This window comes from Botryllus schlosseri, chromosome 15 (assembly GCF_051294905.1).
Source record: "Botryllus schlosseri isolate E-star chromosome 15, Bs_hap1, whole genome shotgun sequence".
NCBI lineage: Eukaryota > Metazoa > Chordata > Ascidiacea > Stolidobranchia > Styelidae > Botryllus > Botryllus schlosseri.
This window is the reverse complement of record NC_137250.1, coordinates 7352284-7478087: the sequence shown is the minus strand read 5'-3', so window position 1 is coordinate 7478087 and position 125804 is coordinate 7352284. Positions and strand designations below refer to the sequence as shown.

Below are 125804 nucleotides of genomic sequence, written 5' to 3'. Positions count from 1 at the left end.
ACTCAAATGTTTCCATTAAATTACGTTTCGATATAGGCTCGAGCTTATAAATTTGAGGGTACATACGTATTGCCCACAAATCGACGTTGTGACTTCCAAATATCTCGTTATAGCGATAAAACATCGCAGGCAATTATTATATAAATAGTTTCTGTATGTAGGCATGTTTCAGTTGTTGCATAATTAGTTATTCCAACTATTTTGCTTGATTTGGCTATTGTATCATCGGTCCCCACCCAATGAATTTTATAAATGAATCGAAAAAACTTCCACTCAAGGAAGGTATTGAATAAAAGAATATGTGCCATTAAATCGGGGATCAGGGATATATCCCTACATTAAATAGTCTGATACAAGCCCTACACTTTACATTAAAAATGATTGCTGGTTTGTTCGTGTTGAAGGTTACGAAGAAAAATGTATGTGTCGATCTAAATATATTTTACACCCCCTAAAACAGAAAACATCTGTCAGAGACCCCATAACTCGCGCACGTCGAAGTGTTTTTGGGTGTGAGGAAAGATCCTGCCAGCATGCAATTGTAGACAAATTCACGGAGTGTAAATCATGGAATTATCATGGAGAATTTTGGAAATATTTTCGGTCCCAGTTATCCTTCGGTACCACATCTCCCCCTATGTATTGTAGAATTGCAACCACTTACATGTTACAGCGAAAACACTCCCGCCTACCCGCTTTCTCTTGCTTTTGTTATTCACATATTTGTGTAGGCCTATGTTTCTCAGATACTGATCGCGTGTGTGTGCGCGCGGGGGTGGTGGTGGTGGTGGTGGGGGATCAGTGTCTCACTAGCCATGAACCTCACTCCACGTCATTGGTAATGACAATTGCTGCCCTGCCAAAAAACTCGTAAAAAACTCGTAACTCATAGTGTGTCAGTTACACGCCATGAGAAGACCGGTGAGCTACCGGTCAACTCATCCTATACTTTTGTGTTTTAGATATTGCCAAGTAGAAAGCAAAATATTTGGAAAAATTCGCATAACAGATGGAATTGCCATTGAAATTTCGCGAAAATATTGCAGGTATTCTGTGTTAATCGCAAAAGAGCATCTGCTAACATCTGTCACTGCAGCGACTACGCTCACCCACCAACTCAGTGCGCGATCCCTTGGACAACTGTGCGTAACGACTAAAAAAAGTGGCAGCACTTCGGCTGTTTTTGCTCATCTTCGATTTTCTGTGCGCACACCTTGACAGCACAAGCACTGCGCAGATTAGAGAAAACATTGATTATGACCAATATCAATAAATAATCTGCATTCCATTTCCATTTATGATCAGTGATCACGGACGGAGCAAATGTATCCAATTTGAGGCCTCACGCAGGAGTCGGAAGAATGAGATACGTTGGTATCGGGACAGGGGATTCCCAGCGGTTTTCCGGGGAATCACCTCCGTCTTTATGATTTTTCGTTTAAGAAAGACCGCGTGTGGTCCATTATCCAGATATTCGTTCGTGTCGAAATGGGGGATTCCCAAATTTTAGCGGAGTTATCCCTCCGTTTTCAAACTTTAATGGTAAAAAAGGACCGTGTAGGATATATTGTCCATTTTTGAAGCGGTTCTCCTTTCGCCGAGAAATCCACAGGAACAGCCCGAAATACTTCCTACCGGGTGTTAAAGTTGACATTCCAAAAGTTAAATTAAAGCGAGGAGCAGCTTTAAACCTCGGCCACCTCGGCGGTAACATTTATACGTAGACTATAAATTACCAGGCCGACAAGTAGATCTCACATTCCTCGATATGATATTACAAAACGTATTCGCAATAGTTCCTACCTGACATTTTGCAGGAAGGAAAGGACGTAGTTTATTTTTATCCTTGATGTTTTTGCGGCATATACACCGACTCATGATACACATACACGCGATCTGCGCATATGCATGCCATGGGTGCATGATGTGCATATGCCGCTGGACAAGGAAGTGCAGAAATAGCCTTTACGGCTTTTTAAGTCAGGCGCAGGCGCATAGCCAGCCGAAAAATAAGGAGGGGATTTTGAAAAGGGTTTCGATTTTTTTTCGAATTCATTAATATAGCATTAGGGTTAAGTAGGCCTACATGCGTACTCGTGTTGACGATTATACGCGTATGATAAGCTTGTCGACGAGTCTGGAAGTGCTGTTAATTAGCGACTCCCTGATCTGTCGTGAACAATTAAATACGCTCGCTTATCAACGCGTCTTACGTAGCCTCGGCGACGATTTGCGCAAGTCAAAATGTCCGCGTTTTTATGGAATAGATATGTGCTGTAATGACGCCGATTTCAGGTGGTTCAAACCTTTGTTCTTTCCTAACTCAAGCCTGGACAGCACTGTTGGGATGACTCGAGTCACATTTTTCGTATGACTTGACCGGAGAGTCACTTTGCTAAAATGACTTGACTTGGCGTATCAGAAACGTGGATTGACTCGTGACTCGGAGAAAAATTCACGAGTCAAGCTCAAGTCATCGAGTAATCGGTGTCGATAAAAATCACTGTACCTTGCATATGTTCGGATTGTTCGCGAAACGCTGGGGTAACCCGTGAGAACGACCAATCATGCAATGACCATGCCTTTTACTGAGCCTTCATAGCTCTCTCACAAATAAATTGACCGCAAACGAGGTGTTCGAAGCTTACAGCATACGTTGTCGTAAACTAGTAGGCCTGTAGTAAAGTATTTAATAGCAAAATGTCTATTTCTGTTCTTACCTTGACCAAACCTGCTGTTTTATTGAAATCGAATATATACCGTAGTTTATATCAGAGGTCTCAAACACGCGGCCCGCGAGACCATTTTGTGCGGCCCGCGACGGTATTTTGGATTTCAAAGTATTCGACAATATTTAATGAAACGTCGTTTTGTTAATTTGAGAACTTGAAATTCGCTCTAAAACTACGCCAGAAGCCAGAAACTACTCGTCAAACGTCAGTATTACATCACTTTCTAAAGTTACATCGCAGTAGATTACCAATCACGTGACACTTCTTTATGATGGTTAAACATGACCCGTTGATGATACGTACTGAAAATTGTGATTTGTCCTTGGGCGTGACCTCCTGTAGAATTACTCGAACTCAGATTTAATGGGTGATAAAATAAAAATGACTCGAGTTGAGTCGCGTCAAACGATACAAGCTGAGGACTTCTGTGACACGGAACGCCAAAACTTGGTACAACCACGGACGCAACAAATTATCAAACTGGTATGGAAACTATAAACTGAGGCTATGCAATTTCTTAAGTAGTTTAGCAGTTCTACGTTTATGTGAGCGACACAGCGCCTTCTTGCGTGTATGTATATTTAACTCTATATTCTTTCATCGGTTCAAAATCAATGACCACTCAATCTGTATCTCAGAGAGCTAGCAAAATGCAATGACGTAATCATGCCTCATACCTCGGAAAGGCAATTTGACTTGAATTTTGACTCGAGTCACCTTCGAAAATCAATTGATTTGACTAGAGTCAAAATGTGAAATGACTCGTGACTTGATCCCAACACTGCTTGACACGCATGTTCTGATGTCACACGTGTTTGCGGACATTCGATGTCATTCAGTTTCGTGATGTCACTCGTTAATCACAATAACTAATTGGCATTGTTTCCAAGCCATCAGAAGAAGATATAGGAGCCAAAGCATGCTAGCGGTAGCTATGCCGGCGATGATATCTTTCGTACTAGGCCTATTGCAGATGGGATTGTGTAGGCCAGCGATAATATCGTGCGCACCAGACCAATGCAGATGCGATTGTGAACGTGAAGGCCATCGATCGTATGGTGCGCACCTGGGCTATTGCATATGCAGTTCTTCAAGCCAGCGGAACTAGGCTTGGAGACGCGATAAATCATGCCAGCAACGATTGCCAAGCGCGCGGCAATCAATGACCTAACTTCGCAACCATCTCGGCGGGAGATCGCTTCGCGCTAAACATTGGGCACTGAGGAATCTCGCTAACTGGCCGCGCGCAACACTGATGATACGACTCATTGAATTGCGACCGAATATTAGCGTCAGAATGGTCATTTCGAAAGGACGGGGTTTCGCGCTTCAAAAGGAAGGGGTTTCGACCCCCGAAAGCGCACCTGGCTACACGCCTGCATGACAATAATGATATTGATTCATCTGCGGCCTCTCTTCCTTACGAGCTACGAGGACAGACAGACGTCAGGCTAAAAACCCTATTCCAGCTGTAAATTCAACAAGTAGCATTCTCACAGAATGGACAATATTTATAAAACCAATGACAGTAGTGCATATATCTCCTTCACAAAAATGAAAAACGACGCAAAATTGGCGCATTCATGGCTTACGATGAAAAATCGTGACGCAATAGGCCTCAAAACTCAACAACATATTCAATTCATCATATATATATATCACAATACGAAGCTGAAGAAAACTTGCATTGAACGATGAGCGAGATCAAGAATTTCATATAAACATACCGGCTTTCGTGCAATTTTGGCTGGAATTGAAGTGCACTCCAAGCAAAATAAATATCTATCTGGTAACACCACATTATTTAAATGTACAGCATTATTATTGTTATGTAAATTTGAGAGAGTGTGACAGTATCTTCTTCTTATTATATTGGCTTTAATTTTATTTGGGGTCATACTAACATCAGTTTTAACATTGGTGCTTTCAAAACCTCAAATGGTCAATATCGATTTGGCATTGACCATACAAAGGCCGTAATCAATTCCGAATGGCTACTGCACAACTGCTGATTAGAGAAAGGTGAGAAAATTGCTCAGAAACAAACATTATCAAGTAAAATCAGAAAAATGACATATTAAAAAAATACTAAATCAGAAAACGCAATAACTGCATGTCCGGAACTTATTAATGTCGACAGAAAAAGACTGGTGGAAATAATTACTAACAAACATACCAAGTTGACAACAAACAGCAATGGACCGGCATTAAATAAAATCATGCAAATTGAAGTCACACAATGACAAGTTGAAGCATTGTAGTAACAATCGTGCTGTTATTTTTCATGTGGGTATGTCCCTGATAGCCCATGTTACATAGCTATTACCGGGCGCTATGCAATTAATATGACAACAATGTATTCGTAAGACAAATGGCTAAGCGTAGCCATTAGTCATATTCTGCCATGCGACCAGGAAGAATTTCAAACACAGAATCACTGACTCACAGTATTTCATACATTAAAAATATGACTACAGAGAAACGCGAGCAACCAGAACATCATTGGAAACCCCAATTCATAATGTATCGATTTCAAATCCTTCAATGTCGGAATCCATAGAAGTCAATAACACTCAGCAGGATGCATTTGGAACAGTAGACATACTTGGGAATGTTGGAAGATACACAAAACAACTTGGTGGTGAAAATTTGGTGTTGATATGGAGTTTCATACAAAAATATGAGTGACATACTGTTCAAACTGGTCGAAAATGATCACGCTTTTGCAATATTTCATGCTCCAGCACATAACTTACTATAAACCACTGCACATATATATACCGTAACAAAGCATGCGACTGGACTCATAAAGTAATTATTAAGGCTCTCCGCAAATTCGAGAATAGACACTTGATGGTAAAAAGGTCACAGACAAGTACCCGTTAATTCAGGATGTGCAGCGCGATATCGCTCGAATGCACAAAACAATGGTTATCAAAGACAATAGTCTTTACAGTGGACTATGGCCAGTGATAACTTTATATAGTTGAAAATGCACGTTTTGCAAAATATTAAAGCACACGCATAACGATGACAGTGTTTGTTGCGTTGAAGTTTTATAGCCAGTGAAAAAACCTGTGGCGGCTATTAGCCTACTAATTCAGACACAGATAAAATGCAAGAACCCCTACCATAGCCGTACCGATATCACAATGTAAACACATACCGTCAAAACCAATATTTCTAAATTTTGCTGTCTGCGTGTACATAAATGCTAGGGCATCTAGCCTTACAAGCCTGAGGAGGAAAAAGAATCAAATTCCTGGGAAATAATGAGACACAGTTATCAAGTAGCTTGGCTTTGGATTTGTCAGACCTAATGCAGCAATACAGCATGACAACTCAAAATTACTCTCCCATCATCTCCACGAACAGGCTATTAAATTATGTGTGGTTCCTTAAGTATTCTTATTCGAATATGCGCGCGTATATACAAGCTAAAACACCTAGCTACATTCAAAACAGGAAGCATTCCACGCAAATGAACGCCATCATCACATAATCAAACTCATTTTCCGTGGTAACATTACATAGCCTACATAACAGCAGTGCTTCTGTTTGTGGGTGGGATCGAAGGAATTGGATGTAGATGTAGACAAAATCAACTTCTAACATTTCTTGCACGAACGGGATAGTAACCGCTATGTTTATATAATGACTTTAATGAGTATATCATTAATCGATTTAGCAACGACTAGAGCTAGGCACAATGATTCCAGTACCGCTACTGCAATTATACACTTTTTTGCATTAAGAGTCAAATTAGCATGGATGTTTTCAATACTATTTCCCAGCTGAGACCTCGACTGGCCTTACCACAGCACACGAAACATACCGTACAAAGCTACACACATTAGTACAGTGGTTCTCAATCTAGGGGGCGTGAAAGCATCTGAGGGTAGGCGCGAAGACGCCTGAGAGAATTGACATTTCTTGGACTCGGAATGAGTTTAATTTGTGCTAAAACCTCAAGTTCCAACAACTGCAATTTTGATTTTAAATGTCATAATTGCTCCGTACCATCCACACACTGTTGCTAGATTTTTACTGATATCGAACCTTGAACTAATCAGACGACGTCCCTGAACAAAGTGTAACTGGTGATTGATTTTTGATTTAGCTTGTGGTCAGGTATGTTTGAGCTAAACTCAAGTGGGGTAATAGAAGGGATTTGGCAACATACCATGAATTAATACCGTTATCTTGTCATTAGGAGTAACACTTAAACACTCACGCATAATATCCAATTCGGATTTGAATCGCTCAGATAGGCCTACAAGGTTTTGCTTAGCCCTTGCTAGGACCGATACGGTTGCGGGCGAATTCATAATAAATTAGCAGTTTAGCAGGTCTCAATAGCCGTCATATTGATAACCTCCCATTTTATCGTTAAGGTTATAAAAAGTGTGCATCAATTCCGCAAAAGTAGGGCGAGCCTCCGGACTCATCTCCCACGTAGATCTCATGATGTTGTGCACGTCGTGAGGACATTGCCGCGGCCTGTCCAGTCTCTCCCCCTTTACCACGTTCTCAACCACCTCTACGTTACCCATGCCGGGGTACGGCGCTTTACCACCGCTGTAAACCTCCCACATTAAAATACCGAAAGACCACACGTCCGATTTCGAGCTGAATTTCGTGTAGTTCAGAACTTCCGGCGCCGCCCATTTGATCGGAAACTTACTGCCTTGAGAGCTGGTATATTCGTCATCGACCACAAAGCGCGCCAACCCAAAATCACAAACTTTAACGATCTGCTGCCTGCCCACGAGGCAGTTGCGTGCGGCCAAATCGCGATGTATAAAATTCTTCCCTTCCAAATAAGCCATCGCGTCGCAAACTTGATAACATATACTCACTAATTCCAAAGGATGGCCTTTTAACGATGGGAAATGTGTGCGTATATACTCCAAAAGACAGCCGTTCTCCATAAACTCGGTCACGATACAAATCGGCCTTTGCCGCGTCACCACACCATACAGTCTTATGAGATTATTATGGTTTAGTTCCGCCATTACTTTAGCTTCTTCCACAAAGCTGTCTTCCTCCATCATGCCGTCTCTCATCATTTTCACCGCGACGTATTGCTGGTTACGAAATAGCGCCAGCTGCACAACCCCAAACTGCCCCTTTCCCAGCTCTCTATCCATTTGCAACTCGGACAGATTGATCTCCCAGTCGGTGTTATGGAACATCGCGATAGCAGGCGGAGTAGTTCGAAATGCGGCGGGCGCTTCACGTAATCTCGTAACCAGGCCTCCGGCGTTGTGTTGATGATAATATATCAACTCGAGTATTGTGTTGTGCGGGTATTTCTCAGAAAAATAATACCGACCCTCGCTGTTTTGTTTCATATGATAGTGTTTCACCTTTGGTTCAGCATTCATCACTCCGCACCTTGAAGAAACCGATAAAGTGTACTTGACACCGGGCTGTGTGGAGTTACGTATAAGAAAAGCACCCTCGCTGCCGTCCAAACGTAAATAATCCTCGGCTTGGGGCCGAGATAAGTTCAACTGGAACCAGTCTTTAGATTCTAAGTCATCTTTCGCTGGCTCGGTAACGTAATTAGCCGGGACATACCCTTCTTGCTGATGCTGGTCCCTAGCCAACCACCAATGTTCGCGGCTCTTGTCCACTATCGTATAGTACTGTCCTTGGTACAGCGCCATATCGCCTGGCTCTTGAGGCGTGAAGTTATATAGTGCTACCACTTCGATTTCCGCGCATCTAGCGGTAGGGCGAGGTGGAGGCATAGGTGGAGGTACTGCTGCGGGTTCGTTTATTTTTAGCGCATGAAAAGGATAGGAATCGACACTTCTGCTGCCGTTAGAAGCATCGTTTCTCTCGATACTTTTGCAACCTTTGGCAGCTTTTTTTGTGTAACCACAGCATTGCCATTTGCCGCTTGAATATATTTTCGAATGATAAGCCGTCTCTAAACGTGTTCCGTTCTGTTGGCACGTATCCGATATCGCTTGAATCCAACTGTTACAGTCTTCCCTGCTCTTGGCACAACAGTACAAATGAATGCCTTTGTGAATAACTTGAAAAGCGCCAGTTCGTTTTAACGCGTCTTCTTCAATCGGCCCCACAAATGTGATATCGCTGACTAATATAGAACCCTTGACTTTGCCGCGGTTCTGTGTGGTGCCTTCGTAATATTGGAGCTTGGTGCCGGTGAGGACGAACACTCTCTCCTTGTAGTTGGTGGGACCGATGCTTTTTTTCAACTGCGCCCGCTTGGTTATCATACCTTCTTTGATAACATCTTCCGCCATCGATGATGGTTTGCTGGCACGCGCGAATCGGTAGAAGCTACTTCATTAGTTAATCTGAAAGGCATGGAAACATTGAAATTTTGATAAGGAAAAGGATAATGTGATACTGTACAATAGCAATTCAGTTCAATTAGAAAATGTAAGAATACTAACAGACCAAATGCTAGAGTGCCATAGAAATATGCTCGCATGAGTCTCTATCTACGTTAATATCATTTAAATCACTTGCAACAGATTTGTCGGCATATACGCAGTAGCAATATATGTGTTCGCACTGGATAGACTAAAAAGAGTACTGAAAAGAAGAACCGTAAACCGGGGTAACTTTGGACTTGAAGGTAACTTTGGACACTAAGCAGTAAAAGATTTAAATGGTTATAGGTGGAAAAGGGTTGCCGCTGGATGTCCAATTCTTTTTCATGAGGCAACAGTACCACAAGTAGTCCCAATAAAAGGTGGATTCATTTCACTACCAGATAAACTTGACCTAACATAGATAAATAAATGGCGGGGGTCAATTTCAACAAAATTGATGGCCATCAAACTTCTTACAACCAAACATAGATGGCATGTGATTCATAGATTCAAAACTTGGCAGCAGATACCTATAAGTAGTCTTAATCCATGGCAAAATCTCAGTAGGCTCACACTTGGATCAATACAAGAAAATGTGATGTCCAAAGTTACCCGTCAAATTTCATCAGAACGGGGTAACTTTGATTAAGAGTTAGCCAAAATATCAAAAAATGGGTAGGCCATGAGCTGAGAGATTGTAATCGGGTGTAAGCTACTTCAAAAACTTATCACATAATCCTAAAGATGCGCCTGATGAATATGGGATATCGTAAATTACGACAAATATATCCATCAGAGGACATAAGAAAGGAAAAGTGTATCTTTTAAAGAACAGTAATATATTTGAAATCGGCAATAAATCACGGTATCATGCTTAATGTTTGCTGTCAATTGCTGACACTGCCAGTGGGATACCCCTTATCACCATATGTTATTTATAAGTTTTAATCGGTGAAGGCATGAGGGAGAATTGAGATAAGGGATGAATAAGGGGGCATTAGCCTTCATAATCTAGCTAATTTTTTGGCGCTTCTTCGATATACGCCCCAGATCGAAACAGTGTTCCCCATGACACCAAGAAATGGTTCACATGAACACAATAAAATTTATAAACGTCAAAATATATTGTTTTTTGTCTTTGTTGTGGAAGGGGGATATTATGGTTGGAGGAGAGGGGGATATTAGGGCTGGGGAGGGAGGATTTTAGGATTGCAGGGGGATATTAGAGTTGGAGAGGGCGGATATTGGGGTTCGAGGAATGATGGATATTAGGGTTGGTAAAGGGCGATATTAGGATTGGAGGATAGCGGGATATTAGGGTTGGGGTAGGGGAGGTATTAGGGTTAGGGGAGGCGGTTAGAGCTGGGTTAGGGTTAGGAATAGGGTATTCCAAGATTAGGTTTGGGGTGAGGGACACGATATCCCACCCTAATATACCCCAACCCCAATATCCCACACTCTCCCGACCATAATAACCCCCAACCCTAATCTTGGGATACCCGAACCCCAACTTTGACCCTAACCCACCTCCAACCCTTATATCCCCCTTCCCCAGCTCTAATCTTGGAATGCCCTAACCCACATCAACCCTCCCCCAACCCTAATATCCCCCTACCCAACCCTAATATCATTTTCTCCTCCTACCTTAATACCCCCTCCCCCAAACCTAATCTTGGGATACCCTGACCCCAACTTTGACCCACATCCAACTCTAATATCCGTCTCTCCACAGGCAAAAAAACAATTTATTTTGACGTTTATAAAATTTGATCGTGTTCATGGGAAGCACTTGCTGGGTACATGTGAAACACTATTTCGATCTGGGGCGTATATCGAAGAAGCGCCAATTTTTTTGTTTCTTTTGTGGGGTGAAATAGGTAAAAATCATGCAATAGGCCAGACATATACTATTTTGTTTCAGTTTTAGCCACGGCTCTCATCAACTCTTACCAAATAAGCCTCATTTACGATGTTTCATAAACAATAGAGTGTAAAGGCATACAAAAAACTACATTGTCCAAAGTTACCCCACATGCAGGGGTAACTTTGGACACGGATAATTTACAAAAATAAGGTATTTATTTATGAACATTAAGATTTTTGATTAGGTAATTCTAATCTTTGCTCCATGACCCCTGAAAACACATAACTTGCCTCCCCTACACCCTATAGCATTTCCAAGATACAAAGCGGAATTGTTGAAAATCGTCCAAAGTTAACCTGGTTTACGGAACACTTTTATTTACTGCATTTCTGGTCCTGAATCTTATGCGTCTATTTGTGATGATATAATGAATTCTATCTCTCCGCTGCATATTCATGTTTGCAATTGATTCTACACAAGTCTTAAAGTGGTTAACCAACACCCACACTAGAAACCACCGTGATTCTATTAGAAAAGGTACGCCATATGTGAAACACTGATTATTACGATGGGAGCATTATATATTTCAGATTGGAAAATTTTCGAATATTATGAAAAGCGGTTGCCAGATAATTTTAACCTGCATTTATGTCGTGTTTAATACATTATAGCCAGATTTGAATGGCTTTGTATCCTTTGACGAATACTAGGTATCCTAAACAACATATTAAAATCCGTTTCAAACTTCGGAAGATGCTTGGAGCTGAGAACCATCGAAATATATCGCGGGGGACATAGCGTAGTGGTGACGATAAGCGCTTACCAATCTGGGGACCCGTTGGAGGTTTATCTGGGCCCCTCTTCCCCGCTGTCACCGTTATTACGGCGAAAAAAAGCCTCGACGAAAGAAGTCACTCACAAGGAATGCGCAAGAACTAGTAGAATGCGCCACGACTTCCAAAAAAAAAAGATCAACATCAAAGAGAACTGTGACATCGGGCACTCTAGGCCGAGGTGGACGTGAAATTAAAAGGATCACAACCGCGTGTCGTTCGACATCCTCCTATCTGTTCATTACATGGCATTGTGTCTTATCGCATTGTACATTGTGTGTGGTTGTTCAGTTGAAAAATATAAGTCAATGATTATATATACAGCCGCATATAACGTCGGAAATTCCATAATGCACGAATTCAGATATGTCGGACTTGATGTCGTTTTTAACATATCACAGTCAAAGAAAGAAGAACTTCTTACATTGCTATGAATAGAAATGTACTTAAATATCACTTACAAAGTCATATTAATCTTTGGAAACCTTTCCGTAGATGAGAAATCAAGATATATGTAGCTGCAAATTATATCTGAAATTGCTGAGTACCCGAATCCAGATGTGGTAGGGGGAACTTTTCACCCTTATATGAATAGAAGGGGTCCCGAAAAACATTTAAAAATCACTTTCAAACTTCGGAACCATCTTGGAGATCAGAACCATTGAAATATATCCAGGCGCAAGTTATGTCGGAAATTGCGCCTAATATACGCGAACTGACATGTGATGTCGTTTTTCACCTATAATAGCATTGGTAGGAAGAACTTTTCACCCATATATGAATAGAAGGGGTCCCATAGAACATTTAAAAAGCAGTTTCATGCTTCGGAACCTGCGTGGAGACGAGAACCATCGAAATATATCCAAGCTTAAATTATGTAGGTATAATTGCCTAATACGGGAATTCAGATGTGCCACACGCGATGGCGATGTTCACCTTTAATAGAACTGGAAGGAAGAACTTATCACCCTATTATGAATAGAACGGGTCCCAAAGAACATTTAAAAAGCAGTTTCATCCTTCGGAACCTGCGTGGAGACGAGAACCATCGAAATATATCCAAGCGTAAATTATGTAGGTAATTGCCTGATACGGGAATTCAGATTTGCCACACGCGATGGCGATTTTCACCTTTAATAGAACTGGAAGGAAGAACTTTTTCCCCATATATGAATAGAAGGGGTCCCGAAGAACATTTAAAAATCAGTTTCATCCTTCGGAACCTGCGTGGAGACGAGAACCATCGAAATATATCCAAGCTTAAATTATGTAGGTATAATTGCCTAATACGGGAATTCAGATGTGCCACACGCGATGGCGATTTTCACCTTTAATAGAACTGGAAGGAAGAACTTTTTCCCCATATATGAATAGAAGGGGTCCCGAAGAACATTTATAAATCAGTTTCATCCTTCGGAACCTGCGTGGAGACGAGAACCATCGAAATATATCCAAGCTTAAATTATGTAGGTATAATTGCCTAATACGGGAATTCAGATGTGCCACACGCGATGGCGATTTTCACCTTTAATAGAACTGGAAGGAAGAACTTTTTCCCCATATATGAATAGAAGGGGTCCCAAAGAACATTTATAAATCAGTTTCATCCTTCGGAACCTGCGTCGAGACGAGAACCATCGAAATATATCCAAGCGTAAATTATGTATGGGTAATTGCCTGATGCGGGAATTCAGATGTGCCACACGCGATGGCGATTTTCACCTTTAATAGAACTCGAAGGAAGAACTTTTTCCCCATATATGAATAGAAGGGGTCCCAAAGAACATTTATAAATCAGTTTCATCCTTCGTGTGGCACATCTGAATTCCCGTATTAGGCAATTACCTACATAATTTACGCTTGGATATATTTCGATGGTTCTCGTCTCCACGCAGGTTCCGAAGGATGAAACTGATTTATAAATGTTCTTCGGGACCCCTTCTATTCATATATGGGAAAAAAGTTCTTCCTTCCAGTTCTATTAAAGGTTAAAATCGCCATCGCGTGTGGCACATCTGAATTCCCGTATTAGGCAATTATACCTACATAATTTACGCTTGGATATATTTCGATGGTTCTCGTCTCCACGCAGGTTCCGAAGGATGAAACTGATTTCTAAATGTTCTTTGGGACCCCTTCTATTCATATATGGGGAAAAAGTTCTTCCTTCCAGTTCTATTAAAGGTGAAAATCGCCATCGCGTGTGGCACATCTGAATTCCCGTATTAGGCAATTATACCTACATAATTTACGCTTGGATATATTTCGATGGTTCTCGTCTCCACACAGGTTCCGAAGGATGAAACTGATTTATAAATGTTCTTTGGGACCCCTTCTATTCATATATGGGGAAAAAGTTCTTCCTTCCAGTTCTATTAAAGGTGAAAATCGCCATCGCGTGTGGCACATTTGAATTCCCGTATCAGGCAATTACCTATACATAATTTACGCTTGGATATATTTCGATGGTTCTCGTCTCGACGCAGGTTCCGAAGGATGAAACTGATTTATAAATGTTCTTTGGGACCCCTTCTATTCATATATGGGGAAAAAGTTCTTCCTTCCAGTTCTATTAAAGGTGAAAATCGCCATCGCGTGTGGCACATCTGAATTCCCCTATTAGGCAATTATACCTACATAATTTAAGCTTGGATATATTTCGATGGTTCTCGTCTCCACGCAGGTTCCGAAGGATGAAACTGATTTATAAATGTTCTTCGGGACCCCTTCTATTCATATATGGGGAAAAAGTTCTTCCTTCCAGTTCTATTAAAGGTGAAAATCGCCATCGCGTGTGGCACATCTGAATTCCCGTATTAGGCAATTATACCTACATAATTTAAGCTTGGATATATTTCGATGGTTCTCGTCTCCACGCAGGTTCCGAAGGATGAAACTGATTTTTAAATGTTCTTCGGGACCCCTTCTATTCATATATCGGGAAAAAGTTCTTCCTTCCAGTTCTATTAAAGGTGAAAATCGCCATCGCGTGTGGCACATCTGAATTCCCGTATCAGGCAATTACCTACATAATTTACGCTTGGATATATTTCGATGGTTCTCGTCTCCACGCAGGTTCCAAAGGATGAAACTGCTTTTTAAATGTTCTTTGGGACCCGTTCTATTCATAATAGGGTGATAAGTTCTTCCTTCCAGTTCTATTAAAGGTGAAAATCGCCATCGCGTGTGGCACATCTGAATTCCCGTATCAGGCAATTACCTACATAATTTACGCTTGGATATATTTCGATGGTTCTCGTCTCCACGCAGGTTCCGAAGGATGAAACTGCTTTTTAAATGTTCTTTGGGACCCGTTCTATTCATAATAGGGTGATAAGTTCTTCCTTCCAGTTCTATTAAAGGTGAACATCGCCATCGCGTGTGGCACATCTGAATTCCCGTATTAGGCAATTATACCTACATAATTTAAGCTTGGATATATTTCGATGGTTCTCGTCTCCACGCAGGTTCCGAAGCATAAAACTGCTTTTTAAATGTTCTATGGGACCCCTTCTATTCATATATGGGTGAAAAGTTCTTCCTACCAATGCTATTATAGGTGAAAAACGACATCACATGTCAGTTCGCGTATATTAGGCGCAATTTCCGACATAACTTGCGCCTGGATATATTTCAATGGTTCTGATCTCCAAGATGGTTCCGAAGTTTGAAAGTGATTTTTAAATTTTATTAGGGACCCCTTCTATTCATATAAGGGTGAAAAGTTCCCCCTACCACATCTGGATTCGGGTACTCAGCAATTTCAAATATAATTTGCAGCTACATATATCTTGATATTTCTCATCTACGGAAAGGTTTCCAAAGATTAATATGACTTTGTAAGTGATATTTAAGTACATTTCTATTCATAGCAAGGTAAGAAGTTCTTCTTTCTTTGACTGTGATATGTTAAAAACGACATCAAGTCCGACAAATCTGAATTCGTGCATTAGGGAATTTCCGACGTTATATGCGGCTGTATATATAATCATTGACTTATATTTTTCAACTGAACAACCACACACAATGTACAATGCGATAAGACACAATGCCATGTAATGAACAGATAGGAGGATGTCGAACGACACGCGGTTGTGATCCTTTTAATTTCACGTCCACCTCGGCCTAGAGTGCCCGATGTCACAGTTCTCTTTGATGTTGATCTTTTTTTTTTGGAAGTCGTGGCGCATTCTACTAGTTCTTGCGCATTCCTTGTGAGTGACTTCTTTCGTCGAGGCTTTTTTTCGCCGTAGTAACGGTGACAGCGGGGAAGAGGGGCCCAGATAAACCTCCAACGGGTCCCCAGATTGGTAAGCGCTTATCGTCACCACTACGCTATGTCCCCCGCGATATATTTCGATGGTTCTCAGCTCCAAGCATCTTCCGAAGTTTGAAACGGCTTTTAATATGTTGTTTAGGATACCTAGTATTCGTCAAAGGATACAAAGCCATTCAAATCTGGCTATAATGTATTAAACACGACATAAATGCAGGTTAAAATTATCTGGCAACCGCTTTTTATAATATTCGAAAATTTTCCAATCTGAAATATATAATGCTCCCATCGTAATAATCAGTGTTTCACATATGGCGTACTTTTTCTAATAGAATCACGGTGGTCACTAGAAACTTACATTCAATTATATCAGTAATCAGTTCATCTGTCATCTGTGGAATGAGCAACTATAGCCATAAAACCATCAATATGTGAGTATTATTCCTACATTGGTTCTATTCTCAACTGGTACGTAATGAAAATGATATGCTTATGAAACGTGAAAGTGAAACAAAACGAACCTTCTTTTAATTGTTAGTCAGACTCAGTTCATTGAAACTGTACTAATCATGACGTAGGACTTGATGAATAATAGTTTTCTTCGCGCAATTTGATATTTACAGACATTTTCAGTATTTATTGGCAATTTTGGGGACTAGAAATAGCCAACGGCTCTGCGTAAGTTACAGACCTTCATCATGATATTAGGCTACTATTGTTTACAGAGGTATGTACAATAGAAAATACTAGTTAGCGCAATATTCGTGAAAAACTGGCTTACCCGTGATAGAAGCGAAAACGCGGCAATATCTTAGAACCGAACCTTTTCATATGTCACATAGCCCATAATAAAAAACAGCAACGCAGCACGAAGTGCCGCCTCTCTGTTCGACGGGAAGTGCAGCGTACGGGTTAATATCCAATGCCAATATCAGTAGCAGTGGGGGCGCCGGCGAGTCCACTCAACTCAGGTTTACTGTTTTGTTCCAAGACTATTCGCGAAAAGCAATATGAGAAATTCGACGATTAAATGTATTGTATAGGGCCAGGCTGTAGTGAGATCGTAGTCATCTAGGTAATGAATATTTTTCCATTTTGAAACTATATTTTGTAGGCAAAGGTTTAATAGATTGCCTTCGGTTTGATTCCTGCCTTTGCATGCCTCTTGTTTTACATCGCCTAGGCCCGGGTGGGTGTCTGATTTCAAAGACTACTCCTCCGACACCTTTCCTATATTTTCGTTCTGTCGCAATTCGCCATCTAAACTCGAATAAACCTTTCTTGTCACTGAAGTTCCTTGAATCAAAAATATACTAAAAATGATGATCATGACGTTGATTCCAATTTTTTATAACTAGCCAACACTGCCAAGGGAACAGCATCTGACTTGGCGAATGGGTTCGAGATTATCTGGACAACAATAAACCAAAATTTAACCCTCTAACGGTCGAATCATAAGAAAGCTCCATCAACACAGAGTCAGTTATACTTGGTGGCGACAGGCGACAGGCGAGCGTAGGCATGCCGATACGTATACAGCGCTAATTTGGTTGCACAAACTTTCATTTCGTTTGTGTACAGCATTGTCAAATATTGCGTAAGTGACCGAATTCAGAAAAATGAAGGCCAATCACGTTATGGGCTAATTTTAGGCTTACCATACGTCCTCTTTTAAGAGGATTTGTCCTCTTTTTTGACTTTTTTGAAAGTGTCCTCGGAGGACGCCCTTTTGTCCTCTTTTTTGAGATTTTGTCCTCTTTTTTGAAAATTTAGGTCAGATTTAGAGGAAATTGCGAGTGATATGCCGCAAATTAGCGCAGAAGTGAAGCTCCGGCGGGTATTTCGGAGGGAAAAGTGGTGATTTCAGCTCTGAGCGAAAAGAAGACCTTTTTTTTTTTTTTTTTTTTTTTTTTTAGTCAACCGATCATGAAGCGGGTGAAATTTACCTGTTTTTGAGAATTCTTCTCCAGTTATGCTTGACTGAAAATTTCTGAAAAAGTGTCCTCTTTTTTCATTTCCGAAATATGGTAAGCCTAGCTAATTTGAGATGACAAAACCAGTGAGCGAAAATGAATCAAATGAGTTTTATAAAGGCTGTATCCTTCTGTTCAGTGCTCTATCCAACCTAAATCCATTCGAACATTACCTGCTTCATTAGCATCACAAAATATAGAATATAATGGAACTCGTATCAAGTTCTTGCCTGGAAGCGCTGCAGTTGAGCAACAAATATGATAAATTCAGCGATGAAATCTTCAAGAATACTCTAAGCAATCTGGTTAATTTCTTATCAAAGTCTGGCCGTGATACTGATGTACAAGGAATTTGTCCTGGAGACCTGGATCTCGCATTCAAAAAACAGACTGTCCCTGCCTTCATGACACTATTCATCGAAGCTGCCAAAACAGACGCGTCGCCCGAACAGCTTAGTATGATATTAGATGAGAGCGAATTTCCCAATCACCGAAAAAATATTCTCTTGGAATCTTACAAGATGAATAAGCAGCATATCAGAGCAAGACTAGCAAAGATCGGCACAACACCCCCTCATATAGTAGACGTGGATTGGAAATTGGACTACAATCTTCAGAACAACCAATCCAGCAAAGTGATGGAGCTCCAATACACTGTAGCGTTGAAAACAGATCAAAAAACTTCCGGAAATTCGAGCGACGTACAATTTTCCTGCTCGAGAGAGCAGCTTCAAGATTTCGTTGGGAAACTGAAGGAAGCTGTCAAAGCCGTTGAGAGAGCGAGTCAAAGTTAGACTCGAGTTTTAATCCGTTTTTTTTGATGTGCAATGTACCTTTCATGATGCTGGCTAGCAAAATTATTTTTTCACTGAATATATCGAATGAAATTCTACGTCTTGATCAATCTTGCAGCTAGAGTAGCCTACCGGTGAACTGACCACCGTCCACCAGTGTTGGGATGACGTTTTCTCATTAACATCGCTCACGTTGAATTCTGCCACCACATTACTCCCATGCTATTTTGATTGTGCAGCATTCTCGTGGATTTACATTATTAACTGCAGAAACTCATTTTGGTAGTTTAAATATTGTATGGCAACAATTTTGACTTGTTCGGCAACATTTAGCCTTTATACATCCATACATTAACTATAAACGGCTCAAGCATAACATATTTCATGGCTTGAAATCAGAAAATCTGAGATAAATCACTTGCAATGACTTAGGTAGTAACTAGATCCTAACATTCCTGTCTTCACTAGCAAATTTGAAGCAATATACAATGAATAGATCGTACTAATAATTGAATGTTGTTTATTCGCTAGCGCTTACACTTTTACGGCAGATATAAATTGAAAAGATTTTTGAAGGTACGGAACTTCAAAATACAATTTAATACTATATTCGTACTGAAATGAACCCAAATATTTCGGCTGACATTCTTCAGTGGTAATGGTCATGAAGTAGCAGAGAATTACAGAGAATAATGTTCTCTTTATTTCTCTAGTGTCGAGTGCCAACCAAAAACAGTAAGATATATTTCAATATGAATATATTATTGAATTATATGCATATATATATATAATTAAGCGTAAAAATACTAGAAATTACCGACATCACTCAGATAATTTGGCCAAGCCAACAGCAGGCATATTGGTCATAGGAGTGGTGGTCCAGCTACTAGGTCAGTTGGAACTAGTCGATTAGCATGCTGCTAATGTAAACTCGTACAATTGATATTTCAAACACAAAACTGCATTAAGTATGTTACTTCAGGTACAGTATTGGGTTATTACCTCCCTCATGAAAAAATATAATATATACGTACAGGCTTACATTATATAAGAAAAATTCACTGACAACACAGATAATTCGGGAGAAATTTCTTCCAAAATTCCAAGGCAAACAAGATTAATTAATACTGGCTTCATTCCCAATATGAGATTTTTTAGCTTCATCAATTACTTGGGCATCAATTACTTGCCAACTGCCAGCTTCATCAATTACTTGCCAACACTGTATGGCAGACCGATCATCGGTCTGACTGGGAATTAGATGTGAAAGTCAATAACTTATCAGGAGACGTTTAGCGCTAGCTATTAAACACTGGGGGTATTTAGTGAAGATCGATAGGTAGGTGCAGATATGTAGCCATTTACAGTCCATAGAATATTTATGTATCCAGGACCAAAACTACATGGCTGGACTGGGTAGTTGTGGGGTTTTTATGAGACTGCTCGCAATAATCTAATGATTAGAAATAGGAACTCTTTGGTGTGACGTAAATTGTCATGTTTGTTCATTCATTAATGAAAATGAGATGCACACTCAAAACTGTGACTTCCTTTACAAGTCTTGGAAATTTGTATCGAACGAGGTGGGAGAATTTTACTCAAACAACCAAGTTAATGCCTGATTCCCAATACAACGACTCCAAATTGACGTTGATGGGGCCGAAACTGTGCTTGCTCACAACTTTCTAGCCCTGTGTGCTGCACCCACAGTTGTCATAAACAATTTGCTAATTGTGGACCAATGCCGGATTGGATAGCGCCTCGTTCGCGATTGCGCGACACGATATCACACACAGTTCGCGTCACGTTGTTTCTGTAGCAGCAAATAGCAGGCTTCCAATGCTTCTGTGTTGACGTGTTTGGCTGTGAACTTTCTCTCGGCGTGTGAGAGCGACAGACCTTGGCTGACATACGAAGCCAGATCTTCAAAGGTTTGCTTTCCGAGCAGGTCTAAAACGCAGGAGTATTGCCAGGATATAGTAACAGTTCAGTAATAAAAACTTTTAACAGATCATATTCAGACCTTGTAAGAAATACTTAGTTGCTGACCACCTCTGGTCAAACTTACATTGGCAAAATAAGAATTTGTAGATTCTGAAAGGACTAATTGAGCTTGAGTCAAACTTCATGCTGCTACTTCCGCACGATGGCAGAAGCATCTGCAGGACCGGTAACTATTTGTGAAGAGCAAGTACGGAAATACACCCTACACATGCAATTCTAACAATACCATTTTGCAATCCTAGAGATAAGAAACTGAAACATATCCATACCAATGCAACCTTGCCGTACTGCATCCAACGTCGACTTGTTTTGTGTTGCTCTGTCATACACGGACCCTGTCTCGTCATCTGGTAAAATGACCAATAATGCCGTAAATTTCTATTCAAGTACAGGTAGAAGTACCAATTCCTAAGACATGGCAAACTACTTCAAGTGGAAGTAAAAATGAAGGTCTTCACTTTACCTACTTATATTGGTAGTTTCTTAAAATAGATTTGGTCGAGGGGTCACAAATTTTTAGCAGTTCGTTGGAGACGGCTGCTTTTGAAGTGACACGGTGTATCATCGTTACTAGCGCAAAAAGACTAATGACACTATAGTAGGGTTACCATATTATGAGATCTGAAAAATAGGACAGTCTTTGGAGGTTTATTTAGGCCCCTCCTCGCCATGTCATCCGCGTAAGCGGCGTCTAAAAAAATCCTGGAAGTGGGCCGTGCTACAGACCAGCATATACGGAATCAAAATGCAGAAAATCGGCCTGGTGTGGTGTAAATGACCATTGTAGTCGACAAACACCATAAATACCACAAACAAACAGAAGATACAATAGCATACGTTAATACGTGGAATTTGGTCATTTTTAATTTTTGACGGTTGCTGTTGATTGGTTGACTAAAAATATTGAAAAAGGTCATTTTTCCGACTTGACACCCAAAAGACCCATTTCCACATATATTTGGTTCGAGTTGGCCATTTTTCCTTTCAATTCAACTCACTAGCGATCGGAGTTTACTGTGTAAGCCTTCGGTTTTCACGTCTATCGGGTCATTGTCTATTGGTCTTTGTAAGGCAGGGGTTCCCAACCTTTTTTGATGTCGGAGCCGCATTTCCAAATTTCAGAGTACCTTCGGAGTCGCGCGAACACACTCATCCAGTATAACAAAAATTATAAAATCAAGAAGAACGGGACAAATGCTACTGAGTTTTGCCTTAACTATGGCTGCTGCCCGTGCAACTGGAAAGTCCGGGCACATTGCTTTGAAACAACAGTGACGTAACAATAGCAGTCCATTCACAATTTTCCTCCCAGATTCCAAGCCAAGCAAGGGTAATTTTTGAACATGAATTTGATTTGTTTGTTGTAACTAAAATTTCTAATATTTTGTGGGATTTCAACCGTCAATGAGAACCACAACAAGGCAAGCTGGGAGCCGCGGTTGGGAATCACTGCTCTAAGGTATAAAAAGAATGACATTTGAGGACATTTCCTCTTGAGAGAGGGTCGTATGGTATCCCTACTCTATGAAGAGGTGCAATATTCGAAAATATAATCAGTTATTGTGATACAGGGGCTATTTCGAGCTGTTGTGGTGACAGTTTCACTTATAAGACTGATGCAAGCATATCCCGAAACGTATACTTCTGAAAAATTAGAAGTTACCTCCTTACATACCTGACAATTCAAAGTCATCCTCGTAATCTTCGAAATCGTCGGGGTAGGACGCCTCACTGTCGTACTCCGCGTCTGTGTCCGACTCCTTAGAACTACTGATGAAACACGACAAAGTTGACGGCACAATTCGCTGTAGCAAGGAACAAAATTACCGTCTGTTCACACTGTGTTCGTTTGCACTTCCGCTGCTGTAACTTTCCAATACCATTGACGATTGATGTTTCGGAGCTGGCCTCGTATTCCCTGTCATTCGAAAGAGAGAAAAAGAATTATTACAGGAATGGAAGCATTTTTGTGTGCACAACTTAGGCAACTTATTCCCGATGTGGTCAGTAACAAAGTACTTTTACTCAGGGTTGTAATGACTCGAGTCATTTTTTCAAATGCGTAAAATGACTCGACCCGAGTCCATTTTTGTATTGACTTCAACCAAGTCATATGACAGTAGACAAGGATGGCCAAGACACACATTTCATTGTAACTTTGAAGAATAGTAAAGTTACCGCATTATTGGTGTTTCGTCTATCCTGATACTTGGAAAATAGGGTCAGAAACTGTTGGGACTGAGGAAAATTACGATATTATGAATGCGAGCCATTTTATATCACTCGAGCAGAGTTGAAAAGAGTGGGTTGAACCGGATTGAACTGAAATCTGAACATAATGACTTGGAATCGGACTCGAGTCAAAACACTATGACCCGGACACGACCATCTACTAGCTGACTTGGACTCGGTGGTGAATTAATAATGACTCGAGAGAAAACTAGAAAAGTAAGATTGACTTGTGACTTGGTTACAACCCTGATTTAGAATACCCGAGGTGGTCAAATTAGTCAGAGGTGCTACTCAAGTAGAAGTAGAGCTAACGCCGTGAATTTCTACTCAATTACTAGTAGAAATAGCAATTCTCAAGATGTCAAAATCTCAGTAGGTAGTTTCAAAAGGTTCTCTAACCTCTGGGTGAACTTTTCATATGGATTTCCATCGAGCTCCGTGAACTCTTCAACCAAGCGCTGCCCGGCAGATTTCTAATGTCCCCTTCGCCTTGGACGAAAATTGATATGAAAAGACTATACTTTCTAAAAGACGCTGCGTTCGTACCTCTGGGAGAATGATTCTGAAAATGATTGCTTTCGCCCAGAACTAAATCTCTGTCCCCACTGCGGTCGCGAGTAACTGGGTCTTGGGGCGACCTGCGATCTTTCAGTATCCACGACGTGCCTGGAAAAGGCGTCTTGCGCGTCGGGATGTTCTGACTATTGCTTGGGTTGCCTTTGCATGGAAAGATATCATAAGCAACTAGTTTGTTAATTTCATTACAGAATAAAAAGAAATACGGTTCAGTATATGGAGAGGGAAAATTCAAACTGGCATATTGTGTTATGACTAGGGCAAGTTTTTGTTGCAGTCATATCCGTGGAAAGTTGCATTTACTTTTTACAAAAGTTGCACTAAAAAGTTGCATTTATGGACAAGATCCTTGAAATTATTAGGGTATGAGATACTGGAATCGATCTGTATCCAAGGCACTGTAGCAAAACTGAATGTTGCCGACTTCAACAAAATCAATAGCCTGAAAAAATTGACCCTGTGAAAATATAATTTTCGGCGGTCCAGCCTGAATGTACGTCAAATCTGAAAGGTCCTCAAATTTAAACGACAGTGAAATCATCAAGCGATCTATATACATATAGTGCCAAATATTTCCAGTAAAAAAGCACGAACAATTGAAAAAAATTGCAAAAATTTGCATGAAAAATTGAAAAAACTTGCAAAAGTTGCATGAAAAAATGGAGAAAAGTTGCAAAAGCTTGCTCTAGTTATGACTATCAGCTCTAAGGGGATTAATTGGTACAGCAGCGGGCTGTGAAATGTGCAGTACAGAACAATCCTAGACCACTTTATGGATACAAATGTATTTAATTGAATCAATTAGAGATGTACGCTGTAGGCTGTATGCATAACAAACACACATGAATTTCTTCTCTATACATACCAAATCTTATTCTACCAGATTACATACATCATAGCCTATATTACCCATTGCTGGGATGACTCGAGTCATGACTTGACTCAAGTTACTGTTTTAAATGACTTCATTTGACATACGAGAAATTTGGAATGACTCGTGACTCAGAGACATAAATTCAAGTGAGATTTCAAGTCATCAAATATGCCACTTAAAAATCATAAAATTTTGAGACGGCTGGACCTGAGACACTTTGAAAACTTGACTAGATTCGAGTTAAAATTTGCGGGTGAAATGACTCGTGACTCAAAGATAGAGACTTCATCCCAACCCTGGTATTACCATAGAGTTCTATATTTTGTCTTAAATTAGTTTGTAGGCGATACTTTGTCCAGACGGGAGTAACCGAAGGACTATAATTTATCAGATTATCGATATCCCCACCTGTGTTTGGGTTGTTCTCTTTCTGCTTTAGATATTGCATTCGCTTCGCTTTGAGCCAGGCGCTGCCAGGTAATACGCGGCCGTTTTCAGCACCTTTATGCTCGTCCGTGTTGGTCGAGTCTCCACTGCAATCGTCACCCTGTGTTTCTATCACTTCGGGGATATCGTCTGAATGGCAATATTAGGATTAGGAAAGGGATTAAGGTGGTCGCTGCATTTTCCGTTCTAAAAGTATCTCAATCAATATATTATTACAATTTCACAGTTCAATACGCCACAAGAATGCGATACAATGAAAGATAGGAAGGTGTCGAAACACCTTCGAGTAGTCTTTGAAATCAGGCACCCACCTGGTTCAGGTGATGTAACAAGGAGGCATGCACACTGAATGAAGAGTAAAAGAAGATACCGTAACACATGAGGACAGGCGACAAAAAGAGGTGGCATCTCTCGGAAGGCGAGATTGATATGTCGGGTCCAGTAAACCTGAGGGCTGACCAGTATTCATTCAGTAGAAAGTGTTTGTATTTAGACTCGAATGTAGACAATAGCCGACAAGATACTTGTTTGAATTTGAATATTTTGATGAAATTTTTGGACTCATGATTTTCGTAAAGCCGAACTACAATTTGGACATGTAATTTCGGATTCAATCAGATCTCCACGAGAATTTAAGATAACATGTCGCCACTATATTACAGACTTATATATACAAAATGGATTAATATATTTGAATATAATATAATACCGTATGAATTTCTGATTTAATCCGAAAATATAACGTCACGTTATATCGTGCATATTGTGTCGGATTGAGAGCGCGAAAAAACACAGGCTTGTACGAAGCATCTAAAAAGAGTTTTTATTGTCTACCTTGCTCATCACGGGGGTCATTGTCACTTGAACTGTCCGACGAATATTCGCGGCTTTTGCCTCGTCCTCTCTTTTTCCGCCTACCAAATAGGATTTAATTATATATTTTCAACTTTCTTTCACGATACATGACAAATTCCCAAAAAACAGAGCCCAGCACTTGCGATGGTCGAAAGTTTGCGTTAGATTAATTTTCAAAAGAATCTGTATCAAAGGAGAGAGAATTTATTTGGTTCCATGAAAATGAAAAATACCTAGATACATGAATACGAAGCAAAGTATATATATTTCAATTCAGAACCAGGCTGTAGCAAAGGGATCGGGAGATCATCAAGTCAGCTACAGCCTGAAAGGAGGCAGTATCAAAACATATATTCGATGGCTGAAGCTACATAGTCCAGTAGTAGGCTATCAAATAGGATTAAGGTGCGTAATTTAAATTTTTTCAACTTTTGTAAGATTCAACACGATACTTGAGATTGTGGCTCCAAATCCCCAATATCCCACTTTGCAACAAATATCGGTATCAATTATTAGAGGGAATAAATATCGGCATAGTACTAGTACGCAGGGCATGGTATGGAATTGTAGTATGGTATGAAACATAATTTTGGTACAGTATGGAATATGGAAATGTACAAGTACAGTATGATATGGAAATCTCCAAGTATGGTATGAAAATTTTGTTGCGGCGTAAAATTGTATTCTAATAAGATACATTCTAATGGCAAAATGTCTCTGTTTTATATAATTTTGCAGATTATCTATCTGCTAGCAGTGCGTTACATCGCTAGTTTTACATGTTTATGCTTATGTTGCGATTCCAAAATAATCCCACGTATATTTCACGTTCCGTCTTCGATGATTAGGTAATCCACATCGCTGACATATGACACAAAGTAATTGTGGATGGAATTTAAGCATCAATGCTATTTAAACGGGCAATTCCATCAAAAAATAATAGCATATTGTCTTAGAAGTTGTGCAAATAAGAAGTTATGGAAAAAGTATCGGACATGGTATGGTGGAATGTTGCTATGGCATGGAAAATTGTAAGTAGGTAGGGAAGGATTGAGGCGGGTATGGAGTATGGAAATCTCCCATTCCATACCATGCCCTGCTAGCAAGGAGTCAGAGAACTATAATCTGTGACTACTACAGCCTACTGGGATTGTTGATAGATTTCATATAGCTTATAGATGTCCAGTTGCTGCTTTTCTAGGTTCTTGTCCAAGCATAGTTATGGCTGTGAGCTGTTATAATAAATGCTTTGAGATTTTGGAAATACGCCTTAAGTTAGATGCCATATCTTTTAAACATTGGCTGAATATATCGGAGTCATTGGTTTAATGGAATCTGCTCAAAAATACAATTCTAGTTACGATATATAGTGCTAAATACATACAGAGAATTTTTCTCGAAGAGGTGAAAATATATCTTGATAGAAGCACAGCTTAAGATACAATGTCGTTATGAAAAATTTGAATCAAAAAGTTCATGATAGCAGGTAAGCAGAGTGAATAACCTACATACAACTGTGTTAGTCAATCATTACATCATCTACCACTGAATCTAAAATATTCTCACCGAACTACTTTGCTATTTATTCGTTGCCTCGCCGAGTATTCATCAGAAGACGAATCCGAATCACTGGAGAAAGGGCTCAGACAGCGACCGCCACGTTTGTTACCACTGTCGTGCTCGCTATATCCCGACCAAGTCAACACTGTATCGGCGATGCCTTCATCTGTGATGTATTGTCGTGAAAACGATTTTTTTTGACATATCAAAAAAAGCCAAAATTTTGTCAAAATTGTAGCGTAAGGTCACAAAATTGTTTACAAATTCAAAATTTTTTGCAACTCGCATTTCGTTTGTATCAAAGATGTTTGGACGGTCGGCGAACTCATCATTTGACATTTTACAGCATGTAGCCTACTTTATAGGGCTACCGTTGAAGACGGCCCATTGTCTTCACATTCTGAATCATAAACAGTGAAATGAAACAAAAAGGTTGACATGGTGTTATGCTCAACGTACCGCAATATCCAACTGAAACAAGCGTGCGTGGCCATTGCATGGTTCTTATATCAAGAAAATTGTGATGTAGACAACATTACCAGAATGAAGGAACATGGTTTGTCACCAGCAGTGTACGCACAACTTCAGTGCTGCCAGTCAACAACTGCTGCTGTTGAACGTTCCTTCTCCATTCTTGCCAACTACTTGGTAAGGACAGACACTTTCTACCCGAGAATGGAGGAAAGTATCTTTTGTTGTACTACAACGAATTTTAAGTATTTCTACCATAATGCGTGATGCAACTACTGGAATTTATCATAGGTCCAGATTTCATTAAAATAAAGTTTTTTTCATGTCAAAATTTGTAAGTTTTCAAGTCAAAAAAGTGTTTTCAGGCCAAACTACTTCATAAGGACAGGCAGTCCCAACCAGAAATGAAGATAAGTAGTACAATTCCAAAATTATGTGCGAAAACACCTGATTTACATAAATGATGACAAAATTTTGTTAAAATTAAGTTTTTTCCTTTCTGGGTCAAAATTCTGAGTTTTTAGGTAAAAAAATAGTCCCAATTATCGTGCATACAATTGAATAGTATATTTATATTATGATGAAGCTGAATATTTTCAGGTGACAGTTGTCAGGGGTAATCGTCAGCAACTAGTAGAGAACATTGTATATCAAGAATCTTATCACCAAATATGACGTCACCCATATTTCGAATAATCGGGGCGGAGAAAGTACTTAAGAGCAATATACTACTTTTAGATGGTACACGAACTCCTTCTGTAGGCACTGACGCGGTAGGCGTATCGACCTTTTACACTCCGCGATACATGAAAACAGGAAGTTTTGGCCACCGTGCGACTGGGCTAAGTGTGGTGCGAAAAACATTGCTAATTGGCCCAGGGTTGTAATAACTCGAGTCATGACTCGACTTGAATCGAGTCATTTTCTCAAAATACGGAGCTAACTCGACTTGGACTCGAGTTATTGCGCATGACTCGAGAGTCAGACAGCCACGACCGACATTTCACTGTAATTTCGAAGAATATTACAGTAACCACACTATTGGGATTTTGTCTGTTGGTACTGGTACTTGAAAATGCGAGCAGAAACTGCTAAAATTGAGGCAAATTTGTATACCGTATTATAAATGCGAGCCATTTGATATCACCAGCGTAATAAAAAGTGGCTTTGACAAGGCTTTACCTGTAAATTGATCAATCAACACAATGAATTGGACTCGAGTCATACTACAATGACTCGGACTCAACCCTCTGCTCGCTGACATGGACTTGACTCGGTGGTGAATTGAAAATGACTCGACTCGACTCGAGTCAAAACTATAAAAGTGAGATTGACTTGTGACTTGGTTTGAGTCATGCACAAGTAGAGTCAATACATAAACTGATATGAGTCGAGTCATTATTTAAAACATTGTGACTTGAGTCATTACAACCGTGGGGCTCACCGTCTGCACAATTGGTCCTGTCTCGCGACGCAGAATGAGGACAGGTCTGCGGTCGAGCCGTCTCGACTTCTTGCGGCGGCGGGGAATCAACTGCAACGTACGGTTCCACTTGGTACGCGAATATCCTAGGCACCTGATTCCGACGATGGGCATCCGTAACAGCCAGCACCGACGCACACCTGTCAGATTTTGACAAATAGAAAATTTCAAGCTTTTTCAAATTAGATTAAAATTACACAGTTCATTCAAGTTGGATTATAATTATAATTACTGTAGAATGGTGTTTTAAGCTGTTTGGAGGAATCTTAAATTGCAACTTTTTGCAACTTCTCTCCATTTTTTCATGCAACTTTTTGCAAATTTTTCGATTTCTCATGAAACTTTTTGCGAGTTTTTTCAATTTTTCATGCGACCAGCTTTTTACTGGAAATATTAGGCACTATATGTAAATACGTCGCTTGATTATTTGACTGTCGTTTAAAGGGGCACTGCACTCTAAAAATGATGTGGTCTCAAATTGAAGGGAAAAACGAAATAAAAATTTTGGCCGCAGCCGTTTTCTTCAGAACGCCACCGTAAGGGAGCTGCAATTTATTGAAATTTCGATAGCAACTTCACGGCTCACGCTCCAGCAGTCACGCAGAGATCGAACTTTATATCGTTGTCACTTGTCAGCCGATGTTATGAAGGAAATATGTCGTACACGCCAAGGTGGTTTAGATACCGCGTTCAACGGAAGATGTTTAGTCAGGAGATTTATGTCAACATCGGACCTAGTGTACTCTATTTCTTTAGGACATAGGGCGTGTACGACATATTTCCTTCATAGCATCGGCTGACAACTATATAAAGTTCGATCTCTGCGTGACTGCTGGAGCGTGAAGTTGCGATCGAAATTTCAATAAATTGCAGCGCCATTACGGTGGCGTTCTGAAGAAAACAGCTGCGGCTAAATTTTTATTTTGTTTTGCCCTTCAATTGGAGACCACATCATTTTTAGAGTGCAGTGCCCTTTCAAGTTTGAGGTTCTTTTTGATTTGACGTGCATTCAGGCTGGACCACCGAATTATATTTTCAATGGATCAATTTTTTCAGGCAATTGATTTTGTTTAAGACGCCAACACTGAGTTTTGCTACAGTGCCTTGGTCACGGATCGATTCGAGTATCTCAAACCCTAATAATTTCGAGGAACTTGTCCATAAATCCAACTTTTCAGTGCAGCTTTTGTGAAAAATAAATGCAACTTTTTGCTGCAACTTTGGTGAAAAATATATGCAACTTTCCAGGGATTTGACTGCAACAAAAACTTGCCCTTCTAATCAGGCAACTAGATTAATCTAGTTGTAAAAGTCTGGCACCTGTTATTCCCTTCTGTATTGACTTCTCTCCCACTAACGTTACTGTGCCCGATCCCAGATATAAGCATGTTGCTCGCGTACTCCAACCCTGGGCTTAGAGTCCGTTGATTATCGCCGGTGATAGTGTCGCTGTTTTCAAAACTTGAAATCTCTTCCACGTTTCCGCTCTTATCTCGAAGTTCAGCCAGTTTCGGTGGACGTTTCTTTTCGGCAAAATGAATACGCGCCGATACTTTCCGAGGTAACGCTTCACCGTCAAGTTGCGTTACAAATTTTTTCAAAGAATGATGCTCTAAAAGTTTATGCGCCGTCGGCCTTTCACTTGGGTCTTTTCGTAATATACCCTCGATTAAATCCCGCATGTTGGTGGAACAGTGTTCGGGTAAAGCCGCGAAATCGCCTTTTACGATTTTGTAAAACAAGCTGACTAGATTCGCAGCGTCAAAGGCGGGTTTCAGAGCTGCCATTTCGAACAGGAGGCATCCCAAAGCCCATACGTCAGATTTCGAGCTGTACGGAATGTCCTGACACAGTTCAGGGCTGAGGTAGCACGGCGTGCCAACACACGTTTGGGCCATGTCCAGAGTGTGGTCTATTTCCTTGGATATTCCAAAATCACCAAGCTTAGCGGTCCCTGGCCTGTAACATAATTTTCAAAGATATTCTGAATACTCTGTTTGAATAATATCATATTGAAATACACCCACATATTTTCGGATGACACTCGACAGCGGTAATCGTGAACACCTAGTAGGGAATAGAAAAGAGCTTTGCATATCTTTAGTCTTATCACTAAATTGGCGAAAAAAGGCTTAGGCTCAATGCACTATTTTTAGAATATACACAAACTCTTTTTGTTGACACAAATTAAGTTGATTAAAGGGGCACTGCACTCTAAAAATGATGTCGTCTCAAATTGAAGGGCAAATCGAAATAAAAATTTTGGCCGAGCACTTTACTTCAGAACTCCACCGTGATAGAGCTGCAATATATTGAAATTTCCACAGCAACTTCACGCTCCAGCAGTCACGCAGAGATTCTATGAAGGAAATATGTCGTAAAGAAATAGAATACACTAGGCCCGATTTTGACATAAATCTCCTGACTGAACATCTTCCGTTGAACGCGGTATCTAAACCACCTTGGCGTGTACGACCTATTTCCTTCATAACATCGGCTGACAACGATATAAAGTTCGATCTCTGCGTGACTGCTGGAGCGTGAAATTGCTGTGGAAATTTCAATAAATTGCAGCTCTATTACGGTGGCGTTCTGAAGAAAACTGCTCGGCCAAAATTTTTATTTCGATTTGCCGTTCAATTTGAGACCACATCATTGTGCAGTGCAGTGCCCCTTCAAGGTGGAGGATTTTGCTGAAAGTCGAATCCAAGATAAATATTCCAAATATTGCTAAGCAATATAGTACCTGGGTGATTTGAATCCCACTTAAGTACTTGAGTATTGTGACAGAATCGCAATGACAGTAACATGTTGAAATATGCATCCATTTTACGACAAGGAAATCAACGCTAGTCACATATCATCCAAAATAATTTTGCATATCCTTATCCAGACCATGAATATTTTGTAGCGCCTTGTGACCATTGTGAGGGTCAATCACTACTTGAAGAAAATGTTCCATAAATATTCTCAGCCTTGTGCAACATGTTTTTCAAAGCTAAGACATGGCTGACCAAAATTCCAAGGCTCCAACAGTGGAAATGAAGTCCTTATAATTGATACTGGACTCGTATTAGAGTACCCAGCCCTAGTTCAAGTATTCCACCACCACCGCCACAAACTTACTTGACGATGAAGACGTTCTCCGTTTTTAAATCTCTGTGTAAAATCTTTTTGCTGTGCATGTACGCGACGGCAGATACGATCTCAGCCATCCATTTTAGCACCTTCAAAATGGATCTCGATAATGACATCATTCACAAAATCAATGCAATTATCTGGATATCTTTGCAGAGGATAAAAGCTCTACCATAAGAAGCAGCACTGTTTTCAATGGTTGATGATCTGTCTCGTAATTTAGCGCTCTTGGACTGAATTTTTTTATTACCAACCGTTATAAGACTTGGAATGAAAAATACACGCCGTAAAGAGTAATTGACTGTATTAACCCATCATAGAGTATTGGAACAATGAAGGTTCATGTCTTGCAGAAACGATAGATTCAAAGCAAGTCATGCTACAAGTCAAGAATACTAGGAATCACCAAAACAGACGGATGAGGTAGAGATGGGCTAGCTGTCAAAACCCTGTGAAGTGTGAAATACACACGCAACAACAACCCAACATATAAAAACTAGGACAGAGCCCAGTGCTGGGACTAGGAATTGAAATGAACAGTGACAAATTGTGGTAGCAGTCAAGTAGCAGAAATGTACTTCACCAGATTAAATTGATTTCCATTGCAGGAGAATTGCACGAAACAAAATTAAAATCTCACATAACCAAACCACGTCACCAGTAGACCGACTGATAATACACTTTTATCCCAACAATAGAGTTCAGGACGTTGGACCAAAGTTCTAAAGCCAACACTTTGATTTCAAGTGGCTTGTCTACAGTAAATAGTGGTCATTTTTGTATCCTTAACTGAGCACACAGACAATGTTATTTTATCATTATTCCAAACAACTTTCAGCTACGAATGAAATAGGTCTACGCGCAGCGGCCGCTCATGAAGACAAATGGAAAGTATTCACCTTTTGTTCGGGGAAAAAGGATTTCTTGAATCTTGCTTGGCGGACTAAATCCTGCATTGTGCCGCCGTCGCAATATTCCAGCACAATGTTAATCATTTCCTCCTAGGAAAAAATACCCATTAGTACAAAATTTGTGATGTCACAGTATAGATACCACGGGCAAAAGATGTAAAATTGGCCGTTTACTATTTCAATGCGGTTTGTTGTTGATAACGCTTTCAAGTACCTGTAGGTGCAAATGTTTCGACCTTTCCTGTTCATTTCAAAAGTGAAAAACTACATTTTAACATTTGTTTACCAAATTCAGAAAAGTAAGGAATCCAAAGATAGTGAATATAAGAAATATGTATATATTTAACAAAATTTTAAGCCGGCCTACTAGTTGCTAAAGATATCTATCTGTAGATATCAAACCGTTATAAAATTTGTAATCCCCTCTGGCCATTTGGACAACAGGTCAAAGATTATTAAACTAATAGTTTTTAGACACCTAGCATGGCTACTATATTATTAATGTCAATATCAACAATGCATTCAATTTTTCGTTGTATAGCCTAATCTTCAAAAGTGATCATCAGAGCAGAGTCAACCTTAATAAATAATTTTAATTACCATAAAAATGTTAGAATTGATATGATATGATATAGTTAAACTATCTTTTTTATGCCATAGGCCTAGTAAAATACTGGTCACTTACTTTACTATCAAGAAACCATTCTTCGCATTGGACAATGTACGGGTGAGAGAATCGGCGGAGAATGGACGCCTCGCGCACCACTGATTTCTTGCATCGTGATTTGCGATTTTCGTCAATCTCAATTCTCTTTATCGCCACGAGTTTCTGAAAATAGTGGCTCTTGAAACGTTGGCATTTAGCAAGGTAATAATAGAGTAGCCTACACTATTTTGCTATATATTCAAAAACTTGTAGACACAAAAGTTTGGAATAAGTATTGATTGGTGTGGATGTATTAGTACCAGAATCAGCATAGAAATGATTTTATTTTGTGCTTTTAGTTACAAGTATGTAATGGGATGACAGTGGTCAGTTGAATTCTTGATACACCCCTTCTTGACATCAATAAGGAGAAAACAGATGAATATTCATAATTGTCATTTGAGAGTACATATTACATTCTCTGACGATCTGATTTGTTAAGGAAAATGTCTAACGTAATAGTATCTTAGATAGCTTTTAATTTAATGCTAAACAATTCTGCAACACCTTTAAACAGTTATGAATTGTATTATATATAATCATAATGTACATAATACAATTACATACTAAAATTATGATGCGAAAATTCGGCTTGACCAGTAATATTCAAATGAGCCCGAACATGTTTAACATACGGTACCGTAAATATTTTGTAAAACATATATCAATGTGTATTGTGATCACTGATCATGATCATAAATATTATGTGGATATTATTTTGTAGATCCAAGTGATAAAGTAGATCGAATACGAAAATCATATGGCATACAGTATGGACTAAGGGCTATAATATCGAGGATACATTTCCCAAAAAACTATCAAATTTGGATAGCACCACACCATTTTCGATGTCACAGGTTTAAAACTGCAAGTGAACAGCTTGATAAAAATTCATAATGATGCTAAACTTTAAAGAGCTAGGCCTATGCGATTCTCGCGATGGCCAAACCTTGGTCTGCAATTTTTTTGCGAGAAAAACAGCTCCGCTTGATCCCTTTCCTATGCTGGTAACAATGTCATACTTTTCCATGGTCACGGATCTGATGTTCTCCTCACATCGTAAGTTGAACGAAAGGCGATAGATAAGCGTACGATTTTGAATTGAGCTTGGTAATGCTGGGATTATCCAAGTTTTTAACCAAATGAGTTGCAGCTGTTTGCAAGCAATCAGGATAATTGCGAATCCGATTACATAATCCTCTGTGTTAAAACAGAATTGATAAATTACAGTTTCATGAGAAAATCAACAGCTTTAATAAATTGCTAATGGGACACATTTGAAAATAACACAACCCTTCTAAAACCATATATCACCACCTCATACACCGGAATCAAATATTAGACACTGTTGCCAGCGACCCCACGCTCCTGTTATTTTGAAGGAAAGTTAACGATGACATGGTTCAGCAATCACTCGCGATACATTAAAGAAATCATGACTGTCACTCCTAGACACCAAAATATGATGAGAAAAATCAAGTAATGCTGCTACCTGTTACCGTTGCCAAACTCTGTTCGTAACTATCCAGCAGGGAACAAAAATAAATACAGTTACTCTGATAGTGGGCAAAGTAACGCAACAACAAGGCTACGATTGCTTTGTCTACGGCCCCCTCTCTGAAATTTGAAACCTGGATAACATCCTAGCGAATTCTACTCGCAACAACTAGGAAAGACTAGCATTCGTAACTCCAAATGATATCAGACTTGATTCATTCTCTTTGCTACCGGGGATTTCAACATTTCATTTTGCGAGAATTAGCTCACCAAATCGAATCCAGCCTGAATGTTTTTGTGTGCTTCTGTTGAAACATGGTCCGATTGGTCTGTACACCAAACAATAGAAACCGTATACATCAGATAATAACAATAGTTTTCTTTTTCCCACGTATATTGTAAGAACGTGACCCCGTGTTCGGATCACAATGACCAAGAGGTGGAGATATAATGCTGCCGTATTGAGGGATTTTCAACGTAGAAAGTATTGGTCGTCTTCGGGGTTATATGATTATACAACAATTCCTGAAGTTATTCCCTATGAATTTAAATAGAGGAACTACAAATATGTCAAAATGGGCTGAATATTACATCTACATCATCTTACCAAATTCTATTTGCAATAACGTTATTTTATTCATGTATAATTTCCATGATGTTGTCGTCTTTCTTCACTTTTTATGTAATTGCTAAGCGGAAGATTTTGGAGCAATGACTTCTGTGTGAGAGAGAGAATCTTTATTCGTATACATTACATATCAACATTACACTACAAAAATGTAACAGTGAAATGCGACATGTAAGGTAGACGGGAGGCTCGATATGACAAAGTCTTCAGAGCCGAGCCGCCCAGGACAGGAGCAATTTTCACAGTTGATAACTAATAAACAAAAACAACAACAAAATTAACTAACGAACGAAAAGAAAAATAAGACACATTATCATGGACCAATTCGAAATACAATTTAGCCGTAATTAGAGATAAGGGAATGAAAACATTGTTTTTAAATGCACAAGAGTCTAAATTGCGGAGATTAGGTGGCAGCTTGTTCCAAACATTGACACCAATAAAACTAATCGAATTTTGTACTAGACTGGTAGACTGGTAGAGTGGTGTTGCACAGACAGAGACAAGTTAGAAGAAAATCTGGTATGATGTTGGTGGGTATCTGAAGGTATCGTGAACAGATTATCAAAATATAGTGGCAGTTCACCCTGATGATAGGTGTGTAAAATGCTCCTGGCCTATTTTATTACAGTTATCATTATATCACATTTTACTCAACTACTTTTTGACCCGTATGTTATTGATTTGCACGGTTGATAATTAACACTCTCTTTCCCTAGAAGTGCATAATATCCAATATCCTAGATTTCTTTCATTATGCAATCGTTCTCGCCAGTCCGAAGGACGCACGCCAAAATCGGACTATAACGATTCATGATTGGTTGATATGAACGGTCTTCAATCTCAACTACCCTCGTAATGGACACGATTCAATTAAAAATCGCAAGTTAAACGAAATGTTTTATATTCAATAGAAAAGAACATGGAAACACAGTAACAAAAAGCAATGAATAAAGTTTCGTTTTTGCGTTTACGCCTAGTCAGCAGAATAGAACAGCAGTACATGTCCACATCAAAAAATATAATCTATATAATCGGATAAACTTAATGAGATCTGACACCGATAGGGTTCTTTCAGAGATATTCATGACACATCCTTTGCTGAGTATATACAACAAAGAAATCGAGCAATGACAGACAACTACATCCTGGTAGATATAAATGATATAAATTAGAAAAACATCACAAAGCTCAAGATTATAGACAAACAGACATGACGACCTCAACAGTTATTATGTCTTCAAATGCAAACCGGCTGTATATTCCTGTATACTACATAATACATTTAAAGCGAAACGGGTGCCCAGAAAAAATTTAACGTCGAATCATCGCAAATTACTGACCAAGACATAAATAAAAGTCATAAATATTGCACAGAAAAGCGACATGACACATCAGTGATTGCTGGTAAATCCACACACACAAAGTGATGAATATCAGAATGGGAGACGAAAGACGATAATCTGAGGTAAAGTTAGCTGGGTGCCTTGCAAATACACAATCGAAGAGTCTTTATTTGTTCACCATCAATTCTAAACTCTGATACATGCACATATACGAGTCACATAGCAATCTGCGTTTGAGTTCCGGCATCAACTTTTCGTCTTCTTCCAGTATCTCGCTTTCGTCGAGGTTCAGCCACTTTTCGACATCTGGACAGCGGGTAATCTGTGGAATGTTGTACCCGTTTTGTTCGCCCACGCGATCGGCCATGCTGTCAAAGAACACCCAGGACGCGTCTCTGCCGTAACCGCATCTGAAAAAATGAAATATTCTGAATCAACCTACATTAGAATTAGGAAGTATGATCGAAGGATATTGAAAAGTAGAATGTAGTTTCGGGATGTTGGCAGGCATTCGGGCAGTAATAGGGTTACCACACGTCCTCTATAGCTTTGACAGGCCGGCGATTGCACAGGCACAACTAAAACTCTCCATAAATGGGCCAAAAACCGGATTTTGACGACGGCGATGATGCTAGAGTGGGTAAATCGGGAGTAGAGTTAGAAAAATGACCTTCATTTTTAGTCAACACAGAAGAGTATCATGTTAGAGCGGATATTTCGGGAGTCGAGTTGAAAGAACTACCCTTTTTTAGTGAACGCAATGCTATTTCTAGTAAAAATTTTCACAAATTACCCGTCACCTCGTTAGATTTCAAAAGTTATATGATTTATAAATAGCAGGGCCGGCCAACCCGTGGCCCGCGAGAAGGTTTTGAGTGGCCCGCGAGGTAATTTCCAAAATTAGTAATATTATCAAAAATGGACTGCAGATTGTGCTGTGAGCTTGCAAGGCCAACCAAAAATCTGATTAGTCTGGCTGCAACACTTAAGTTGTGATAAAATATCAGATCCAACGCATTGGCAGATCCATGAGCCAGTCACATATTGGTACATCTTCGTACACTACAATAAAGCAGAATAATTTGCGATAGATTTATCAAAAGTAAAAATTTTCCACACGCTTCGCGCAACATGATGTCACTCGATTTCTTGCTTCTAATAATGTTACCCTTTGTGAAGATGAAAGAACGCCTAATATATCGGATTGAGTCCAACTATATTCGCGATTACGAGACAAAGTGTCGTTTAACATATGCGACCTGCGTTTGCGCTCGCAGAAAGACCGTCGACTATATGAAACCTAGGCACAAAATGATTGACGCATGTTGGTCGAAGCTTTCGATATAGATATGTCCAGACGCCGAATAGTCCTTCCCTTGCAAACTGAGCCTATTGATATACAGCAGACCCGCAATATATTCAAGTGACGATATTACTGACCTATGGACTTCGAAAAATTTTCGCGCTTCTTGTAGCCCGCGCAGTAATTTGTCATTCAAATGTGGCCCTTTGGCTGAAAAGGTTGGCCACCCCTGATAAAAAGTGTCCTCTTTTCCGGTTCTCAAAATATGGTAACGCTAGTACTTTTTCCAAACACACTAGATCAGGGGTCGGCAACCTTTTGCTAGTCGCGGGCCAAATTTCGGGTGTACAACCTTTTGGCGGGCCGGATTATTTCTTAGTACTATGTTTTACGCTCACTTCGGTACATTATCCTACATCGCTGCAATCTCAATTATACCAATCCGAAGACACATGTATTTACACTTCAACGACACAGAATAATTGTGACAATTGACGCAGCTTGCTTTGTGAAAGGTTTTCAACTTCTGTTAACAAGTCAGATGAAACAAGAATCAGACCCTATTCAAAATGGACGTCCGAAATACGTGATCTTAGCTTGCTCTTCGTGAATTTCATTGTTCAAAACTATTGTTCACATGCGTACGTGCTGCCAAAAATCGATGCAATTTCTTTTGTATTGCTGGTAAAGCTGGGATAAAGACCAATTTCAAGAACGTACTCGTTGTCAAAGTCATGCAGCGATATGCTCTTTGTATGAAATTTGTCATTCAATTCAACTGCATCGCATTTCAGAGAGGCCCATTTGAAATTTTCAGGCAATGGTATTGGCGTCCACATTAAACAGAGTACTGAATAGTCAGAATTCATTTTGTAGAGAAGGAATGTCGGAAAAGCGGGTGAATATTTAGTAGTTAAATTTCGTATCACAGTTACAAATGTAGTGTTGGTACTAGGTTCCCTTTCTCTCCTCCAGTATAGGAAAGTGAGCATAATTTTTTTTGTACTGTTGACATTTCCAGAGTCACAGATTTGTTTTGAATGCGCCTCAACATCTCATGTATATAGTTGTTTTCTCCCTGAAGTTGCAAGTTCAATTTGTTCAGATGTGACGTTAAATGTACCAGGAAAGCAAGATGAGATACCCATTTTCGATTACAAGATTATGAGTCGGCGATATTTGTATTTTCGAGGAAAGTTGCTATTTCATTTCTCAGCTCATACACTCGCGTAAGCATAGCTGCCCGACTCAATGAGCGAACATGACAGATATAGGCCTACATGCCATCGCCATATTGATTATCTGCTTCTAGTAATATCTGGCGTAACTGACTCAGTTGATGAGACAAAAATCATATTAACAGTTTTCACCATTGTGGCCAAAACACTATTCAGGTTTTTTGTCTTGGCACACAATGCCTTCTGGAAAATCAAACTATAGACAGGCTAACTAACATACGGAGGCTAGTTATCTATAATTGAATAGTTTGAGATTCCGTCATTGCGTCTGAGATGCTCCAAGCGTTTTTTGAAGCAAAGGAAGAACACCTTTATTGTCACACCCCGTTAGAGTGATTAACCCTTTAAAAAAGCATGGAACACCTTCGGTTGCGAGATACACGCGATTGATAAGCACTGATCCAGTCTAGTCTATCTCCATCTCCTACTTCAACCACCTTCGTTTTATGGCGTAACAATAGACTAATACGATGTAGGCTACTATTATATCGTAGCAATGCCGCATTTTTTTCATGCAGCTCATTATGAAGCGGCGGGCCGTATTCTTGTGATAACTAGGTATTATGTCGCGGGCCGGACGATTTCGCTTGGCGGGCCGGATCCGGCCCGCGGGCCGTAGGTTGCCGACCCTTGCACTAGATGTTTACAATATTTCCACTTCTACTTTTGACACATTGTATATTGAAAAGAGGAAGTATATTATGATAAGCTTGCCACAATTTTACGAGTAAAATAGTCGTAATGTAACTGCCTCTATATCAGAGTAACTGTACATATTTTAGTCGATTTGCATCAGTGCTCTCAAACTTTTTTGCCATGGTGCAGCCTTAAAAGTTTTAGCTCTAACTCATTCACCCCTGTCAAGTAAAGCTACATAAACGCCATGAATGACTAAAAATAAATCATCAGTTTTATCTGCCCGCGAACAAATTGTCACATATCGTTGTTCACGCTGCTTGATATATGTGTACAAACTGAAGGTCGCACGTACATATGGCGCAAAAATTTACCAATTACAGAGGCTGATTCCTACAAGCAAGTCAAAAGTCACGGATTTCACACTGAGTATATAATCTGCTGATTTTGGGTGTAAATGTTCTCATGCACCCCTGTGAACGCTTTTGTACTGGTGCACCCCATGCAGATTTTCATGTACCTTGCCATGTCTTGTAAACTGCTACTTCTACTCGAGTAGAAACAATAACTACTTCGACCATGTATGCTTATGATACTTCCACTTCAAATTCGCAATGATTAGGTAATAAGCTAGTAACATAGTAGCGATAAGATGGATTCAACCGTTAGTTCATATAGAGGCATCTTCCAGAAAGCACATACTTGGCGAATGAAACATAGTGACTGGTGGCGATGCACACGACGGCAAACAGCTCCATGGTGTGCGGCTGGATTGCTGGCTGGTCGCCTTGCGTTTCCTCTAGTCTCTGATACATCTCTCTGTTTGAAAGAGAAATTGTAGCGTTAAGCGATCTTACTCTAGTGTCCTAGTATCGCCGACAATCGAGCTGATCATTCATAACCCTCATCCGATTAGAGGGGTCATTCGAATTTCAAGGGCTACTTTCAGGCGGCATTTAGACGATTAGCGACATTTCAAGGACTATTAACCTATTTCTGCGAGTAACGATTGATCACAAGCACTATTTCAGTGGTTCTTCACCGGGGTTCACACTCACACAAACCCCAGGGACTCACTGAGCCAGTGTCAATAGGTCAGAGGTCAAGACATATACCTGACTCAATTTGCAGTTAGTAATGTATATTAGTATTCATTATAATATTTTGTGTGAAAATCATGGTGTTATACTGTTGCACATATTGTAATGATCCCGAATATTTCAAGCCGAGACTCGTCAGGGGTGATTGTCAGCAACTAGTCGAGAATTGGAAAGAACGTTATAGGCTATATCAACAATCGTTTCACAAAATATGGCGTCACTAGCATGAAATTTCAAATAATCGGGGCGAAGAGAGCTCAAAGCTTTTCATGCCGTTGGCGTCGTATTTTGTGATACGATTGTTGCTATACAATGTTCTTTCCAACTCTCTACTAAATAGGCTTTTGGAAGTACAGAACTTCGATATTGCAGCAAACAATACGTTCACGTTGCCAAATTTATTCCACTCGAAGCTTTTCGACTGGCTCTCATCAGGAGCGAACGCCAGTAAGCAAGGTTAACCAAGTTCGATATATAGAAATAATTTTGTCGTTGCTCTACTAGTTGCTGGCGATTACCCCTGACGAGTGACAGCCGAAAATATTCGGGTACTTTTCGATATGAATATACTATTCAATTGGGCAATGTATTAGAAATGTAATGCGGGAGATTTTTGTTTTCGTGCCTAGCCAAAAATGTGGGGTTCTCTGAAGGCGTAAGGGTTAGCTAGGTTGGTTGGGGTTAATAACCACGGCACTAATTAATCAATAGGTACTATGGCATAAAATTTTGATACAAGTGGATGATCCTTTCATAGACTACATGTAATAGCAATAAAAGCCACTTACTTATAACCTTCCGGGACTTTGATTGCTTTATATTTGTGATTCGCACGCTTCCTATGCTTGTGAATGCGTTTAGCACAGACCGCGCAAAAAGAGTACTTTGTCTCCTGTGAAATGTAAAGGTCGTTGTTACTATAACATTCCTCAATCTGGCAAAATTCGGTTGAGCAAGGAACACATTCTCATCCATCCCAATGCGGATAATAACAATCGCAAAACTGAACACAGCTAAAAGGTAATCAAAGTAGTGAGGTTAATTCAAAAATCATATTTGGTTTTACAGTTAACTGGGGGTGGCGAATTGCCACTTTAGACACTGCGGGGCGTGACTAATGTAAAATGTCCAATGACAACGGAAATAGGCACAGTTTTGAAAATATATACAGTACACCCAGTTGTCATGACTATTTCCCATGTAAAAGTGATGAAAAATACTTTTCACTTGACAAAATCTGAAGTGTAAAAAGTAAAAAGTAAAAATTTGAAGTAGTCTAGAAAACTAACCACAGGAGTAAGGGGTACGCAAATCTTACTCGAATACCCCAAAACAGGAGATTACTTTGTTTGACCGCCTCTGAATACAGAATACTACAAGTCGGCAAAAAACTCACATCCATATTGCTTTCGACGTAACAGTCGCGACATTCGTACTCCGCCAACGATTCGCAAACATCGCAAGCCCGCGGAATTTCTTCGACCAAATTGCTGATGTCCAATTGCAGGGTAGGCTTGAGCCGTTTGTACATTTTATATTCTTTACCGAACCTGCCAAGGAAAAGAAAATATTCGTACAATTAGAAGCAGCAGTATCTGCATTTCGCATATTCATGATACGTTATGATCGGGAAATTGCCCATCCCTTTGATAACGCAAATAAAACCAATAAATTACTTGAACGTAGGACATAGTTTCGCCATGTCACAAACTAACATTCCATTAGAAGGCATGTGATTCAAAATCGGTGGTGAATTTTCAATTTTTTCCACTCTGTTACCATGCTAGTTCACCACAAACATTACAAAAACACAAAATACAGTTTTTATTCACCGCAAACATTGGAAATTAGTGAAAAACGTACAAATCCATTTTTCCTGAAAACCAGTAGGCCTACCGCTCGCTTGTGTGACCACACAACTTCCAAGCAAAAAAGTGCAGCATCGTACAACGTGCGCGCCAGACTTACCTCGGCATTTGCAATATCAGACACACGGGCGCGTTACGAAACTTCAAATCGGCGCTTATCAAGGATTTTTCGAGCAATTGCTGCGTGCTGGGACACTTGAACTTTTCGTCTCTCTCCATGAAGATTTGATAAAAGAAGCCCTCGTGCGCCGAGTTGGAATCGCCTTGTCGCAATTCGTGCAATGGTTCGGCTTTAAAAACCTGTGAAACGAACACTATTCAGAACATCAAAAAAGTGGTGCTGGCATCGCAATTGCTGATGTGCCAAATGGGTAACGACCTAATAGATTAGGGTGCGGACGTAATAATAGAAAACTAGAGACTAGGCAGAATAACTCAGTCACAAAAATATTCCTGACAAACGGCGAATACACACCAATTCGTGTGATTGCCCAGAAAGTCCTTTTACACTATAATATTAAATTGGAATCGAGATATAACGAATCAAATATAAATTGACCCTTGTAGTCTTCTCAAACAGCAGTCAGCACGTAGAGTATTTTAGCGCACTGCGATTGCAATCGAAAAACAGGTAATTAAGCCAAACCTGGTGCAGGAGGGTGTTCAGAAACTCTTCCGGGTCTTTTTCCTCGTTCACCAGCCCCGAGGTGGACCCCAGCTTGTCGAGTAGTTTCCGTAACTGCATAATCTTGTCAGCCCGCACAAAATGGTGTTTTCGCAGTGGGTTTATTATAGACTCTCGCAACAACTTCATAAAACAAAGGATAACGATATTAATATAACTCGATGATTTGCGGAATAACAACAAATACCTGTTGCGCCTCGTCATATTCGGGCAAATCGCCGCGTTTGCGTGGACGAAATAAGACTGTGTCTAACACTTGTGAGTATGCAAATAAACTGCAAAAGAGATCACAGACACAGATTAGCGACACACTCGCAAATGGTACAGTATTTAGATCACATGAATCACTTGACTTGACACACTTTAAATATTTCGGTGACCTGATTGAAAAATTGAATGTGAAGACATTTACAAGGTTGCTTTTACTTCTACATAAGTACCAGCGATGAATACTTTGACCATCTCTGGAGATAATTGAGAGTAGCGTACATAATGAAAAGGCTTGCTTACTAACAGTTCAGTCATGTCACCTATTTAAATCTACGATATGCCCGCCACATGTAAATATCAGATTAACTAACCTGAATAACGTGCTGTCTAAATAGCACGAGTTGTGATGGCCCTGAATGCCACGCTTTAGACCGACCATATCGCTTGCAAGTCTCATGGGCGGGTGGACGTTTTCTTGAACTACGGGAGATTCCATGCTCCCGAAATCTGTCGGCAAAGGCGAGTGCGCGACGGAGAACGCAAAGTCTTCAGAAAAGACAAAATAACAATTTATTTCATAACACCTAAGCATCGTTTGTCATAATACAGTCTTGAATTGTTGCGTACAAGGTACAATAGACTACTTTAGTCGAGTTTTCGAGCGAAGTCAGGTCATAATTGATAAGTAGGGGTAGCAGCAGTATGGTCCGACCAAAATAACCTATACATCACATGAAAACTGCACAGCAGTAGTCAACAGTGTGGCTGGTAACTCTTGGCAATATAATCATATAAATTAAAAGCATCACTTAAAAATGGTAGTCTGGTGACCGAGTCTTTACAAAGGAATAGGAAAGACAATTATTACTACATTTCAAAGACGGTGTCAAGTGCATTTACAATAGATATCAACAAAGTGTGCCCGTTACAGAAACCATGGCCATCTTCCAAACATGATATTGGAAAATTCAAACTATTAGATATGCTAAGTCGATTTTGAAGGCGAGTTTAGGTACTAAACCAGCCAAAACAGACGGCTTTTCCGTAACTGTGATTGTGCGACTAATCAGTCACAATACGATTATTCAAATACGATGCAGTTACACAGTCACAAGTCTGATTATTACCTGGGTTTGAAAACCGCGGGTCCTTCCTGCAGAATTTTAAAAACACAAACTGCCCCTTGCCCGCCTCGCAAGAGAAGTATTGAACTCCGTCGTACCAGCCGTCATTCCCGTTCGGGATTGTGCTTTCAAGTTCTATGCCAGCAGCAGTTTCGCCTTCCTGTAACATACTTTTCATAGTAATATGGTTGGAGAGATTTAAACCATGGTTACAGATGAAACATAATGGATAGTATGTTGAGTGTAAGCCATTTATTTGCCTCTATTATTCGAACTTTCCTGCCGCTGAGCAGCGACGTCATAATTGATGCTATGATTCCTATCATAGTCGGTATACAATCTTCTTTTAAATTCTCTATGATTTGCTGACGAGTGTCAGCCGAAAATATTCGGGTACATTTCAATGACTATATTATTGAATTGGAAACGAAAGTTCTGCACCTATTCTTAAATTACATGCGGCTCGCGATTTCGGAAAGCTTGACACTCTCAACGCAATGAGAAACAGAATAGTATCAAGTGCAACAGTAATAGACAGAATGGAATCATTTAGCAATAAGGATAATCAAATGAAGTCTGTGACAAAACACTCTAATTCGGAAAAGAATTCACGAAGTAATTCATCACCACTTTTTCAAACTGACCAGCCCTAGAATCTTTTCTGTGGCAGAAACACACATGCACGACCGCAATATAACACCATGCCACAACCACGGAATAAACACGATAGAAACTCGGACAGACAACACAGGGTCATATCAGCTGTGTGCGTAACCGGTGATTTCCAGGATACAGTCATATTTAATTACACATTCTCAATGACAGGGTGCAGTTTATCACCATGAACTACAAAGCACATAGACACATTGAAACTATGACATGAATGACACTATAGATAGACATCAAAAATAAATTAACGGGATCACGGTTGATGTGAAATTAGCACGAACAGCTGACAATTTCAACTTTGAATCTGCAGTTATTGTGAGTAATTCTTGGTCGTTAATAGTAGGGGGAGATGTGGTACCGATGAGACACTGGGACCGAAAATACTGGAAAAATTCTCTATGATAATCCAATGATTACACTCCGTGAAATTGTTTACAATTGAATCTTGCCAAAATATTACCTCACATGCACATAATTTTGACCTGCGTGAGTTGTGAAGTCTGTGACAGATGTTTTCTGTTTGAGGTGATAAAATAAATGTCGATCGACGTACATTTTTTTTCTTTGTAACCTTCAACACGAACAAACCAGCAATCATTTTTAATATCAAGTGTAAGGGCTTGTATCACGATATGAAACGACAGATATTGTTCATTCAATACCATTATTGAGTGCACTTTTTTCAATTCAATTACAAAATTCATAGGGTGGGCGTCGATAATAACATATAGCCAAATTAAGCAACATAGTTGGAATAACTAATCACTCAATATCAGAAACACGCCTACATACCCGTGGTATTTTATCGCTATAACAAGCAATTTTGAAGTTAAAATGTCGATTTACGGGCAATATGTGTATGCCCTCAGGCCTCAGATGTATTAAGATGTGTTAGTTTGAGCCCAAATCGGAACATCATTTTATGCAAACATTTGAGGTGGTGACCAAAGATTCGTCTTTTGCTTGCTGTCGCTTAGAATATTATAATACACGGCAAGAAGAGTAGGAACATCCGACTTTTTGAGCGTATGTCTCAAAGGTCCCAAGGTCGTGCGCCTTTGGACCCACCCGGTGGGGACCGATGATACAATTGAGCAACAAATTTTGAACATTAAAAGTATTTTTTGAAAAGGCGGATATTCATGTATATATCTGGGGCAGGTGGAGCTTGGATCAAAGTGTTGAGCCGGCAAAAGATCTGCTGTTATCGGCTGAAAATTCGTGGGTCAGAGATCATTTTGCAATCGGTACCACATCTCCCCTACAAACAAATCACAATGACATGTCCGTTCGGTCGCGAGGGGTAAAAATATAGGCAGTTTTCATGACGTCACAGAAAGTTTGTTTCGATATATTTCATATTGTTAACATACGTTCTTACATGTAGCTGTGAAGCTGCTAATAAATGCTCTGTATTGGCTCAAAACTCCTATATCACTATGGCTCTAATCGTAAAAGGCTGTCTAATCCATGCATGTGCAGATATCCAGAAAGCACCACAACATTCGATTAAAGATGCTTATCTAAAGACACAAAAAATGCAAGATTTATGCTTTAACGCATCAGATACACATATCATGCACATGTAGCCGACGACAGGTTCACGTCAAAAGCAACTACATGTACCTGCGAATCTACAACAGGTAGACGGATCTGTACTGGGCTTTTACGCTAAGAATGCATCCAGCTGCCGTTAATTTTGACAAAGGATACATCACATATGATACTCTACCTCCTCAAGTTTGCCAATCCACTTAATGACACCGTACACTGGTCCAGTGTTATTCAACGATCCGACCGCTGTGCTTGGGACTTCGACCATGGTGCCAATCTCCATATCGTGTATTTCTTTGAGATCAACATCAGGAAACTCGACTGAAAATGCGACATCCATAACGAAAACACAACGGTATAATTTTGAAACAAATTACAACGTACGTTTTGTTATTGTCTCCATAGGGACAACTTGAGCCAGCTTCCCGCTGTAAGCACGGACATCTGGTATTGTGTGTACTTTTCGACGAGGGATTGAGACCATGGGACTGGCTCTTATATCTGAAAATGTTTGAGAATACGTCAGCCAGTTGGTTTAATCGAAGCTAGGCAATTGTCAATCGGACACAGTCTGCCTAAAATCAATTATCAATAGGCCTACAATCGATTTTTTGTGCTTGGAGAATAGTTAATACTTTTGTTGATTGTCACTCTGCGTGTACAGCTTTTCGGAACAAATTTGAATGCGTTAAAACGTGATCAGTATTTCAACAACTTATATTCTTCATACCGGTGTGAAATCTCACGATATTTGAGGGATGAATAATGAACAAATCGCCTACGATATGATTGTTGAATGTTGATAGACAGTGTTATTCTCAATTCTGCATAGTAACTGACGATTGCCCCTGGCGAGTCTCAGCCGAAAATACTTGGGTATATTTCAATATGAATATATATTGTTGAAACCACCTATAACCTGGGTCAATTCACAGGTGTCTGATAACGGCTGTGGTCACATGAAAGCGAATCGCTGTTGGAAGTATGATTCATAAAACAAAATCTGTGAATTTAAATAAAGGCAAGTAAAATCGTAAAACATAGTTGGCTATTGCATGTCACACACCATAGACTACCATACGGCGTACATATTGCAAAGTAACTTACCAGGAACAGTAACATTTTCCCTCGGACGCGTTGATTTTCCGGGCATCTGAAGCGGGATAACAGTGGTTTAAAAAGACCAATTACATCCACAGCAGCACACACACACATACACACAAAAGAACAGCTATCAAATTGAAATTTGTATTTTGATAACGTCATAGCACCAGAGGCGGTAAAAATAGTCACAGATGACACCCAAGTGAAAGTAGAAGAAGTGACTTAAAATTTTACTCAAGCAATAGTACAAGTATTGCAGGGCTGGTTTTGCCTAAAAGTAGAAGCAGAAGTAGCCTAAAACATTAACCACTCAAGTGAGTAAAGGAAGTAGGCAAAACCTTCTCGTGTAATAGGACGTAGGGCGTTGTATATTTTTGCTCTTGATGTTTTAGCAGTATATAGCCAACACCAGGGGTGGCCAACCTTTTCGGCCAAAGGGCCACCCAGATGCAATTGACGAACTGTTGCGCGGGCCACCAGCCGCACGAAGCGCAAAGATTTTTTCAAGTTCATAGGTCAATAATGTGTTGCTTGAGTATGTTGCGGGTCTGCTGTATATCGCTGGGCTCAGTTTGCAAGGAATGGACTATTCGGCGCCTGGGCATATCGATATCGAAAGCTTCGGCCAACATGCGTCAATTATTTTGTGCGTAGGTTTCATCGTCGACGGTCTTTCTGCGAGCGCAAACACACAGCCGCATGTTGGATGAAACTTTGTCTCGATCTGGTACAATAGGCGTTCTTTCATTTCAGAAAGGGTTAACAATATTAAAAGCAAGAAATCGAGTGACAGCATGTTGCGCAAAGCGTAAAGAAAATTTTCACATTGGACAAATCTATCGCAAATTATTCTGCTACGAAGATCTGCCAGAATGTGACTGGCTCATAGATATGCCTATGCGTCAGAACTGATATTTTAGTCATCGCATCTCAAGTATTGCGGACAGAGTATTCAAATTTTTGGTTGGCCTTCCAAGTGCACAATCTGTGCAATCCATTATTGATAATATTATCAATTTCGGAAATTACCTCGCGGGCCACTCAAAACCTTCTCGCGGGCCACAGGTTGGCCGGCCCTGGCCTACATTGTATCATGATACAGATACACACGATATGCTGCTGGACAAGGAAGGTGCATAAATAACCTTGTAAGACTTTATAAGTCTTGCACCACCCCTCAATAGGGTGGAGTGAAAAATGAAAATTTTTGAATTTCAAAAAAGGGTCTTGATATGTGGTGCCAAATAGTAAACAAATAAATTCAATCATAATTTTGGGTTCGCACACCCTCTAGTGGTCGTGCAATTTCACCGAACGAGCCAAAAACAGCTAATTTCGCCATATCTGGATCATCACTTACACTAGAAAGTCAGTTTTGGGCTTAAAAGATGCAGAAGCAACATGTTTCTATCTCACTTCCATAGAACTTACTCTTAAAAATGAACAGAAAAAAGGTTACAAGCAAATTTCTCATTTTATAGGTAAAATTAAGCACTGAAGCAGTGGGTAGGATGTCAAAAGCGTGTAGTGATTGATCTTATGACTGAGCATTGAGAAACATGCCCTATCAATTAGAACTACTTTTAAAAACTTGCTCAAACAAATGAAACCCCCTACAAGCATAAATAGGGCTCGGGCATCGAATAGAGACTGATAAAACTGTATTTAAAACAGCGTCCATTGGTAGTGCAGCGTCACGATATCGGTAAGTTTATAACAACGGCCCTCATGAGATTTCTTACCAAAATGCTGTGGTAGGGTTTGTATCATATTTGTCACAAAGTTCCTGAATGAAAGCACGAAAATTGAAAATACACATTCAAAACACAAACATCAATTTTATACTGGAAACAGGATTTTTTTTGTAGCAGTATCACATGAACATGAGTATCAGTGTGTACAAACAATAAAGTCATGTTTAGTATCGAAAGATTTCATCTGGTTTCAAGACTGCAGTTTTTGTCTGATGAGGCCATCTCTACGTTTAAATCCTGAAACATTGAGCAGATTCTTATGTCACCACTGTCACATGTCTATCCACTGCCTGGTTGTGGCAAGGATAACTGAGCCTTAATGGTGATGATCATAGGTTTGCCAGCTCGTGATCAGACAAGGTCTTGATTGCGATGCAGGCGGCTCTTCAATATTTTTGAGGTTTAAGTTGACAATTTGGTGGAAAGATTAAGCCTTGATGTTGATAACTGGAATTTGGAAGAATCTGATGCTGGTGAGAGAGAGAGAGAGAGAGTCTTTATTTTCATCGAACCAAAATGTCAATGTTTCTGCTTTAGGGTTTGGTTTCATTTATATATCCTCCTTCAAAGTCGTCAATTGGAACCAGATCTGCAATATTTAGAGGCTGGGCCCATCGTTCATTCAATATGGTTGACTCTCGCGTCTCAAATTTCAAAGTAGCCTACTATGTGGGACAGAGTCATCCATCGAGAAATCGGAACTGTCTTGCTCAATTCTGCATGGAGGTCCATTTTCCGTCATGGTTAGAAATAAAAATGCACAATTCCATTGTTGAACGTGCTAAAAATTTCCACAATATAGTTTCCCGTGTCACAAAGCTGACTGATACCTGAATTCACTATCTTGCACTATCTTTGCTACGAAGAAATGCTCATTTTGAACATCCAGAAAACGTTTTGCTGGGAATGCTTTGGTGACAAGGAGGGAAACGTCCGAAGATTTACAGTTAACAAGATTACAGCTATGCGCAGAACAACCACACCATAGCATATTCCAATTATGAATTTGAAGGAAGATATATAAATGACACCAAACCTAAAAACAGCGACATTGAGCATCAGTTTCTTCCAAATTCCAGTTATCAACATCAAGGCTTAATCTTTCCACCAAATTGTCAACTTAAACCACAAAGATATTGAACAGACGCATGCAATGAAGACCTTGGCAGATGTCGGGGTGGAAAACCTAAGATCATCACCATTAAGGCTCAGTCATCCTTGCCACAAACAGGCAGTGGAAAGACATTAAAACGTGGTTACTGAAGCATCCACACATGTTTCAGGATTTTAACGTAAAGATAGCTTCATCCGACAAAAACTGAAGTCTTGAAAGCAGATGAAATCTTTCAATACTAAACATGATTTTAATGTTCGTGCACAGTGATACTCATGTGATACTGCTACAAAAATTTTCCGTTTCCAGTATAGAATTGATGTTTGTGTTTTGAATGTGTATTTTCAATTTTTGTGCTTTCATTCAGGAGCTTTGTGACAAATATGATACAAACCCTACGACAGCATTTTGGTATGAAATCTCATGAGGGCCGTTGTTATAAACTTACCGATATCGTGACGCTGCACTACCAATGGACGCTGTTTTAAATACAGTTTTAGCAGTCTCTATTCGATGCCCGAGCCCTATTTATGCTTGTAGGGGGTTTCATTTGTTTGAGCAAGTTTTGAAAAGTAGTTCTAATTGATAGGGTATGTTTCTCAATGCTCAGTCATAAGATCAATCACTACACGCTTTTGACATCCTACCCCCTGCTTCAGTGCTTAATTTTACCTATAAAATGAGAAATTTGCTTGTAACTTTTTTTCTGTTCATTTTTAAGAGCAAGTTCTATGGAAGTGAGATAGAAACATGTTGCTTCTGCATCTTTTAAGCCCAAAACTGACTTTCTAGTGTAAGTGATGATCAAGATATGGCGAAATTAGCTGTTTTTGGCTCGTTCAGTGAAATTGCACGACCACTAGAGGGTGTACGGACCCAAAATTATGATAGAATTTATTTGTTTACAATTTGGCACCACATATCAAGACCCTTTTTTGAAATTCAAAAATTTTCATTTTTCACTCCACCCTACCCCTCAATGCTATCCCGGTAACGCTGAGCGCCAAGCGGGGAAGCTACAGATACCAGTGTTACTAATCAGGCCTTTGGTCTGACCTGGCCGGGGATTGAACCCACGATCTACCGATCAAAAAGCGGGACACTCCAGCGGGTGCACCATTACACCACCTTGTCGGTTTGCTACTTGTCAACTGCTTTGCAGGCATAAGGTGCAATTTTCTGGAGCCATGCTTCAAGACGCCTACCTTATCATGAGAAGTCCCGCTGCTGTATATATCCACGTCGTTATCCGAAAGATCAGAATTGTCTTGAGTAATCGACCTGTGTCTATCCGAGTCACGCACATAGCCATGTCCGTCTCTAGCCATTATGGTACCCGACGTAGCCCGATACAAATCGTTTGTCGACATTGGCATCACAGTTTTTTTCGAAGACCGATGCCAATCATCGGGCCCGGCGCCGATAACGCTCGGACTAGAATGGGAAGTTCTACGCTGGTCGAGTACCGGCCGACCGTTGCGATGGTACCGGTGCGAGGGGGAACTGTTCGGGTTCCTCCGATACTTTTTCGTGGACGTGCTGGGCTCGGCACCGAACCGGTCCTGCAAAATACACGGAATTTAGTCATACCACTCAAGTGACGATGCAGCCGTGTTGCGAGAGATGATTTTTCCCCTACTAAAATTATATGCCCGAGGTACAGAACATCAATATACAATTGAATATTAAATTCAGACTACAGCTTCTCGATCCAGCTAAAATCCCAGCGTTCAGTCTCAAGATCAAAATGCGCAGAAAAAATTACAACACCATGCACAAGTAGCCTACATTGACCGACGCGAATGGCTCGTGGGCAGTAAATTTGGCAATATAAAATTGGGACCCACGATTGCTCACCAAGTTACAGAGCGTTTGGTCTCGCACGCCAATTTTATACAATCAAGGCTTTGTTCTGACCCGGAATTGAACCCAAGACCTACCAGATATCCTGTCGACAGGGGTGACTGACAAATACTTTCTCGGGAACCAATACCGATTATATACTCAAAGTATTAGATTAATACTTTTCCCCATGCTCCAACGATACTAGCTCCAAATTTAAATGGCAATGTCATGTGCCAACGTGGAATAGGATTCTGCAAGACTGGCTAATATGAATCACGGCATTGGAAATGACGCATATAAAGTCACGGTGAGTTCACAATTTCAGAACCGGCCTATGCCGATAGCTAAGACTGTAAGAGCCACACATTCGTCTGAAGCACAAAAAGGATTGATTTTTCGAAATTACATGCCAGTGATGTCATATTTTGTGATACGATTGTTTCTACAATGTTTTTTCCCTAATTCCCTACCAGTTGCTGACGATTACCACTGGCGCGCGTCAGCAGAAAATATTCGGGTTCATTTCAAAATGAATATGCCATTCAATCGCATCATATCGAAGTTCTGCACCTCCAAGAAACTCCTCAAAAAAGATTGAGCAAAAATCGTGCCGCGTTACTGCAAACGGATAATCTACTTCAAATTTTACACGACAATCAATGCGCTCGGCAGTGAATTAAAGCGCGACACTAAAACAGTTGTTCCATCACTCTTAATCCACACACCACAAGGAGACGTAAATCATTCCAATCGACCACAAGCACTACTTGAACACGAATTAGCAACAGTTCCCAGAGGTAGAAATAACACAAAGTTGACATCGCCAAAAGACCAGGCGAACTCCACGAATACATCGCATAACTGAAATAGCACGCAGATTACCTCATAGCTATGATTGCTTTCGGGCGAAGTGTGCGTTTCGGCAAGGTTGGCGGGCAGCACCCCGCTCAACGGCACAAGGGCGGCGTGATTCTGCTTGGTGTGGAACAAGTGTTTTCCGCTGTACAGTCCGGTGCCGTTTCCGACCGCGCGGTCCAAATCGATCCCGACGTAGATCTCCCGATTGTGATTGCCGGGCAGGCGGCCTAGATAGCAATGCTTTAGCGACATTTCCTACTAATACAAATCTGCCAGAGTGCGGAACCTCATTATACATTTGAATAATATATTCATATCCACTACACGAGGCTTCACTCATCAGAGCATGCCGTCTAGCTTATACAACTACTTGTAAAGGAATGAGGTTAATATAATTCTGATCTAATTTGTGACATGTTTCTATTCTCTGATGGAATTGCGATGATTTGACAAGATACAGAACCAGAACCTTTCCTCACGATAATTCGTGACACATACAAGTTTATCCCACACGTGCTTACAGATGTAGGCCTGCTAGTAACACAGTACCGTACACTACTCCACACACCTATAAATACGACTTTGCCTTTTTCTTGACTCTCCTGGCCATCCACTTCGGTAAAAATGTACACTTCCGCGCCGTGCTTTATAGGAAGCTTACTCAATTCCTCCTTTGAGATATTGAGAGTGAAGGGGCAGGTTTCGGGGCTCTGCGACACTACAAAGAGATCAACAGAGTATCACATTGCGAGGTACCTGTTTCTGGATGACACACACGAACGAGTAATTTGCATATTGCTACAAAACCAAATCAGTTTGTTTTGCATTCATGTGGAACACCGTCACACATTCCCACCATGAATAGAGATTGTTTAGTATCCGACGAGGGTATTTCCAGGGCTACGCCAGTTGAATTGTTTGCAGAATAAAGGAGGTACCTGCTTGATGTCGACTGGCTTTGTTTCTTCTCGCACCTGAACGTGGTGACATAGTTCTGTGTGATGAGTTTCGGGCTATTGTGATTCGGTTCAGAGGCACGAAAACACCACAGTCAGTACCGCAATCGAAGTACCTGCGATCACACACAACAGTTACATCACTTACTCCAGAATCAGACTGAACAAATAGAAATATGTAATCAAATAAATAGATAGTTGCCGTTTGAAGTTCACCTAAATGCTCTCAAAGTATTTAATCGATACACATTTAATCGATAATTCAGCGGTTCTCAACGTTTTTGACCAGGCATACTGGTAAAACTAATGTTGCAGAACGATAAACCTTCAAAGTCCAAATTAATCCCAAATATATTTACAATATATATGCAATTCAATGTAGCATTAGATACTTCATTTAACGCTGCCGTTTTTATATCAAATATTTGGCACTTCTTCGATATAGCCTACCCCCGAGATCTAAATTTATAAACGGAAAAATAAGTTCTTTTTTCATGTTGGGTACGAAATATTAGGGTTGGAAGTGGGTTAGGGTTATGGTTGGGGTTAGGGTATACCAATATTAGGGTTGTGGGTGAAAGATATTAGGGTTAGTGGATGGCAGATATTAGGGTTGTTTGAAAGACGTATATCAGGGTTATATGTGATAAAATCCAATAACTAACATCCGAAACCCCCAACCCGAATATCTTTTATCCCAGAACCCTAACATCCGTCATCTTCCAACCCTATTATCTCCCTCTCACAACCCTAATATCCCGCACCCACAACCCTAATATCTCCCACCCACACCCCTAATATTGGGAAGCCCTAACCCACTTCCAACCCTAATATCCAGCACCCACAACTCAAATCTCATCTCAATCCCAAACACGAAAAAGAATTTATTTTTTCGTTAAGACCATTCAGACCATTAACTTGATTGTGACTGTTTGGTATCGTTTGAAAGAACTGCGACTTCGTTGTTTGCTATATAGCCACTATTATACCGTCATGCGTCGTGTAATTGGTAGGAAATACTAAATGTTCCGTACATAAAATTTGGCCACATACTGAAGATTATTGACACAACTGCGTTTTAGGTGGACTGAGATAGTGATATAATAAAGGAAACAGTAACACCAGGTTAGTGGTTTGAGTCAACATAAACTAGACAACAGTATTTCATCCCTATCAGCCTCTTGTGGGATCTATACGTTCAAGTACTTCAAAATCTACTTCTACTGCATAGAATTTGAAAAGTAGAATTACTTAAAGAGTTAACACCGGTACATTTCTTATCTCAAGGCCAAGCGAAGTGCTTTTGAAGTGAATTTTTCTGATAGATATACAATATTTCTGTACAGGTTATAGAGTACGAAAATATGGTGATATAGTATTCTCGGTTACGCTAGATTTCAAAGAAGCAAAATTAGGTTGAAACTGTTATACTATTTCACATGGCAATCAAGGACTCTCAACTCCTACGGAGGAATTCACTTAACGGAAATTTCCCATATGTTCCAAATTCCAATTAGCGATCACGATGGTTGAGAAGGACCATTAGCAACTACTTAATGGTGACCAACCTCGGATCCGTCTCGTAAACGTCATTAGCGTGATTACGGAATTTACAGAAAGCATATGTTCTCAACTTTAGCCAAGATAATGTTGACGCCACATTAATCCTGGATCAATAATTGCTACAAAATATGGACAGCGAACCATTAACAATGATTGTACTAGATTACATGGATTGCAAACCAGTAGCAAACGCATACTTGCAACTGATCATCATCATCATCATTGGTTTAATAGCAATTTTGATCAGTTCAATACACCACAAAAATGCGATACAATGAAAAGATAGAAGGTGTCGAAGCGGCTTAGAGTAGTCTATTGAATCAGACACCCACCTTGGCCTAGGCGATGTAAAGAGGAGGCATGCACACTGAATGAAAAGTAACTAGAAGATAGTATAGGAAAAAGCAAGCGACAAAATGGGGTGGCGTGTCATGGAGGCGGATTATTATAAAAAGTATGGACACGACTGACAAAATCCATCATCATTAAAATTGCAATACATCTCCCAGCCTGTCAACTATGGCAGATGCAGTATGTCAGTTGTTGGCTATTAAACTTATCATTTCATCCCCAGCCTTCATCAATTTCCAAATAATGAATCAAAAATCGTATATCATTTTAGATACTGTACCAAATTCAAAACCGTTTTTTGTTTTTTCGGATAAATAAAATTTCAGAAAAATTTGTCGGTTCCAGCACCCGATTCGTTGCTGCTAAATTTTGTACACATTGCGCATTGTCAGATTTATGATACTGTGATGTTATCAACATCAAGGTATTCAACAACTTAACACACTACGCCAAATGAAGCGAAGACTGATCAATACATAGGCCTACTGTGCTTCGATTCAGATAGTTGGGGTTGGTAATACTCAAAATTCGAAAAATTTCCATGGCTTCACGTACATTATTCATAGAAAGCATCATAGATCAGCTCACACCTACTTGAGAATGAAAAAATTATTCCAAAAACTTTGGCTTCAAAGGCTACCAATTGAAGCTCGCAAAAATTCTGCACAAGTGTAGGCTAGAGTAAAACAAACTCAACATTAGAATAAAATTATGAGAACCAATCACAATTAAAAGACACAACGATCTAATATGTACGGTGAATGGATTGGACAAATATCTATATCGGAATTGAAATCCAACATTCAACTTATACACAAGAAAGAAACATGTTAACATGAATGAAGCTTGTTTCTACAAGATAACAAACTTGGCCCATCGTCAAGCAAGGTCAACTTGCTACAATATAGCGCGCACGGCGTTAATAATGATCCATCAGTTATATTTGTAAGGTCATTTCCATTAAGTACTACAACTCTAACCTTGTTTTTCCAACCGTCCCGTTACTGTTCCCTATTCCATCTGCATTGAAAAGTTCCACCCCAAAGTGGGTGCCTTCCTTATCCCTCATCATTCCTTTATATCGGATGACTCCTTGAAAATTACAAGGTAGGCTATTAAAGATAAATCTTTAAGAATTATGCAACCCAGCCAGTCCATAATGCCTCGGTTATCAATATACATGAATGTAGGACATATATTCATATTGGAATAAACATCAAGTGGCAAGTGTCATCCGAAAATATTCGGGTTCATTTCAATATAAATAATTCATTCAATTGCATACTGAGCTTTTGTGCCTCAAAGTGTCACTTCAATCACTAAATACAAGAAAATATTGACACAACGGAATCGATGAGCCAGAAATGGATATCAGTGCCTACTACGTCTATAACAAAAGATGACGAGATAGCGTAATGGTTAAGCATCTGGCATCTTGATCGGTAGGTCGTGGGTTCGATTCCCGGCCGGGTCAGACCAAAGACCTGATTAGTAATACTGGTATCCATGGCTTCCCTGCTTGGCGGTCATGCGTTACTGGGATAGCATGGAGGGGTGGTGCATGACTTGGAGAGCCGTAGTAAAGGCTATATCTGCACTTCCTTGTCCAGCGGCATATGCACATCATGCACTCATGGTATGCATATGTGCAGATCGTGTGTATGTGTATCATGAGTCGGTGTATATGCCGCAAAAAACATCAAGGACAAAAATAAACTACGTCCTTTCCTTTCCTTGTTTGCTCCTTCAGATGAGGTGGATTGAAACACTGTGCCAGCTACAGCCAAGAAGGACTGATCGCTAAATCAAAATCTACATAAGGTAAATTCGCTGATTGTAATTTATTCTGATAAAAGAATGAGTATATGCAATTCTCATGCAGGACAAATATAATAGATCACATTGGTGATCTGCGGGAAATCGGGTTTATCTAATTGACGCCGAGGCAATTTTCACCAAAACATGCATCGATCGGAATTGGGCTACGTCAGCAGCCAGTAGAGTCAACGGTATATATCATTGAAAATTGGTCTTGCCCAGCCAATGCAGTCGAAAATGCTTGAGAAGTTACAAATCTGAGACCTAGCCCTAACTTCTACCACAAGCTCTGCATGAAAGATACACTAAGGTTTTCTGGGTGATTTGGTCGAATATGTGTCATGCATTGCAGCATTGGATAACATGACAGTAGCGTGATAGTTCTAGCTAAAATGTGGTATTTACCTAGAATCTCTCCAGATTGATTAGGTATTCGCACGAAAACTTCGTCTCCCACCACCATTTCCAAGCCATCGGCAAGTCGATCTTTCTCGCGATATACCTCGAACCTCGCCCGACAGCTGGACATAGCAACGAGGAGTTGGTACACCCCCTGGGAAATAGAACAGAAATTAGACTATCAATACTTGAAATTTGTTCCATCCGTCTTATTTCAATTTCAAGATATCTAATCTTAATTACGTCACTGAGTGCAGCCAAATCCTTCTCAGGACAGTTGAATATGTCATTAGTTTCAGAGTTCTTGCATAACACTCTGCCATCTCCAACGCTGCGGTCCGTTTTTACTTCCCTCAATAGAGTGCCTGCAAAAGGGATACATAAATGAATTTGAAGCTTACATATAGCCTACACATCTGGCTTGAAAGTAGCCAATAACTATTGGCCTACATTCAATTAATTTTGACTGGTACATTCAATATGATCCTGAGATCTTTACTATAGATAGATGGATTAATGAAAGGTTGATATGTCCTCCTCACCTTGAAAATATTGTTTCGTTTCTACTCTTTCTGATGGCTCTTTCCTTTTAGATCTTGTGTTATGATGATCCACATAAATATCATTCAACAATATATATCCTCCGCCTAGTTCTTCATCTGATGGTACTACATAATACCCCAACTCTGCCATAATCACTGTAAAAGATTTTAAATAAGTCTGACAGTTAAAATACAGCGTACCCACGCCAAGGGCAGATATATAGCCAATCAACCCAGTTCACACTGAAAAATGAATGGACACCACACATATTCCCTCTGGGGGAATTTTTTGCATGAGAGAGTAATGGGAAAAAGGCAATTTGAGATAACATATAGAAGAAAAACAAACCTCTCTCGTTTGTCCATTCATTCTTCTAATAGTAGCAGACATGACAGCACAGTGCACACTGGTAGTATTCTTATTGTGCTTACAGCAGTGTTATTTGGACACTGAAGTCGAGCTATCGCAACTGGGTATTTTTAATGGACAAGTTACTAAAGGGTATCTTCTCAAGACCTGCATATAATTCCAATTCAGGGAATATGTATTTCCAAATCATCACTCACAACTCAACATACCCAAGTGACAAATATAGCATGTATTTCATCATGAAAATATCACACAACATCAACTGCGGGAGAAAATTCTTCTCAAATGTACCACTAAACCGTTCATGGACTCTTTGTGGGTATGATTTTGAGTGCTGAAAGAGGCCAATATCTGACCTGCAAACCGTAAGCACAATTCGATATGAAACTCAAAAATAGGATTATTAGATTTGAGGGCACCGTCAACACTATTATCCTCCACAACAGTGGTATTTCCATTGTGTTTTCTCTTCCTAGCTCGTTGCCTGCCACCGACCCACGTCTCTTCGAATGCTGCTGCTCCAATGTGTGCACTCCTGTCACAACATCTGATAACTTTGGCTCTGATTGAAAGGTCCTTCAAAATATTCAACAACAAATCCTTGCCATCATCGAACGTTTGTGAAGGAATGTAGAAAGATATCGGTTTCGAGAGCTTCTTTGTCTTATTAAAACTCTGAAATGGCGATAATGGGATTTTCGACGTATCTATAGATTCAGGTGTATGACTCCACGCTAATCCCCAACGCATTGTACTGCCCTGGCAAAACTCGTAAGTCGTGCTCAGAACTGTCCTATTCCCGACAAACCGTTTCTTAAACGTGACAAAACTCGATTTCTTACCGAACATGATCGTATACCACACCAAGCTGTCTTTCAAAACCAAGCTTTCGTTATAGATTCTTTCGGCAAATTCTAAATCTCCGCCTGTTGTTATAGCTTCTACGTTAGAAGCACTACATGAAGAATTCATTTTACCATTAGCTTTACGGGTTTCTTTGTCTTCAAAAAACGGTGGGTTGCATATGCAGCATTTATATGCATCGGTATTATCTTCTACAAGGTGTCTTAACAGTGTCTTAATGGCACTGTCGACTTTCACCACCTTGATACAATTCGTGAGATTGTTCTGGTCCACATTTCTCTTCGCGTATTCAAAATTAATTTCATCGATTTCGGTGGCAGTAAAGTTCATATTTGGGTTGATAAAGACACCGAGTAATGGATATACACAAGAGCTACCAGTGCCTATATCGATGATTCGCATTTTTTCATCACTTTTTTCGGCAATGACAGCGTCTAACAGGTCCTGCACCCATAGCATGTAATTCAACCTACACGGAATAGTGGGTGATAATCGGTCATCGGGTAAGTCCACAGTGTATCCGAAATCTTTATGCAGAAGGCATTTAGCTAGTTCTCGAACAGCGGCAGGGTTCCTGAAATTAACGTGTCCTTTTCCCGCCTTGTTGACTTTCACGTACGGTTTAAAGCTTGGATATGTCTTTGAGAGTTGCACAAAATCTGGCGGGTTGTCTTTGTAAATATTACGAGAGTGCATGTGATGGTTTAAGCTCATAGTTATGCAATCTAAACAATAGCAGAACTAGTCGTATTAGTGACAATAGAGCCCGCATTCATTTTTCAATTTATTATGAAATTGAGCAAAGAAAAATAGAACTACCATGAAAAACCGACAAAGTTATCCAAAATGAGGGGCTTAAGGCAGTGGAAAGCATGGAACATCATCAGGTTAAAATGGTAATTTATACGAATCCAAAAGTCTTGTGATAATGGAAGTCATCAGAGCAACGAGGCAATTAAACACAACCCTAAACTGCATTGTCCAACTGCAATAACATTAATCCATACATGATAACAATGACATTTGTGACGTGGTGCAACAGATGTCCAATTGTACAACAATCCTCTCAACGAATAGTGCTAATAAAGAAACTAGTAAGCAGCTCAAATCACTCATCTTAAAGATTTCCTCGACGAAAACAATTTGGCACCATTACTGATCGAACTACGTGCAAATTTAGTCAAGAGCGCAGACACAGATTGACCTTCAAGACATAAATCCGATATGAAAGGTTCTATTTCCTCTCGCGTCCACTTTGCCCTCTTTTGAAACAAAGCATCGAATCGCTTGGATGGATCTTGCGGTAGCGAATCGACGGGGAAGCGTTCGATAGTTGCAGGTTTTGCATTTCTATCGATCAAAGCTAATCCAGACAAATATTTTTCGTCCGTTACAATCTTATCACTGGGTACAGTACTCTTCCAAACTTCCAAAAATTCTTGTAAATTATATTTGCCTGTGTCGCGCATCAACAGCTCGGCAAAATAACGACAAAATTTTTCTTCATCAATTTCGAATACGGAGACGCCGTCGGCATTTGATATTCTGTGTCCGTAGAACGATAATATGTGGTGAACGATAAAATCAGGCACTAATTCACCAGAATCGTTAATTTTCTCGCATAATTTTTCCAAAGGGATCTGGCTGAAATGCCAGGATTCACAATCGATCACTTCACAAATCCCAGAAAGACAGAATGTAAGATAATCAAAATCTAGTACTCTCCAATAACCATCGATGCAACAAGCTCCCAATTTATGCAAGGATTCTACTAATTCCCCTTCGCTGGCTTGAATTATATTCAGGAATTCGGACATTTTGTACTTATTCTTTTCAGCACATTCCTCCTCGGCCTCTGGTCCTTTGTATGGGTTTTCTTGTAGTAACATTTTCAATTTGTTTATTCGGGGATGAATTTGCTTTAATTCGAGGTAATCATGTGACCATCCTTCAATCTTTTGATGAATTAGCTTGAAGCTGTTGTTTGAGGTATTGATATTCTCCTTCTCATCTTCATCCGTAGGTTCTTTATTCCCTACTCTACATTCAGGTAAGAACAACAGTGTGTTTGATATCTTGGCCTTCTTAATATCGTAAGTTTTGTCACCCGTGCATAAAGTGGCGGAATCCTCGCTATTTCCCCTAATCACGATATCTTCGCCATCTTCGACGCTCTTTAAAACCTCTTTATTCAGCTGAATCAGGATATAGTTTTGATCAGAGGCGGATTCGGAAAAGTATAACGTTTGAGAAGGCATTGATAAATCGTCGGGATCAAGTTTACTGAGAGTCAAGGTAGCGAGAACGTCTTCGTCAGTGCGACAGCAAGTTTCCACTTCCATTTCTGACATCGCAATCTCCCGATACCTGATTGTTTTTTAAACTAATAGAAACACCCACCCGATCAAGCCGATCAACTATCAACAACACCGCGTTCTTACTCAATACAGCTGAGAGGAAGAGAGAGAGAGAGAGAGAGAGAGAGAGAGAGAGAGGGGGGGAGAGAGAACACGTATTTCGATAATGTGATAAATCATTGGATATTCCTCAGATAATAGCATATGGGAACATCAATTTCAATATCGTCCACTGCGAAATACCATTTCTGAAAATTGGTTACTACTGTTCTGTTACCCATGTGTTCAACGGAGACCACAACGCTATCTCATTGTATGTAATCGATTCGCTAGGTTGCACTCGGTGATTGCAGTCTGCATGTGTTTGCAGTTTGCAGTAAGCGGTAGTAGTGGCGGTACCGGTAGTAGTGGCAAGGATTCATCATACAAATGTTTATATGAATTATATAAAATGCTTTCATTGTCCGTTTCTGTAAACCATGCGATCTGCTATTTGGATGCAGATGTTAACGTGGCCATACTTCAAGTCGTTTCGGCACTCTCCTATCTTTCATTATATCGGAATCTTGTGGTGTATTGACTTGACTTGATAATAATTTTGACCAAATGATGATAATGATTTACCAAGCTGCTTGGTAGTCTTTTTCATTACTTCTTACTTGACTTGATAATAATTTTAACAAAATGATGATATGATTTACCAAGCTGCTTGGTAAGTATTTTTCATTACGGTACTCGAAAAATTAACTCTCACACTCATTTTCATCACTATACTCCTGTTAAACACCTCAGTTGCAGATTGATTGCCAGAAATCAATATTGGTTGATTGAATATATTGATTGATTGCTTTCTGACAATATTGATCTGATGAAATTAATAATGAACTGTTGCTGCACTGTTATAAATTGTCTCACCTGGAAAGAATGTTGTGAACCATCACCGCCCCCTGAAAATGCTGGCATCCTGTCAAATTGTCATGAGGTTTAATTGAATCTGTTATACCACAGCTTTAAAGAATGTATTAAAATGAGTACAGTGCGCAGTCCATACTTCAAGCGTTTGCGATCCAGTGCCCCGAAGAAATCAAAAAGCAATGCCCCACTTACTCCAGCCCTCGACTCAAAAAAGGCAAAAGTGACACGTACAAAAGTAAAGTTGGAACCTCAAGATTCATTTTCAGGAAAATTCACAGGTACAAAGTCAAATTCTCATGAAACAAAAGCGTACGTCAACAGGAAAGAAGTCAAGCAGGAGAATCCAAAATGGGAGCCGGTTCTATGGAAAAAACAATTGGCCAATATAAGAAAGATGAGGCAATCAAAGGATGCCCCGGTTGACACCATGGGATGTGAAAAATGTAAAGGGGAAAATTACTCAGAAAAGGTAATGCACAATTGTAATTTGAAATCCAAACCACTTGAGTAGGTATAGTGCAAGTAAGAAAAATCTACTAGTAAAAGTAGAAGTACTTTTTGACTCCCTCTGCTAAATGATTGGAATCGCTGACCTCTTTGCCTGATATATCAGGTGAGCAGCAATGATTTTCCAAGTTAAAGTAATTTAATAAAAAATAATTAAAAAATAAAACATAGTGTGAGCACAGGACACCGATTCCATACAGGAATTGACCACAGAGCATTAAGTACTAACCCCAAAATGACTTTCAGGCAAATAGGCTACATCCATTCAAATAAATTTGGCCACCAAATACCTGTATGAGTAACTAATACTTACAGGATAAAAGATTTCACACTTTGGTGTCGTTGATGTTGTCAAGTCAGACGAAGGACCAAGTCACCCATGCAGCTATGCTCAGATTGATAGAACATGGTTTAACAGCAGAAACCGTTTCGAGAATACCTGACGAACAGCTGGGGAAACTCATCTATCCAGTTGGGTTTTGGAAAGTGGGTTTTCGATTTGTTTTTTAATTACTATTGGTTTAAATCAGTCTTTTGTATTCAGAAAAAAGTAATCTACTTGAAAAAGACAGCACATATTTTGAAGGAGGAGTATGATGGAGACATACCTGATGATATTGATGGACTTGTAAAGTTACCAGGAGTTGGACCGAAAATGGCGTATTTAGCAATGACATGTGCTTGGAATAAGGTCGTCGGTATTGGTAGGTGAAGAAACGAATATATGCTCACAGCAAAAATGATTACATTTGTCGAATTGCATCAATACAGGGGTTGATGTGCATGTACACCGCATTGCAAACCGGTTGAAATGGGTCAAAAGTCGAACAAAATTGCCAGAAAGCACAAGAAAAGAATTAGAAGATTGGCTTCCACAGTAAGCGATTATTTTTGTGTAATGCTGTGACCATGCACTTTAATTTTATTTTGGCTCTACTTTTCAGATCTTACTGGCGCGAAGTCAATTGGCTTCTCGTTGGCTTTGGTCAACAAATATGCCTGCCAGTATCACCACGTTGCAGCGATTGTCTGAACAAAGATATATGCCCATCATCAACTGCCAAAACCAAGATGCATAAATGAACCTGCAATCCCGTTCAAAGCATACTTTCTGTTAGCAATCATTCCTATCTTGCATTTTCGTCTTGCCATTGGTCTTGCATTTGAAATAAACTGTTCGCTTTTGTTTTGTACTGGCTGAGCTGTCCCTTGAGTGATCGACTATGGTGCTAACAAAGTTGTGGTGATCATAACATTTGAGAATGCTGGTTCTGTAATTTCACGGGTAAGCAAATACCAGGTTGTTAACATGTCGTGGAAATGCGTGGATCTCGGTACGTGTTTATATATTGGCATTCGAAAATGCACCACAGCCTTTTACGAAGTTAGTATGCAATATCCAAATCCATGGTTACATGTTCCTTCATAATCTGCGGACGGTCGTTGAGAAATAATGAAAATAAAGTAGGGTGTCTAGCAGGCCAGGGTGTGTGTATAATTGGAGACTATTCCAAGTCGTTTCGACTCATTCCTATCTTTTTCACTGAACCGGATTCTCGTGATGTTTTGAACTGATGAAGATAAATTCCCCCATCCACCGCGTGGCTCAATTTTAGCGTTGTTTTGGCGGTTACGTTCCACTGCTTTTTACTATAGCAACGACATAGCGCGAACTGGCGCCACTAGTGAGCCAATATAGTGGTGTTGAAATTAAAACTGGTTACAGGCGTCCAAATGTCCTTGTGTTAGCTCTTCTAAAAGACTATTGATTTCTGCCAAAATGAGTCGTCTTTACGACACCGTAGAACCAGCGGTGATTGATGATGAAATGTTAAAGAAAGCAGTCGAGGAGCAAGGACCTAAAGAAGAAGCAGGTCGTATTGCAAAGCAAGAAGGCGTCGATTACAAGGACGTTCTAGCTCTAAGGCTTGACTTCAAAAGTAATTCGAACGTGCATTTGATTTAAAATATACCTTGTAAATAATCAACCTCATTGAAATAGATATTTTAAAAATTGACAACTTGTGGCAATTCAAGAAACTCACCAAGTTACAACTGGACGACAATATCATAGAAAAGATTGAAGGGCTTGACGCACTTGTTAACCTGGTATGGCTAGGTAAGATATGAGCGTAATTTATGGGTACAGTCATCAGAAATAATTCTTTTTCACCACCTTGTTCAGATCTATCATTCAATAATATAGAAGTCATTGAAGGTCTCGGGAAATTGACAAAATTGGAAGATCTTACTTTGTACAGCAACAGAATTAGTCGGTTGGAGAATATGGACAGCCTCACAAACCTGCACGTGCTGTCCATGGGAAACAATAAGCTTCATCAACTGGACAATGTAAGTACGCAATGAGATCTCAGTAAAATCCTCATTCATGTTTGAGGTTCTAAATTTTCATGTTCACACAATTGTGCACTAGCAGTTAATAACATTTCTGACTGATATGTTTTATTTTACAGCTCATATATTTGCGGAGATTCAAAAATCTACGAACCCTGAACTTGGCCGGGTGTCCAGTCTGCGAAGATCCAGGATATAAGCTTTTTACTGTAGCATATTTGTCCCATCTTGTGTATTTGGATTTCCGACTCATTGATGAAGATACGGTAAGAAAGATGTTCAGAATATCTTTCGACGTGGGGATAAGAATGTTGATAGTGGATTAAATTATTATTATTTGTGTTGTAATATCATTCGAAATTGTATAAAATATTTTAGCGGACTAAAGCAAACAATTTATATGAAAATAAATTGGGCGAACTCATGCACAATGAGAATCAGAAGGAAAGACTACTGCAAGAAGAAAAGGAGAGACAAAAAGAGTTGCAAAAGCAATCAGTAAGCAAGACTTTTAGATCTGATGGACGGTGAAGTACAATAGCAATATCAATACTTAAAATAATATGATTCCTTTCAATCTGAAAATTGCCTTCATTGGAGGTCAGCGGTAACATCAATGATGGATGCCATATTATTTATAGCGAGTTTCATATCGATGCTTCTAACCACATCTATATGAAATGACTAATTGGTCAAAATATGTAACTAGTCTTTCTTCTTTGATCATGCATCATGCTTGTTTCGCAAATCTCAAATAAGAATGTGACTGGGCATCGAATAAGGTGTATCATTCAATTACAACATGTATAGCGATGCACTCAGTTTGATGTATTGTAAAATTCAATATTACCAAATATTTCAGGACGCATACGTCGAAAACCTTGACGGTTCTCAATTATTTGACTCATTATACACGGAAGATCCCGAAGGCCAAAAGTTATCGATGCTACCTGGCCTGGAAGAAATGCTCCAAGTAAGATATATATTGACATATGGTATATTCTAATTTCTCATTAGTGCGTGTAATTGTTTATTTACAAATTGTGCTGCTACTATAGTACCGTATGTCCGTATACTTCATAGTTTGTTATTGTTGCCATTGGTACAATGCGAATTTCATGGTCTGTGATTTTGATTGTTGCGTCATACTTTGCCTTTTTGGTTTCGCTTTTAAATCTGTTTAAATCCCTTTAGTGTGCCGATAACTCTTGAAAAGAGGCACCCGAAAAGTCTTCGAGTTTAATAAATATACTGCTACAATGGATGTTGCATTAAAAGCTATATTCTAAATAAGATAACCTCATTGAGTCTCTGACCCCTTGGAGTCATATCAGGTGGCCCATCCCTAACCACTAAAAGGGAGCTTTGAAGCTATCTACTGGTTATTTCTTCTACAGATAAAGTGCTATTGTCGTTCTCCATAATTTTATAGGATTTTCAAGATAAGTTTGTGGCAATCTGCAAAAAGATATTCGAATATGGCATGAAAGAACATGAGCGACGCACGCACGAAGTCAACGAATTTCACCAATGTATTGAAGAGGCGAAAGTCGAAAACAAGAAATTCTCGACCAAAGAAATTGACGCTTTTGAGCAGTACAAGAGAAAGGTACCTATACTTTCAAGCTCGGGCATAGTCATCACTATTGGTATTATAGCAGAAGCATATTGGCTTCCACAACAAACCTGAACTACTTCAAGTGGCAATATAGGATGAATGATCTAAAAAGTATTCAAGGACATTTGAAATGTTCGCCACATACAGAGTGGTCAAAGTGGTCACCGTTTTTTACTACGTAGAAGTAACGTCAAAAATTTCAATTCTACCACAAGTAGAATTAATAATTTCCGAGACATGTCAAACTACTTCCAGTGAAAGTAGAAAATAAAGGTGTAAAAAACAGTCAAGTAGTTTCAAAATGTAGAATTTGAACAGCATCTTGAAGGTACAGAACTTCAATATACAACTGAATAGTATATTATTATTAGGGCGATTTTGTTTACCTAAAAAACGGAAGATTTTTACATTAAAAATAAAAATTTTGACAATTTTTACCTTGAAAAACTTTGACCAAATTTTTACCTACCGTATTCAAATTAGGTGTTTTTCCACAAAATGTTAGAATTGTACTACTTATCTTCATTTCTGGTTAGAACTGTCTTTCCTTACGAAGTAGTTTGCCCTGAAAAAAACTGACTCAAAAACTGACAAATTCTTACATGAAAAAACTTTATTTCAACGAAATCTGGCCCAGAACTCCAGTAGTTACATCACGTATCATGGTAAAAATAATTAATATTTGTTGTAGTATAACGAAAGATACTTTCCTACATTCTCGGGTAGAAAGTGTTCGTCCTTACCAAGTAGCTTGCCAAGAATGGAGAAAGAACGTGCAACAGCAGCAGTTGTCGGCTGACAACACTGAAGTTGTGCGTGCACTGCTGGTGACACACCGTGTTGCTTCATTCTGACAATGGTGTCTACATCACAATTTTTCATTATGAGCTTCTTGATATAAGAACCATGCAATGCCCACAAAGTCTTGCTTCAGTTAGGATATTGCGGTACGTTGAGCATAACACCATGTCAACCAATTTCTGGTATTTGAATGTTTATGATTCATAATAAGCAGACAATGGTCCGTCTACGACGGTAAGCCTATAAAGCAGTAGTCGGGAAGCTTTTTTTGTCCGGAGAGCCATATTGGCCTTTTTTTCATCCCAACTCCCAAAGAGCCATATTCACTATAAAAACTGGTATTTATTGTTCGAAAATAAAGCTCGAAATGAGAGGTAAGGCACAGATGGGCCAAGCATCGCCATTGATGACGCAATTGATCGTAAGTAGCTTAGAATTATTATAACTGATATTAATCGTATGTGACTGTCACACTGATCTAAATACTTATCGACTTCTCAATTGTCAAAAGTATTCGGCAGTAACATAATGCGCTACAGGCAACATTCATACATTTTATCACCGGTACTACACAGAGCTATACTTACCAATCAAGAACGTGGATATCTATGGCGTTGTTTGTAATTCGAGTGTGTAATTGTGAATGTCACATCCACAACAGTTCATTTCGCACGGTAGATCAGGAAGACAATGTGTATTTGAAAACTGTGTTTTGATATGGGCATCGCAATGTTTGCTGTGCTCTTTGATTAATCAACGTATCGCACAATTCAAGATTTCGAGTCGGGTACGTAGAATTCGCGAGTGATATTGGCAGCCGGTGTGACAGTAACTTAAATTTGATGATTTTGAAGAGGGGTCCGTGCCCCTAAACCTGAAGACAGCTTTGTCTTTACCTCTTGAAGATATGTTTCTATTGCCACGAGAACAATTATTTTGGCCGGTATGAAAATGTACCAACAAGTCACTGCAATATTGATCAATTCAGTAAAAAAATAAATATTTGGCAAAGAGCCATATCTTATACCCAAAAGAGCCATATATGGCTCGCGAGCCATAGGTTCCTGACCACTCCAATAAAGTATTGGCTACAAGCTGTAAAATGTCAAATGATAAGTTCACCGACAGTGCAAAATCTACGATACAAACGAAATGCGGGCTGCAACAAAATTTTAACTCTGTAAACAATTTTGACATTTTTTGACCTAATGGTACAATTTTGACATGTAAAAAAAATCGCCCTAATTATTAGCCTATATATTATTCAAATGTAGAATTGTTCGAAGGGCTGCATACTTTGAGCAGTTAATCGGAGGTGGCTACTTTTGACGCGTCGGGTTACATGTTCGCGACTAACGCAAAATGAATAATCACGCTACAAATAGGCAGTGTTGTAACCAAGTCACATGGTTCAGTGTCACAAGTCAATCTCACTTATATAGTTTTGACTTGAGTCAAGTCGAGTCATTTTCAATTCACACCGAGTCAAGTCCGAGTCCAAGTCATCATGTTCAGTTGTTCACTGTTCAGCTCTCACTTCAATCTGGTTCAACCCACTTTTTTCAACTCTGCTCGAGTGATATAGAATGGCTTGCATTCATAATATAGTGATTTTCCTCAGTCTTAACAGCTTCTTGCCTTATTTTCCATGTATCAGGGCTGATAAACAAAATACCAATAATGCGGTAAATTTACTATTCTTCGAAGTTACAATGGAATGTCTGTCTTGGCAGTCCTAGTCTCGAGTCATAATGACTTGGTTTGAGTCATGCACAATGACTCGAGTACAAGTTGAGTCAATACAAAAATTGACCCGAGTCCAGTCTAGTCACGAAAAAATCGTGACTCGAGTCGAGTCATAACTCGAGTCATTACAATCTTGCAAATAGGTGACATTTTTTTAAATTAATTGTTATGGTGTTACAGGGGCTATTTTGCCCAGTTGGCAGGGCCTAAAAACCTCATATGTAGAAGTGGGAAATGTCTAAAAACGTAATCACTCGAGTGAGAAGCACATGTGTGCAAAATCAACCTGAGTTACTGACCACATCTCAGTACATGTTATGGTAAATATGTTTTGTGGTGATAGACCGTAAAAAGTCATATTTGAAGTAAAGTTTGTGCATTCATTTTTCCAGTATCAACGGCTGCACATGTTTTTACAATGTGAATACACCTTTGGAATTGATTGCGGGCTTTTTAAAATGTTTAAATGTTCAGTATGTAGCTATTCTACGTATACATGAGTGATACAGCGCCTTTTTGCAGGTATCTGTATTTAAAACAGTTAGCAAAATACAATGACTTTTAACATATCTCGTACTTTGAAAATTCAACTAGACAAAGTGACTAGTAGTGACTTGACTCGAATCACCTTTGAAAATCGAGTGACTTGACTTGACTCAAGTTAAAATGTCAATGACTCGAGATGACTTGTGACTCAAAGGTAGTGACTTGATCCCAACCTGATGCGGTACAGTATAAAGACCAAATTGCTCCCAATCATTTTGAGGTTTTGTAAAGGGCTCTAACAATAAGCTTGAGAACCACATGGTCTTGAAGCAAGAACAATATAGTTTGCACTATCACAGATAACGATATGTGTTCATTCTCAGATATTTGCGGAAATAACCATAGCCACCGATGCCACTGTTCTCGAAGGAAAGATGTCAGAGTATCATTCAGAAGTTAATCGTGTTTGGGATTTGTTGATGGGTTTCGAAATGCAATTGGTCGACCAGTTGGAGGAGACAATCAAGGACTTCGAAAGAAACCTTGCGGATATGATGACATCATTTGTGGAATATGTCCAAGGACTGTATCCTTCACAAATAATTTAAAATTTTTGATTGTTTGATACATCCATTGAATTTGAATAATGATCCTTGACATTGAATTACACAAACTTTTAGCATCTCTCAAATTCGTGAACTTGAGAACACCCATAACGAGAAGCTTTTGGAAATGTCCATGGCGACATTGGAGAAGGCCGTGAAGAATGAACTGGATGATGACATGCCCGATGAAGTGCGCCAGGTATGTATGACATAGTCTTCATCAACGAATATTTGAGCCATACCTACTCTTATTTGATAGAACCAACCAATCATGCAATGCAGTTTTGTTTTAGATGTGGGACTTTCGTAGTATCCTGGTACAGTTTTCATCTGTTATTACTAAATCAAGTTTTGCCCAGTGGTTCCCAACCTTTTTACGGTCCTAATGCAATTAACGATTAGAAATTTGATAAGGTGAATCCTAATAAAGTTCAGCACCTTTTCCGAGATCTATTCATGGCCAATTTGGGAAACCCATTACTTTGAAAAAATATCCAACACCTTTACAACCCCCACGTTGAAAACCACTGCACAGCCAGTCTCAAGCACAAAGAGTATAGGGTAGAATTTAATCAATTGGGTACAAAAGCCAGTCCTGTCATGTCAGAGACATGTCAAATTCGCCAGGAAGATGGATGTTGTTCTGAATTGTACTGAACGATGTTAAATTAATACCAAAAAGTGCAAGAACATATATATCTGAGATGCTGAAGGAATCTTCAACAAAATTACTCACCGATTATTTAACTTTGCCAAAATATTTGATATAGTTGAACATTTACAACCTAGACCACACGTCAGTGGTGAAGGCTATGAACCTATTCCATATTATTATATTGTGCAGCTCTTTGTGGATAAAGAAACAATCGTGAATGCTATCGGCGCATCACACGATGTACATCTTCTCAAAATCGACAACAGAGAGGACGATATTGTAACGCGAAGCGGAGCATGGCTAACCGCCCTAATCGCAAAACTCCACGCGGAAGAGACGACACGAAATCGACAGAGGGTGGTGGAAATTTCAAACTATGTAGATCATTTGCGAGAAGAGGTTGACACCCTGGAAGTTAGCGATGCTCATGCGTGACACTTCTTACTTTATTTTGTTCTCTATAAAAAAAATATATATGCCTTGTATATGTAAAGATTGTTGTTGACTAACTGGGGTGGATGTCCTAAGAATCTAGATCAGAGATCCTCAAGCTTTTTTAAACACGGAATGTTTAGGGTACCGTAGTTGCCTGGATCCCTTGGACCAGTGGTTCTCAACCTTTTTGACTTTGCGGACCCCTTTTTGACTGTGACGGACCTCTGCGGACCCCCTCAAGTTTTAGTTCAAATTTGGATAGATGGAGGCTAATGTAATATTAATGCGTAACGCTTCCCACGATACTTTTGGCGTGTTCGCAACATTTATCGCACCCTAATGAAGAAACATGTTTTTAATGAACGTATCACGTCCACTCGTCCAGCCTAGTCACTTTATCTAGCATCTCATCTTGAAGTTATTCTGGAATAGTGGTTATGTATATCACAGAATAAAATGGATTTCGTGGCACAGTTTCAATCCCTTCATTGGGAAAAAGTAGGGAAATGCTTCAGGACTTTTTACTTTAAACAACTGTTCACTAATTTGATAACACTGACAAGTTTAAATCGAAAACATTTACGAAGTTAACTACCTCCATATCTTTATTTTTTCCACAAACCCCAACAAAACGTCTCTAAAGAGCAATATGTTTGTATCAGTAGGTTATTGGCAATTTGGCAATTTAATTGTCACAGTAGGATATTTCATGTCTGACGATTATTCTGATGTGAGTAATCAGGTTTTAGCAGTTGTGGAGAATGACTACTTTATGCTTTCACTAATTTAAAAATTGAATATAATTAGGTTATCAATCATTTTGAAAATTTAGAGGTCTCGCGGACCCCAGGTTGAGAACCACTGCCTTAGACCAGTAGCTATTAACCAGGGATGGTTTTGTAGTATATCAGTGCAGCATGCGGATGGATGAGCTAACAGACGACAGACCTAGTTTCAACACGATCCTTGACAAAAAGCAGTAACAATATAGCTATTAGTAAAATTGACAGCATGATTTTTAATGTGCTTTACATCTGGTTGAACTTCCATAATTTAATGCATGCGTTCAACATGTCAAAGTACTGAATACATTGAGTTTTTAATACCTATTAATACAATTTTTACTCCCGTCAGCCATCGTGTGAGGGAGTACGAGAAACACGGCCTAGACGAGAGATTTGGGAACTTATTTAGTGGTTTAAGACTATGTGGTGGCTAAAATGGACATATCTAATAAATAGGCTTAATGTAGTATTATAGTTGTAGTTTCAACATAGCCCTTCTACGGACCTTAGTTCACCAGATCTAGATAAATATCATTGACTCGTCGGCATTCAATAAGTCTACAATCCCGAGAGGCATTTTAAGCGACATGCTCGAGTGGGGATTACACTGCAGTGATGCAAGGTGGAATCATTCCTTTTGTAAACATTTACATCAGTGAGGCATGGGAAGGGGCGTCTCCGAGGGATTTGACCACAGCCTATTACGAAGGATTATAAAAAATTTCCCAGGTACGGTGTCAATACTGTGAATGACGGTAAAGTGTAAGAGAAAGCGCAACAAATGCTTTAAAACAGATAAGCGATTGATATGTAAAGGCGGGTAATGCCGTTGATAGAAACGCCCCCTGCAGCCATCTGCACGGAGATGCATTTTTTCCCAAAGTGACAAGACAAGCGCCTTCAACCGTGAGACAAAAAAGAGCGCTTTCGCTCGGTGACGTATGAATTGAATATTCGAAAATTCAAAACTACATCGCGCGCCTATTATGATTCACGGCCCAGCGAGAATAGAAGGAGAGGAAAGCGCTATTGCGAAAGCTCGGGCGAGTATCTATTGAAAACGGCTAACATATAACAGAGAGAGATTTCGACTTCGTGTTTAGTTTAGCTTAGACGGGCGCTACGCATGACGCGATGCGGATAGCGAGCGAGACAGCCTTTCTCGTTTCATAGCTATCTGTCTCGGTAGCAGGAACCAGAAAGAAATCGCGTTTCGTGTGCCTGCTGTTCCACAGCTTTCTGTTCGTAGATATCGCGTTCTCAGTCATGACGAAGGGGAGTTCCGACGAAATTTAGTATTAAATACACTGACAAGATATATTTGTAATGTTTCGCAACGATGAAACTATGTTTATCGCGGATATTTCATCGATATTCCTTTGTTGGAGAAGCGCAGCGCGTGTTGCGAGTTGGCTTCCTGATCGCGAATTGAAATTCAAAATGGCGTCCTCGTGACTACGTCACTTGATGTTGAGAGAAAAGCAAAAACTACGGTTCTACGGAGTGGCGTAATCAGGGCTTGTGGTTGTTTTAGATATAGATTGCTGACGTCGAAAGCTGAATATTGTCGAAAGGTTTGGGGTATCCTATATCGAAAAGGTTGATAAGTACATAGCCGGGATTTTATGGTTTTCTTTCTAGTTATATTATCGGTAAAGTAGCTTTGTTCGGTCATCGTGAATGACAGCTGAACCCCATACAGGTTATTTCCACACGTAACAAACATCAAATATGTGGTCGATGTATCTAGATGAAACTATACTCACCTATAATGTCTGTACTGTCACTGTATTCCTGCCAAAAATATGATCATCATAACACAGTGTGTCCAGTCAAATGATTGTGATCACATATATAAATAGTATCTGGAATAATCATATGATGTACTGAGACAAAGACAACGGCTTGATTGTAGTCGCTGACTATAAGTTCTATCGCTTTAGTGTAATTTCTTATGATACAAATTTACTCGAAGAATATTATATTTCAAATGCGAGAATGATTCTCGGGTATAGAACTAGGTGGATTTTTCTTCGACTATCAGCTCCCGTTAAGGTGTGTGGCACCTTTCTTGGCTACTCGGCTGGTAATAATTGGTGTGCTCGTGTAGTGTAGTCTAAGCAATTTAATGCTTTATACTGCATACTTATGTGGTGCACTGGTTGTAATGCATATTTCTCAGCTATTGCCACCAATATACTACAGTACAATCACTGTAATGTCATTTGCACGACCTAAACACTCATCTATTTCATTTCATCAGATCCGTTTCTACTAGCTTGATCTGAATTGATTGAAAGCAATGGCTAGAACCAAGCAAACCGCACGAAAATCCACTGGTGGCAAAGCGCCAAGAAAGCAGCTCGCAACAAAAGCAGCTAGAAAGAGTGCCCCATCCACCGGTGGAGTAAAAAAACCTCACCGTTACCGACCGGGTACAGTCGCCCTCCGAGAGATCAGAAGATACCAAAAATCTACGGAGTTGCTCATCAGGAAACTGCCATTCCAGAGGTTGGTGCGTGAAATCGCTCAAGATTTCAAAACGGACCTTCGCTTCCAAAGTGCGGCTATCGGCGCTCTGCAAGAAGCCAGCGAGGCATACCTGGTCGGTCTGTTTGAGGACACAAATCTCTGCGCCATCCACGCTAAGAGAGTGACCATTATGCCAAAAGACATCCAGTTGGCTCGCAGGATTCGTGGAGAACGAGCCTAAGATTCGGGAGTGCAGATTACTTATTGGAGACTTGGCTTTCTTGCTATATTTTCCAGACATTTGAAGGTCATCTTCGACCATCTTCCGTTGTATATAATTTCAGTGTACGTTCTGTCTCCTTCTGCTTTCACCGTTAAACGAGATTTTGGTATTTCGATTTTTGGCACACCGATTGAGGACTCCCTAATGACCAAGTTTACTTTTACACACAGCGAGTGTCGTTGGTAGGATGAATGTGATTTACGCATGAACTGAAACAGTTCGGGAGATGGTGAGTTCTAGTCTGTTGCGATGCTCGCTGTTTGGGGTGTCCTTGTGAAGCACTGAATGTAGATTTTGTGTTTCTTTTATCTATTTTCCGTTTTGAGTTAATAAAAGTAAGACCACAGTGGTGTTCGAGTTACTCTGGGATTCGTTGTAGTGGATGTGGGAAGGTTATCCATTAAATCGTTTGTAATGACCTAGAGCAGTGTTCCCTATGCATTGCTTGCGGCCCAAACCTGGGTCACTTGTATCAAAATGAGCGTGACAGTTTAATCAGTAAAAATATTATGACTATTTATTTTGGTTGCAAGACCTCACACGTCTAAATTATGGGTCGCGTTGAAAACGCTTTCGGACCTACTAAATCATATAGAAGACCAGTTCGCACCTAGGGAAGTGATCTTTGAATAATTTTGGGGGGCATTTTGATTTTGTGGTATGGTACATAACTTAAATGCAAGTGACATATAGATTCATATCGAAATATACCATTATTTTCGGCTGACTAGTTTGGTAGCCTATGTGCGAGCGAAGCAAGTCCATTTTGGGTCATGCCAATGCGTGCCAGTGTCTAATTTTCTATACCTGTCACAGGATTTGACTCGAGTCATTTTCAATTCACCACCAAGTCGAGGAGTAACGTGTTCGAGTCTTGAGTCATAGTGTTTACTGTAGGTTAACCATATGTCCTCTTTCAAGAAATCGAAAATGTCCTCCATAGCTTTTACAGTTAGGCGATTGTACACTTTGTACTTTACAGGCATAAATGACACGAACAGACTATTTCGACAGCAGCGACGGTAAGGAACGCAAAATCTGATGTTGGAGCGGGTGACATCGAACCGAAGGCCTCGGATTCAAAACATCCGAGATCCAAGTTTCTGCGACTAGAAAGCATATATGTATAATTTTGTGTGGGCCTGGGTTTCACGCCCTCTTGGATATGGATACCCTTGACAGGAAGCTGTGAGGACGGAAATCCTACAGCCGCGTCGCGGATTTGTCAGAAATGGCCAGCGAATCTTTGGTCGATGGACAGAAACGCGTAATTTACGCTGGTTTAAAGTCTCGCGATTGTATTTTACGTTACGTTGGAAACCGAAACTATCGCGACTTAATCTCCAAAACAAAGAATGTTCAATAAGAATACCCAATTATATTACCAGATGAAAAAAAAACAGGATTCGTGAACGAAACGCGGCAGTCCTCTGTCGACTGTCGTAACTCTCGAACACTTACCCCAGATTCCCAGCCCCGATCACGAGACATCTTCAACTATAAGTGCTCAATCGCAACAGTAACACTGTTTATAATATATTTCTCCAATATACATGTTTTATTCGTGCATGCATTAAATTCGCAACAGCGTCATGTAGCCTACGTGTGCTATTTCCGAACATATTTTTATATATACACGCAATTTCGACACGCACATTGCCAAATGCTCGATAGTATGTTTATTGTTTATGCTTACACAAGAATGCACATCAGCAGAGTTATGCGAGAAAAAGTGGTGCTACAATATAGCTTTCGTATGCGACAAGGTTTCATCCTTCTATAAAACTAAAACAAGCTAACTGAAAATCGTGGATAAGCGCTTTAGAAGGTAACCACTAACCAGCATGAAGGAGTAGCTAAAATCACGGCTAGACCTTGCTCATCTGCAAAACCCGGCGCGCGGGACAAGGAAAGATGAATCAGTGCATGGAATTCCTTTCATTGAATCAGTTGGGAAGGGGAATAGAAGCCTTTCTCTAACGTGCTACGGATCCAATCCTGTCCACCTGACACGCGGGTGAAGACCCAAAAGACGCCGTCTCGGACATCTCTCAGAGCGTAGCCCGCCAAGCCCACCGCGTACCAATTTCCGTTCCACACACACTGCAACACAGCCCCTCCGTCATTTTCCTCGCCGTCGTTGGCAACAAGATCATCGCGATCTATTTCAGCGCAAAGAGACGTTTCGCGCTCGTACGGCAACCCCCGCTCGTAGCGTAACATAATTTCGCACCGCCTTTCAGACAGCAACACCGCAGATGCACTGGTCGCGTAACCCACAGACTGCGACACGTCGCTAATTAGATTTCTCTGAAAGCTAGCCACCACGCACGCATCGCCGGCATGATCTATCTTCCCAACCGTGGAGTCAGGCAAGCAGACTGGCAGCGAGTGATCGTTGGACGGATGTGTCCCGCGCAATAGTCTCAAAATTGCAATGTTATTATGCAAAGTGTCCTCGTCGAATTTGTCGTAAACCCAAATACGATCTGCCTTATCCAACAAACCTTGCTTCATTTTCTCTACAAAGTCATTTCTACTGGTAAACCCGTAGGCTGTTATTATTTCATCAACCGCATTACCGATTTCTACATGAGCAACGCAATGAGCGGTGGTGATGACAAACCTCGGACTAATGAGGGCCGCGTCGCACACAAGTTTCCACGTTACGACCAGCACTTGCCACGGATACCCGGCTGTACTTGGAGTCTGTTCACGCACGCCGCAAGATTGAACACTGTCGGGAAGATCTTGGGAAAACCAACGTACAGCGAAACCTTGTTGGTTATCCGAATACGTGTGATCAGAATGCATTTCAATATGGAAAATCCCGCGATACGATTGTAGACGGCTATAATTCCGTGAAGAATATATGGTTTTCATTTTGTTTGTGGTCATTTCGTCACCACTCCTCCCAAGGAATATGACAAGCTTGTCCTTAGCGAATCGCGATTCTTCCCCCTCGTACCGATTCGACAGTCTCACCGGAGTTATGTCTACGGTTACGGTCTTTTGCGGCAAATCAATCGTCCATTCGCACAATACATCAGGTGGATACGCGTTTGGGAAATTCGGCGTCGAAAAATCGCCGTTCTCAAATGTTAGCAGTCCGCCACACATGAAATTGCATACAGTCGAACCGTACCGACTAATTGATACCAACGGGTTACTAACACCACCGATCATATCTCCTACCTCAACCGCGGCCCACATACGATCCTCCGAGGACACATTATTACCCGAAACAAGGCTATGCGATAATAATTCCCCTCCTAGCTTCAAATCAAAATAGGAATATTCGGAAGCAGTACTGCCGCACCCGACCTCTTGCGTTTTAGCTTCCAGATCACATTGTTTCATGATCAACGTTCGACTCTCGTCAAGATCCCAGCACAGTTCGGTCGACAGGCTCTGAATCCGAGAGCTACCGTACCAACGCCACATTCTCCACACTGATATCGGCGAACAATCGTGTATGATCGGCGACCGTAGTTCAGCGTTAGGGGCTACGAGACATCGTTGATTATCGCCTTCGAGAATTCTCCCAAGTTTATAGGCAATATCAGGCTGTTCATCTGGTTTTATAGCAAAAATGAGAACTAATCTTTCGCTGGGAGAAACTTCTACATTGTAACAGAAAGGCCGACCGTCTTTAGACCATTGTCCGCTTTCAAGGCACTCAACCAGCGACGGTCCGTCCAGCGCGTATCCGTCGACGCATGAAAACGTACATGAAGTGCCAGGAAACAATCTTTCCCCGGTTTGGCACTTACTCGGCGATACACGTCCTTTGTAAAGACCGGGTAAAGGTTCACATGCCACTGGCGCGCACAGCTGAGCTCCGCCGATCCACATCCCGTCAGAACCGCAAATTCTGGTGGCTTCGCCAATCCGCACATGACCCTCTTGGCAATCGAAACGAAGTGTACTGCCTGTCGTAATGGCACTATTTGATAAACCACTGTAGGACACCGTTTCAACCCCATCCACGCCTGACTCTATCCTAGGACAAAGCCCACTTGAGCAAACTCCGATCTCATTCGACCACTCGCCTGCCAAACAAGACGCAGTCGCGTTTCCTATGACCGTGTATCCAACGCTGCAGGTCATCGTGCATAAAGCACCAGCTGAGCTCTTACCACTAATGCATGAATCGGGTTTGACAGTTGAATTCCCCGGTACCTGCAATGCCGGGCATAACCTGCGACATGTAGGCTTGGATCCGGACCAACCTTTCGTATCGCAAGAAACCGCGTCGGGGCCTACAATGTCGTATCCATCAGAGCAGTTGAAGTGACATACTTTTCCGACGTCGTTCTCTGTATTTTGACAAGATTCCGGCCAAAGTGTTCCGCCTTTTGGTGGCGATAGGCTCGGACAATATGGTTTACACAACGGAACGTCACCCGACCATTTCCGGGAACTACCACAATACATCGTGTCGTTTCCGACAAGCACATGCGTCCCGGGACACTTGAATCGACATGTACGACCCACGCGCACTTTTCTGTCGTTGCAGACAGACGGATGTACCACGATCGGGCGTTTAACATGTAAAGCCGCGCACATATTGATTCCTAAACAAGACGGGGGCGAGTTGGTCCAAAACCCATCACTTTTACAGACCGCTGAAGCCAAACCTTCGATAACATACTGTCCATCGCATTGAAAGTAACAGGTCATCCCAGCAGTGATGAAATCTGAGTAGCATGATTGAGGCTGTACTGCGATTCCAGGCAAAGGTTTAATTGGTGAGCAAATTCCACCAGTGCGCCGAGAGCAGATTGTTGTGATGCCTTCGTAGTCAGCAACTGCCCACTGAGATCCATAAGTCGGGCTTTCAAAGAGTAAAACCCTTCCCGTAAATTGCGGGCCTGAATCCAAGTACAGACCTTTATCTGATAACATGAATCGGAACGGCTGGTTCGGATTACGTGTGTCACAGCCCCATCGCTGTCCTGTGTCTGTTACATCACAAGTAGTAACGTGGACATCACTCTCCATTTTTGAATCTATTAGGTCTGAAAATGTATATCCGACTCCTGCTTCCGACCTTCCACCTTCTGTGACTCGCGCATTTTGAGATGCTCTCATGGCCAAGCATCTCTCACTCGCCACGTTTTCAAGGGCAAAATGCGACTTCCACTTCCACAGTTGCGATTTGGAACCGGTTTCACAGCGCGCTTTAACGACGTGCCTACCGTCGTTTACAGTCAGACACATTCGTACTTTCAACAAATTAATTTTGGTTGAAATCGGAAACTGAGAGTCGGGGACGCACAAAAAATCGTGGTCTGTCCACTGTCCCGTGTCTGTGCAAGTCCTCACTTTGGGACCCTCTACGCGAAAATTGACATCACACTCTATGCTACATGTCCCGCTGATACAAGGCTGTGGCATTATTACGCCATTTATTGGACTTTTCAATTCAGGGCATAACCTCTCACATACAACATTGCCTATTTCGCTCCAAACGCCATTACTCAAGCATGTACGTCCATTATAGTCGGAAATCAGTATATAATCATCAGGACAGATGTAATCACAAGTGTCGCCGTATCGGGCATTGTTTTCCATGCAAGATCTGTCGAACGTAGCATTTCCAGGAGGCGGGAGTAACGGAGGACACGGAAATTTACAAAGCGACACTCCTCCCGGGTGCCATAAACCGGAGTCCTGGCATTCAAGGATATCGGGACCAACCACAATTTTTTCATTATCGAAGCATGAAAGCTGACACACAGTGCCAGGCCGTACGGTCGAATTGGTACATTCAGTAGACGAAAGTTGTACTCCGCTAGATAAAGTGAGTCCTTGACACCCACCTAGTAGCCTCAATGAGCATACAGTCCCTAATCCGCTCTCACTAGTGGGATTGAACGAATAAAAATACGATTCCGTGCCAATAGCTTTCTGCAAAGTCAGCGCAGTACTATCCCGATATCGCAGACTTGGTCCTAGGTTTGAACCTCTGAGATGCAGATGGTAAGGTTCCTTCGCACCACAATCCCACTCTTGTAATGTATCCTGATCATCACACTGTGACACGATGACAGGTGAATCGATTTCCGCTGCGGTAACACTCAAACACAACCCAGACACTGAATTTATTATTCTGGATTGACCACGCCATGCCCACCTTGTACCTGCGTCGTCTTTACTACAACTGCTCCAGCCTTGCATTATAACTGAATTGCCGTTCAGTCCGAGACATTTTGCGATCAAATCGACTCTGTGGACAATAATCAATGGATAAGGATCATACTCACAAGCTGAAACGGGAGGCGACCACCTGCCATCTGTGCAGGTTATCACGGGATCGGAGGTGTGAATATGATACTTATCACATTTTATATAACATTTTTCAAACTCTAAAACTGCGCCATCACGTACATCTCCTTCACATAAAACAAGTCCATTCTCCAATACAGGGATAGTGCATGTTCTTAGACACTTGGTAGGGACCGGTTGGTCCCAAAATCCACTGGACATGCAGCTGAACTGTGTGATTCTCGACCATGATGATGTAACAGTCCCTTGGTTGCAGTGTATCTCACAAAAGCTACGAAGCGCTTGTACAGAATATCTGCATGATTTGGGTTCGACAGTACCTAACTTGACCTCTCCAATTGGAGGACACCCGGGACTGCATTTGAGATCCAACGCATCCCAGTTACCGTCTTCTTTGCAAGTCGTGAGTGTGGGTCCGGTCGGAACAAAATTGTTTTGACACGACAAAGTGCAAACTATACCAGCAAAATTATCTTGTCCGAAACAGGACATTGGATGTATCATCCCATGAAGAGGTTTCTCAAGGACCGGACACTTCTTTTTGCATCTGCCTAAATACCCGTTCCAACTGCCCGTTGAAGAACACTGTATCGATACTTCACCCATTACATTATAGTCATTGTTGCATTTTACCCCACATATAAAGCCAGGTGACACCGGATCACGAACGCAAGATAATGGGAATATTATATCGTTGTTCGTATAGTTTGTGAGAGGTGGGCAATATTTTTGGCAGTCAGGAGACGAACCTATCCAAATGCCACTCTGAAGGCAAGTCTTTGTGTGTGGTTCTGTTGGAAGGTAGCCTGCCTTGCATAGTATTTGGCAGACAGAGCCGGGAAGAGAATTTTCACTCAAACAGCTTGCCGGGCTAACAATAGTGTTTGGTGGAACGTACAACTTGTGACATGGTTTCGCACAAATAGTTTTCTCGCCAGTCCAACTCCCGTTATCCGCACACGTTCTGTTCTCAGATCCTATGAGTACATTATCATCCCTGTTGCATCTTATGCGACAAACCGTCCCTTCCAAAATGGCCGCCTTTGTATCTGTACATACAACTGGATCGACTTCCACATACAAAGGTGTTTGCAGAGGGATGCAGTTTTTCCGACAAGTTGGTGTATCAGAACTCCAATTTCCGTTTTTTAAACATATCACTGATGGATTTCCATGCACAGAGTACCCAGATGGACAGTAGAATCGACAAATTACACCTTCGTCAAACATGGTGGCCGTGCGACATTGACCTGGCGTGGCGATTACAATGTCACCTATAGATAGGGCATGGCATGAAGCGACACAATCTGGAGCTTCCTTAGTCCAGTAGCCCGACTCATCACAAACTGCCGGAGCAGCATCCCCCTTGGTGATATATCCACTTGGACATTGAAACATGCATGTGGTGTTCACTGGTACACCATCTGACTCACAAAGATCAGGTGTAATCATCAATGTGTTGTCGTATCTGATTTTATTGCATAAAATCGGTTCATCATCAGAACAGATAACAGATTGGGTCCCATCAGCCGATACTTTGTACCATTGCAAATTAGCAAAGGGTGAAAATATGTCATTGATCGAAAATTCCATAACACTACTGCGATATAAATTCACAATATCTGAGGAATTCGATGCGTTGTAGACCGGTATGAAAGTATCATTTGATAGACTCAAAATAAATCTGTTGAGAAAGGGTGAGCACTTCCAATTTTGATCATTATCACGACTGTCACAGCTTTCCAAGGCTAAAAAAGTTTCTGTTTCATTATACTTTGCTTTTAGACACTTGCCAGTTGCAATGTTGCGTAAATTGACGCCTTCCGCCCATTCCCAGAGATATGAAGTTGCGTTTTCGCACTCAAGGAAAGGTCTTGCTTTGACCTCTTTATCAACATCCACATAAACACAAATACTTGATAAAGGAGGCGACTGCTGTACGAGCATAATCTGTTTCATCATAATGCAATCAATGGGAATGGAACGGCTCCAAAATCCATTTTGACACTGAATCTCCGAGATACTTCCAGCAAAGGAAAATCCATTTTCACAAATATAAGTGCAGTACGAACCGCTTTTAGTTCCTACTGTTGAGCATGTCGATGGCGACCATCTGCCATTGGGAGATGCAAATAAAGGCGGACACTGTCCACCACGTGTGACTCCATACAGAGATGTTACAGTATGACGAGTCACATCATACAGCTTCCAAGTTGTTTGAATAGCACCATCGTTACTGTTAAGAAGTATCCTTGGATAAGACACATATCCTTCCCATAAATAGAGATTATGATCTTTCAATTTGAAGATATGGTTTTTATGTGGATGACCCTCCCATAGCTGGAGAGGATCAAGTAAATCACATCGTTTTACTCTCACCAGTGACATTGTTTGGGCAGACTCAGCTGCAAGGCATGATACTCCGTCAGTGCTTCTTATTACATTGGACGATGAAAAGGTCCATTTAGAATATTTTTCAGGGTCACATTCATTCCAACTTTCTTTATAGACGGATGAAGTGACGTCATTCATCTTGAGATACATTTTCCCAGAAAAAGATGTTATTTCTATCAGATATTGATCTTGTTCAATACATACAGTACCATTATTGATCCAGTCACCGTAATCATTACACTTTACCTCGGACGGGCCTGTAAGGGAATAGCCGTCTTCACATTCAATCTGGCAGACTTGTCCAGACGTACTTGATTCAAGGTCACATTTAACTGGTAGAATCTTCGCATTCTTCGGTGTTTGGTACTTTCTACATGTGTTCACGCAATACCCAACCATATCACTCCACAGTCCGATTTCATTGCAGGTAACCGTTCTGCTTCCAATGACTTCATGCTTATCTGGACAATACAACGTACAGTCAGAGCCTAGAGAAGTCCCAGAACATTCCAAGTCTCCAACAGTTGGTTCGGGGATTTTTGCACAGTCTGGAATGCATGACGGAATAGAATTATCCCAAACCCCATCCCGTAGGCAGAGAACTTCGCTTGACCCACTTATCTTGTATCCATCTTCGCAAGAAAATGTACACTTTGATCCAGGGATGGACTCGTACTCGGCACATTCACGACTGGTGATCAACTTAGTTTGTCGGCGAATCTTAGGACATTTGCGTACGCAAACCTGTTCTGTACCAGCCCATTGGCCATTAGATTTACATGCTCTTTGATAACTACCCAGAAGCTGGTACCCGTCTTCACATTCGACAGAGCAGCTTGTACCAGCTTCTATGCTTTGTTTCCAGCACACAGAGGGGTGAGCTCGGCCATGAAATGTCTCAGCTAGTTTCGGACATGATTTAGAACAGTACGGCGCCGAATCAGTCCACTTTCCATTGCCCAGACAAGATATCGTAACTTCGCCGTGTATTGTGTATCCCTCATTACAGTAAAAAGTGCAAAATGATTCTTCCAACACCCAGGGATTGTAACAAAGATTAGGAACAACATGGCCATTTTCCGGAGGTGATAACCCAGAGCAAGTCTTTTTACATATCGGCATTGTTGAAGACCATTGTCCGTCTGATTTACAGACCACACGCAAACTACCAAAAAGTTGGTAGCCAGGTTCACAGTAGAAATTACAAGCTTGACCACCAATCAAAACGCCTTTTGCAGCTGAATTTCGACAGACAGAAGGCGATACAATACCGTGGGTGGGTGCTTTCAAGGGAGAACACGGAATGTCACAAAAAGCCGGCCAACCACTCCACACTCCGGAGGATAGACAGACTCTCGTTTCAGAGCCAGACAATATTGCACCCTCGACACATTCTGTGACACATACCAGACCCGTTTGAATTGCTCTATGACTATGGCAATCATCAGGAGTAATCACGCCCCGAGTTATTTTCGGAAGAGCTTTACAAGAAGAAGAATAACCTGGCGAGCCGATCCTCGCTGAGAATAAAGATAGGTCCAAGGACGGAAAGTCATTGTTTAGGAAAGAATCAATAGAATTGGCCCAAACAACTGTTGAACCTCGTTTGATCATTAGTAAGTTCGGGTCAAATATGATAGTTCCATTTTCCAGCATGGCTTTCCGCAAAAAATGAATTATCCGCCTCATTTCAGACTCGGTAACACCAGCAGCAAAGTTGGAGGGCAAGTGTGCAACATGGTTTAACATTACTGTTTCCTTGTTTGTGGGTGTGATAATTTCATTCTTGCTGTCTAGCGGAAAGGTACTGTTAAATCCTAACAATTCTACAGTTTCTGCAGTTATACCCGCTTGACTATAAGTGGATAAAATAATATTTTCGATATTGGTTGCCATATCTGTGTTGTTCATTTCAATCTGATTAATGACATCAAAGATCATTACACCGTTGATGCTAACGATTCCCCAGCTACCGTGTATGGGGAGGATGATTGGTGGGGTAGACACAAATTGCTGACTCTGGGGTAACGCGAATAAAGAAATTGTGACAGATATTCCTATGATAGCAACAACAAAGCTAACAATCCAGTACCAATTACTACGTAGCTGCTCAAGAAATATTCTTCTTCGATAGAGAGGTGTGAGTTTTTTCAGAGTTTCCTTAGCCTCTTCATCATGAATAAATATGGCCTTGCGCTTTCTCAGCATATTTTCCAGTTTTGCAACCTTTTCATCTGTTTGCTCGGAATTGAAAGTGTTCTCAAGGCTGCTACTTCCATTATAAGGAAAAATCTTACTGCCATCATCTCCTGACTGACCGATCGAACTGGCTCTTGTGTGAACTGATGAAGTATTTGATACTCGAGCTTGAGAATGTGATGAATTACTCCTTTCAATAGACTCTCTGAATTGAGAAAATCTCCCGTTCATGATATATATATGAATCATATTCAAGTTGCAAAGCATTGAGTTATTCTCTACATTAGATGATAACCATGAGTCAGTAAACTGCTAGTACCGTAACAACATGTGATATCAGACAAAAAAAGCATTGATCAATTCAAGTGAGAATGGAATTGGCTGAATATCGCAAAACAACAATCAGAGGATTTTAAATCATTCATACCAATGAAAAAGGCAAGTGGCATAATATTGGAGAATACAAATGAATAATGTGTGATAAACTGCATGGCAAGGCTTGATGACTTCATTATTTTAGGACTATTTTATGTGTCTTGCACTGCCATGCTGCTCTAACTTTCTTGGCATTCCGTTCAGGTCAATCTTTACACAGAATAATGCTTACTCTAGCCTACGGTAATACTTTTAATAGCAGGAAAGATGGCACAAATAACCCTCAAATTGTCCAATTTGAAATATTTTGAAATAGGCATTGAGAACAAGAGAAGCTAGCATAGCCTACCTGTCGTCCGTTTCATGCACGGTCTCCATATTAATATTCAGTTACTTGAATGATGGTTCTTGTTCATCACATATGACTTCTTGATAGTTCTTTGGAAAGAATATATTATCATGTCTCAAATTTTTTTGGTCCTGAAAACAGAAAACAAACCCAATTGATTTTTAAGATTGTATCATTCATTTCATTGAAAGTACTTCAACACCAGTCAAAATTAAGTACCGTCAGCATGAAGATTACAGAAACCAGCAAATATTCACATATATTTCAGTATTTTGGCTTCACAATTATCAAGATAAAGTACCGTCAGCGAATGAAGTTCAAAATTTTAAAACAGGTGTGATGAAATTATGACAGGTGTAGGCCCTACTTGTAGCAAGCAGTATGCTTAAATGCGCAACGAATGATGACAAGGATAAATTCCATACACTGTAGTTCACCGGTCCAAAGTCATTCCAACCAGAAGAACACAGCGATCTTGCTTACCTAGTATCTTGTAGCAAATAAAATCTCAAAATGGACGTATCTCCAATATTCCACATTGTAATCTACATCAAAAATCCAATGCAATAACATTTGACTAATTCAATATTTGATTACTTAGGAATTTGTGTTTTGGAAAAACGACTTTAAATTATGGTGTATAAACAATTAAACATTGTGTCACCAATCGTCTGCAATTGGATCGACAAAGTACGCCGATAGTGTTTATTTAGCCTATAGGCATGCAGTGTAAGATTTACTGTACCGGTATTTTGTATACCGTTGCATAAAACATACATCCTACGTAAGTAATTTTTCAAGTTTAAATACCCGAAATTACGAAGAGTACAATGGAGATGGTCCGTTGCAGTATTTCATACCAATATGTATTACTTACCGGCACGTATTATATAATAATCCTAAGCAATAGTATTCGACGTGATGGACAACTGACTTGAGTGACTATGATATAAAAATCTATACAAAATACGCGTACAGGATATAAGTCAACAAATCTGCTGCCAAAATAACCTTGCCGATTGCTAATGCCTTTCGAAATTGATATAGTACCGTATCGTAAACAAGTTAGGCCTACTTGAGCAAGATGAATGCAAAATCTGTACCACTGCGATTCTGGCAGAAAAGTCACAACATGATTTGGTGAAAATTACTAACCGCCGATAAGCAACAACAACAGTTACTGTGATGTCATAAGAATATCAACATATTGCATCTTCGATCGGAGACAGAAATGATTTTCATTCAGATCGAAGATATTTTTTTGGGATGCAGAACGTACTTTAGATCGCCATACACTTTGCTGCTGGAACTCGACTTGACGTTTAAAGGGAATTTTAAGGAATTAGACCGGATACCGAATATTCAATCATGGATAGGAACAAACGGCCACGCCTGAATCAGATATATGGACCTCATCCAAATTATTATTATTTGCACTTCAACTTTTAATTCCAAAACTCAATTCTCCTGGATTGATGAGGCCATAGCCTTTATAAGGCAAGCCATCAGAGCCTATATAAAAAGCCAATAATACCGTATTCTCAAAAAAGATGTGTATGAGATAACCAGTTTTCTATTGACCAACATCGACATAGCCTTTACTAGGATTTACTAGGCCATGGTTGCGTGCGAATAGAGCATTCATTACCAGTGCAATGTCGCATCTATTATCGCAATAATGGTTATGTAAAATATTTCACCTATAAATTTATCTTCTCACATGGAAACTCCACGATAAAATTACTCAGCACCTCTCAAAAGAAACCGAGTAGAATAGCCATTGAGAGGAGGGCTGGTGCTCTACTTTGCAATGGCCAAGAAACCTTGTAAATGTCCAAGGATTTATTTCACCATGCAAATGACCAAGAACGGTCAAAAATCACGGCAGGATGGGGGTCATCCGCCTGGCGCCTACCAGTTGGGCAGGGTTGTAATGACTCGAGTCATGACTCGACTCGAGTCAGACTCGAGTCACGATTTTTTTATGACTCGACTTGACTCGAGTCATTTTCGTGAAATGGGAAAATGACTCGACTCGACTCGAGTCAATATTTGGATTGACTCGACTTGTACTCGAGTCATTACGCATGACTCGACCCAAGTCATTGACTCGGCTTATTTTATATGACTTGAAGATGAAGAAATTTGCGAATCATAATGGCTAGATCAACGCATCCGACGAATTCTGCCGACATCGCTATTTGTCACCACTGCTTTCGTTGCACTTGTCTGATATCAGATATGCCGCCGTAAAACAACAGAAAATGATACATAGTAGCAATGCATTGTACAAAATCGTCCAGTGATGAAGAGGTAATAGATCCTCCGCAATTAAAGTACTCAAGACTTTTCAATTATGCAAGCAAACAATTGAATCAAAGTTCAATTAGAGCCAATGAAATGACTCAGATGGTGAAGAGACTGATAAGCTCACGTGTAGATTTGAAGGCGATGATTATTTGCATTTTAGGCGACTAGAAAGAATGAGTATTCAATGCTCTTCAGTGTGGTTCCAAAATGCTTGTCAATTCCTGCATCTAGTGCACTATAGTGGAACGTGTATTCAGTAGATGTGGATTCATTCTACGGCCATGCCGCTTTAACATATTTGAGGATCTCCTTTCCACATTAGTATTTTTGAGGTGAGGTTTTTGATTTGATCTGCTGTCTGTGAAAACACACAATGCCCCTCGTCCATTTGACGTTTTGTTAGATATGTGCATTGTGCACGTGAGTAATAATGAATGGCTAATGTTGTGTGATGTTTGTACAATATGCCTGTTCTAAAATAACTTATTTTTTATTTTATTGGGTGGTTACATGATAAAATTGTTATGTTGCATAAAAGGAACACTGAATCTGGCTTAATTTGAAAAAGTGGAATCAATGATGTGAGAGGAGAATATTTTGGATTTGAAAATAGATGGAGTATTTTAGTGAGAAATTCTTTCACATAATATAATTACATAGTAGTAAGCCGACTATTTTTTCATATCCAAAACATTCTACTCTTATAACTTCACTTTTTCTAGTTGGAATTGAGTCAAATTTGCTATGAATCATATTTTTACACAATGTAACAATATCATGAGATAGCCGGTAAAATTCGAAAATCTCTATTTGTAATTAGTCTAAAATTTCCTTTCATAGCATTGCTTTCTACTGGTTGGAATTGAGCCAAATTTGATTTTTTAGGCAATCTAGCAATTTTAAGAAGTAGCCGGAAAATTTAAAAAAATGTTTTTGAACAGCCCCATTGTACAATTATTTCTCCAATGCTGTAACTGCGATATAGTCTGTAATGCAATTGGGAAAACCTTTAGTATAATCAAAAGGTATCTGTTCTGTTGTCACTGCACAATGCACATAGTTGCATGTACGCTTTTACAGCATGCTGGCCTGTTGTAAATACCTCTACATAAACATGCATCTATTGATTCTCTATCAACTAGTATCTTGACGTGAATTTGTTGGTTCTCTATCAGATCGTATGTAGACGTGAATTCGTTGGTTCTCTATCAGCTATTCGTGAGCTATCGTCGATGTGTTCATAATAAAAACTGAATGCTTGTATTGGTGATGTATCAGACTGACAAGAGAGATATTTGATTTTAAGTTCTAAGATTAGTAAAGTTATCTTTAGCATCGGTAAATGAGGCCAGGACCTGTCCGTTATCTGCCTAAATAAACACGTGCCAAGACTCTGATAGGGACAAAATGAGCATGTTTCGCAAACAGGGAATTCGATATCACCCAGGCAGGATTGAAAACATGAGTTGAACATGACTTCAATACTGTGACTTGGACTCGACTCGAGTCATAACACCATGACTCGGACTTGACCCTTTAAAGTTTAAACGGTGACTTGGACTTGGACTCGAGTCTAAGATGAATTGAAAATGACTCGACTCGAGTCAAAACCACAAAAGTATGAATGACTCGTGACTCGGAACCATGTGACTTGGTTACAACCCTGCAGTTGGGCAAGACCACTGAGCTATATTAACAAGACCTTGACCATTGATAGCTCTAATCAGAGTCATCAGCAAATAGCGACATCGCGTGAGTACGGCATATCTCTTCGAAACTATGGAAACGGTAACAGCTGAGCATGAGTTACGATGGATGCAAAGGGGCGAGAACTTATTGATGCTTCGTTCATGGGTGCTGGCTAGGGCTGGGCACAATGATTCGAGTACTCGAATCTGAATCGAGTATTAATTTTAATGATTCGAGTCGAGTAGTAAAAGACGATTTTTTCGAGTACTGAAATTATCCGCTTCTCGCCACTGAAAGTTAAAGTACCAACGAGAATTGTAGTTTTTATACTAGTTTCCACTGAGAAAGCCTTGAAACCTTGATTGGCCGTGTCGCCGCATACGAGACATAGTACACAGCTGTGAACATTACTGGAACAGCATATTTTCGAAGTCGTGATCATTCCACAACATTGTGCAATGAAATTGGCATGGTCGAAAAAATATCAAAGTATCTTTAATGTGACAGATAACAGGCATTTTATCCTTTGTGGTGGCATAAAAGGTACATATCTTAACTTTGACATATCACATTCTGCTGTGACGTCATAATGAGTGATACTCGAATACTCGACTCGACTCGAAGCGTAATACGTGATTCAGAATCGAATCACTCAGGTACTCGATTTTGCCCAGCCCTAGTGCTGGCACGACGGGGCGAATCGTCATTTTGTAAAGAATTTCTTCATCAGAAATAATATCAATAGGTGGCTTTTTAGAATCCTAGTTTCGCGTCTTTCGCAGTGGTACCCTGAGTAGAAGTCAGAAACGCTTCCAGTTCCAAGGAATTACCGTAGATAAATGGCAGAAAAAAAGTTGAGCGCAGTATATTGTTTTTTTTTAATCCTTACAAAACACCACAAGATTGCGGTACAATCAAAAACTGCTTGTATTTTCACTTGAGTGTAGTGTAAGCATGCTCGATGTCTGTTGGATTGATTTCGATATTGTAGCTTCCTCTTATCTTTTGTTTGGGACACAAAATCTGCTGTGTAGAGACAATTGTAGATTCCGATAATCAAAATATTTATCTGTTCTAATTATTCAGTGAATTGCTTAGGAATTTGATACAGCACTTCTGTTATATACACCGAGTCAAGATGCTGCAAGGAGACGAAGATGAAGAAGAAACCGGACCTTCCGTCGATTCCACCAACCCGGAGGAGCGTATTTTGGCGCGACGCTTGCGGATACAGCAGCGTATAGAGCAAATGAAACGTGAAGCCATGGGTGACGACGCTCTCGGCAAGAAAGAAGTCCAAGAGGAGCTCGGAAAAGGCATGTCCCAAATTGAAGAGAGCAGAAAAAGGCTGAAAAAACTCATCAGTGAAGGGAATGATCTTGTAACCAATGTTCAAGTGGGAGGGGATGCAAGAGAATCAGAAAGAAGAATCGGGGAAGAAGAAGCAAAGAGATCAAGGATAGAAAAGTTGCAAGCAGAAGCCAAGACATCTGCAGAAAAGTTTGATGACATCAGCAAGCGTTGGTCTGCCGCTAGAATGAAAGAAATACCCCACGATCTCCACGACATGCTGAAAGAACAGACTACTTCCTGTGACGCCGTCATCGAAGAGAAAAATAAATTAATCAGCATACTACAACAGGAAGTAAAGCAGAAAGATGATGAGTATGTAAAAGACTTGAAAAAGCAAGCCCTCGATATTGACTTACTGATAGAACGTATGGAGGAACAAGTTAAAAACTTAACAAAATCTTACCTAGAAGAACTACGGTTAATCGAAGAGGCTTACACAACCGGACGTAAAGATACCAACCAAGCCAACTACACGAAATGGAAGACTATGATGCAGCAAAGAAGAGATAAAGAAGGGGATCATATGAAAATGAGAGAACAGCGTGTCGAAGAGCATGAGAGACAACTCGACCAGCTACGTACGCAAGATGCCGAAGAATATAACATGGTCAAAATCAAGCTAGAGACTGACGTGCAGATACTGGAGCAGCAGCTGCAGCAGATGAAAGCGACATATCAATTGAACCAGGAGAAGCTTGAATACAATTTCCAGGTAGCTTAATTTAATAATAAGCATATAATTCAATAATAATTCAATTCACTAATAAGTAATGATCGTGAGATTATATTTTCATCTAATCAAGACACACACCATGTACAATGCGATGCAATGAACAGATAGGAGAATACCGAAAGACCAGTTGCGGTCTCCTAATCTGTCATCCACCTCGGCCTAGTGCCCAGTGTCACAGTTATTTCGATGTTAATCTCTCTTCCGTGGCGCTTCCTTGCTCCTTCTATTCCCTGGAGTGCGTTCTTTCATCGGGATTTTTTTCTGGGCTTTCTTGGGCTACGAATGGGAAGAAAGAGCCCAGAGGAACCTCCTATGCGGAATCGAACCTGGGCCCGGGTAGCAGGCGCTTATCGTCACCACTACGCTAACTCCCCCGCTTTTTCACATGTAAAAGTGATGCAAGCCTATCCAAAAGTACTTTCTACTTTACAAAATCAAAAAGGGCACAAAATAAAGTAGTTTTGCTTGAAAAAAACACTATGTAGAGTAGAATTGGAAGTAGTCTAAAAGCATATCTACATAAGTAGAGTAAGGAAAACCTTGCTTGATTAGTCGATAAAAGTAGACGTTTATTTATGTGCTGCGAGTCTACTTGATCAAAGTTTGCCAACCTAGTTCGGGCCAACAAAAGAAGTTTGTGTATAATCTAAAAATAGAACATTGAGATTAAGGCACCCCTCGATTAGTTGAATTTTCATGCCTGTGACACGACTGTTGATATAAAAATTTCTTTCAATTCTTTACTGGTTGCTGACGATTAGTCCTGACGAGTGTCAGCCGAAAACATTTGAGTTTATTTCAGTACAAATATATTATTCAATTTCCAGGTGTTGAAAAAGCGCGACGAGGAAAACACAATCACCAAATCGCAACAGAAGCGTAAAATCACGCGTCTGCAGGATATCCTCAACAACCTCCGAATCAAGTTGACAAAGCAGGAGAAAGCGTACAGGGACGAGAACCAGAGTCTCGTCGACGATTACAAAAGAATCGCCGACCAATACAAAGAGCTGCACAAGAAAATGAAACACTTTTCGGCGACGGACAGCAAAAAATTTCACGACATCTGGATCATGAACGAAGAGGAGGTGAAAGGTTTGGTCAAAAAAGTTTTGAACGCGGACAAGATTATTCACGAGCAGCAGCTCGGATTGCCATGGTCTACCCCCGAAACTGGTTTCATGAACACACACGGGCCGCTAGTAGGTGTGGGCGAGAACAAGGAAAAATCAGCGATAACGGTAGCCAGGGAGATTCTCACAGGCTTGGCTAAGTCAAAACAAGAAGAGGAAGCTAGAAAGATGTCAACGCGCGACGAAGACAAAACACAGCAACAAGGACTTACAATCGGTACCATCAAAGGCGTGTTGGAATTACTGTGCGACGAGGCTGGATTTTTAGTAGAAGAAAAGTTGAATAAGCTGCTACGACCTTTGGAAGACGAGGAACGGTCGCTGATCAAGCTTGACTCCATATTTAAAGCGCTCAGTATCGAGTCGGAAGAAGATATCAACAAATTAGCCGCCTATTTCACACAGTACAAAGATAGAGGCACCGGAATAGGCAGTAACGATCACGAAAACACGTCACACTCGGATAGCGGAGACGAAATCCACCCTAATGAAGTTCTAAAAATACTGAAATCTTTTGTGCACGACAATATCAAGCCAGCCGTCGATAGCGCGAGAGCTAAAGGCTCGATGAAAATCACAAGCATCGCCGAGAGGGACGCGTCTAAAGACGAAGATTACTGGTTTTCCATGGCCGATATCATACCAGTTCAGAAGCTCAAAATGTGGGACGCTCTCACGCACGCTCTTGAGAAATACCACAAAGTGCTTTCCGAGAGGGCGGTTCGCATTAAGGACACGGACAGTTTGAAACAGCAAAATTCCGAGCTGAGAATGCTTTTGCATCAGTACATCACGTCGGACGTGAATCGAGAATTGGAAATCCCGCCGACCAGAGTGCTACAGCTCGAGTACAGTTGAAAACTTTGCTCTGGTCTTTTTCATATTTCTCCAAATTTATGTACAATATCTGCATCGAATATATATGTATGTTCCGAGCGTCTTGTTTTAGATTGTCTTGTGTTTTGCTGTCCCGGAATCGTGACTGGAGGTAAACATCGAATGCGGTGATGGGAATTCATTGATTTGGAATATCTCAATCACATTTTCTTAGTGCAAGAGGCAATGAAAAGCACACGAACCAATTACGATAGCGGTCATGTCCAAGTTGAACTGGATAAGCCATCAATTTGTTATTGGGTCAGGGAGCGTTATTTCAGGGATACCATACATCCTCTAGGATTTGTCATGACGTTGAATATGTCCTCCTTGACAGCTTTTACAGCTAGGCTAATGAACAGGGTCAACTGAAAATGGGCACGAATGACGGAAAATAAGTAATGCGGACAGTTCGAGCGGGTCGCTTGGGAGTCAAATCATAGCGCGTATTCGGGAGCAGAGTCAAAATGACGACCTTTTTTAGTCAACAAGATTTCCAGTAGATATTTCAAAATCAGCGTTTTTCAATTTCCGGATACTAACTTGTAAGATTTTTTAAAGGTGTCCTCCTTTCGGGATTCCAAAATATGTTAACCCTACGTTATTTAGACCTACAGCAATAGCTATGTACAAGTTCGAAGTTCTCCCAGATACTACAGCAACTGTTGACAGTGGTCAGTGTCGACACAATAATATGACCAGTTAGCAAGGTTATAATTAACTCGTAGTCAGCTCTGAAGCCATCAAAATGACACAATATCATCAGAAGTATTAGTGATCATAAGATGACAGGAATCTCTGAACACAGTCATGCTCCTTAATGGGAGAATGATCTTGAAGAACCTGTCTGCTCAGTACTCACGTATGACAGCTGCTTTCCGACACTGAACTAAACTGTTGGTAGGTAACGAATAGCTTCGAAAGTAATAGGTGAGTAGAATTGAGCATAATTTGCACGCCCCCTAAAGCTTACATAAGAACTTAGTCACGTTCAGCGAACACATGGTCAAGCTCCCATTTCCAAGCGAATGGCTAGAGTAAGTCTTCAAGGAAATGACCCGTGTCACGAAAACATTGTGCCGCAAATATGACTCGAGTCAATACAACCTTGTCGTAAAAACAATCCACTAGCAGTGTTACACCAGATGTATTTATTCATAGTGTGGTAGAATTACATCATCATATCAAGGATCTTATTATAACAAGCACTGAAAAGCTATATGCACATACACTACAGGTAGGCTATACCACTGCACCTGGGCGTCGATATAAGAAACAGATCGTTATTTTTTACTGCCCCAAGCTACACAAACCCCCATCGCCCACTTAAAAATTGCGGGATTCACAATATACCAGCAAATCATCAAACTTTCATGAAATTAAGAATACACCACAGCACAATGATAATATGCATATAATGGAAGATGCTCAATTTTCGAGTGATGGTAGGCAGCACGCTGTTTGGCCCGCAGACCTTCAACAAGAGGCATAGCACGTTCAACCTTGTACTTCGGCGAATCAAGTCTGTAACTAGTACATCGATATTACCAACCCTCAAAGGTGGTGTGGCATCGTAAGAGCTTCGATAGTGAAGAGGATATCAGAATTTCAATAAATATCAATAAGCAGCGTAACTAATCGATATGTGTGTGAGAACATAATAAATTCGTATGATATTTACTCAGCGTTCTACCGCGTTGAATCAAAATTACAGCGCGCCGTTTCGGATAATTTATCGTCAAGACGCAGTGATTTGTTTAGTAACGGCCCGTCAATTTCAGGAATTACCGTCAATTATCGGGTGATATGAAGATCGAGAAAGTCTTCACCAAAAGTAAAGCATAATAACACACACGTCCATATATAACATAAGGGTATTGTATAATTCGCTAACACGACTTATCATTATAAAATTTGCGAGAAAAGATGTGTTGATTCGATATTGCCGCAGAGCTTCAGCACCGCTTCTCAAAGATTTTTTTCAAGCAGAAATATTCCTTTAGACACGAGAGACCGGGGGTCAGCCCGCCTACAAGGCCTTGCAACACGTCTGCTGTTTGGACGGTGGGGCCGTGGTAGAGGGGATGACGATGTCGTCACCGTCTTTTGGCGAGTCGCCGCTCTGGGTGTCGTGAATCTGTTTTTGCGATACGATCCGGTAGATTTCTGAGTAAGTCGACGGACGTGCGCGGGTGCAATAGAAAAGAAAAGGAGAGAACGTGGGTTAGCAAGCCACATGCAGCACCGTACGTAGATGGGGCATGCCGCCATCTGGCGAAATCTTCAGACGGGTTGTTTTTGACAATATGAAAAGGGAGGTGTCGTAATTGACAATAACCACTAACGCAATTAAAGCAAAACGCCAGTAATTTAACAATTTAATTCTATTTCAACTTGTGAAATGTTTTTATGAAGCTAATGAATTTCTGGTTTTCCTAAACTGCTACAGGAGAACTTCATAGTGCAAAACAAGCCGAGCTTGGTGTACAGACGTTTGTCGTTGACATGCCTATGAGAATGAACTCTGGACTTGAGTTTGGCTCTATTTCTCTCTAGTTCAAAATTCAATGGGGTGCGTGAAATACCATTTATGAAACTACAAACCCATATAAAAAAATGTTTTTAAAAATACATCAATTGTCCTTATTTATAAAATCCGTCCTTATTTTCGACTTAATATTTGCACTCCAACTGTTAACAAGGTCGTGAAAGGGACTGTGCGATAATGATGAACTTTTTTTAGCGATCAGCTTCCCAAATTACGCGGTTAGGCGAAATTAAAGACTACAAATTTTGTCAAGGTAAAAGAATTTTTCTTGGATTAGGTCACAGTGGGGGTTCAAGCAACCGCGACTGATCTGCATTATCCGGCAACGGTAATGAATATGTATACAGCATATATACCATTACCGTACCATGTTACCATTGAGAGCGGAGTTTAAAAACGAGGTTGTTCTACGACAATGCCCGAAATAGTAAATTCCAGGATTTCCATCCAATCTACATCTGAACTTTGAATCTACAATTGAACTTTGAATGTGCTCAAAATCAACAACCGTCTGAAAATTTCGCTTATGTAAAATACGGACAGAAAAAAATTCATGACTTTTGAATCTTCCCAGATACAACAACATTTTGCAGAAATCAGACGACATTTTAATGCCACGTCTTGACACCTATCATATTCCGATAGTCAAATCCATGAAACAACAGAACTGCCTGCATATCGCATCAAATAGTTGCTTACTTCGGAAATGGTAGACTGATAGGAGATGTTACATGAACAGATAAGAAATGATTAGTATTCAGTCCCAAGAATTTTAGGCTCGTTAATACCCAGGAAGACTCAAAAGTTACGACCTTACATCATTAGCACCCATGCAATCCCATTCTTATTCTACTACATAACCAATCACAAACAAACATCAAGCAGCCATCACCATTAACCAACCACACGAACAAGGCAAGGCAGTCTTCGCTATATACGAGTCACGAGATGTTATTGGTTTGGTACCATAGTCAATAGCATCTGCTAAAACTATCAACATGACAAAATAAAACCTAATCACCATGTAGATCGCTAGTGTTACAGATCACAAAGCCTATGAGAAACTAAGACTCCAGAATAAGTAACAAAAATAAGCAATTTTTCCTGAAATTCCACTTCACCTGTTAAGATTTTATGTGTAACAAGAGAAATTAGCAGCATAGAGTATATTTTACAAGAATCTACTAGCGTGAATCAACATAGTGTCCGAAAAAAGGTATGAAAACCAATATTTTTCTGAATGAAAATTACGGTTGATATAATTGTGGAGATGCTCCAGCGATATCCTACACAGATCTAAACGCCTAATACTTAATTTCGAGACACCAATGACTCAACAACCATGATCGCCATGTAAACCAGCATGCAAATGATTTCACAGGTAGCAAGGTAGGTGGAAAGGATCGCAGTCACGAGATGACATGCAATAAAACAGGATATCATACTCGAGTCCTACTAATTACCCATCCGGTACCTAGTTTTTCTTTACAAAATACAGTTTCCATCGCGAATTCAATTTATTGCAATGAAATCAAGATAAGTCCATTAACGTAGCATAACTATTCATAATTCACCATAGAAGATATAAATGAGAACAGGGTAAAGCGGTTAAAACAATACCGTTTGATTTTGCGTGTGTTATGACATCTCCGATCTAATCAACATTTAGACGAGTCGTGGATACATTGTTCCAGTATGTCTACAAACAATTCCTATGCACCCTCATCATCTCTACTCTTTAAATTTCCAGTCAAACCACCACGTCAAAAAACCGGGGAAGGTGCTGCATAATGAGAGATTATTCTAATGTGTGGCAGCGCATTGCTGTACAGACTACGAAACAATAACATAGCAATAGAGATATGCACTACAAAACTCATCAAGCGATTACTTCCTGATTATGATACCTGTTATGTTGGTATTGAGGGTATAAAGAGCAACAGATACAGTTACTGTACAAGTGTGTACACTGAGGTACCAAGTGTTGTTCGAATGGGAAAATAGAGTAGGCTATAGCATGCCATTTCCCCGAGCCCCACGATTTAATTTAATGTATCGGATGGCTTCAACTATCTACATCGGAAAAAAGGTCGTACGAGACGACCATGCATGCCTCTTTTCAGCATATTAATCACCAAAAAAGGCCGATTGACACGAAACCGGATGATTCAGCAAAGATAACACGAACTTTGGCCCGTGACTACAGCCATTTCCCCGTTTAACAACTGCACAATGTCATATTCATAGTCAAAAATAGGCAGCGACTACAACATAAATAGATAATATTGTGAAACACATTTTACCAAACAGAATTAGGAGCACCAAGTCTCTCCCAACAAAAAACGCAGCCAAAACAACGTCAAAAAATCGAAGTTAGATGTAGAAAAAAAATTTGAATTTTTTTTCTCGGATATAACATATTGGTAATTGTGTAAAATTTGGGCTCGCGTCTGTAGTGTTCACCGAGAGTGCCGGTCAAACGTTCTAGTTGTTACAACAAGACTTTCTCTCTTTGCTGCCGCTGTCGGTGTTAGTGGGGGGTATAATGTCGACGACATCGTTGGTGGGGGTTTCGTCGGTTCCGTTCTGCGAGTCCCGGATTTGTTTCTGCGACACTATGCGATAAATCTCTGCGACAAGATTGCACGGCAAACCAATTAATAACTACGAGTAACAAATCGATCGGCATGCACTCTGATTAGATCAATCGCCGCGGGACGGCTAATCGGATATAATTAGCAGAAAACTGAACCAAGAACAGGCGAAACTGTGTTGTCCTATCATGCAAGACGCACGCTAGTGACACAACTATGGAAGGATGAAAACAGATCTATTCTATCTAAAATATGGGGGGATGTCGATATCTGGGCAGTTACCATTGAATTCAGCACTTCGAAACCCCGAATCCTAACCCACCCTGCCCTAACCCATAACACCATCCTAACCGCTAACGTGAACCCATAATCCAACTACATTAATACATATATAACAAGTGCCAAATTGACCACGCCACATTTATCACGCGACGTATATCACAATTCACACTTGTATCAAGTGAAACATTCACTATCGAACTCATTAATACCATATTGATGTATTGCTTTCATAATAATAGCAGATACTGCCAAATTCATTGAAACCAGCCCCCTTCGGTCAATACCCGTGATCCCAAACAAAGGCAAACTAAAAATCGCGGCACCCTTATCCTGCCAGAAAAGTTTTATGGGATTGCTTTGTACGGGAAATTGCATTTTCTCAATACAATTAGATCAGGGGAAATGCGCATATCTAGACATGAACAAATCTCTAACACAAGAGACTATTACCGGTACCAGAAGCAACCTCAAATTATGCGTCACAACATTGACAGGACAGGTTACAAGCTATACGGGTAGCATTGTAGTTCGAATTCAAGTCTTATTGAGGTCTGACAAAACCAATTACTGTGAAAATTTGGATACCTCATCGAAAAGAAATGACTCACAAGAATGAATATGAAAAAAGTAACCCTATTTGTACCCCAAAGATTTTCCGCAGTATTCTGTGCGCCATGAAGCTGGCAGAACATCGTTCACCGCAGGAGATTTACAGGTACCGCTATCTTTTGTTCATTTTGAAAATATTGATTGCGACTGCTAGCCATCAAATTAAGTTACCCATTTAGTGACGACTGATGAGTCACGAGTGTAACAAATGTACAAATTTCCCATCATATTTGTAATGATCATTTAAATTACCGGGAAAGTTACTTGCGCCAATAAGACTTGAGCAATACAGGACGTAGAAAATAATGAGATAGCGAGGTTGAGAAAATTTACAATACAATACTAGAAAAACAAATTGAATTAAACCACAAATCAACCAGGCGTGTATACATTCAAATTAAGCATCTTATAATTATTACTCTCTTAGCGGCAACACTGATTCAGTCACAATAATATGCCTAGATACATGCGAAAAGAATGGACCGGAAAAAATCTGGTCTCATCTCAAGCAGGAAATGGACGGTGATTGAGCTGTGTAGGCCTACTGCAAAGTTATCAAATGAATGGCATATATCAAGATGCAGTCAGCAATAAGTTCCGCAGAATTACTGGAAGCATAGTCACAGCTTTCACAATCGTTTGTAACGGGGCACGGTCTGATTTACCAACATAAGAGTTCCTATAAAATACACCCAAATTATGTATTACATCCAGCAATGTATATCTCGACAGTACAAACAAAAGATAGATTACATCATTACTTGAAAAAGACCAAGACAATCACAGGCTGCGTTACGTAAACATCTCTGAGCACACCTACAGAAAGCTTAAAAGCGTCATCCCTAAATATAAGTTTCGTGGAGCTAATAGCCACATGTGCTATTGTCTAATGTAACACATTTAAAACAGATAAAATTCACAATTCCAAAGACACAGTATGATAGAGCGACTGTGTTTCCAATCATCCACAAAACAAACAATTACTCAGAAGCCCGTACTCAGTCAAAAGTGTAACAGACATCTCGCCAACACGCAGACTCATCACACAGCCATAAGGCACCAGTCGCAAAACATGTTTTCAATCAATATTCGTGGAGACTCACCTGTTAGAATATTATGGAACGCGGTTTCGACATTAGTGGAATCTAACGCTGAGGTCTCGATGAATGAAAGCCCATGAGTTTCTGAAATAAGTTTGGCGTGTCATCCGGGAGAAAGGACGGAAAATTAATATCTCTGATTAGGTGTGGCCAGCGTAGTAACGCTTCACTTATAGACACACATGCACCGTGATAAAACAAGGAAAAGAGATCGACTGGAGATTTGAACTTACCGGAAAACGCTTTCGCCTCATCGGAAGGTACTGCACGAAGGTGACGAAGATCGCTTTTGTTACCAACCAGCATAATTACAATGTTGTTATCCGCGTGGTCTCGCAATTCTTTTAACCAACGGTCGACATTTTCGTATGTTAGATGCTTCGCAATATCATACACTAACAAAGCACCCACAGCGCCCCTATAGTACCTGGAAAAAAAGTAACTCGTGTCGTCACATCATCCCACTAATATCACAACGTCACTAGTTCCTGCTACCACTTCCATTCCATTAATCAACTTCCACAACATAGATTAGTAGAGTTCCAGGCCAAGGAATAAAGCAGAGCACATACAAAACCATAGCAGCTAAGCACCGTTCCACACGAACACCCACCCTCCCATGAATTCAAGAAAATACTATATTTCAAGCCTGCTAGTGAGCATCATCATGATCATGAACTTATGAGAACTCCCAGCGAGACAGCTTGAACAACAGGCGCCACAGCAATCTGGGAATAACTCCGGGTTCAAACAGCTCCTAATTCAAAATCTGACATGCAAACTGCAAAGCTCAGGACTTGCAGTTCAAAGTTGTTCTCTTTCACTACTTCATTTCACATGTCGAAACACACTATTTGTACCAGATCTGGTTTAAATTAGGCACGGATCACGCATCCTGACGCTTTCAATGAGTTTCATGACAAATGCAAAATATTGCCCGGAAACTTTTGAAAACAAAGTCTTGAGCAATCTCAAGCAATTTTGAGTAAGAAATTTGGTAATTTTGCAGGTTGCTGATTCACGGAACTTCGCAGGTGAAAAAAATAACGCATTCGATAGCAGTGCAAGGTAGCAAAGACTTAGTTAAACTTAGTTAAAAACCAGTATGGTTGTGAGCTTACGCTGACGTGATAGCCCTATATCTTTCCTGTCCCGCAGTATCCCAAATTTGTGCCTTGATCGTTTTTCCGTCGACTTGGATGCTCCTTGTAGCGAATTCGACGCCGATTGTACTTTTACTTTCAAGGTTAAACTCGTTCCTTGTGAACCTCGATAACAGGTTACTTTTCCCGACACCAGAATCGCCAATCAGAACAACTAGAGATGCAAAAAGGTCATCATTATCCCCAGAGACATTTTATTCCGCAGTATTCAAGGATAAGACATAATACTCGAAAATAACTTTGATTGCGATACTACATTTGACCAAAAAGGGTGGCTTAGCATAATACAGTTGTAGTAAATGATTAGGATGCAAACACATGACATAATGCGAGTTAGTATTACCATCTCAATACAATTTTGTTTTCTTTGATATTATAAGCTGTCAATAATATGTAAGTAAGATTTCTAGAATTGAGAATTATCAATTGAAAATGCTCAATTCAAAATTTTCAAAAAAAAATCATGCCGTGTCATCATAATTTAGGAAACCATCGACTTCAGAAACTACAATTCTACGGGAAATTTGAAATTTATGGACAAGCCTCAGTAGTTGGTACATCACTTTGCCAAATGTGGCACTAAATTTCTTCTATCAGGCAAACTGCCTCACCGGAAAATTACTCTTTCATAAGTGCATAGCAGAAAAGCATAACAAATGCCTTTGTTTGATATAGAGAGCCACAAACAACACTGGGCTAAACTCAACTACATAGCTCACTAGCTCAGCATCATGCGTTGAGAGCAAAAGTTTTAGAATCCTTCAAATGGTTTGTGGGTAGGTCATTGTTAATTCAAGTACTGTAAATTTTACAGGCATTGCAGATTGTCGGGCGCTATGTCGTCAAAATTGGAAAGTCTCGTGATAAATGCTTACGCATATCCACGATTCGGCAAGCAGGAATGCAATCATCAGTCTTACAAAAGAATTTTGGTATTTAAATCCTTGAGATTAAAACTACCAAATTCAAACAATACCGAAGGGAAAGGGATACATTGAAAGTGGCAGGGTCAACGGTGTGCCAGTAAAAAGGTCAAGTCGTATCGAACACAAATTCTAATGACAAAAAACTGTATTAAAAGTTTACGAAGCCTTGCAAAATAATCAAAACAGGGATATAATACATGAATTTCTCACAATCAAGATGGCTAGCGGATAGGCCAACATATGAAGAGAATCAAAATTCCAGTAATGATTAACTGATGTGGCTGGCTAGCACCAAGCACAAGCGATGAAAAACACACACCGACCGATGCTGTTGCTTTTGCGCCTTACACACAAAAAACGGCCGGCAACATTACCTTTAAACAAATAATCGTATTCGTCATCCTTAGTTCCCATATCTGACGTGTGATTTGAACCCTAGAAAATACACAGGCAGAAGTAAATACAACATAAGAACAGATATTTTGTGACATAAAATAAAGCTTACAATGCAATTGACAGTTATTAACAGCTCAAACACACACAAAGGACAATGCGACCAAGCTACCTTAATGAGAAAACAGTACATATAAGGCTATTACAGGCTGTGTCTATTAAATCCTACTTTCTAGTTTAAAATGAGTTACTCCCAGTTTTAGATGCTAATCTATTCTATATGGCTGAGACAGTTAATTTGACTTAACAAATAACATGACCGCAAAGCCAAGCTTCCAATGTGTCAATAACTATATTAGCTGTAGTTGAGCTACCAATAAAATATCAAGTCTTGCCAAAGCGTAGAATGCTGGAAGTCATAAATAGTATCGCTATCTGCGATGGAGGCTAAAATTTGACATGTACTTCAAGAGAAATGATCATTCATGAGAATCACGCCTCAATCAAGTCCAACAAAGACACTGACGCGTTACTTTCGCTACAATACAAGGAGGATGGGTAATTCCCAAGCAGCTATATCATGATATTTGCGAAAAACCACAAAGCTTGGCTTGAGGCAGTGTTTGTGTGTCGCCTCGCCGACGTAACATTACGCAACAGAATATTAGACCTAGTGACGCTGTTGGAAATAGGGCTTGCGATTCTAACAGTTATAAGCAATTGTAATTCCACGGAGAATTCTCAAAAAAAAAAGTTCATGACAGTGCATCAACATTCTACATATTGATATTCATATTGACGCTAAATACAAACAGATCACACAAGTATATTTCTTACCATTTTCACCACCAAAGTGAGAAATCTATCTATAGCTCACAACATTAAAAACACCGATTGCCATGATACATTTGTATCCTGACATATGGTCCTACTATAGGCAACTAGACACCCATTTAAATGCGAATCAGGAATCACACAACGTCTAAATTTTACTAAACGTGGTGATTATGTTGACTATTGCAACAGAATCACAAGACTCACCTTCTTATCAATTTCGTCTCAGAGCTCAGAGATGACGATCAGCAGATTGAAATATTAAAAATTACCGTTACTAAATACTGAAACACAGATAATTTATGCAACATTTGCCTGATAACGAAAGATTAGACCTACCTACTGCTGAACTAGCATTTCATTTAGGGATGTATATAGGTGGTCATTTTGCGCGACTTCTAGTTAATAAATCTCTTCACAATGTTCACAGTAAATATTCGTTAGGGAAGAGAGGTCAAGGAATTTCACATAAACAGAACAAAAAACAGGATAGGTTATTCGATTATTTCTTATAAATTATTTATAGTCAATCAATTCATTAAAGACAACACAGAATTATTTTCGAATACAGTTTCCTCTATTAATTATCTCTGTTGCATTAAGATTTTTGATAGAATATAGAAGCCAAGTAGACCTACATTTGGTTTGATTCCAAATGCAATGGTACGTTTTGCCTATTATAACAGGTGAGCAGCGATGATTCTCCAAGTAAAATAATTACATAAAAATAAAATCAAAATAAAGAATTGGGTGAGCACAGGACACCGTTTCTTACAGGCATTTGAGGAAATCAATAGAAAAAATATACTTTACAACCAGTCTTAACCATTGGTCTACCAAAAGGTTATGTTTTTGGTGAGTTTTCATGAATATTTCCCGGTGTTTTTATAGGAGTACTATGCCTTACTAAAATAATCTGAAAATCGAGTTGCTGTTTGTGCAAAGAGAAGCCATTTCAATCACGGAAATGATTACCACAGTTTTGAAACAATATAGTCCGCAATAGAGTTGGTCACAACACATGCCTTGGTTAAATTTACTAGAGAAAGAGAATTTTTTCCATCTCTCGATAAATTCAAAATATCGGGTGTCGAAGAAATTTGAAGTGACTAGAGTTAGGAACAATACATGAATCTTTGAGCTGAAGTTATTGTTTCGAAGCCAGAGTGGAATTGGTGGCAAATGTCATGTGCAACTTTCCATTCAATTCCTCAATTATTCTATGGAAGGAACCCTTCCGTCACGCGCGAATTATTGCCGGAAGTCAACTAGTGATTCCAGTCTGGTTTTGAAGGTGATACTCATATTGCAGACAGTGTATTTGTATTACAATTATACATACACACCCTTTGATAAAATACAGAAATATGCATTGAAGACTAACTCAAATTAAGGAGCTTCAGAAGAAAACATGTTCAATTCGCGAAGATCTATAGAAATTACAATTATGATGTAGAATTGAGCATTGACAAAATAGTCGAATAAATTTTCACAATCCATTAAGAGGAAATAATTTGTCTGACTTGGCAATTCTGCGGTTCCTTCTCATAAAGTCATATCCATTTCAAGTTCAAGCACATATATATAGGCCTAGTAGCCAAAGGATGAAAATAAACTAATTTACTGTTCAATGGCAATCGAATTACTATATTTTAGTCTTTTCAAATCTCCCATTCAGTACTCAATGACTGGCTACACCATACTGACGATATGAACAGGTACGAAATCAGTCAAAAACTCCGCGAAAAGATCCGCTTCATGAATAAATCAGAATTCAATCGGTGCGACTGCAAGGTTGCAGTTCGTCACCATAGTTATAGGTGAGGTCCAACAGCATAGCGATATGAATATAACTGAGGGAAAGCTGTCGTCGCCTCCTCCTCCTCCTACAGCTGCTACCACCTGAACAAGCATACTGCGAGCCCAACGGACTATTTCGCCATACGACGCCCAACCATTGAGCGGACTTCATCGAAACGGTGGATCCACAAATAGCATGACGTCAGAGATACTCGGTAAAAAATCCGGACAGCCATCAACGCCTCTTCTCACGTGACAGGTGGATTGAACGGAAGGATGAATACGTAGCGGTCAAACCCCACTGCTTTCCGCAATAACTAAATACGATACTTTTCTACGCGTCTTTCGTACAGTACTGTTCCTCTTTAGCTTAAATTATGAATATAGGAATTTATTTCCTCAAAGGGAGCTATTTCTGGATAACATTTTTGTGATAATCATCATCATCATTGGTTTATTAGCAATTTTATCAGTTCAATACACCACAAAAATGCGATACAATGAAAGAAAGGAAGATGTCGAAGCGACTAGGTTGTCTATGGAATCTGACACCCACCTTGGCCTAGGCGATGTAAAGAGGAGGCATGCACACTGAATGAAGGTAAAGAAGATAGTATGGAAAAAGAATGCGACAAGAAATAGGGCGGCATGTCATGGGAAGCGAGATCGATAGGTCAGTCGTGGTCCGGTAATCTTGAGGATGGACTGTATTTATTTAGTAGTAATTGCTTGTATTTCGACTTGAATGTGGACATGCTCGTCGACTGTCGGATGGCCGGCGGGATACTGTTCCATACATCAGGTCCGGCATATTTGATGGAGCGATGATCTTTTCGGTCGATCATATGATATTTGGACGACGTGGACGCGCGTGTGTTGTACTTGTGCGCTTTTGATTCAGAGGTAAAGAAGTCATTGAAATATTCGGGGCAACGACCGCAGTGAAACTGATACATGAACATGGCGATTTCTAGTTTCCGCATATCTTCTATGTTTAGGACGCCGAATCTCTTCAGCAGCGACTTATTGGATGGGCAGCCAGGTCCCTTTGGGGCCCTAGCTATGATTCGGAGTACTTTGTGCTGTAGTTTCTGCAGTGGCTTGAGTGCAGTTTTACTGGCAGCCCCCCAACAGAGGATGCCATAATGTAACTTCGATTGGATTAAGGATTTGAAGAGTATCAGAAGAACCCATGCTGGCATGAAGCGCTTAAGGCTGTAGAACAGGCCGCACTTCGGTGATAATTTAGTTTCTAGGGACTGAATATGACTCTTCCAGGACATGTTCGAGTCCAGTAAAACTCCGAGATATTTGGCATTATCTGTGTTGGAAACGGGCTGACCAGCGATATTAACGGTTAGGTTATTTTTTGAATTTACTGTCAGCAATTGCGATTTCGAGGCGTTTATGCAAAGGTTGTTCTGGGCCGTCCACTCATGGACTTTGGGCATTTGGTCACCAGTCAGGGCATCCAGCTCTGCCGTCGAAGATGCGGAAGAGAGGAGGTGAGTATCATCAGCGAACAGTGTGGTGTTCAATGAGGAGGTTTCAAAAATGTCTTGACATATAAGGTGAAAAGGACCGGTCCAAGTACTGAGCCCTGGGGCACACCACAGGTCACCGGGTGAGGAGAAGACAAGGTGTCTGAGATCGCAACCATTTGTTGGCGTCCAGTGAGGTAACTTTTCATGAGCTCAAGTTGTGGGCCCCGAAGTCCGTAACGCGCCAATTTCGAGATGAGAATTTTATGATCTACGCAGTCAAACGCTTTTTTTAGGTCGAGAAAAATGCTACATCCCACATTTCGCTTCTCTGAGATATCATAGTACTGTTCGGCCACTGTTAGGAGGGCATGAGCGGTTTGGTGTTTGTTTCGGAAGCCAAATTGTTGAGGGGAAATGACAGACATTTTGGCGAGGAATGAGGACAGGCGGGAGAGGAGCAACTTTTCGAATACAATCCCGATGCATGGGAGAACGGATATCGGACGGTAGTTGGTGACATTAGTTCTATCCCCAGCTTTGTGTACAGGGACTACTCTGGCTTTTTTTAGATAGCTTGGGTAGACTCCATTTTCTATCATGAAGTTGAAAAAATGGGCCATATATTGACCGATATGCAGGCTTATCATTTTTAAAAACCATGATGGGATTTGGTCATCGCCGTCGGCCTTGTGCGATTTCAGTTTGTGGATGGCTACTTCTACTTCGTATTTGGTCGTAGGTTCAAGCACAATTGACTGGGATATCGATCTCACCTCTGACCTGGCCGACACAGGTTTTGTAATAGAAGAAGCAATATTTGGGCCTACGTTACAAAAATACTCATTGAAGTGATTCGCGATCGCCGCCGGGTCTGAAAGTTTCCCAGCAAACACCCGATATCCCGTGGAGTTACTGGTATGTCCACAATTGTTCCCACTCGTCCCACCTCCCACCCTCAGTTGCGGAGGACTTGCTCAGTATGCCCAACATTGGACGTCAATTTATGTAACTCCAGGTGACTACCAGAGGAAGTGAATTTTAGAATGCTCCTGTGCCAGTCACCATTGACCATTCCAGTGGATGTCATAATGGTGTGATGCCTGGATGCCACCTACACAGGAGTTCGTCAGGATGTCCCTACTTTCTATGAATTCAAGTGTGCATTGTGCAATCAATGCAAAATAGTTTTCTGAATACACTCATGAATGTCATGATACATTTCACCATTTGTAATCTATTGGAGTGAATACGAGAATGTTGATTGATGATATGGCGATGATTTTCTATCGCGCGGAACTTCAGAAGCCCGGCTATCGATGATCGCGGTTGCACATTGTTATAGATATAATGTACGATATTGAGACATACAGCTATTTTATTGTGACATTACTGGATCGAAATGTCCACATCAAGGCAAAATATATGTTATTTCAAATATACCGTATACCCAATGCATGTGAAATCTTCCGAAATGAAAACTTGACATCCGTTATAATGGTATGGTGATGACTATTCCAATCACGGAACTACTCAGTCTGCCCGGCTATTATCGATAATTGAGGCCGTACTGCGCAAGAGGCCAGCGATAATGCATATAGCTCAGTGATATGAGGCATTCCGATACCTGTCGAGTCTCGAGTGTCGAGCCGAGCACGCCTGTTGCTTGAAATTCATTCAACCATAAAACCAATAAAGACTGCGTTCTTCTGTCTGGCGAGCATGCGCGCGCGTGATTCAGTTTGAATTTGAAAGAACAGGTTTTGTAGTAATGGCGGAGTGAAGGGTTTATCACAGGGATGGTTTAGTTTAGAATAGGATACTTAACGGCGTGGATGGATTGTGCGTGCTATTGATTATTATTGATATTGTCGCTGTCATAAGTACTAGAAAGGCAGAGAGCGGGGAAGCTTGGTATTTGAGTGCTATATTTATTGAACAGCAACAGCCTCGGTCATCATTAACTGCGATAACCGTCATGAATTTCACTATGATTCTAGTGGCACGTCTGCGCCGCGGTTTATCATGTACGAACGAAACTAATCGACTCGCCGCTAATCGTAAACATATGCAGTACTTGAAATACTATATATAGCGATGAGCATGATCATGATAATATTTAATTATGTGCAATCATTGAAGTTCGATTTGCAGCACAGTGGGTTTCATGTTGTTGTAATATCCAACTTCTGTTTGATGTGTACGGTATATACTATGAAAAGTTTGAAAAGAATTTCCAAAGACTGCAAGATCCATGCAGCAAACCAGATGCAGCATCGAGGAATGTATTATAGCCTTGGTTTATATAGCTACATAATTTGAAAGTGTATTATAGGATGTTCCTTTACGGAATGTGAGATTGCTGAATTTGTGGCTGAAAACTATTGTTGCACCTATGGTAATGAATATTTGCATCCTATTGACTGGCATATTTATTATCGTATTCGTTGTAATTTTGTGTTGTGTCCACAACAACATTATAACCATTGAAACTAGTCGAGGTTTTCGGTGAACATGTCAAAATGTATGGCTTTATTATTAGTTTAATGTTAGGGTATTCTAGGAACAATCATTATAGTTAACCCAACTTTAACCTCAGCCTAATTTAATGATACCCCAATGCTAAACCAATTATATACTACATGGATTTTAACATGTTCATGGGGCAGACGGGTTGTCGCAATGTCGGCAATGTCGCCGTGCAACATACTTAAAATGCTTACTTATAACTTGCAATATAACGATAACTTATAATTTACATATAGCTTATCTATACGATATCTTGAAATCCCTGGTAAGAAATAGTAGTCGTAAAAATTATAGTCGCATTTATAGCTCATTGGATATCTTGCGCGTTCCTTGTCATGTATTATGAAAGTTTAAAATTGGTGAAAGTAGATAATTATTCCATTTGAATTTTCACTTCTTCTCGGACCTTGAGTTGACATTTATCTTGATATTTCGCCCATTACCTTCCAATAAGTATATTGCACGGAGACATTATGCCGACATTCACAAAATATATTGCACGGCAATAACATTGCCTACATTACAGCGACATTCACAAAGTAGATGGGCCCTAGGGAAGACTGATTGCTGATGGTCATGTTGTCATGAATAAGAAAGCACACTATTGACCCTTATTATCAATGGACTCTTAATGCGGATGAGGCAGGGGCATATATGGGTCTGCGTATACAACATCGCTTCATTTTTAGCAGGAGTCTAAATATGGAACAGGCAATGTTATATAGTACTTTACAACTTCGGAGCAACGCATCCCAGTCGTGCATTGTCCATGGATTAAGAAGATGAATCATGTAAGTTGGAGTGATGATTTATGATTGTTCATGTTCATTAATCAGCGATTTATTAGCCTGAAAAAAGTGTCATAAATGATGCGCAAATAGACTCTGTGAGACTGTGACGGTGGTTCCCGTTCAGGATTTCGCCAGTGGTGCTCAAAATTGCTGCATGATATTTTGATATTGTAACTCTACGACCTGATGTTTCGTTGAATCCAAGTGTGCCATAATTCACAGTAACGCTAATCTGGTATACATGATTTCCATAGATATCTCAGGTTGGCTGCATCACTTCTGTTCTGATTAGTAGGGCTTGGCAAAATCGAGCACCTGAGTGAAGAGTGATTGATTCTGAATCTGGTGTTAAGTGTCAAGTATTCGATAATCACTCATTATGATGTTATACTCATAACAGTATTATGGAAAGTTGAAAACGTATCTTTTATGTTTCTACTAAGAACATACAATGATGCAATGCTAGTTTTACATCACACTAAATTACAGATAATTTGGTATATTTTCGACCGATACCTATTTCATTGCACTTTGTGACTATGCTGTGGGTTAATCATGACTTCACAGATATGTCATTTCCACTAAAGTGAATAGCTTTGTACTACGTATTTTGTATGCTACTTCCACATTGGAAAATGGTATCAAAGATATAATTTTATTGATAACTGTACTCTTGGTGGCAAAGAGCGTATAATTTCAGAAGGCCTACTTGAAAAAGTCATCTAGTTGGCTCGAATCAATAGAATTAATGGTGACCAGTGAACTCGGCCCATGACGAATTCGGCCTATTGAACTCGGCCTTCGGTGAACTGGGCAGATGGTGACTTTGTCAATACAAATTATTATAAATGTCGTGAATCGTATTATTAATTGAAGGCAATGGCGAATTGGTGGTGGCGGATATGTCGCATGAATGTTATTCCCACTGGGGGCGGTATCGTATGTCGGATGTATAAAATGTTATATTGAACGTACGGAGCTGTATAATGTTGACGAAGAGTGCAGAACGTCAAGGATCAGATCGCACATCGTGAATTAGGTGCATCCCAAGATTAGGGTTGGAGAGGCTTAGGTTTAGGCCGAGTTCACATCTGAAGGCCGAGTTTACCGTAGGCTGGGTTCAATGGGCTGAGTTTACTGGTAATCGAATTAATACTCGATTTAGATTCGAGTACTCATGTGCCAAGTTTGTACTTGTACACCATTGTTTTTGTTTTTTCAACAGGATGTTATGGATACCTGGCTTCAGTTCTTGACAAATGCCTTCACTAAACCTATTCTAATCATTTAAATTTTCTAGATCGACAATGTCTTCAATTGATGGCAACAACGTCAAGCAGGCTGTACGAAGAATGCCTTCTAGACTGGGGCCGAGATCGTTTGGAAAAACTACTGTGACCTAGAACAAGCGTTGCTTTTACTCTACAAAATCGGTGCTGCGCCATGCTCGGGAAAAACTCAGAAAGCAATCGAAGGTAAAAAACATTGAACAGACTATATAGAAACCAGAGGTGGTCAAAGTAATCATCTTTTGTACTGAAGTTGAAGTAATGTCATGAATTTATACACACGTAGATGTAACAAGCTACAAGGTGTGTCAAATCTATTTGAAATGGAAGTCGAAAATGAAGTTCTGAAATATTAATTACTTTTAAAAAGTAGATTTGGTCGATGTGTTGCATACGATTGCCCGACATATGAGCATGCGACACAATGGAAAACGACAGTTGAGCATGAGCATGGAACAGTTTAGCATGCGTCACTTCAGTATGTGACTTCATAACCCCAAAACTAACCCTAACCCGAAACATAACACTGAAATTAACCGCTATATATCTCGACCCCAAGCCCTACCCTAACCCAAGCTTAAATTCAACCCTAACCCGTAATTTAACTCGCATGCTCATGTGTCGCATGCCCGTATGTCCACAGACCGTTGCATACTCAATAGTTGGTGGGGTGATCAAAGTAATCATTGTTTGCACTTGAGTAGAAGTAGTAGCAACGCTGTTAACATCTACTCCAGTATAATTAGTGGTTCACAAGGCGACAGTGGAGCTTACGCGTAGTTCGTCAAAGCGAGAAGACATGCATTATCGGCACTTACGATGTACACAATCCTAATGTCATTTGTGGTAATCACGGTTTTTGTCGACTACAATGGTCATTTACACCACGCCGATATTTCTTATTTTTGATTCCGTAACCGTCGACTTATAGCACGGCACACTCCTGGCCTTTTGTAAGACACCGCTTATGCCAGGGGTCGCCAACTCAAAACGGGTCGCGCGCCACTTTCAAATTCCGAGGCCGCTGGCCGCATGAATTCAATATCGAGATAAAATAGGCCACACAGTTGAACAACCACGCTATCTTGTCACCTATACTAACCCCTAATGCAGTGGTTCTCAACCTTTTTGGCTTCGCGGACCCCTTTTGACCGTCACGGGCGCTCGCGGACCCCCTCAAGTTTTAGTTCAATTTTAGATCTATCATGGTGCAACCTTCATCCATCTTGTGCAAATATGAACTGTAGGCTTATGATAAACAGCGAAATAATGATTTTTATTGAAAATAACATCATACTATTTATGTGGAAGTTGGTAGATTTTTATTATTCCAAAGCTAATTTTGCTGCTGTATTTCTTGAAGTACGTGGCCCGGTGGCCGTGTCTTGTAAATCCGCGTCTTCGTTATGACATAAACGAGGAGTGCCGAAAATCATTTCCACAAAGATAGATGGAGGCTAATGGAATATTAACGCACAACGCTTCTGACGATACTTATGGTGTGATCGCAACATTTATGACACCAAAATGAAGAAACATATATTTAATGAATATATCACGTCCAGCATTTAGCGCAGGGACGGGCAACATACGGCCCGCAGAGAGTTTCTACCGCCAAAGTGAAATCCTAATCTAAACGTATAGACAAATGTTGTGCGCCAAACAATGGATCCAAGTTTTCCAACCTGAGAAATAACTTGTTCTGTTCGTTTTACATGTATATTTACGATCAAACATTTTCGACCATGAACAATTGAACATTAACAAGACAAGGCTGCATACCAATAAAACTGGTGATATGAATTTCAGGATTGGAGCGTAATGCTTTGATAGCAACGAAACACTCCTTGTTCATCAAAAAACCAGCCTTGTCAATAGGGCATCCGCAGTAAGAATGCACCGAATCTGATAGCCGAACTTTAAGAGCAGGTATATCATTGTCCGATTTATCACGAGTGTCAGCCAAAAATATTCGGGTTCATTTCAATATGAATATACTATGCAATTGTATATTAAAGTAATGTACCTCCAAGAAGCTGTTCAAATAGTGGTTATGTATATCACAGGATACAATGGATTTCGTGGCGAGGTTTCAATCCCTGCATTGGGACAAATTTTTAAAAAAATCGAAAATATTTATTTTAAACGACTGTTCACTAATTTGATGAGACTGACAACTTCAAATTCAGAAGGTTTCGCAGAAATTACGAAGTCACCCTGATTCACGTAAATATCTCCATATTTTTATTTTTCCCACAAACCCAAACTGAACGTCTCTAAACAGCAATATGTTTGTATCAGCAGGTTATTGGAAAATTGGCAAGGAAAATGAGTTTCCACACTACGATAGTTCATGTCAGACGATTATTATGATGATATGATTCATGAGGTTTTAGCAGTTGTGGTGAGAAACTGCCTCATTCTTTTCTCAAATTAAAAAATAAAATAAGAATTAGTATATCAACCATTTTGACATTTAGAGGTCTCGCGGACCCCCGGTTGAGAACCGCTGCCCTAATGAATTGATCTCTTGGTAAATTTGGGGTACCGGGCTTATCGAACACCTTGAAATCTTCATTAATATAAGGATTGCACAGTGTGTGATATATAGAATCGAAATTCGAATTCTCGGTAAAGTATTATATAGTTTCGAATACTGAAAATATATAATACTTTACTGAGAATTAGAATTTCGATTCTATATTCGTACACGAAATTTACTTTCACTTACTCGACTCGAATCATTGGAATTAATACTCAATTCAGATTCAAGTACTAGAATCATTGTGGCCACTGGCCAGCCCTAGTTATTCTAGGTGGTCGCTTCCAAACAAAGATGGTCGGAGACTCGGAGTAGTCGTAGTTAGTACTTCAGTATCAATAGCGATTTACAAGACATCAAACTACCTTTCAAGTATAAGTAGAAAGTGAAGTTCGAAAAAGTAGGCTACTGGGGTGAGTAGTTTCAAAAAATGGACACAGTCGAAATGTCGAGGCTTATTGTATGTAGTCGTAGCAGGGTTGTAATGAATCGAGTCATGACTCGACTCGTGACCCGATTTTCTTATGACTTGACTTGACTCGAGTCATTTTCGCAAAATTAGGAAATGATTTGACTCTACTCGAGTCAATCTGTATATTGACTCGACTCGGACTCGAGTCATTGCGCATGACTCGAACCAAGTCATATGACTCGAGACCAACATTTCATTGCAATTTCGAAGTATAGTAAAGTGACCACACTATTGGGAATTCATCTATTGGTACTTGTATTCGAAAATGCGACCAGAAACTGCTAAAAGTGAGGAAAATTAGTAGGCTATATTTTGAATGAGAATTGAGAACCATTCGATATCACCAAACACAGTTATAACAAGTGGGTTAACAAGGCTTTAACTGGAAACTTGAGCGTCAACACAATGACTTGGACTCGGACTTGACTCGGTGGTGAATTGAAAATGACTCAAATTGACTCGAGTCAAAACTATAAAATTGAGATTGACTTGTGACTTGGTTACAACCCTGAGTCGTAGGTGCATGCTTCTGAACAGAGATGGTCAAAAACGTAGTTGTTTTCAGCACTCAAGTAGAAGTATTTGTTGTGTCATCAATGGAGTAGAAGTAGTAGTAACGCCATGTATTTCCACTCTGGTACAAGCAGTGATTTACAAGTCTTGTCCAAACTAATTGATGTGAAAGTATAATTTCTGAAAAGTACTCAAGTATGTACTTTAGATGTTTCCAGGGTTGTAGCCAAGTCACAAGTCAATCTCACTTATATAGTTTTGACTCGAGTCAAGTCGAGTCATTTCCAATTACCCACCGAGTCAAGTCCAAGTTGGCGAGTATAGGGTCGAGTCCGAGTCATCGTGTTATGACTAAGTTCAACCACTGCGTTGACTGCTCAGTTTCCAGCTAAATTCTTGTTTAATCCAGTTTTTATAACTCTGTTCGGTGATATCAACGGTTCACATTTATAATATAGGCTACTGATTTTTCTCACCTTTAACAGTTTCTGGTCGCATTTTCAAGTACTGCTACCATTAGACGAAATACCAATAGTGTGGTTACACTAGTGTGTTATCGGTCTTAGCCGTCCGAGTCTCGATTCATATGACTTGTCCGAGTCATTACATAGATTGACTCGAGTCGAGTCATTTCCAAATTTTGAGAAAAAGACTTGAGTCACCAGAAATCGCAACTCGACTCATTGCAATTACAGCCCTGGGTGTTTCCACAAGTTGATTTGATTGGCTGACGCATACTCTGTATCGCTAGTTCAGAAGCTCTCCACACTCAAATAGACGCAGTAGTCATAGTATCGTCATAAATTTTCACTCAAGTACAAATAGAAGTAGCGATTTACAAGACATATTACAATTAATGCAAGTGGAAATATATAGTGAAGTTCTGATACATATTTCATGTGCTATGAAGAGTGTATCTACATACAATTTGCTGACATTGTTTTTATGTGCTTCAGGCAAAACAAGGACTGAGAAGAAACCTGTTGTTGCAACCAAAGTTTATTGCCAAAGACAAATACGCGCTCTTAACATGATGCGGTACAGCCGATGCATCGTTTTACGTCTTGCAATGGTAGTTCCTACTTATGATTGCTTATGTCTGTTTTTAATTGTCTTAGCGGTTGTCCTTTGTCAAATTCCTTTGACACGTTTCTTTCAAATTTCTCGTATGCACCTCAATTGGAATGTTTGTCATGTTAGTTAGTTAAAACTAGCGACACATTTATTTCATATTTTTATAATTTTGTGATCGAATTTTCACTTAATCCTTAACTTTGTTAAATTAAATAATAAGAGTTCTTTAATTAATGTTTTACTTGAAATTTGCAATTGTCGTTTTCCAGTAACCCAATATAAACAGTTTGTGAGCTTATATGATGTTGGATTCCATGTAGTTGGGATTCCATGTAGTGGGAGCAGAGCAGGTATCGAAGTGGAGGAGGTAATCATAGAGATCATTAAGTATTCCACAGGGAGTCCTGAGGACTTGAACAGGGGCGAATAACACGTCCGCAGTACGTGGACTGGCGTCCATAGGGAGTGGCGTCAAGTCACAGTACGTCAGGCGCGTCCATAGGGAGTGGCATGACGTCCACAGTACGTCAGCCACGTCCATAGGGAACCACGTGACGTCCAGGATAGGTCAGCCGCGTCCATGAGGAGTCGCTTCATGTCCACAACACGTCATTGCGGACGTACTCAGAGAGCAGACAGGACGTCCCTAGTTGTCGACAAACTCACTCCAGGGAGGTGACGGCCGTAAGTTACCGGACGTCCTGCCGGCAATTCCACCGGAAGTCAGCTGGACATCGAGTGTTTGCTGGGTTGTTTCCGGTATCCGAATTCACAATTTCCGAAACAGACTTATGGCCTTTTTTTCGATGTAGGAGAGAGTTAAGTCCTGACCATGTTTTTCGAGTGTCCTTTATGTGTCTGTTGAAAAATCTTTCATTGTATTTTGCTTTTGCCTTGGAAATAAGATGCACGGTGCGATTCCTGAAACGTCGAAATCTTTCTCGTTCATGTTCTGGGCAGTTCTTGGTGTCTATTCGGTTATGCCACCGGTTTCGTTTACGGATAAGTTGAATCAGCTTTGTGGTCATCCTGGTCCTGGTCCAAATTGATTACTATTCTTAGTTTTCCTGCGAATCCAAATTGATATCGTATCAGAGGAAGGAGTGCGGCAACAACTTTTCAGTCGTGACAGCATCGTGTTCATTTGAACAGAAAATCATGCATATGTTGCGTTGTTTTCATAAATGGTTATAGTACTGATATTCACTTTGCAAGCCACAATCAAGTCAACGCGGAATTAGGACGATCATCTAACAACACGGTGTCTTCTCGAACTTGGAATGAGTTGTACCGAAACTTCAGCGTATAATGACCCACTGATTTCAGTGTTGCCGGACGCTAATACTGGTGTTGAAAATGGTATCCGGCCAATACCGAGAAAACCCTTAGGCCTACCGAAAATATCATTACCAAGAACGGACACCACCGAGAATGGACACTATGGACAGTAGGGTTGTCCATAATTTGGAAAATCTCAAAATTTATGCGTATCCATGTCTCATTATATAGATTATAGATAAAAAACGTCAATGAACCTGCAATAAGCTCACAGGAAAGTCGTCAACATTTGTCTAAATGCATTTGAAAGTAGCTGCCGTAGAGTGGGCGTATCAGCGATCATAGAACGGCAAGCAGACTTGTAATCACGAAATCACTGCGCTTGATTGGCTAATCTGCTATGCTTCAATGATCACGACGGTGGCGGCTTGCTGATCAGCTGACCAAGGAGTCGGCTAACGGCGGTAATCCTGTAAGCGCATTGTAGGTTGGTCCGCAGATAATGATTTAAGATTAATTCAGAACATGTTGAGTGACGAAATACATGATGAACAAAGAACAGCTGCTTCACAAAAACCTTAAATACATGACTTATGGCTTATTGTGAAGGCAACCGTTGTAGCCTGTATGCCTTGTTTTTATCGAGGGAAAGCACAAAAACACGAGAAGAAATATTGCAAAGGCGCTTATGCAAGTGACGAACGAACTTCTAGTTTCAGAGGGGATGTTCCATGATTGAATACAAATATAAAACTTGACATTGACACTACTGTGTCTGATCTTATCTTGTCGCGGTAGCCTATATAACTGAAGTCTTAAAAGCTGTACGGGCTGGATGAATCAGCCATTTATGATTGGCACTTGTCACATTCTTGCAGCATAATGAATCATACCCGCGAGTGCTGTCTAAGTCCTCAATGATGCCCCGGAAAAAGGTCTAAAGGCAAGCATAGACTATGCTGGTATGACCAGCAAAAAGACTGTTCGCTTGCATTGTTTAGCATGTCCATGATGAATCTTAGATCATTACCGGCTGCATCACGACTAATGCTTGAATCAAACCAGACATGGACATAAAAAAAGAATGTATTGAAGCGGTGCGGTAGTTACATTTCTTTAGAGCCCCAATTTAAGCTACCTGGTCGGCCCACATATCTTCTGAGCATACAGGATTGTGTCCAGAATCCATCTCACATGGTGTGCTGCACCAGTTTGGCGATAACTAATATACTTTACCTGCACTGCACCCAGAAAAGCAGGACCACTTGGCGTAATCTCAATCATATCAGATAGGTATTTCTGGGACCTATAAGTTCACAAGCATTCGCTGTTTCACCTCTGTCATGCCTGCAAGAGGGTATCGTTGCTCTGAACCTATCGTTATCTAGTTTCAACACTTATAATTCAATGACCAAGTGTCTCATTTTATTAATTAATCACCAACGTACAATGCGCTTACAGAATCATCATTGCCGTTAGCGTACTTCTTGAACTAGTAGAAGCACATAATCAGCAAGCCGCCGTGGTCGTGATCATAGAAGCATAGCTGATTAACCAATCAAGAGACGTGATTTCGTGATTACTAGTCTTCTCGCCGTTCTGTGGTCGCTAACACGCCCACTCTATGGCAGCTACTTTCAAACGCATTTAGACAAATGTTAACGACTTTCCTGTAAGCTTATTGCAGGTTCATTGACGTTTTTTATCAATAATCTACAGAATGAGACATGGATACGCATCTTTTTTGAGATTTTCCAAATTTTGGACAACCCTAATGGACAGTGCCGATCGAGAATGGACGCCACAGAAAATGGGCATTACCGAGAATAAACACCACCGAAAATGTACATTACTGGGAATGCAAAGCATATGTTATGCATATGAACAGTGTGTATGCGCAATTGTGAATCACGGCGTTGTCACATTCGGTGTCGATTCTCAGGTATAAATTCTCGACAACGCCCGTGTCCCAGTAAGTTAGATTCCTGGCATTGGCCATTCTCAGTAATGTCCATTCTCGGTGGTGTTCATTCTCGGTAATGACTATTCTCGGTAAAAATGTCTAATCTCGGTAATGCACATTCTCGGTAATGGCATTCTCGGTAATGTCCATTCTCGGTAATGGTTTTCTCGGTATTGGTATAGAACCGTTGAAAATCGTTATATGTCGCTAGATCTTGAAACAAATCGCTGAAATAGTCGCTAAATCTGCAAATCCTTAAGTTGTTAAATTGGACCAGAGTATCTATACAGTCTTGTCAAATGTCTGTGTCAAATGACACCATTTCTAGTTCGTAATACGCAATAGTCAATGTCAGTAATCTCAAAACACGGCCAAATGTGCGGTGCATTTCAACAATGATCGCTCCGCGCAATGATCGCCCTGCGTGACCACAGGTTTGCAGTCATGACCACTCACTATATAGGCGTGACACGAAATGCCGCTGAAAGGGAATTCGAGGTGGAAACCATCCAATGTAATCAAGTGGCTTACTCGATGCGTCCGTAAATATGTGATGCGATTATGACGATAATTGCGGTAAGGATCTTGCCTTCCCTTAACTTGTGGGAATGCCTGAACACGACATGACTCGCACCGCGTTTGCCGGTCGATCGCTATATGAAGCTATACGCATTACGCATACTCTAAAAGATAAAGAAGGGGCGACCCGCTGAGTACATACCACAACCTACAGCGGCTGACCATCCAATTATATTTCTATTTACCTATCCATCCATCTGATCAAAAAATTTCAATTATTATGTATGGCATGTGTCCGCGACTCCGCGTATAAGTAGGATATTAAATCTCAATGAAGCTTGGTCCTAATAAAGTTTTTGTAAAAAGTCTCATCGGGAATGTTTTTTTGTGATCCGGCAGCACGCATAGAAACTTTTCATTTCTGAATTTTTGTTGTGTGGATGGGTATTTAAACTCCAGTTACAGTGTTGTTACTAGGGATGCATTCAAAACAATTGGTTGTTTAAACATTGGCTTCTAAAAAAATTTTTTTTTTTTTTCAAGTTGTAAAATCATGTCATAATTGTGTGACTTTCCCAAAAACATGTTGTATGAGCCTGCGGACCACTACCACCCGATATAGCCGATGTATAGCCTATACTATACGAGATGGTGGGAACCCTAATAGCCGGTTCAACAGCCATTACATTTTTGTTCTAAATGCAACTCTATAGTTGTTGCATCTTGTGAGCGTCAAAAGTCTGCGACGTAATCGTATATTTTTGTTTCATTTATCTTACGCGAATCCTATAGCAGACTCGGCATTCGAGTAATGTTGGGGAAGAGCGATTTGAACCGCGTTCCCCCATTGGATCTCGATAGAATTTGGATAATGGCGTTATAGTAGCCTCTACTACCAATGCTACGGCTCGTTTAGGTGTGAAAAGTACGATGCAATATAATTACTTTTCGCTATTTTCAGCTTGTCAAGTAGAAGTAGTATAATCCTCCAATCAGGAAGATAGTCTGAGGAATTTCGGATTGTTTTCACGGAGTATCAAGATTTAAATTCATAAAAGGTGAGTAAAGCCCAGAATTTTCGTCGCGCTTAGCGCACAGGGAATATGGATCGACTGACCAATATGGTTTCACGAAAGTATCGGTGAATATAATTTATGTAGCGAGTTACGTGGTTCCGTTCACACCGCATTGTCACCCATATGAAATGTTTCATCACAGTTTATATGGCCCATCATAACGTTTGAAACTGATGTTTCGCAATCTAGCATTCACTTATCATATCGTAATCTAGCAGTCCATGACGTGTCCTAATCTGGAAAAGGGGACCGCGCAATGGTTCGTAAATCTCATGTGGCCCTTTGGCCGAAAAGGTTGGCCACCCTGCCGTATCCGATACAGCTTCTCCGTATTGCTCTTCGACTAAACTAATTTAATATGGGGAGGGGGGTGCCATATCATGATATTTTCTATAACGGGCTGTTCGAGTAAACAGAGGATGATAAAGCGCATTTCCATATCAATACCATCATTCTCATACCACCTGGATACCTCCTGGTATGCATCAATATGAATCGAGTTCTGCACCTTTCGCACAGCTCAATTTGCAGCTTTTGACAATCCATGCGAATTACGATCGTTTCAACAACTACTTATACTTACTTGAGTAGATTTAAAGTCAGTCAATTCTACTTCTACTTCATGTAGTTTTTGGTTGCTTAGGGAAGAAGTACTTCTACTCCTACTTGAGTAGATTTTTTTCGTCGCTACTTCTACTTCTACTTGAGTAGCTTTCTTGACTATTTTGACCACCTCTGATACGTGCATGATGTTTGCTGTTCAAAATTGATTGATATCATATATTTTCGAAAAAAGTCGTTAGATTGATCGCTAGTCGCTGAATC

General features: G+C 40.2%; 12 protein-coding genes and 2 long non-coding RNA genes across 19 annotated transcripts; 7 read left to right on the top strand and 7 right to left on the bottom strand.

Annotated features, from left to right (window-relative positions):
• Window positions 1-4222: 4222 nt before the first annotated feature.
• On the bottom strand, window positions 4223-17595 carry LOC145458066 (tyrosine-protein kinase TXK-like). Its single transcript, XM_080336373.1, has 2 exons — window positions 16843-17595; window positions 4223-9067 (listed from the first exon to the last, which is right to left on the bottom strand). Exon 2 carries the CDS (start codon window positions 9011-9013, stop codon window positions 7085-7087), a length of 1929 nt encoding a protein of 642 aa, XP_080192499.1. The 5' UTR covers window positions 9014-9067; window positions 16843-17595; the 3' UTR covers window positions 4223-7084.
• A 494-nt stretch (window positions 17596-18089) lies between these two features.
• On the top strand, window positions 18090-18926 carry LOC145458067 (COMM domain-containing protein 3-like). The gene has a single exon (XM_080336374.1). It carries the CDS (start codon window positions 18241-18243, stop codon window positions 18826-18828), a length of 588 nt encoding a protein of 195 aa, XP_080192500.1. The 5' UTR covers window positions 18090-18240; the 3' UTR covers window positions 18829-18926.
• Window positions 18927-19331: 405 nt separating this feature from the next.
• LOC145458063 (uncharacterized) lies at window positions 19332-35283 on the bottom strand. Of its 2 annotated transcripts, none has more exons than XM_080336371.1 (15): window positions 35035-35283; window positions 34065-34208; window positions 33368-33469; window positions 32457-32557; window positions 30651-31289; window positions 29292-29470; window positions 27383-27542; window positions 25796-25875; window positions 24923-25090; window positions 23611-23781; window positions 23464-23553; window positions 22660-22750; window positions 22508-22602; window positions 21102-21179; window positions 19332-20778 (listed from the first exon to the last, which is right to left on the bottom strand). In XM_080336371.1, the coding sequence occupies exons 1-15, from the start codon at window positions 35113-35115 to the stop codon at window positions 20615-20617; spliced, it is 2343 nt and encodes a 780-aa protein (XP_080192497.1). In that variant the 5' UTR covers window positions 35116-35283; the 3' UTR covers window positions 19332-20614. The 2 variants fall into 2 exon arrangements, with proteins under 2 accessions (XP_080192497.1, XP_080192498.1); XM_080336372.1 differs by having other exon boundaries at window positions 22508-22599.
• A 1814-nt stretch (window positions 35284-37097) lies between these two features.
• Window positions 37098-60414, bottom strand: LOC145458009 (ubiquitin carboxyl-terminal hydrolase CYLD-like). Of its 2 annotated transcripts, XM_080336302.1 has the most exons (21): window positions 60248-60414; window positions 59949-60070; window positions 59712-59859; window positions 58469-58580; window positions 55557-55690; window positions 55187-55336; window positions 54643-54845; window positions 53121-53477; window positions 49051-49096; window positions 48328-48444; window positions 48122-48264; window positions 48016-48060; window positions 45724-45880; window positions 44968-45142; window positions 44574-44661; window positions 44348-44509; window positions 43802-44001; window positions 43230-43383; window positions 42622-42725; window positions 41436-41552; window positions 37098-37966 (listed from the first exon to the last, which is right to left on the bottom strand). In XM_080336302.1, the coding sequence occupies exons 1-21, from the start codon at window positions 60396-60398 to the stop codon at window positions 37723-37725; spliced, it is 3129 nt and encodes a 1042-aa protein (XP_080192428.1). In that variant the 5' UTR covers window positions 60399-60414; the 3' UTR covers window positions 37098-37722. The 2 variants fall into 2 exon arrangements, with proteins under 2 accessions (XP_080192428.1, XP_080192429.1); XM_080336303.1 differs by lacking the exon at window positions 48016-48060 and having other exon boundaries at window positions 60248-60413.
• A 409-nt stretch (window positions 60415-60823) lies between these two features.
• On the bottom strand, window positions 60824-62195 carry LOC145458020 (RNA N(6)-adenosine-methyltransferase METTL16-like). Its single transcript, XM_080336323.1, has one exon. It carries the CDS (start codon window positions 62193-62195, stop codon window positions 60876-60878), a length of 1320 nt encoding a protein of 439 aa, XP_080192449.1. The 3' UTR covers window positions 60824-60875.
• Window positions 62196-62205: 10 nt separating this feature from the next.
• On the bottom strand, window positions 62206-64217 carry LOC145458021 (sister chromatid cohesion protein DCC1-like). Its single transcript, XM_080336324.1, has one exon. It carries the CDS (start codon window positions 63830-63832, stop codon window positions 62594-62596), a length of 1239 nt encoding a protein of 412 aa, XP_080192450.1. The 5' UTR covers window positions 63833-64217; the 3' UTR covers window positions 62206-62593.
• Window positions 64218-64580: 363 nt separating this feature from the next.
• Window positions 64581-66453, top strand: LOC145458025 (endonuclease III-like protein 1). The gene is made up of 5 exons (XM_080336328.1): window positions 64581-65222; window positions 65576-65746; window positions 65805-65964; window positions 66032-66137; window positions 66205-66453. The coding sequence occupies exons 1-5, from the start codon at window positions 64866-64868 to the stop codon at window positions 66341-66343; spliced, it is 933 nt and encodes a 310-aa protein (XP_080192454.1). The 5' UTR covers window positions 64581-64865; the 3' UTR covers window positions 66344-66453.
• A 496-nt stretch (window positions 66454-66949) lies between these two features.
• Window positions 66950-74019, top strand: LOC145458019 (dynein regulatory complex subunit 3-like). The gene is made up of 10 exons (XM_080336322.1): window positions 66950-67200; window positions 67263-67379; window positions 67446-67612; window positions 67735-67881; window positions 67994-68113; window positions 68478-68588; window positions 69048-69224; window positions 72650-72852; window positions 72947-73070; window positions 73716-74019. The coding sequence occupies exons 1-10, from the start codon at window positions 67041-67043 to the stop codon at window positions 73959-73961; spliced, it is 1572 nt and encodes a 523-aa protein (XP_080192448.1). The 5' UTR covers window positions 66950-67040; the 3' UTR covers window positions 73962-74019.
• Window positions 74020-77004: 2985 nt separating this feature from the next.
• Window positions 77005-89395, bottom strand: LOC145458034 (sushi, von Willebrand factor type A, EGF and pentraxin domain-containing protein 1-like). Its single transcript, XM_080336341.1, has 2 exons — window positions 89110-89395; window positions 77005-88590 (listed from the first exon to the last, which is right to left on the bottom strand). The coding sequence occupies exons 1-2, from the start codon at window positions 89136-89138 to the stop codon at window positions 79440-79442; spliced, it is 9180 nt and encodes a 3059-aa protein (XP_080192467.1). The 5' UTR covers window positions 89139-89395; the 3' UTR covers window positions 77005-79439.
• LOC145458032 (histone H3.3A) lies at window positions 77049-77850 on the top strand. The gene has a single exon (XM_080336340.1). The coding sequence runs from the start codon at window positions 77049-77051 to the stop codon at window positions 77457-77459; it is 411 nt and encodes a 136-aa protein (XP_080192466.1). The 3' UTR covers window positions 77460-77850.
• Window positions 89396-94156: 4761 nt separating the features above from the next.
• On the top strand, window positions 94157-97263 carry LOC145458016 (dynein regulatory complex protein 1-like). The gene is made up of 2 exons (XM_080336315.1): window positions 94157-95173; window positions 96022-97263. The coding sequence occupies exons 1-2, from the start codon at window positions 94247-94249 to the stop codon at window positions 97183-97185; spliced, it is 2091 nt and encodes a 696-aa protein (XP_080192441.1). The 5' UTR covers window positions 94157-94246; the 3' UTR covers window positions 97186-97263.
• Window positions 97264-98334: 1071 nt separating this feature from the next.
• On the bottom strand, window positions 98335-107942 carry LOC145458029 (ras-related protein Rab-11B-like). Of its 2 annotated transcripts, none has more exons than XM_080336335.1 (6): window positions 107860-107942; window positions 106800-106860; window positions 105458-105653; window positions 104570-104763; window positions 104340-104420; window positions 98335-99369 (listed from the first exon to the last, which is right to left on the bottom strand). In XM_080336335.1, exons 2-6 carry the CDS (start codon window positions 106837-106839, stop codon window positions 99233-99235), a joined length of 648 nt encoding a protein of 215 aa, XP_080192461.1. In that variant the 5' UTR covers window positions 106840-106860; window positions 107860-107942; the 3' UTR covers window positions 98335-99232. The 2 variants fall into 2 exon arrangements, with proteins under 2 accessions (XP_080192461.1, XP_080192460.1); XM_080336334.1 differs by lacking the exon at window positions 98335-99369 and adding an exon at window positions 101250-102381.
• Window positions 107943-109882: 1940 nt separating this feature from the next.
• LOC145458038 (uncharacterized) lies at window positions 109883-111531 on the top strand. Its single transcript, XR_013921054.1, has 2 exons — window positions 109883-110957; window positions 111024-111531. It is a non-coding gene; the product is annotated as an uncharacterized LOC145458038 (long non-coding RNA).
• Window positions 111532-112286: 755 nt separating this feature from the next.
• On the top strand, window positions 112287-120441 carry LOC145458035 (uncharacterized). 3 transcript variants are annotated; one of them, XR_013921051.1, is made up of 4 exons: window positions 112287-114253; window positions 115554-115728; window positions 117352-117471; window positions 120026-120441. It is a non-coding gene; the product is annotated as an uncharacterized LOC145458035 (long non-coding RNA). The 3 variants fall into 3 exon arrangements; XR_013921049.1 differs by having other exon boundaries at window positions 112734-114253; window positions 117352-120441; XR_013921050.1 differs by lacking the exon at window positions 117352-117471 and having other exon boundaries at window positions 112751-114253.
• Window positions 120442-125804: the final 5363 nt, after the last annotated feature.

What these genes read in the sequence shown, in the direction of transcription:
- LOC145458066 (XM_080336373.1), bottom strand. Translation starts at nt 9,013, where the DNA reads ATGGCGGAAGATGTTATCAAAGAAGGTATGATAACCAAGCGGGCGCAG.
- LOC145458067 (XM_080336374.1), top strand. Translation starts at nt 18,241, where the DNA reads ATGGAACTCGTATCAAGTTCTTGCCTGGAAGCGCTGCAGTTGAGCAAC.
- LOC145458063 (XM_080336371.1), bottom strand. Translation starts at nt 35,115, where the DNA reads ATGGAAAAGTATGACATTGTTACCAGCATAGGAAAGGGATCAAGCGGA. An exon ending in CCTTTTTCCCCGAACAAAAG is followed by an intron (nt 32,558 to 33,367) that starts GTGAATACTTTC and finishes TCCATTTTGAAG; the next exon opens with GTGCTAAAATGGATGGCTGA. An exon ending in TATGAAAAGTTCACCCAGAG is followed by an intron (nt 22,751 to 23,463) that starts GTTAGAGAACCT and finishes TTCGAATGACAG; the next exon opens with GGAATACGAGGCCAGCTCCG.
- LOC145458009 (XM_080336302.1), bottom strand. Translation starts at nt 60,398, where the DNA reads ATGGCAGAGTTGGGGTATTATGTAGTACCATCAGATGAAGAACTAGGC. An exon ending in AGCCAGTCGACATCAAGCAG is followed by an intron (nt 55,337 to 55,556) that starts GTACCTCCTTTA and finishes ATCTCTTTGTAG; the next exon opens with TGTCGCAGAGCCCCGAAACC. An exon ending in AATATGACGAGGCGCAACAG is followed by an intron (nt 44,510 to 44,573) that starts GTATTTGTTGTT and finishes TGTTTTATGAAG; the next exon opens with TTGTTGCGAGAGTCTATAAT.
- LOC145458020 (XM_080336323.1), bottom strand. Translation starts at nt 62,195, where the DNA reads ATGAGCTTAAACCATCACATGCACTCTCGTAATATTTACAAAGACAAC.
- LOC145458021 (XM_080336324.1), bottom strand. Translation starts at nt 63,832, where the DNA reads ATGTCAGAAATGGAAGTGGAAACTTGCTGTCGCACTGACGAAGACGTT.
- LOC145458025 (XM_080336328.1), top strand. Translation starts at nt 64,866, where the DNA reads ATGAGTACAGTGCGCAGTCCATACTTCAAGCGTTTGCGATCCAGTGCC. An exon ending in ATCCAGTTGGGTTTTGGAAA is followed by an intron (nt 65,747 to 65,804) that starts GTGGGTTTTCGA and finishes TTTTGTATTCAG; the next exon opens with AAAAAAGTAATCTACTTGAA. An exon ending in GAATAAGGTCGTCGGTATTG is followed by an intron (nt 65,965 to 66,031) that starts GTAGGTGAAGAA and finishes GCATCAATACAG; the next exon opens with GGGTTGATGTGCATGTACAC.
- LOC145458019 (XM_080336322.1), top strand. Translation starts at nt 67,041, where the DNA reads ATGAGTCGTCTTTACGACACCGTAGAACCAGCGGTGATTGATGATGAA. An exon ending in TCTAAGGCTTGACTTCAAAA is followed by an intron (nt 67,201 to 67,262) that starts GTAATTCGAACG and finishes TCATTGAAATAG; the next exon opens with ATATTTTAAAAATTGACAAC. An exon ending in AGCTTCATCAACTGGACAAT is followed by an intron (nt 67,613 to 67,734) that starts GTAAGTACGCAA and finishes TTTATTTTACAG; the next exon opens with CTCATATATTTGCGGAGATT.
- LOC145458032 (XM_080336340.1), top strand. Translation starts at nt 77,049, where the DNA reads ATGGCTAGAACCAAGCAAACCGCACGAAAATCCACTGGTGGCAAAGCG.
- LOC145458034 (XM_080336341.1), bottom strand. Translation starts at nt 89,138, where the DNA reads ATGGAGACCGTGCATGAAACGGACGACAG. An exon ending in GTGCATGAAACGGACGACAG is followed by an intron (nt 88,591 to 89,109) that starts GTAGGCTATGCT and finishes TTCTCAATTCAG; the next exon opens with AGAGTCTATTGAAAGGAGTA.
- LOC145458016 (XM_080336315.1), top strand. Translation starts at nt 94,247, where the DNA reads ATGCTGCAAGGAGACGAAGATGAAGAAGAAACCGGACCTTCCGTCGAT. An exon ending in AGCTTGAATACAATTTCCAG is followed by an intron (nt 95,174 to 96,021) that starts GTAGCTTAATTT and finishes TTCAATTTCCAG; the next exon opens with GTGTTGAAAAAGCGCGACGA.
- LOC145458029 (XM_080336334.1), bottom strand. Translation starts at nt 106,839, where the DNA reads ATGGGAACTAAGGATGACGAATACGATTATTTGTTTAAAG. An exon ending in TATAGGGCTATCACGTCAGC is followed by an intron (nt 104,764 to 105,457) that starts GTAAGCTCACAA and finishes CTTTTTTTCCAG; the next exon opens with GTACTATAGGGGCGCTGTGG. An exon ending in GTTCCATAATATTCTAACAG is followed by an intron (nt 102,382 to 104,339) that starts GTGAGTCTCCAC and finishes ATCTTGTCGCAG; the next exon opens with AGATTTATCGCATAGTGTCG.